Source organism: Cupressus sempervirens, chromosome 6 (assembly GCF_028749045.1).
Source record: "Cupressus sempervirens isolate cs-2001-9-10 chromosome 6, ASM2874904v1, whole genome shotgun sequence".
Taxonomy (NCBI): domain Eukaryota; kingdom Viridiplantae; phylum Streptophyta; class Pinopsida; order Cupressales; family Cupressaceae; genus Cupressus; species Cupressus sempervirens.
The window spans coordinates 393247017-393391195 of NC_143123.1; the positions used below are offsets into that span (position 1 = coordinate 393247017).

Genomic DNA, 144179 nt, shown 5'->3' on the forward strand with positions numbered 1-144179 from the left:
GTGAGGTCGTATGAGAAAGTTATGATCCTCTGAAGTTTTCAAAATGAGAACTGTGCAAAGTCACGGCCAAGAATCTACAATTTTTGAAAAAATTATGCATGAAAATCAAAAAATGACTACACTAGTGGATAAAGCACAAAAAATAGCCAAGATCATAATAAGAATCGTTGAAATTGGAGTCCATATGAGCAAGAACAAGGCATTTGAAAACTACATTCAAAACTATGACTGCCAACAAAGAGGGGTATGGTTGTAGCTTTCCATGCTCGATTCTACAAAATATACATATTGCATGCAAAAACTAAAAGATACCCAGATGGTTTTTCAGGGCTACAAACAAAATCCAAAAAGTATTTTTCTTGCTGATGTAGCTGTAGTGTAAATCAGATGCCTTTAACAACAAAAAATGGCCCCAACAACCAAAAAATGACCCTAGCAACCAAAAGAGGTCATGAAAAGATTGAATCAACTAGCTAAGTCAATAAATGGCATGCTAGAACCTGCAATATTGATTGAAAACACCAAATATGCAAGTTGGTTGTCAAATTTAAGATTGAAACCCCAGTTTTGCAACTTATATGATGATCTCTGATCTTGGTGAAATGAAAGCCAAATATGACTTTCTCAAGCCTCCTGGACACATTGGAACAACTAGAAATGTTGGCAATATAACCAAAAATGTTGCAATCACCTAGAGATTAATTTATTTTTTGTCAAACTTTCTTGATTCTCAAGATGATCTGAAGATGTGAGAGAAGAGCATACTAGGTATTTCAAAAACTTACAATAAGATTTATTAACCCCCCTGAATCTCTCAAATAAAGAAACTAAAATCTACTCTTGCACATAGAAAAGCTCTGATACCATGTTAGAATCTAAAAAGATTAACCCAAAAAACTAGTTCAAAGAATAGATATCTAAACTATGAATGCAAATGATACAAAATCAAAATAGCAACAAAGAGTTAGTCTCCAAGAGAGTAATGCAAATACTAGAAGAAAAATAGCATTAAGAGGATGCAAAAACAAGAGATGCAAATACAAGACAAGTAGCATGCTTATATAGGCTAGGAAGAGGGAGGAGGTGGCAACACTAACCAATGAGGAGCAGCCATCTATTAGACTAAAGATAGCAAAATATCTTCTAAAGATAGCTAATGGATGCTCACATGTAGGAAGGTGACACCTCACAACCATTCACCTAATAAGACATGCTTTACTAACCTAAGTGAGATTATTAAAAGTGTAGGAAAAACCTAGCAATATAGGAAAAAATAAATAACCTACTAGGAAATTAAAAACTATACTAACACATAGAAAGAACGTGAAAGAAGAACAAATAAAAGAACCAAGAAAAAGGAATAACAATAGCTAAGAACTCCTCACAAGTGAGAAGTAGTCTAGAATGGAAAGATGGACATTAGAGAAATAAGGTATTCTGGAAGGTCACCTCTAAGGTTTAGGATGTTGTTGAGTGTGATCTCTGTGGGGTCTCAGAAATTTGGTGTGAACCGAGATAGATTTGGTGTGAACAGAGATAGTGTAGATAGGTCGCTTCAATCCTTGGGCAGGAACTATAGAACTGAAGAAGGAGGTGATGGGTTGCATAGGGGTCAATGTCGAGCAAGGCTAAAGTTGTATAGTGTGCTCGAGAAGCTGCATGGTCTCCTGAAGATGGAGTGCAAGACAATGCTGGTCAATATATTTGAAGAATGAGGGAAGAGACTGACATTTTTTGAATAAACAGTAGAATTTCCCTCGAATCTCATAGTAAATGGGGCAATGAAAAATAAAGCGAGACTTGGTCTTGACCTCCCCGAGGTTACAAAGCCAACAGATCATGTCCTCCCTACCAATCTGGTGATCAGTCTGAATATGTAGCTGGTGAGAACCCACCCTAAAAGATCCCAAGGATATGCGAAGAGCATGAGTCCAACGATGAGTGAAGTACCAGCGACGTAAGATGATCCTGTCCTAAATATCAAGAAAGTGCTTAGCATAGAAGGCCATACGCGGATAGATCCTACCTGGGGTATTCCTCCAAGTTTTGATAACATATTGTCTATAGATGTCAAGTCTAACATGCTCATTCAACTCCCGCTGAGGTGGAAGAAGATGGGTAGAAGTGTCCAGAGAAAACTAGAAGGGGGGAAAATGATCCAAACTAATACCAATCAAGCCCAAGAGAGCAGAAATTTGAGTATACCAACAACGAGACCTATGACCAGATTCTGAACATGCAACCTCCATAGAGAAACAATAAGCCAAGTAGGAATATTTATAACAATCATTGGAGGAATCAGCAAAGCTCTAGAGCTGGTGAAGGAGCCAAACTAAATCAAAGATGGTCCCCAATCTGAAAGGGTGAGCACCAAACTCAGCCAGAACGATGTTGTGTGGTGTGAACCGATGACATCTGATAATGCGCCAAAGGAAAAGAGTTTGGACTCTCTGAATAGAGGCCTAGTCAGACTCTAAGAGGGAGGGGCCCCAAACAGTAGAACTATAGAGGATAGTCGGCTTGACCAAGGAGTCAAGAAGAGACATCTTAGTCGTGGTATCTTAGAAGTGGTGTTGAAAGCATTGTTTCTCAAGAATGGCAAGGGATTCGACCCCCTTGTTGACTCTGGGATGCATGGTTGGTTTCAAGCTAAATCGAGGTCCAAAAAACTTTAACTCCCAAGTAATTATATGAAGATGCAATCTCGATCTTCATACGCTGGAAGTAGAAATGGAGATGAGATGTCCTCAAAAAATTGAAGACCATAACCCAAGTCTTGCCCAGATTTACAACTAGCTCACGTGAGTCGCAAAAAGAGGCCAAGTCATTAAGGAGCTATTGAAGACCATTAAGAGAAGATGCTAGGAGAATCACATCATCAGCAAATAGGAGAATAGAGATCAATACCTGATGTAAATAACAACCATCACTAGGGAGCAAGAAATCACGGAGAAAAGCCTCAAGCTCGTCGATGTAGATGCCGAATAGAGTGGGGGACAGAGGAAAATCCTGTTTCACCCCAATAGTGCTCTGGATAGGATTAGAGAAGCCCTATGGAGTCCTGAATCTTCCCTCAACACACTCGTATAACCTCATAATATCTGTAATAAGAATCTCTGAGATCTTGATGTCCCTAAGACGCTGAAAGAGAGCCACTTGAGGAACAGAGTCAAAAGCTTTGTAGAAGTCAACAAAATAGCAATAAACTTTCGTTGAACAGTGACAAGCTTTCTCAATAATGGCCCATAAAGTCAAAATGTGATCAATGGTCTAAAAATATGAACGTAACCTAGCCTGACCTCTAGCCCAATAATGTCATTGATCAATCTCACTAGATAGGATACCATTTAGTACAGTCGCATAGAGTTTGGCAAAGGTATGCCCAACCATGATGGTCCTACAGTTTCTGGGGTTAGAGGATGGACCAGATTTATGGATCGAATAGATAATATGTCATGACCAAGAGTCAGAGAAGCTGACACAAACCACTCAATTAAAGAGCACTGTAAGAAAGGGACCCTGAACAAAGATACCCAACTTGAAGAATTCAGCTTGAAATCCTTCCTCATTTGGAGTTCTACTAGTGTTCATAACTCTAACTGCCTCAATAATGTGGGAGAAGGAGAAAAGGTGACAATGCGTGGGGTGGAGGATGAGATGGAGAAGAGGCTAGCCAGGAATATCATAGAGTGTGGAGATCTAGGAGGCAAGCGACTAAAGGTCCAGAGTAGAGGAGGGGTGGAAAGGAAACATGGTGTGCCAAAAGAGCTTTGGGGACTGGAAGAACATGGCACAAAGAGACTTACACTGCAATAAAATGAACTTCCATTTCTTATGGCAAAGAAAGCAGCGATAGTCGAGCCTCAACCGAGAGGAAGAGGAGGAAGAAGTAGTAGGTGGAGCAGAGTGAAGCATGTGATGAAAGGATTTGTAGTCCTCATCGAACCATTGGTTCATGAGGCAAGACCTGCGAGTGGGGTGAGGGGTGAGTGAGGAGGTGCAGTGGGTAATGGAGAGAAGGGTGGACTCCCACAAGGCGGACACAAGTGAGTGGAACATGGAGGTGACATCCTCAGAGTTGGGGAAGGGGTCCTGGAGGAGAAGTCATCTAAGGTGATGGATAAAGAGCTTTGTGTCACCATCAAAGAAGCGAAGAGAAGTACAAGCATGGGGGGAGGGAAGAGGGGGCAAGAAGAAGTAGATAAGCAAGGAGGAGAAGGTGTGAGGGATCCCCAAAGGGTGATGCTAAGGAGGGCATGATCAGATAGAGGAAGGCAAGAGATGGTAAAGCGAAAAATGAGAGGGATGAAGAAGGTAGTAGAGAGAATATAATCAACAATGCTAGCACCACCACCATGTGGCCAACAAGTGAAGAGTTCGGATCCAGGAAAGCAAGAGAGTCCATTCAAGATCACTAAATCAGAAGACTCACAAAGCTATAACAAATTACGACCATATCTGGTGTAGGGCCCCTGACAATCCTCAAAGAACCAAAACAAACCAACAGAATCAAGATAAAATCAATCATACACATGGGATCATACCTGTGATCATGGAGAGGAGGTTGTAGGTCTCTGGTCCGTGCGTTAAAGTCTCCCAAAATAATGATGTCCCCCATGGCAGAGAATCTGGTAATGTCTTCAAGAAAGTCCTCATAGGGGTCCCCACCCTTAGTGTTGTGAATGGTATAGAACAAAGATGTTGGGGGAAAGTAATAAACAACAATATAGGTATCTTTATAGAGCAAAGTTCCTCAATCAATGTGAATCCACATTAATCTGGCATAGTTGTCAAAATGAACAAAGGAAATTTTACTAAAAAGGTGGTCCCAAATAAGATAGGCCACCCCACCAGAGCCTCTAACCCCACTAGAGCACTTGACTTCATCTCTAAAAGAGCAGATCCACTGATAGCCAAAAATATCGAGAAGAGGATGCATGGGGCTCTCATGTGTCTATGTAATAAAGAGAAGGTCGGTAGAACCAATAGCATCATTAAGTAAGCCAGGCATAGACCAGAGGATACCATTACCATTCTAGCAGTTGAGACACAAAGAGCCTGTGCTCAACCGCCGCTGAGCCAATCATTTGGCCTTAGAGGCTACCCTCAAAATCCAACCTATAAGAAAGCTGGCGTGGATTACTAATTTAAGATTTATGATGACCGCATATTTAACCTCTTGTCTTGCGGCCACAATGAGGGCACGAGCTTTCTTGAGTTCTGCCACCTATGATCAGGTGAGATCCTCATCTAGATAGATCTTAGGAGAAAGAGAGAATAACTTTTTCTTTGCCCTAAGAGCCCACAACCTATCAAAGAGGCAGAGGAACTAGATGAAGAGAGTAACATCAGGGCCTAACAAACACCTATCAAGAGTGATGTCTAAAATGTTCAGCTGATCCTTGTGGAAAGAGTATCTAGCAGTCAAGGGATCGTCAATGGAGGAGAGACCACAGACTCGTAATTTTAGTTCACAGGTCCACCTAACCCACTCATCGTACATCTTCCCTTGAACTAACTTCTCAACGCCTAAAAGGCAAGTCTCAGCCACAGAATTGCACAAAGAAGCCCATGACTTCACCTTTAATTCAGTCTCTGTTAATAGTGAAGAATGCCTATTGACAATCTCTAATTGTTTCTCCCTTATGGTGTCTAACTTCTTGAGTTGTATGGTAGCAGATTCCAGATTAACCTTGAGGTTTGTATTTTCAGCAACTAGAGATTGCACAGTATCTCGTAGAGTGTGGTTCTCAGATTCCAACAAAGTCAACTGTTCTGCGATTTTAACATAGAGTGAAGTTGATTGAGCAACAACACTTTGTAGGAAAACATTAGCAGACTCCACTATATCCAAATGATCTGCAAGTTGTTGGAGTGTAATTAGATTAGAAAAGGGTGTCATAGCATATAAAAGAAGGTGTCCCTAGAAGCACACCTTACCACAGACCGTACATTTTGTCAAATAGTTGGAACCTATTTGAAGATGTTGGCACCAAACCAGTCCTTGACGACTTCCCTATGGTAAAAGCCTCTAACCTCTAACAAGAATCAATCAATTTTTCTACCAGCTATCATACCAAATATCCCTACAAACAATCCCCACAGCAGACACAAAGGTGAAACAATCCCTACAATATCCCTACAATATCCCCCAAGGCGGTCAGGTGATAATCGATAAACATCAGCAGCTCACGATAGGAAAAAGCTTATCACCACATCAAAAGCAAGTGGGGGTACTCGTGTTTCCTATTTCACAGACATTCTGTCAAGCACTTTGTGTGCTTGGACTCTGATACGTTTGGTATGGCATAAGCTTGAATTAAGGATTTCACTTGGGATATCCCTACAAATAGAGTCGTGACCCACAGTAATCCAAATCCATGAGCCGCAGTGAGTAGTGATCAAAGAGCATGCATTTGAGTCGTGATTAGTGAAGTGTATCGTGTCATGCCTTTCCTAGGCCTGTTCAATGCCTTGGTGTGTCATTCTTCTTTCCTCCATGCCTTGCCTTGCTATGTCATTCCTCTTTCCTCCTTGTCTTGCTAGGTATGCTTGGGGTAACGGCCCCTCCTTTTCACAATTAATTGATGCAAGATGACACCAGTCCAATAGTCTTAATTAACTTAACCTACATCTAGACATGATGTTTTAAGAGATGCTCCTAAGCAAGAGTACATGAGTATTTGAGTAGTTGAAGAGATAGACTTTTGCAATTGATTTCAAATAGGGAGAGAGAATTATGCGATAAAAAAAGTTGTGTGTGTGTGTGTGTGTGTGTGTGTGTGTGTGTGTGTGTGTGTGTGTGTGTGTGTGTGTGTGTGTGTGTGTGTGTGTGTGTGTGTGTGTGTGTGAGTGAGAGAGAGAGAGAGAGAGTGCAAAACTAAGAATTATGAAAGAGACTAGGAATTATGAAAGAGATAACTAAGAATTCATATGTTGTCATCAATGCCACTAGGGGAGATTGTTAGAGACTCCTATTAGGAATTGTTTCTGATTATGTTTGGCATTAATATTGTCATTGATGTCAACATATATGTCTATCAGACAGTGTTCCTATTGGTGAAGAGTGCAAAATGAGTTTTTGTGAAGACACAGTTGGTTGAACCTAGGCTAGTGAACATCATGGGGTGATGTTTTGGTGAGTCTACATGCTACATTTTCCATCGCATGTGTTTATGAGTTGATTTAGAGAAGTTACAAGAGATTTACCAAATATAGGTTACTGACACTATTTATTGTGAACTACTTCAAACAATGGTCTGGTATATTCTTCGATGAGTTTCGATGGAGAAAATTTTTAGTCTGCAATTCAAGATACTCCATAAAGACAAATTAATGTCTACTTACGCAGTTGCTTGAGGATTGATGATTATGAAGTCGTTATCCTCATTGGATAGTGAAAGGGAATCTATTTCTTAGACAATTTGGTCAGGAAACGTGTTGATTGAATTAGTAGGATAAACTATTGGATGGTGTTGTGTTATTTGATATTGTAATGTATTCCATCTGATTTCTAGCTGAAACTTATGGAATCACATTGGTGGTTGTAATTTATTTTGTAAGTAGGTCTCATATTGAGCCGACTTAATAACAATTAGAGACTTGTATAAGAGAGAACTCATTGTGAATTTGGAAGTTTTTGTTTGTGTTTTGATAGAGAGAATTATATGATGCGGAGCTAATGATGCGAAGATTGGATAAATGACAAAGATCATAGTTGATTGAGAAGAGACGTGATTGGAATCTAATATGGAAATTGTATTGGCATAGTTAATGCTTTTAGTCAGTTCATCATAGTGGATTGTTGTTCATAGTGAGTTGTTTCCCTTGTTGTATAGAGCAATGAACTCTAGGTGAGTGCCTATATGCATATGTATTCCCCATCAATCTTTAATAGGGTTTTTTTTGTGCTAGTACGTCATCTAGTGGGTTTGATCCCCAATTTAGTTTTTCCCTTAACCGGTTTCCACACAAAAAAATCTGGTGTTATGTGTTATGGTGTTATTTGCTTTCCATTGCATTTAAGTTTAGGAATCAGATATGTGATGGATGGTTTAATGTTTTTATACGATCACAACTAATTCACTCCACTTGTGTTGTTTATTATTATTCCTAACAAAAAAGATTGGTAATAGCCATAGTATGGCAAGGCTTACACAATGGAGAAAAAATGGAATTAGAAAAAATATCTAGGGATTTAGAAGAGTGCAAGATTGTTTATTGTTATGCTAGTCAATCACATACATAAATAATAGTACTGATGATAGTGCATACCAAATATAGGAGTAAAATAAATCTTTATTAGCTCATGAATTCATTACAAAGAAGAGACCAAAGATGGTCAATCAAGGATTACAATTCATCCAACTATATAATACTCCCTTCATTGGTAGTACACAACATATTTAAAGGACCCAACAATTTCCAAGAACATAATTGTCAACCATTCGACACTTACAACTACTCGAGAGTAACAATCAATGCACAATTAATACATTGATGGATGACCAATATCATCAAACATAACAATAGGCATTGCACGCAAACTATAAAGACAGAAAGATCACAATTTTAGATAAAGAGAAGGCATACAAAGAGGCAACATAAAGAAAGATCACTCCAACTAAAGAAACATTAATGAAATAAATATGTAACACAATCTCAAAGATAAGTGACAAAAATAAAATGCAACTAGCAAACAAAAAAAGCTATTTCGATAAATGAATTGTATGATAAGAACCGGATGTGCAAGAACTCACCATCATTATTCAAGAATAATTGCTAGGTATTTAGTTTACATGCTAAAATGTTCAACATATATGACTTTAGGTCCAAATCTAATTCCTAAATGGAAGTCATCATCAATACCACCATACAAGTTCTAAATTTATTATAGATAAGATAAGATAATGATATTGATGTCCAACAAGGGTCTAAGGGACTCAAAGATACAATAAGGAAGAAGGGCAACCCAGCAGGGCCACCAAATAGTGTACGAGAAAGAGCAAACAATAAAGCAAAGAAATGAAACAAAAACCAAAAGACAAGAGAATGACTAAATATCCTTTCCCGATACAAAGAAATCCATTAGCAAAGGATAAGACCCCGGATGACTAGGGGTCTGGGCCCGTCTCTTGCTGCCTAATAAATCCACAATGAGGTCTAATAGATTTGGTATGTCCACAGATAGGTGTACCTGGCGGACGCTTCATGCCCCTCAAAGGTAACATGGGTGGGAAAAAAGCCGTGATGAGCTGATCCAAGACCCGACTCTAAGGAAACATAAGTTGTAAAGTGTGGTCGCGGAGCTGCGAAGTCTCATAGAGGTAGACAGCTAACCAACGTTGGTCAAGGTAACTGAAAAAGGCAAAAAGAGATTTGTAAACTCTGGATAAGAAGTGGAACTAACCTCTGATCTCATAGTAAATGTGTCATCTGAAGATGAAATAGATCTGTCTCAGTCTCTAGATAAAGTGCAAAGGCGACAAATATGATCATCTCTAGTCAAATGGTGATGTGTTTGGCATCGTATCCTATGAGAATCGACTCTGAAAGACCCCAGGGAGATACAGAGGGTGTGACTCCAGTGCTGACTCAAGTAGAAAGGATGCACAATAGTCTTATCGTGGATCTCAAGAAAGTTCTTTGAGTAGGCCATCCATGGGCGCAAACCCCAATGAGGGTTAATCCAAGTCATGGTGATGTACTGTGTGTATATGTTGAGTCCAAAGTGCCCATTCAATTCCCAATGTGAGGGGAGGAGATGAGCAAGAGAATCCAGTGTGAACTGGTAAGGTGGGAGATGATCAATATCTATCTTGATCAAGCTAATTAAGGCAGTGGCTTGGGTATACCAACAGTGAGCTGTAGGCCTCAAATCGGAGTTGGTGATGTCAATGGAGGAGCAATATGCAAGTAGAATTATATGTGACAGCCATCTGCAGAGTTCGCAAAGCCCTTGAGGCGGTGGAGAAACCAGATCAAATCAAAAATAGTGCTAAGCCTAAAGTGTGATCCTCAAACTCAACCAAAATAATATTGTGTGGGGTGTACTAGTGACATTTGATGATCCACCGAAGAAGATGGGTCTAGACCCGCTCGACAGATGCCCAATCAAAGTCGACAAGAGAGGGTCCCCAAAACCACTAATCCGTATAGAACTGTAAGTCTGACCAAAGAATCCAAGAGAGATAACTTGGGCTCTGTGTCCTAAAAGTGATGTCAGAAGAATTGTCTCTCCAAAAGGATGAGGGATCCCATCCCCTTGGAAACCCTAGGCAGGTGGGTGGGCCTCATGTTGAAGCGAGGGCCAGAGAACTTAACCCTGTGGTAAGTGTATGACGAGACAATCTTGATCGCCTAACCCTGAAAGGTAAATTGAAGATGAGAAGTCTTCAAGCAGTTGAAGACAATAATCTAAGTCTTGCTCAAGTTCACAAGCTAGCGTCGATCACAGAAAGAGCCTAACCCATCAATAAGTCTCTAGAGGCCCTCTAGGGAGGATGCAAGGAGAACCACATCATCGGCAAAGAGGAGAATGGAGATAAGAACATGGTGTAAGTAGCAACCGTCTCTAGGGAGTGAGGCCTCACTAAGGAAGGCCTCGAGCTCATCAATGTAGATACCAAATAAAGTGGGGGAGAGGGGGCAGCCCTGCTTAAACCACTATCTTATACAATCTCATAATCTTTGTCAAAAGAACATCTGAAATGTCAATGTCTCTAAGCCTCTACAAAAGGGCCCTACGGGGAACAGAGTCAAAAGCCTTACGAAAGTCTACGAAATAGCAATAGACTTTCGCAACACGATGTTGAGCCTCCTTAAAGGCACCTGCATCATCAATATGTGATACATAGTCTGGAAATTAGTACGGAACCTGACCTATCCTCTAAGACAGCATTGTCTCATGTCAAGTTTTCCGAACAAGATAGGATTCAAGATTGTGGAGTAAAGCTTGGCAAAGGTATGTCCAATCATGATGATTTTGTAATTCTCGAGTTCCGAAACTAACCTGGACTTATAGATTGAATAAATCACATGTCTCGACCAAGAATCAAGGAACCCAGTGCGAACCACTATATTGAAGAATACCAGAAGAAAGGAACACAAGATTGGAGTGCTGAGCTTGAAAAGCTCTGCCTAAAATCCTTCCTCATTGTCGGCTCTATTGCATCTCATGAGTTTGATGGCCTCACAAGTGGTGGAGGGAGTAAAAAGATGGTTGCGAGGGGGGACAGTAGGGTGAGTGGGTAGCTAGCCTTGGATATCATAGAGGGTGGAGGTATGGGACACCAACAAATGGCATTCAAGGGTAGAGGGTGGGGGAGGGTGGTAGGGGAACAAGGTAGGCCAGAAGGTTTTCAGGTCATGAGCAAGCATATCATAGAGGGATCTGAACTACGAGGCCGCAAATGATCGCTTCTTGTAGCAAAGAAGGCAGTGGTACAAGGAATGCAACTGAGTGTATGAAGAGGAATGTGTCGCAAAGGAAGCACATAGGGAGCGGTGGAAAGATTTGCAATTGTCATCGTACCACTGGTTCATGGGATAGGATTTTTGGCTAACGGGGTTGAGGTGAGATGGAGAAGTACGGTGGGGAATGGAGAGGAGGGCAAACTCCCATATGCCAGTAGCCACGAGGTCGAACAAAAATGAAGCATGGGAGACATACGACAAGCAGCCTAGGGAAGAAGTCTGAGGTGGAGGGTGAAGAGATAGCAATCACATTCCGAGAAGCAGAAAGTGGTACGGGGGCCTAAGGATAAGGACTAGGGGTGAAGCAAAGGGGTGAAGTGAACCACGAGACTACGGATGGAGTGGTTGGCCAAAGGGAGGCGGGTGATAGTGAAGCTGCTAACCAAGGGGAAAAAAGAGGTTAGTGCGAGAGTGTAGTCAACCACACTCACATCCCCATAGTGAGACTAGCAAGTGAAGAGCTCAGAACCCAGAAAGTCAGAGACACCATTCAGGATCAACAAATCAGAAGCCTTGTAAAGATGGAGCAAATGGTGACCATAACAAGAGAGAGGCCCAAGCAAGTCCTGAGAGTGTCGTTGTAGACCCATGTTGGCTCAATCGGTCTCAGGAGTGCAAGTTGAGTCTGAAATATGGTTTCAGAGAGGGGTACGAAGATCTCTAGTCTGTGCATTAAAGTCCCCCATGATGATGATGTCTCCCAATTGTGAAAACTTGGAGATACACTCGTACAAATTAAAGAAGGGATCTTCATCCACTAAGTTGTGTATGGCGTATAAAGAGGTGGTCAAGGGAAAATAAAAAACTACTATAAATATGTCTGCAACAATGACCAGTATGGCTGATCTAGATCCACATATATGTAGTTGCGGTGTCAGAGTGAACCATCATCGTAGCATTGACAAGGTAATCTCTGATCAGACAGGCTACACCACCAGTACCCCGAACACCACCAAACGCTTGAACCTCCTCTTTGCAAATAGATAGCCACTAATAACCAAAGAATCCTGGGAGAGGGAAAACCAGACTCTCATGAGTCTTCGTAACCACCAAAATATATGTTGAACCAACCGCATCAGAAAACAAACAGGGTAATGACCAAAGAGTGTTATTACCATTCCAACAGTTAACATGGAGAGAAACAGAGGAAGGTTCTCTACCATGCGATTGTTGGTGTGACCATCAATTGGCTAGAGGAGCCTATCTCTATTCCCATACGCTAGGGGGGGAATCTTGAATAATAGCCTTAAGAGTTTTCGGATCACAACCCACTTCTCGGCCCGTCTAGCCACAGCCACTTACCCCCTAGAGTGTCTCAGCTCTACCACCTATCCTCTAGTAAGATCATTGTCCAGAAAGGTCTTCGAAGGAGGAGGGAATAGCCTCCTCTTCGATCAAAGAGCCCGTAACCTGTTGGAAATTGAGAGGAACCATAGAAAAAAAAGGTCCCATCCAATCCCACCCAACACCTGTCTAAAGTGATATCAAAGATGCCTAGCTGCTCTAAGAGAAAGGATTGTCCAGTTATCAACGGATCAGTAGTGAAACTAGGGAGGCCATGAACCCTGAAGTTAAGTTCGTGAGCCTGTCTCCAACGCTCCTTGGTGACTTGGCCCTAGACAATCTTTTCCACACCCGCGAGAGGGGCAAAATCGAGATTGGTGCATAGTGACGCCCAAGATTTGGCCTTCTGCTTAGTCTTGAATAAAAGAGAAGTGTGTTTAGCCACGAGTTCACTCTGTTGTTCCCTGAAAGTGTCAAGGTTCCCAAGTTGTTCTATGACTCTGTCAAAATGAGTCTTGATGTCAACAATGTCAAAAATGAGAGTTTTCGAGATATTGGAGAGGTTTGATGAGTTTGAGTCAACTTGTGCAGCAATGGTCTCAGTGAGTGTAAGCGCTTTATCCTTCAAACATTGATTCTCAGCTTCAACTTTGACCAGCCTATCAAAGAGCCTCTGATAGGTCAAGGAGGGCGCAAGGATAATAGATGAAGCCAAAGCAGCAACAAGATTCGACCCAGCTAGAGGGAAAGCACTTCCCATAGGGAAGAATGAACAGAAAAATGCAAGAAGCTTGGGTTGTGAAGCACAATAGGGTTATAAAGTAGAACCGAGTCTGGTAATCCGGTAAACACACACAAAGAAAACCCCAACAACATATACAGAGCAATAGACAAACACCGAGAAAACCCGTGCAGCCCAACTTGGAGAAAGATTTGAACGACCCTGAATGAAATTCTGAGTTATGTGATGGTGACAAACATGCCACACACCCTACAAATCACATTAAAGTTGTCGTGAAAGAACATGGCAGACGAGAGCAAACGCATGGAAAAATCAACTATCACGCAAGCAAGAAAAAGTCACAAACAGACAAGCCAAAAACCTCCTATTGCGCGAGCAAGAAGTCGCACAGAATCCAACATGCAATCAAAATGCAGGGGTAAAACAAATGCACGGTGACATGAAAACCAATTGTGAACCATCGCAGTAAATGGAGGTAACAACACCCGTGGAAGAGACAAAGGAAAAGGCAAACACGAGGTCCCATGACAGTGAAAAACGCAGGGACTAGTGAAGAGAAGCGAAGCCAACGAACACCTACAACCTGCAATTGAACACCTACAACCCACAATCGAACACAGGCAACTGACAACAACACTACATGCAATCACCATGGGTGCAGGAGCAAGTCAGGTGGTCACGGGAGACATCGCACAGGATGGTCGCGAGAGTCATGGTTAGATGGTCGATATAAATATAAGCATTACAAAATTAGGAACAAATAAGAATCAAGTAAAAACTCACAATTAAGACACTTGTGTAGGATCCTTGAGTTTGAGTTGTGTCAAATGTTGAGTTCACAACAAGTCTTATTATAAATATTGCAAAGAGTCAAATTGCCTTGCAAAGTAAATTGACATCGTCACTAAGTAACAAGACCTATAGAAACAGGTGCACATAGAGTTTTCACAAACATTCTTCAATGAACATCCTGATCACACACATTAGTGATTAGTTGGGGTAAACATGTGTAATAACTTGCAAGAGTACATGATTGAGTTAGTCAAGGATGTTAAGAGGTTGTGAATAACTCAATTCAACTATCACCCACCTCGAAGGAAAGTACATTCATTGTGCATCATTTATCGTAACCTTATCATTATTTATGGTATGATCAAGTTTACAAGAAAATATCATTCTTGCAAAACCATCCAAGAAGCTAATATACTATTGATCAATTAGGCATGGTGATCTATGAACATTGACTAATCATTTAGTGTTACAAGCATACGACTATGTTTCTTGTTATATGGGTAAAGAATGTGCTTAAAGGAACCAAAAATGATTTTCTATTTCATTGTGCATCCTCATCATTATGACATTGTTGGGCATTCATACCCAAATCAACCCAATGGTCATGCAGTTTGTGCTTTACAAGACTTGCACTTCCACTCTAGATGCTAAAACCTTAATGCATTATGTATGCATGATTAAATTCAAACTAACCCTGTAAATGCCATATTCATGCACCAGAAATGCTTTATGAGGAATATCCAGCATGAATGTGAAAATCATAATGCTTCATTCACACATGGTTGAAACTTGAAATATCATTCTCACATTTTCAAAAGTTACATTCATGTATCAAGCATGTTTTAGAAGGCAAAATTGTATATATGAAATTGGTTGTATGAGAGATTAGAATCACCATCCTCACTTATAAATTACTATTCGCCACCTTGGCAATCCTTTTATGTGGAGAGTTCCAAAAAATAACAAAGAGAAATTAGAATATGGCAAACGCAACTGTTACCAGATGGCAGAATTGCACATCCCCTTGATTAAGACCACAATATTTATTTAGTTTATATTATAAATCATTGCAATTATCATAAATATTCAATTTAACTTTTGGTCTTAATAAATGGATTGAAGGAAAACTATTAATCAAGCTGGACAATATGTAATTTTTACTTCAACAGGAAATGTTGCAATGAACTTACTAGGCATCAAAGAAACAAACTGTTACATTTTACATGATAAAGACTCGAGCTCTTTTGCAATTTATTTGAGACACTGACCATGTATCACTGTTTGGGAATACAATTATGCTTGATCCAAAATGATTCCTACCACAATTGTAATTAGTATTGAACTAGACAAAAATTAACCATGACCTTGTATATCAAGTGTATCATTCAGATCCTTCAATCTTTGTAAACCTTCACTCAATAAGAACCGGATTTTTGATTTGTCTTCACAATATCTGTTCTTCTCCATCTCTTCTCGGATTGTCTGTCTCAGCTCCTCTGTCTAAGAAATCTAATTAGAAATGACATCTTCCAGAAAGTGTAAAGAAATAGATGCTGATGCTAGGAACTATTTATTTTTTAGATACTTTCAAACACTAACCCTGAGCATGAGCAGGGGCTCGTCGAGCGGTTCTCAGAGCTGAACGATAGAGATGTAGCACACGGCCACGAAGTATAAATGCTCTCAAATCTAATCGAGCTTTCATGAATTATCTGCAGTATAGCACATGACTCATTAGCATACCAATAATAAAGAAATAAACCATGTTAGAGAATTTTAGCGTGGCCAAAATGGTTACTACAAATTTGCATCATTCTGATGATAACCATTGAATACAAGGACTGTTAGAAAGATTATAAACTTATAAGAATATGATTGAAATGTTTCTTACTGTGAGAAAAGTAAGTGAAGGCTGCAAGCACCCATATTCAAAATATGATATTAAGTACATCATAAACACAAAAATAATATTATAATTAATAAAGAGAAGCTACGGGGTGGGGGGCAGTCTCAATTGACAAGAGCTTCTTCTGGGTAGGCATGAGCTCATAAGGTCCGTTCTCCACCCCATTCATGATAAAAAAGTTTACTTGGTACAAAGTGGATTATAGGGGGGCTACATGAATCCAGCAGTCTCAAAAAAAATTTAAAAATAAAGAGCAGCTAATAGCTTGTAACACGAAACCACTGATACAACATGTAACCTTCCACAGAAGAGTGATGTTAAAAAGTAGATTAGATGACATTTCATTCTTTTCCCTTCCAACACCCATTCTTGAAAGTTGAAACAAAAGCTTAAGTAAATAGAAAAAATGTTAGGAACCATACAATGTCAAAAGATAATGTAGTTGAAATGCATATTCATATGCTCTGACTTAGTGTTTCTTTGCATTGAAAATCATAACCACAGAGTCTCCTTCATTCTTTCTAAACCCATTAAATGTGACCCATTGCCCGTGGAACTTGTTTTATTAAAATGCTGGTGAACCTTCACATTAAAACAGTATGTTATTCCTTAAACTCGATACAAACCAAATCCATGTGATTTCCAGAAGGATGGCCATTTCATATTTATAGTACATAGTAACTAGCACATAGTAAATAAGTAAAATGTATTACATTTTATTTCTTTTCCATCCACTTCTACTACTTGACTTGTGGTCCAGCATTCTAGAGAAATTTTACTTTCTTGTTTACAGATTTCAATAATGATTAAGGGGTAATATGGAAATTTGCATAAGAATAAACAATGAGGCTTGTCAACTTTTTCGTTAAGTAGTCATTTTTCAAGGCAAAATCATGCATGCTTACACATGTAAGTGTTATAAATGTTGAAGGGTGTTATGAATTATCTTTATTTCGCATCAAAAGAGTTGTCTGACCTGCAAACAGTAAAGGTTGTTTTTAATGTTACAGCTAAGCCATGCACCAGTTTGCTTTGTGAGACTCCTCCCTTGTAGAAGCTCAGAAAGGATTTCCTTCCATTTACCTTATATCATTCAAGTTAGATAACCCTAGGTACTGACCTCATAACTAACTTGGGAGTAATCCCAACCTGTAGAAGTGAAGATCTCCAAAAACAAATTGATTATACCTGATTTTTTGCGAATCAGTCCAGTGAATGATTTTTGGCAAATCAATCCTGTGGATGACTTCCCCCCTTTTAATTTTTGATCTTTAGAAACCATTGAATATGATTTTCAACATTTTTTCACTTTTAAATTGTGTTAATAACCTTAATCAACCTCCCATCAGGCTGTTAAACCCTCTAAACCTACAAAATGGTGAAATATTTTATCAATAATGTAGTGGCATGATTTTGAGGGCACAACTACAAATGAGAGTTCACCAAGATGTACACAGAATGCACAACTAGTTGCAAACTTGCAAGGAGCAGAAAGATGATGCATTTGAATGAACGATACAAATTTTTTGTTGCAACTCTTCTCTAAATACATTCTATAACATCCCACCACATAAATATTATATACACAATTCAACCAGTACATACAAATAGATGAAAAATATCAAATATGTTAAATAAAATTTTCATCATGCACATCACAAGGATATTTCAATTTAGATTAACAAGATAAAAATATTAAATCTATTTTATTTTGGTGGGCCTTCCATCCAAATAGATAATACTTTACTGTTATAACTGTTAATTCTCAAAAGTGCACCCTTTGATAAATCATGCAAATCTAGCACTTTTGGATAACATGGGAACAACCATAGACCTCAGGTAATCTTCTACTTGGCTGAACCTCTGGCTAGGCTGGCTCCCAATTGATGGCTTCACCTAAACAGCTTATAAAACATAAACATTTTGGAAAAAGGATGAAGAGAAACTGAATAAAAAAGATGCATAAACTTGAAATAGGTGATGCCTCGAGATAAAATGAAATATTGATTATCCCAGCATCACAACAAAGCAGTAGAGGCTGACTTAGTGATAGAACCTTGGTTAGGGATCCTTTGCATATCAGTATTTCATATAAAGGCTTCTAAAGAGTAATACTGAAAGGATGCTAATCACAATCAATAAGTATTCAGTAATCTGCACAACTTATGACCTATGCATCCAGTCCTCTAGCCTAAAACTGATGCAGAAAATGGGACAGAATTTTAAGGTTCCTGTAAAAGAATGAAGGATCTCTGATATAGAGATATAAATATCTACCTTTATTGTTCTGATTATACCTGGCAGTATACTAATATGATATTATCAATATAATATGAGTGCTCACCGATTCTGAATTCAATTATAACTCAGGGCCAATAACTTTATGATGTCTGATTTTAACAATACTGATTTAGTATGACTTGAAGGTGTTTATGACTGCAGACTAAAATCGCTGAAGGAGGGTAATCATTGCCGAATTGATTGATGTCTTTCTCCATCAGCGATTGCTTATAATATATGCAAGTAGAGAGTCACGTTCCCATATGGACATGACCGAAGGCCGCGTAGGGTCATGGTTGGCCACGTAGAGTCACGCCCATATGGGTTCATGTTTCTTAGGATAACGATTGGTTAGTTAACCAAAATTAAATAATAGCAATCAAAACCCTCAAGGTAAATATAGATTAGTAAATATAAAAAACAGTGATTAGTACATATATATATACATACATACATACATACATATATATACATATATATAGATACACAAACCACAGAATCATATACTTAGAATATATACAGTATTTTTCACTTCTGCTGAAGCTATACTTCAACAGTTCTTTAAAACACATTAAATCGCATCAATCACCTTTTGCATACATGAAAATGAACCACCAAAATAGATCAAAATGGCTATATTATGCTCCAAAGGCACCATAAACAGTACTTCAACTTTTTTACATCCCCCTGAACAGTGGAAACTGCCCCTCAGACATTGGGGTTGGATAGAATCAAAATTCCTGCAAAAAAGGACTCTGATCACTCGCAAAGCATCTCCCATAATCAGAAAACTCTATCCTTGTAAAGATACCATGATGATAACTCAAAAGTAACTCTAAGAACTCCCTAAAATTACTCAAGAAGTCGCTGAAACGTCTCATGGTCCAAAACGAACTCTAAGACACATGACGATAATAGAATGCAACCCCTACTCCTCTCTAGTCTTCATCAAAACAAAGACTCCTCTTGAATCTAAACAACTCAACTTGGCAAAAGTAAACCACATCTCTTCCATCATTTATGATATCTCAAGTCTTCAAATTGATTTCACCCCCTTATTCAAAGTTTGAAAATATCAACATGACTATCAATTTGCATTGAAAATTTTAATATTGCTTAATTGATTTATAACTTATCCATATAAGCAACACTAATTACAAATGATGCAAAAAATAATAATAATAATAAAATACGCTCAATAGACCTAAGTTAACTAATATACAAATGTATTACTTAACAAAAATTAGTTAAGTAATACGTTTATATATTAATTAACTTGTATAAGGAACCCAAAAGGTAATCGACCCATAACTAAAGGTGCATTTGTTGAGTTCTATAAGATCGCTATTCTGCAAATGTAATAACACTGCCATTATATTGGTGTATTCCAATTGCAGATTTGAATGAAATATAAATATCCGTAGAAGAGACATGTCTCTTTGATGGACATTTAAATTTGATTCAAATCTTGATAAGTTATAAATTATTCATTAATTAAATAATATAAATACAACGTATCTATATCTATCTATATCTATTATATATAATAGTATATAATATATAAGTAGATATATATATTAGTGCTTATCTAATTTATTATCAACCAATGACCATAGAGGGAATATTTGTAGGTCAATTCAATCCGACAGAAGCTACAACCTTAAAACTCCCTCTTAGCTAGGGAGGATTGCTATAGAATTGGTGCAGGAGCACCTAGGCAAAGGATCTATGGTATCCTTGAAAGTGGATTGGAATGTGTTGAAGCCTATAATGGCTAAATGTAATGAACAATTTAATGTTAACTTGGAAAGTCCTAAAGATCCGGATAAAGGATTCAGGCATAAAAATGATGTAAGGGTGGCCAATAGTGCCAACAAGGGATCTAGATTGGTTAGAGGGATCAAATAGGTCCTAGGGGGTTATTATAATAACTAATAAGCGGTAGAAACAAATAAAGTATGAATTAAAACATTTTAATAAGGTTTTAAATTCAAATTTAAAGTCTTTATGGCTATATTTTGAATTAGGAGGGAAAATTAGTATTTGAGTGTTTTAACCTTTGTTATGGATTCCGACCAATGGAATATGGTTGGGGAAGTTGTATTTCGTCCTATATAGCCTGGTAAAGGCATAGGATCATCAGATTGAACACATTGTAATAATTCCATCAGCAGTGTACGGATTTGGCAGTTGGAATGCAATAAAAACTCCATTTTTGAGCATTTTGCATTAGATATTTTGTTTGAGATCTTTTCTTTGGATTGGTTTCTACTTGCTGTTTTGATGTTTTTAACCTATTGAAATGATTTCTAGTGTATTAAGACAAATAGGCTTTCATTTTACCAAAAGTGCTGATTTCAAGCAACTTTTGCAACAATTTGTGCAAGTTTTGGACACTTTGGAAGCATTTGGTCATTCCATGGATGTAGGAATCTGATTCCCATGGAATGAACCTGTATTCTAATGTAAATAATCATTCTAAAAATGATTGGGCAAAAGTTTTCACGAATAAAGGCTTCTAATGGGTTTTTGGTGGTTGTAGGTGCATGAAATGCATGCCTAGAGTGTAGTAGCCAGAGATCTATCCATTGGAGAGGGGTATTTTATGGCAGATATCATCTACATATACCTTGGACATGGTGAATCAACCTTCATTTGGTTGGTGTTTGCTTGGGAGGTCACACATTGAGAAAGCCCTGGATTTGAGGGTTTGTAGGAAGCCAAATTAGGGGTTTCTTATTTGCAAAGGTTGGGGAGTCAAATTGATTTAATTTTCCTTTGATTGGAAACATTTTGGAGGACTGTTGAAAGTCTGAAGCTTTGGATGTACGGGCAGCATATACTTGCTTTGTAAAATAACCCTATTTTATGCCTAAAAAGGGTGCCAAGTTTGGGGATCTGGTTGTTGGTCCAAAACAACCTATACTAAGTTTGACATATGTTGAAGAAGGCCGAAATGGGTATCTGAAAACCTATTTTGTTTGATGAGTTCTTTGGAAAAGTTTGGAGAAAACTTCAGATCTTTCTCGCTGCAGACCTAGTTGGGGGCAATTAGGCCTACTAGGCATTATTGGAGGATTTGAATGCAAGGATTGGGTTTGGGGGTTTGAAACCTCTTGAATCCATCTTAGGTAAGTGAAATACATCCACCATAACCATTGGGATGGTTTCAAAGTTGTAGAGTGGATAGTTGTTGTTTGTGAGTTTGGGGAATATAGCCTTTCCCTTGCACATTTTCACTTTGTGAACTTGGTTGGGCCACATCACATTTGTCCATTGCATCAACCTTAAAACTCCCTCTTAGCTAGGAAGGATTGCTATAGAACACATCATGATCTCAAGCATATAGAGATATCATCTCAATGTCATATTCTTGAATGACATATTTAAAGGTATCAACATATATTCATCAAAATAGATGTTATCTTTCAATATCATCTTCAATACGATTCGACAAGGAATATCAACCATATGATATTTATCAATCTCATATTCTTGTGGAATGTGCACTAGCATCAAATTCGTGATGCCTACCAAGAGAATATATTATATCCTAATAGGATATGAGTTATCTGATTTTCGGCACTCAGGGACAATAACTTAATGTAGTCTATCAGATAACAAGTAATCAGGGTGTCATGACTTCCGGCACAGTCCTGGACAACAACTTAATGTAGTCTGTCATGATACATTCGTTATCATGATTTCCAACACTCCGGGACAGCAACTTTATGTGGTCTATCATGATAACAGGTCAAACTATTGGTAAGATCGTCGCCTTACAATAGCAACCTCACACATACATCAATGAAAGATTGTCACCTCTCGTGATGTTTTCTAACAAAGTCATATATTAATTCACATGATATCCACCATGAACCAAGTCAGAGGGTGGATCCACCATAGTTGCTTCTAGAGGTTAGAACAAAGGGTTTTCACCTCAGACGTCTCTCTCATAGAGGAGAGTACATTACAAAGAATTTCACTTCAAACTTCTCCCTCATAGAGAAAAGATCATTAACAAGGGATTGCAGCTCAAAGTCTCCCTAAAAACAATGATCCTAGGAAGTCAAGTCGTCTAGTTACTCCCTTAGAGGCTCTCTTCGCCCAAGGATGCCTGTCGGACTTCCTCTAAATCTGATATCAATCTTCTCACTTTCTAGTGATGAGTCGTTATTTCCTCATTATGTACAAAGGGCTAGGCCTGTCAAAATCATGCAGTCACACACATGTATTTTTAGACTCCCTCTTAACATCAATCTTCTGAGCTCCTACGTTGCCTTTGAAGTGTCACTCCTTAATATATAAGGATACTCATAATCTCAATCATCAAGGATATTTGCTTCAAGAGCCTCACTTTATCCAGTTTGATCATAGATGATTGATGAATTCTAGATCACAACTTCTTTGGAGCTATTATCATAAGATTGAGTCTACACAACATTTGGTAGCATCTGTAAAGTACTTGCCTTCTTTTCCTACAAGAAAATCCTCAGACATAAAGGAAAAGATCAAGGCAAATAACTTTTATAGTAGAATTAAAAAAAGAAGAGGGAAGATAAGAATACTTATTTGTACATGAGGGTCCATAGGCATTTGAGAATGAAACATCTCCTTTCTAAAGATGGTTCGAGTGCGAATGGAACATTGACTATAAACACCCCCCCCACAATGCAAAATTCGCGCTCTACTTTACAATCTTACGATCCCCCTCTTCTATATGACACTTTGTTTCCCTCTATATTATAAGTCATTTGTCTCTACTTCTTGTTTCCATTCGATCTAAAATTCTCTTGATTAACAATTCATAATTTTGGAGACACTCAGTTACATGAAGCACCTCTAAGATCGGTCTAGTCTTGATGGAAGACGCAATGATATGCCCGAATAGAGTCCACCAGATGCTACTCATGCTCGACTCCTTCATTCTATATCAAGGTTGACCTACAACTTAAGATTCAACTCCTACATCATCCTCCAAAATCAATATGCTCTTATAAGCGACACTCGACCGCAATTCAAGCACGGCCATGGATTTTGCAGAGCCAATTGATGTACATTGCAAGAAAGAGAAGACTGATCTTGCAGTGTACTTCGCCTCTACATTAGATGTATTAATTGTTTCTCTAAGGATCACCCAAACACGGAGTAACCAATAGAAACAGATGATTATAAATCATACTCTTGTGACTACAACCCAAACATGGGTGATCATATTCATGCTCATTACAACAGTATTTGATAAACGTGTCTTGCCTTCATATCTTCAGATCATGCACATAGAGATCCCTTAGCTTGTCACCTACTCTGGATTGATGATGTCATTTGAAGAAAATAGGATGATAGCAGCATAAGTTAGGATGTATGCATGTTCTCCCTAGGTTCAACCCATCTGATGTGGGATCAATGTATTGCATGTTACTTCAGTTCCTCGTCAATGAAATGAAACCTCACTATATACATAAGTTCAATGCATCCGATGGAAGTCATGGTTTCTATACAATAATTTATTTCTTTAGATGGTAATGGCACAGCCCGTTAAGCGACCCAAACAGTGTCAGTGTATCTGTGATTGAAAGGTTCCTTGACAAGATGTGGCAGATAGTATTATTTGCTAAGTATTGATTCTTTCTTGTCTAATCTCCAATAGCTGAATATGAACTCAAGTTGCCATGATATATATCATCTCATATGGCAATTACTTAGCTCCTCTCCAAAATTGTCGTTTAATGGTGTGGTGTCACTACAGTTATAGAAATATAAACCTTGGCATGGTTCTACTTTTTATCATTGCATGTTATTTAGTAAATTCAAAATTGTTATTCACCAGTTATGGTGAATATCTCCCAACTAGCCCTGTCTAAGTACAGACCCTGCTTTATTAGAATGGATTTATATCTCTTACTAGATGCCTCTATCTTGTCCTCCTCCATTTCTAAGTGCTGAGAATCTGCCACGTAACCTTTCATCAGTTTTGAATGAAATGTTTCCAATACTAGTTGTATTGTATTTAATGTTGACCATTTTCTCCCTCCTTATTCGCCGGTGATAATGGCTTCTTAAATGACACCTCGTCCATCACTGCATATTACAAACTTCCTCGTCTATTGTCATCTTTCCTTTTATTCAACATTCATCTGTGGTTCTATGTCAGTTAATTATTCAAGTCTTTAATTAATAGCATGTTTCATTTTCTTCAGCAACAATTGCCTTTCCAATATAATCACAACACGATGAGAGAATACTAGTAGCAGGTTGTATTTCCTTATTAACAAAGCCTCCTCCATTATATCTTTTGTTTTCCTGTAACACAAAAATATTGCCCTTAGAATTCAATGTTGTAACATTTGCTCCATTTTTTTATTGCTGATTGCAGATAACAACTAACACAGTGATAATTTTCTCCTGATCGCAAATCACTGCACACATCTATCATGCTGAAGAATTATATCCCATACTCCATTATTAATTTCCTCGTGATATTTCCAATTGTATGATGATGCGTGTGAGCTATCTTATTTTCAGCTGGTCATTGAAACTGATATTGTTATCAGAGGTTTCTCCTGTGGCACAAGAAGCATTGGTTAAATATAAATTTCTACAGAGACTGCTGGAGATTAATTGTTGCCCTGAGTTCCACACCCGAAAATGTATGATTGCTATGCATTGAAGCATTTTCTCAAAATTTAGAGTCAAATGTATATAGTTGTGTTGTCTTGGCAGAAGCATCGTGGAACGTGAGTATTAGGCTGTAAGAATGTAAGCATCAAGGACAGTATTAGGAGATATAGCCATTCTAGGGTAATGCGTGGATGTCCGAAATTGTATAAAAAAGCTGTATACTTCATTTCGTATTTGGAAACCTTTCCCATTAAGACTCCTGCAATCTGTGAGCTTATGTATTAATTTGATGCACTTCGTAGCTGCAAAACTCCATTTGCATTGTACATTACACAAACATGGATTATATTGATCGCTACTGTAACTACTGATAGTGTCGTCCTGAATTCTCCCAATATCTTCGATCCCAAGTGAGGTGCTGACTCTATTCTTCCTCCATTGGTTTATTGCAGTTGTTGGTCACTTAATTAGCTGACTCACTTCATTGTCTCACCTTCTCTCTATTATTCCATTCGATACCCACCATCTCTTCTCCGTTTTCCTATGTGACTTCATACTAGAAATAGCAGGTAGAATGTGTTCTGCTCCTTCATCATTTATGTTATGTGTTCCTCTTTCTCTGTATAACCATTCACAGGTCTCTGACTGTGGCACAATATTTTTGGATCTGCTCCATCTGTGATTATCCTACTCTCCCTGAGTGTATTTCCTGATTCTCTGTACCTGTAACATCCCTTGTGTCTTTGTAGGGATGTTTATCTACAAATCATGCAACAAGTATGAAGATCTTGAATTGTGCTTGCTGAAGTTATCTCGTTTCATTTCTCTGATTTCCATAGACCAATAACCATTCCGAAAATCAGATCAATAATCATTCCTTCTTCTTTTTTACATTTACAGTCCTGCTCTGATACCATGTTGAGTTTTATAAGATCGTTTTTCTGGAAATTTAATCACTGCCATTATATTGGTGTATTCCAATTGCAGATTTGAATGAAATATAAATATCTGTAGAAGAGACATGGCTCGTGAAGAGACATGTCTCTTTGATAATTTATAATTAAACAATATTAATACAACATATCTGTATATGTGTGTGTGTGTGTGTGCGCGTGCGTGCTTGTCTAGTTTATGATTAACCAATGACCATTGAGGGAATATATCTAGGTCAATTCAATCTGGCAGAAGCTACAACCTTAACAGAGTTATGTGTCAAGGGCGAGTTATGACTTAGGGTAAGACAAAACAACTCTAAAAACATTTTATTCAATCCATTTATCATTTCTTTCTCTCGAAAGTTGTGGAGCCTGGAGAGAATAGGGAAACACTTAGGGTTCGATCTTATAGCTGTCATTGATGGAATTTCACAGATGCATGCACCAGTTCTTCACATTTCGCGGGTAACCTCTATTTCTTGGAGCTTGAACACTCAGCTTAAGCGGGTTTTTTGCATTTTTTTGATAATGATGCTTTGACAGTGTATCTCCTCTATTACTCCATTATTTTCTGGAAATAAAAGAGCTTTTTGTATATTCCTGTCCTTGAGGTTCTCTTGTAGTCTTATGTTGTGACCTCTATTGTAGCCATGAGCATGAGGGCTTTTGCATCAATTTGTCTTTTTGCTCATTCTTGTTGGAGATTTCTGAAGGGTTACCTCCATTTCTATCGTGCTTTGACAGTGTATCTCCTCTATTACTCCATTATTTTCTGGAAATAAAAGAGCTTTTTGTATATTCCTGTCCTTGAGGTTCTCTTGTAGTCTTATGTTGTGACCTCTATTGTAGCCATGGGCATGAGGGCTTTTGCATCAATTTGTCTTTTTGCTCATTCTTGTTGGAGATTTCTGAAGGGTTACCTCCATTTCTATCGTTCTATCTCTCAGCAGCAAATATTTTTTAAATGGCTCCCTTATTATTTACTTGTTTCTCCTTCATACAAATAGGTTTTAGATAATCATTGATATGGCTGTCGTGAATGGTCGTCATTTCTTTCAAAAATGCTTGCATATCTTTTGAGAGGAATTTGTGGGTTTTGGGTATGATCGGTTACAGACTGCTTGAATCAAACCTTTCTTCAATTTTTTGAAATTTGTTGCTTCATTCAATGTATCGTGTCCATGCATGGTAATGTATCTCTTGCAGGTTCGAGGGTTTAAAACCTGTAGCTGTCTCTGCATTTTACATACATTCTATTCTACAGCTGTTGAACTATGAATTTATGCCTAGGTTCAAACGCTTTCCTGCATGTATATCCTCTTGGATTAGAGCTTTGGATACTCTATCATGAATACACTATTGTGACTCCATTTTTTAATTTAAGTTTTTCCTTACCTCTGTAGGTCTCTTCGAAATAGGAATAGGATCTTGAAACTTGTGTGTTCATCATGTAATTAGCCTTGGTCTCTAGCAACTGTGGATAAAAGGAAATATTTGCATTCTTTGTCTTGGGCATCTCTGCGTGTTGTATCTGCAAAAATTTGTCATTTTCAGCATGCGGCTTTGAAATGCATTGATGTTGAAGGGTTTGGTAGCATTTATTTAGTCTTATTCCATTTCCACCATAATGGCAAACATGGAAATTGTGGCTTCCTCTCCTTGCTCTGGCCATGGACTTTTGTTTTTCCTATTCTGCATGCTCTGTATTTTCTTTTTCATATTCTGCATGCTCTGTATTTTCTTTTTCATATCCACAAAATTTCAAAATCCTCATTTTGTCCATACTGTATTCTTCGTCAAGGACCAAGTGTGCTCTATAATAATACTATCTGAGTATAGCTTGGTGGAACTTGAAATAATATATTTGCTGTTGACATGAATCAAACTATACTTTTCTAAACATCTATTTGAGAACCGAGTTACTTGACAAACATGAATCGTGGTTGTGGATGTTGTAACTGATTTGTCTTCAAAAATTATACTGTGGCATACTCTGCTTCTTGCATTGTGATTTTGTGAGACTTTCTCCAATTGTTTAAATAATGTGGCTATTTCCTTTCTGTGAAAGTTGTTTGATACCATATTGCAACTCCTCACCTTCTTTAATACTTTTGGATGTTGGGAATATACATATTATACACTTGTTTCTATGCTCATGAATTTCTATTTGTTTGTTTCAGCACACAACAAATGAACCTTTCCTTTATCAGAATTATGCTCACATAGAATATTCTCAGCACAGCATTATCTTTTACCTTTTATAACTGTAAATTTTCACTTTGACTCATCTTTTTGTACGTATCGTATGATGATTATCAATTTATCATGAATACTCTAGCCATTTGATGCTGCTATGTTTAAATTGTATCCCTCATTGTGTGCATGGTCACATGTCTATGATATCTTCGCTGCTTATGTGTACCTCTTACCAAAAGACAGATTTTTGTCGACGGATTTTTGTGTTTTTGCTCTTCAAATATGCATGTATTTGATATTTGAAAATATCATTCAGCCATCTTTTCCTCTTTGAGATCTCATTGCTCATTGCTGATATATATTGTGCTCTGCTACACATATGATGTTGTTCAAAAGGATTCAAGTATCAAACTTGTCCCCTCAAATCCTTTGGACCAATCTTGGGAAATCGTAGTGATTTATACTCCTCAAGCGAGTTCAGGAAACACTTTTGATAATATAAAGGCTTCCTGAACCTTCTTTAGCATGAGCATGAATCACTGATGAAGAAAGGAAATTATTCAGAATCAAAGACAGCATATCCATATGAGTGATTTTTATTGAGGCTGAATCAAGTACAAGTGACCTTGAGATGAGGTCACCTGCACTTGCTTCAGCCTTAAGGAGAACACTTGAGCTAAGTTCAATGCATCTGACTTGTGGAACCAATCTGCCATGCTGAAATCTGAAACAAAAGGTTTCATATAAAGGTCCACGTCCCATTAATATTTCATTTCAAATAATAATCTGCAAATTTATTTCTGATTTCTTCTCCTCCTGTTAATCTTATCTCTCAAATATATGCTTGATTTGAACCCTTGTGGGAGCCCATTTACATCCACATATCAGTGGGAGATAAGATTAATCTGCACATGAAGCAAACATATTAGCAAAATGGATGATTCTGATTTGATAAATGATATTTTTGACTTCTTGCTGATTGCTTTTTATTGTATGCAAATGTGACTCATAATGGCAAAGTACAATGTATGAGTATGAGGTGAGGTTTAATCAGCATTGCTTAGATCCTTTGGATTTAAAACCTATATTTTATTACAAATGCAAGATGCAAAGACGCTCGAAGACTCAAAGGACCTAGGACCAATGCAGCAAATAAACTAAACCAGTCGTGAAAGGCAATGACTGGTTACCCTTGACCCTTGTGCAATTATTTTTCCTGTCTTTCCTATTATGGTTTTCATTTGTATAGAATAGAAAAGGCTACTCTCACAGTCCTGTGTGGGAGATATATTTATCTTCGGCAAATTTATTTCATTTTCTATCAATTGTAAAACAGATATAAATATCTTTAGTTTAATACAAAAGAAAGATTTGTTTCTAATTGATATATCATGAAATGTTTGCTTGAAACTTTCTCAATATAAACAATGTGGGTTAAGCAAAAGGTACCTTAGTTTTAATTACACAATGCTCCAACTAAATTGAAACATGTGCATGAAAATTTAGTAAAAATTTTGGCAACATTTGTTGGTTGTCTGCCTACTAGACATAAAAAATTAGTTCTCTATCCATTGGACAACAAAGTTAGTACAAAATATCATCTCCCCTAGATATGAAACCAATACCTAAATGACTCTTTTTGTTTGACCATGAAAGATCCCAAAAGGATCCTTTTTCTGAACTTCTGTAAATTTTAATTAAAATAATAGATTTTCCTGTGATTTCATTGTGGTCTTAGAGAATTAGATAGAAGTTGCAGAAAGATTATTTCTTTTCTTTTGTGTTTTCCAAATATAAGTAAAACAATAATTAAAAACAACGGCAAATAATGTAATATTCAGTCAACTAGAATAGCTACAAATAGTACCAGGCAAGATATGTAATCAGTATGCCAGCGAAGGTGTTTACAAACAAAGAATGATGACGCCAGCTGCAAAAATGGACCAGCCATGCACCAAAAGGGTAGAGATGGCTGACGTAATCCAACCAACAAACCACGTGCCAGCTGAAAGGCAGCTGTATGGCTGCTATAGTCACGCCAAGGCAGCAAGAAGATCCCAACGTGCCAAACAAGACCCCCAATGTGCAATGCACAAGCACCCTCAATGTTTAACTTAACAATCTTTGCCAACTACTGAAACAATATTGTAGAATGCTGCTGAAACCGCCTATTGGGGTTTGCGTCCCAATAGCCAGGCTCTAGGGTTTGCGTCCCAAATCTCTAGAATCGCTCCTAAAAGAAAAATGCAAATACCAAGAATGAAGATGTAAAAGATAATGAAAGAATGAACCAACATCTCTTTTTATCTCCTCTCAAAGCCAATTGAACCCTAAAGGGAGAATATGCCTTTCCCTTTATTATAAAATGGCATCTTCTCAATTAAAAGGTCTTTGTGTATAGGAAAAACACACCTTTCCTCAAATAACATAACTCTAGGTGCTTGATGATCTTTGGATGATGAAAATAAGTTATAATAATTCAAGACCTTTCCAAAAAGCTATAACGCATAGGTCTGCCTAATCAGATGAAGCTAAAATCCCCTTATTACTCCAATTAGCTATATAAATAGCTTTATTTTAATTTATTTAAACGCAAACTTAGGAAATATTAAAAAATAATTTTTTTTATTCAACTGAAAAGCCAAACCAACCAAATAATTAGTGAACGGGTCCTCTCACCTGCCTATGACCGATGTCGGGCAATGTGAGCCAACTGGTAGTCCCATCCCTAAAAACTAGGGATGCTCCTTGAAACTAGGGAATATAACCCGTTACCCTGAAACTAAAACTGTATACTAGTCCTGAGGAGCCTCAAATCTGATCACTGCCACAACCTCCTAAATTTTAGGAAAATCCGTAAAATTAAGGAACTGCCCCAACTGGCTCTCAAACTGACTGTAGAACCAACTCTGGTCACTAAGTATCCAGTATGAGTCTCTATCCACCACTGCTAGCCTACGAGACTCCATAATAGGCCAACTCTCATGACTACTAGTCAGACTAGAGAGAGGACATGACAGACCAGTAGCATAGGAATGAACGAGTGTTAATCGGGCTACTCATTAGACTGGTTTATATGTATGTTGCTCATCACTCAGCAAGAACCCAACAAAGATTTGAAACCTTGGACATGGAGACAACAAAAGAACATAGGAAAATTGGAAACAAATAACTAGAAACAGAAAACAAAACCGGCATGTGCTTGGACAACACTTGAAAACAACTAACCTAGTATGCATAGGCATTTACTGAAAGCATAAAACCTAACCTATAATGTACAAAGGTAGATCAGACCTCAAAGCAACACTTGAAGAGCATCTCGTTCACAAGGATAGGCAACACTTCTACATCCATTGGTGAAAGTTGGAATCTATTTTGTTCTCTGCATTCTAAAATAACAAAAGGTCCACTCCAAAAACTGTAAAACTTAGTGGTGCTTGTCTAGGCTACTCTTTAGTTCATCTTGTTTCAACACTAGATCCCCCTTATTGAAAATCCTTGGAACTGCCTTCTGTCAAATGTCATTGTCACTTGAATCTGTTGGTACTCATGTTAGCATGAATGCTGATGGTATTCCTTTGGAGGAGTGTCCTAAGCATTGCCAGAGCATGTGGGAGATTGTTAGCATAGCTAGCATGTTGCATTCATGACTGTGTTTGTCATTGATGACAACATAATATGGTTTCTGTGAAGACTGGCAGAATAGCAGACAAAGATCGTGGTCATATGAATAGAGGTTTGATGTTCAAGTGTAGCGTGGTTAAGAACATGTTCTACACTGTGTCCTGATGATAAGGTAAGTGCACATTAAGTCAAAGACATGCAAAAGATATGTTTGATTTACAGAGAGCAGTACAGAGACAAAGCACCTAATAAGCAATTTCTAATGAATTGATTGTATCTCCTAACAAAGATAGAATCGTGATATGCGAAGTTATCCAGTGGCAGAGGATAGTCTAATGATGACAGCAAGTGTGCAAAGTCTGGAATCGCATGTGTGAGAAGTTGTAAAGATTGTGAGCCAATAGTGTTGTGTGATTGTGAAATAATTAATTATCTTATTGTGGTCCTATTATAATTAATTGGGAAAGCCTCAAGGCCAACTCAATGAATTGATTTGAGGACATAGTATAAAGGAAAGTATTCTCCTTGATTGAGAAGTGTGAATTGTGTTAAAGAAGTGTGAAGTGTGCGGCCAAGAGCAGAATGTTTGGTAAATGCGAATATGCGATTCAAGGGATTATTGGATACAAAATTGGTGATCTGGTATCGAGATCAGAAGGAGCAGAACAGTCTGGTTGACAGGACAACGGAAGAGGAAGTTCAAGTATAGTTCATTTCTATTATTCTACAAGGAATAATATAGAGATCATTTGGACAGTGGGTTCATTGGTCTCGCCCCTGAAGTTGTTTGGACAGTGGGTGCATCTGCCTTCTACAACTCCTAACAGGGTTGGAATCTCCTAACAAGTATTCAAAGTCTCCTAACAGGGACTGATATGTACTGAATGTTTTTATTGACTCTTAACAGGGTCCATCCTCTAACAAAGAATATTTATATTAGTACATCATTTTGTTGGTACCATCCCCATTGGGGAATTCCCTCTGATCAAGGGTTTCCCTAATTGACATATCTAGTGTTATTGTGTATGAGTATCTTGTTATGGTTGTTGATTATATTGATCATATGGTTAAGGATTAATAAGGATGATAATTGTCATAATAGTTGTATAACTGATTCAGCCCCCACCCCTCTTAGTTATATTGGTGGACTTTATATTCTAACAATTCAAGCGTGTTCACTGCTTTATCCCTAACCTCCTCTAGTTTTAGGAGCTGAGCATGCCTCACTGCCATAGGATCTTCCTCTTCAAAAAGCATAAGCTGATTAGCAATATCCAATGCAGGAAGTTCAATAGATATAGGTAACCTTGCCTCTTTACCATACACTAGAACATAAGGAGAGTTTCCAACATATCTCTTTGGTATTATCCTATTTGCCAATAAAGGAAATTTTAGCTTTGTATGCCAGTCTCTTTGATTATCCTGCAACGTCTTTTTGATGATCTTAATAAGATTCTTATTAATAGACTCTGTCAAACCATTACCCTTTGGGTAATATTTAGATGAAGTATTCAGATAGATGACATTCCTGACAGCCCAATTTGACACCCTTAAACCAACAAAAGCTAAAGCACCTCTGAAATTATTGAAATAAGAACTCCAAACCGTGTGCTAATATCCTCATAAAAGTTGAGGACAGCTAATTCATTGGCTTTTTTCAAAGCCACTGCTTTAGTCCACCTTGTAAAATAATTTGTAGCAATAACTATCCATTTGTGGCCTGCGCTGAAAGGTAGATTTATGCTACCAATAAAATCAATACCCCACTTCATGAAGGGCTGACCAACCAATACTGGTTGCAAAGGTAGGGTTGGCAGCCTCTCTTTTCTTGCAAACATGGCACACTTAGTGCACTTTCTTTCCCATGCATGCGCATCTTTGAATAAATTGGCCAATAATAGCCCGCTCTCCTGATTTTGAAAGTTGTTGTTTTGGGGAAGAAATGACCCCCTGCATCATGAAACTCTTTTAACACTTTGTTGATCTGATCAGCATCAACACACCTCAAGAGCACACCGTCATCTTTTCTGAATAAAACATTACCAATCAACATGTAAGGTATGGATTGTAATCTGAAGTGCCTTTGTTTTTCTCTATCAAGCCCAAGAGGGTATTCACTTGTTTGCAAAAAATGAACTATCTCTTTCAACCAACTAGCTGGTTGATCAATTGCAGCCGCAATATCATTAATCAAAATTGTCTCTTTGTTGTTTTGTAATTCATGAATGGGCTCATTAGCCATATGCTCGCATAAGCCCTTTCGTCTCACCAACTTTGTGATCTTTATGTCAACATCATACTCCATTACTTTGATGATCCAGCCTACATGTTTCTCATTAACATACATGTTGAGCAAGTGTTGATGTTTGTAGCTTCAGTTGGATAGGATAAATCCATTGATAAAATATACATTCTCATGATATAGATATATATAGATTCAATAAAATGTCATTTATACAAAATATGGTGCAATTATTCAATAAAACATCATTTATACAAACTATGGTGAAATTAACATAATGAATTTATGTGCATATATATATGAGAGACTATGTTAAATTTCATGTTGACCATCGAACTCATCAAAATGACTGTTTTGATTGTAACTGTTTTTAATTAGTGGATAGACAAGTTCATGAATGGATGTGGCTTCCATGTGGAAAGCACGTCCATTCATGAATGTGCAAAGCACGTCGATTCATGAATGTGCCTCTCCAAAATCAGAAGCCCCGAGGGTTATTTATATGCAGTCAGTCACAGCAGGGTTAATCATATCAAACACCTAAAAAGACAAGTCTTCTACTTGGTTATTTCTGCCAGCACTGACATATGTAAAAATACAATCTACTTCAATTATAATAGTCTTCCAAGTGTGCAGTCTATCATAAACATTATTTCAAAACAGTTACAGTTGGAAATAATTGTCCTAGTCTCATAGTTGGAATTATTACTTTAACAATGCCTTAATTATCTTAGTCTGCATTCAGACTTATAAATGCTAAGGATAATATCAAATATCAAAGGAAGAGTATCAACTTTATATATATATATCAATTTGATCTTAAAATTCAACATGGTATTAGAGCAGGTCTAAGAGACGATCCTGATCAGATTTATTTATCTAGTGCTCCCAAATATTCTAAAATTCCTTATCTATCAAAATGATAAGTGGTATAAAGGTAGAGGATAGACTTGACGGTGACTCAAATTACACAAGGTGGAAAGTCCGAATGAAGTTAACCTTAAAAGAAAATGACCTAAAACAATTCTTTGAAAAATCTGAGCAGCCACCCCAGGGGAGTGAAGAAAAGATGCAAATGGGAAAAAGATAACACTAATGCCATGAAATCAATTATGGACAGTGTTAAGGATCATCTACTTCCTAATATCTCAAAATTAGATACAACACATGAAATGCTTAAAGCACTCAAAGAAATGTTTGAGATAAACAATAGCACTAGAATTCTAACGCTCAAAGACAATCTCTCTAACATTAAAATGAACAAAGGAGAATCCATTGCTTCATATTTCATAAGGATAATAGAACTAAGGAACTAACTCTCTAAAATTGGTCACGTCTATGATGAGAAAGAATTAGCCATGATAGCTCTAAAGGGACTGCCACCATCATGGAAAACCTTTAGACAAGGAGTATGTGCTTGATCCAAGCTTCCTAAACTTGCTCGATTAAAAGTTTGACTCCATACAAGAGGAGTGCATGTTAATGTCTCGAGATGATACTTCTATTGGAGGTGATGTTCAAGCTCTCACAACCCAAGTCGATAAAACAAAGAAACCTAAATTCAAAAGGAAAAAGAAGACATGTAGATTACTCTAAAATGCAATGCTTTAGATGTGACAACTATGGTCACTCAGCATTTCAATGCCATGATAGACTAAAACATCAAGCAACCTTTGCCAAAATCAGTAGTTATGGTGTACATCCAAAGAAATGTCCATTCTAAAAGAACTTCTGAATATCCAAAACATGTGTGAAATATTGGATTAAGAGGGAGTTCTCTATTATTTTCATTTAAGTGTAAAATAAATGTGAAACGCTTCAAAGTAAACTTTGTTTGTCACAATTTCTAAGATGAATTCTCAGAATATTGTACTATATTTATAATCTAATTTATTTGTCTATATTTTCAAATCATAAGAGTTATGTGCCTTGACTTCCTTTCTTTGAGAATGTTATTGCAGGAAGAGGGAGTTGATGGGCTTACCCCCTCTGTATATCATGAGGAAGTGACGACTTTCAAATGATGTCACTTGTATTTGCAAAAGTTATTATAAGGTGATGATCTTGCAATAACTTGTATTATGAGATCAAACAAATTGAGTGTATGGTGAATGTCTCGCAACTCAACATTCCAGAAGGCCATTACTCAAACAGTACTTGGTGAATGTCTTTGATATTCTGGGAGACCAACACTCTTGATATCAAACCTTTTGAGTACTCGATGAATATCAAATGTTGATATTTTGGGAGACCAATACTCATGATATCAAATGCGATATCAAACCTTCTTGAGTACTTGGTGAATATTGAATGTTGATATTTTGGGAGACCAATACTCACGATATCAAACCTTTTTGAGTATTTGGTGAATATCATTTGCTGATATTTTGGAAGACCAATACTCATGAAATCAAATGTGATATCAAATTGTGGAAATCTTTTGAGATATCAATTGAGATTTCTTTAAAATTGTTATTTGTAATATTACATTGAAGTAATATTCAATCTTGAGTTTATCCTACCTAGCTAAGAGGGAGTGTTGATGTTTGTAGCTTCAGTCAGATAAGATAAATCCATTGATAAAATATACATTGTCACGATATACATACATACATACATACATATCAAGAGTAAAACATCAATAGTCTCGTGGGCTAGCAGTGGTGGATAGAGACTCATACTGGATACTTAGTGACCAAAGTTGGTTCTACAGTCAATTTGAGAGCCAGTCGGGGCAGTTCCTTAATTTTAGGGATTTTCCTAAAATTTAGGAGGTTGTGGCAGTGATCAGATTTTCAACCATATTATGATAATCTGACACACAAGGTCATTGTTTCTTGTGCCCACGCTATATAAATTTTCAACTCGGTTCCAACAAGCTATGACACTAAGCTGGCAAACGTATGATGCCAATAAAAATAGCAATCTCAACATATTTAGTTGAATATTAAATATATTTCACCCGTGTTGCAAAAATGACTGAAGAAGCATCAAAATTGAAATTTGACATCACATGAGTGATCCTGATGATGAAAGACAATGAACGAACCTGATCGGGAGACTTACTAAAAATAGATGCCCCATCCAAGATTCTTGGAGCCCAAACCAAAAACCAAAAATAAAAACTGAGAACATTACCAAACTCCTCTAACTCATTTGAGCTCATCAGAACCAACTGTTGACTTACTATAATTAGTAAGTCCCTTAAAATGGAGCCAAAACCCACTATAGGCCACTGGAGAACCTAATAACTTCACATCAAGGGCCTCTAAACAACAGTATCAACCTACATGGCCCAAATAATAGACCGAATCCATCAAATCTGCCAAAGCTAAAAAATGGGGATATTACAATGATTCAGTCTATGAAAGGTGTTTTGCTGCCCCAAGCTTATGATATTGTTGTTAGAGCAGAAAACAGCCTTATCCAAGCGAGTAAGATTGTCCCTAGGCCTCTAATGCCCATTTTTGCAAAGATTCAACCCAATTTACCTATAGTTGTACCACCTTTTAATCCTTTGCCAGTTGTTCCTAGCCAAGAGATTGTAGTTGCGGGTCCTTTGCAAGAGCTGCAAGAAATTAATAATAGTCAGCAAAAGATGGAAAACTTGTTACAAACATTCAGTAATGAGTTGGTTAACCTTAGAAAACAGAAATTCTGAGCTAGACAACCATACCAACCTTAGAAGTAGGTTGTAAACCAACCATACTAGCAGCAAAACCAAGGACAATACTAAGCAAATAGGCAGCCTTATCAGGCCAATCATGCTCGTAATAGGCAAAATGTCTATAAGAGACCTTTTAGACCTTATGCTCCCATCCCTTTGAGTGTTGTAAGGGTCATAGTTCTTTCTTAAAACAATCTTGCTGCTAATTACGAGTGGTGCTATCCATGCAACCAACCACATATCCAGGCCACCTATTCTAATGTGAGTGATTAATCAGGCTTTGATGGTTCAAAATGCATCAACGTTACAATAGATTACATCTGCTGATGGGACTGAACAACAGCAGGATATGTCTACTTTTGAAATTGCTATCCTTAATTGGAAAGGAGAGGATTTTTGTAGAGGAAGTGATGACTCACCGGTGACATTTAATACTGGAGCCAAGAAGAGGGCTCAAAAAATGGAGCAACCAATAATAAAGGGTAAAGGGCCTGCAACTGTTGAATCATCAATTACACCAACTCCAAGTGTTGTAAAAAACCCTCATATCCTTTCCATTAAGGAATACTCTTAGAAGGAGATAGAGCGGGTTGTTGTCAAGACACATGTGAAAATGCATGTTGCTGTCCCATTCAACATAGTGGACAATATGAAGAAGATGAACGTGACTATCTCTATGTGGGATATGTTGGCTATTCCAGGGCAAACAGACTTATTGAAGAAAGCCTTATCAGATGAGGCGATTCCTAAACAAGTTGTTGATGAACCCCGCAAGGGTGTGTTGACTAATGGTAATCAAGAAGCCATAATTTGGAATAGTAGCAAGGAAGCAAGCAATATTCAAGGTAAGGATGTCAAACCCTCTCCATTTTACATTTCACTGATAATTGGGGATAAGTTAGTCCATAACTCTTGGGACTGAAGTACAGACCCCTTGAGAAAGAAGTTGTGTAGTTTGATGGCTTATCTGTTAGTACAGTAGGTCTCATTAAGGATGCAAGTCTTACCCTCCATGCCTGCCCCAGGACATCTATGTGATACGCCTACTTCCATATTTTCCCCTCTATTTATCAAGAGATTTTACAGCTAAGATTGGAGGATATTTGTCATCTGATTCGTTGCACTGTTATTTAGAACTAGGTATGGTACTAAGGTCACCATAAAATTAGAATTGCTTGCTAAAGACTATATAGAGCCATATGACCCTAGTGCCATTAATGCAGATTTGTTTTCTTTTGATAAACATTAACAATTTGTTATCCTAGAGGATCAAAAACCCATGTTGATGATATTCCTGACATCCTGTTAGATGAGCGGGCAGCAGAAAGTGCTGCTGAATATAACTGTTTTGTTTTTGAGCATGCTGGCCTAGGCATGTACATTATTCTTGAGCTTGATGTAGTTATGCCAAATCTGGTTAAGGCAGAAAATCAGAGTTCAGAACAATAGAACGAGGTATGGGAAATGTTTTTTGACAGTTCAAGAAGTAAGAATGGTGCTAGTGGAGGTGCTATGTTAGTGTTTCAGCAAGGAGACAAATATTACTCTGCTTTCTGGCTCTCTTTTTGTTGTACTAATAATGTTGGTGAGTACAAAAGTCCGATTTAGGGGTTAGAGTGGGCAAGAAAAAGAGGCATTGACTGCATAAAATTCATGGTGATAGTGAACTTATTGTTAATTAGGCGAGAGACATAAACATCACTAAAAATGATACGTTGAAGCTCTACAAACATTGAGTATGGGATGTAATTGAGGATTTTGCTGCATTTAACATCATTTCTATTCCTAGAAGTAGCAATCAACATGCATATAGGCTAGTGGTCGTTGGTGCTCAGTTTGATATCCCTAACAGGATCAGCAAGGAAAAGTTGCAACAACATTTTAAAGTGGTGGCAAGGCCTTCTATTCCTGACAACAGTATAAATTGGCAAGTATTTGATAGTGATGAGAAAATTCTCAGTTTTCTTGTGGAAGAAGACATATTTTCCGTTTCTAACTAGGATAAGCTGAAGTGATACTATGATGATCAGATGTTTCAGCTGAAGTCTAACAAGTTACCTAATGGTTTGGTTACACTGGAGTCCATTTTTAACACTGATAACAGGCTTAGGAAAATTAAAGCTGGTATGCATGTAAAAGGAGATCATTATGAAGATATTGAGGTGGTTGATGGTAGGTTTCTCAAAGTTGGTAAAATTTGTACTGAGCATGAAAGGTCTGAATTTGTTAAGTTATGCAAGGATTTTCCAGTTGTTTTAGCTTGGGAATACTTTGATCTTTATAGGTTTAGACCCTGAGATAGCCCAACATACCATTGACTCACTTCCCAATGCTATACCTGTAAAGCAAAAGCAAAGGCCTCTTAATCCTAAGCTAGAATCCTAAATGTTTAACGAATCGACCAAACTTATTGAGGGGGATATTATTTATGAGATTAAACACACTAGCTGGGTTTCTAATCCTGTTCCTGTAAAGAAAAAGAATGGGGAGATTAGGCTTTGTGCTGACTTTAAGGACTCCAATAGAGTCTCTTTGAAAGACCACTACCCGCTGCCCTCAATGAAACAAATCTTTCAAGTTATAGCTGGTTCAAAAAGATTTTCACTGCTAGATGGTTATTCAGGGTATAACCAAGTTTTAGTCAAAGATGAAAACCAACATAAGATTGCCTTTACCACAAAGTGAGGCACAATGGCTTATAAGAGGATGCCTTTTGGCTTATCCAATGCTGGTGCCACTTTTCAGAGGGCAATGGATATAGCTTTCAAGGGGTGGTTGTACAAAATGGTTTTGCTTTACATGGATGACAACAGTTTTCTCCAAGAGTGTTGAGCAACATTTTTCTCATTTAAAACTCATTTTTGAAAGATGTAGAGAGTTTGGAATCTCTCTTAATCCCCCCAAAATATATTTTTGCAGTACATTAAGTGAAACTGTTAGGACACGTCGTGTCAAAAGAGGGTATCACAATTGATGCAGAAAGGGTTAAAGCAATCGTGGAGTTACCTTTACCCAGCCATAAAAAAGGATTGAAAAGTTTCATCGGTAGAATCAACTTTGTAAGGAGACTCATGCCTAATATTTCTTCACTATTAAAGCCTTTAACAACAATGTAAAAAAAAAAGCTATTTTTAGTAGGTCAAAAGAAGGTAAGGATAGTTTTCAGTTATTAAAAGGAGCATTGTCATCTGTTCCAACTTTGGCTTATCCATATTTCTTCATGGACTTCATACTTATGCTTGTGGGAGTATTGATGGTATTTCCATTGTTCTAGTTCAGAAAAATAATGAAGGTTTTGAGCAGCCCATTGTTTTTTTATGGCAGGGGAACATTATAGTTTTGTTGAGAAACATGCATTGGCTGTTGTCAAAAGCCTTAAAAAATTAGGTTTCTGCTTTCTAACAATAAATTCTCCCCTTGGTTTCTCACCCTAGTGTTAAAGAATTCTCACTGTTGAATTTTAAGATCAGATTGATATATATATATAACTCTCCCTTTGATATTTGATATAATCCTTAAAATTTATAAGTCTGAATGTAGACTAAGTTAAAGTAATAATTCCGACTGTGATATTACAATAATTATTTCCCACTGTAATTGTTTTGAAATAATGTTTATGATAGACTGCACACTTGGAAGAATATTTTACTTGGAGTAGATTGTATTCTACATATGTCAGCGCTGGCAGAAATAACGAAGTAGAAGACTTGTCTTTTTATGTGTTCAATATGATTAACCCTGCCATGACTGACTCCATATAAATAACTCTCGTGGCTTTTGATTTTGGAGAGGTACGTCTGTGAATGGACGTGCTTTCCATGTGGAAGAAACATCCATTCATGAATGTGTCTATCCACTAATTAGAAACAGTCACAATCAAAATAATCATTTCGATGAGTTCAATGGTCAACATGAAATTTAACTTATGTTAATTTCACCATAATTTGTTTAAATGATGTTTTATTAAATCTCAGCTACATATTGGGCAGCAATTTGCCACCATACTAGGCAGCATAGTTTAATTTGCTAGCCGCAGACTTACTGTTCAATTGTGGTGTTTCATGATAATATTGTTGCTAGTCAAAGTTTATCACAAGTTCCTAATCTTATTTGTAACTCCATTTACTGTAATAAACCCAATAGGTTATAACTTCTTTAAACACCAAAAATCTTTATACTTCAGTTGTTTGACATTTCGTCAAACACTTTGCAAGCAAGCTCTGATACCACTGTAATGACCCCAACAGGTTATAACTACTTCAAACACCAAAAATCTTTATACTTCAGTTGTTTGACATTTCGTCAAACACTTTGCAAGCAAGCTCTGATACCACTGTAATAACCCCATCCATAGGTTATAACTTCTTCAAACACCAAAAAATCTTTATACTTCAGTGGTTTGACATTTCGTCAAACACTTTGCAAGCAAGCTCTGATACCACTGTAATAACCCTCCTCAAATCTGCTCTCAAAGATGCTGATTGAAGGCTCAAAGAATTTTGTCAAACAATTCACATGCAAGAGACATATGACTGATATAGTATTTCAGCTTGCTTTAAATGACTTTTTTCCAATTTGCATCAATGAGAATCTAGTGATAGAAGATTACAATGAACTACACAATGACCTAACATGAGTGTGCTCCTAATTTTGACAATATTCAGTGCATATATTATGATCCAAGCATGAGAAAAGAACACCTACAGCCAACTGGCATTTTTGCAAACAGTTGGTATGCAAACTATCTAGCTGATAAATAATGAGATTGAATTGCTTAAATGACACCAGCAACTATTATCTTTTTGATTGCAATCAAATTTCTAATACAATGCTCATGAAATATGGCCAAGACTTTGGCATTTACATGGATTACCAAAATGACAATGCTGGTATAATGCACACTTACAGCTGAAACTTATAATACCCTAAAAAAAACAATACTAACAAGGGAACCTGGTTGTAGATGGCTGTAATAATTTTCCTTCAATGCTGCCCCTTCTGCTTTACTTTTTCGAACTGCTTTTTCGGCCTGCTTTTTCGGTTCCGCTTTTTCCGCTTGCTTTTTCGATTCCGCTTTTTCCGCTTGCTTTTTCAGTTCCGCTTTTTCCGCTTGCTTTTTTGATTTCGCTTTTTCCGCCTGCTTTTTCGGATTGTTTTTTCGTTTCTACTTTTCCGGATTGCTACCCTGTTGAATCTCAAGACCATATCTTTCAATGGCGTCAAGATTTTCAGCTTGAAGGGATTTCGTCCTTCAAACTATTGAGACATAACCTCCGAAAAATTCTCCAATTTCTTTGATATTTCCAACCATCCTTAAAAGAAGCTCTTCCATTTCTTTTATAGTGTTCTCACAAGAGCTCCATCCTTCGTTTTCTCAATGTGGGATAAAACATAACTCTCTTTATGTAACTTATGTCTCCAATGTGTTATAAAATAAAGGGGACTCTTTTAATTTAAATATTTCCCACAAACTATAGTCTATGCATTAATAAAATTAAATACTTAAATTTAACTTTATAAAATAGCTTTATCAATGTAAAACAAATCTTATCAATGATAAACAAGTCTTCTTGCCGATTTTAAACAATTACCCTCGACATACCGCTGCCACTGGATGTCCACCCATGCCCAAGATGACTTACTATAAATAGTAAGTATGCCCAAAGTTGCCTCAAAACCCCTCAGAAAGACCTGCAACTAAAACTATCTAGGCCAAATGGCCTCTAAACCCCTTTAATGTCCTGGTTAGCCTACGGGACCATGGGGAAATAGGCTAACGACAACATCATGCTATGAATGCTAAAAAGGGGCCATTACATTTACTATTGCTCTTCTACAGCTAGATTACTACAATGTTGACTTACAGGTTCTTGTAATTGTAATTTTCTATGTATTAAAAATATAATTGTAGCGTTGAGTTACATGTTAATCAGTGCTCTTTTGGCACGTCATTACTGGTATTTCATTTCAAGATCTTTTCATCATTTTACATCCTTTTGAAAATACCAAAAAATTATATATTTGAAAAAAATATTGCAAAAACCAACACTTCAGCATTGCAGCAGTGTGAGTCAGCAAGGCTCATTACAATGGTATCAGAGCGGTTTCTTGCCATCCTGTGGGGTAGGAAATTTATCATTATTTCAGATTTGTTGTTGTGATCTCTCCCATTTTCCAATTATGAATAGACACAAGAGAAATAGTAGTTATGGGAGTCGGCAGAGTAGTGAGGAAAATAGCAAAAAAATAAATATTGGGAGGGAATGTATGTAAAGACTCAAACTACATCAAAAGAGATTGGAGGCAAGACTATCAGGTCCGATGATAGTTAATAAGGAAGCTTGGTAAATGGCTATCATTTTAAGTAAACCGATACCGAGGTTGTAGGGAAGAAGGCTTGAGTTCACCTCGGCAGGCATTCAGGATGCAGTAGAGACTTTGTTTAGTACAGTGGCTACTAGATCTATACGTAGTCATGAAGATGGAATTTCTTCACAAGGATGTAGACGTTTCAGTGCCTACAGAGGACATCAACACTGAGCTTCACCAAGTTGAGGATTCTAGAGTTGTTGTTGCGGATAGTGCAAAGGCTATTGAGGCAGTTGTTACCATTGATCATTGAAACTCTCTTGAGAAGGGGGTTGTTATTGGAGACCATGCAGAGAGTGTGAGAATTGATGTCTATGATAGCTCTTGTAGTGATGATTCAATGCAGGAGGCAATGGCTTTCTAAGGTGGGACTAATGCATGTATGGAGTCACCCAGCTGTGATGTTAGTAATCTCATCAAAGAAGGTTGGTTTAGGCTCTGGCATTATTGATTCACAACATGGCATTGAGTTGTGTATGCAAGGTCAGGTGACAGCAACGGATGTCCAATCAGGAGTTGTGCATACAAATAGTATGAACACCATTGATGATTCGTTTGAGGATGCTATGAGCTGGTGTGGGTCTAATATTCCTTGCCAGATTTTAGGTGATGACTCCAAGTAGGCTTTGGATGGGTCCTAGGATTAATATTTACAAGGACTTACTAATGAAGGGGAAGCAACGACTTGCGAGTAGTTTACTACTACAGGGGCTTCCACTTCTTCAAATAAGGAGTTGGTAGAGGTACTGACTAGTCGTACCTCGATTATTGATGTGTGCGAGGACGAGAGTGCACATGATATTATGATCATGGGCTAAACAGTTTAGATTCAATTTCTATCACAATGTAGTTAGTGAGGCAAAGAGCTTGCATAGGAGTCAGGGGTTACAGAGGCATCATGTAACTAGTCAGCTTAAGGTGAGTGATAGTGACACCTCTTTAGCTCTTGAGCATTATGGTGTTATTCGATAGATGTTAGCTACATCTGCCTGGGATGCTCCTATGTCAGATGAGCACTGTGATATTAGTATTTCCTTAACAGAGGTTCATTCACTTTGATAGGTCGTCGAGATCTTGAAACATAATTATTCTCAGTTGGTAGCTAATAGGGATTACCTTCTGGAGTGGCATAGCACCTGTTATGAGACATTGTTAGGGGAAAAGGAGGTGGTTGAGCTCACCCAGGAGCTTGAGGTCACTGTGGGCTCTCTTCAATGTACTAAGTTGGCTCTCTAGGAGTCATAGTCACGGTTGGATGAGGCTACCGTGGAGTTGGAGCATGTTCAGTCCACACCAATCCCAAATCCAATTCATCTTCAGATAGTGGTGGTTGGTGGTGAGTTTACTTCCATAGGTAGGGAGGATGGATGAGGTAATGAGGCAGATACATATGTCCATGATATGTGTGCAATGGATACAGAGGAGATGAGAGTATTCATGATGGACCACGAAGTGATTCCTATTGTGTCAGGTTCTCCAGTAGTTAGCATGGCAGTGAAGGACTCTTTGGAGGGATGTGTGCCAATTCCTAATACTACTCCCTCTTCTTCTCAGGATTTGGGTAGGGGATCACTTGATGTGGAGATGTGCTCTCATGGAGATTTGTTTCCTTCTACTAGAAGCAAATCTAATATTTCATCTCACACAACTAATAGCATTGGATAGTTGGTAGTGCCACAATTTCAAAGGGATCATCTATGGACTGCAGGGGAGCAAGTTGACGCTTCCACATAATTTCTACTACATAGAGTCTTTCATGGAGTATCTATTAGAGAATACAGATTTGCGAGAGTGATCGTACAAAGCGTCTGAGGGTACTCTCATCCAGGTCTCTCATGGTATACGAAGATTGGTGGGAAAGATTGTAGAGACCTTAGCTACAATGCTTCCCCACACGGATTGTGGTTGGGTTTGATGAGAGGTTGCCTACGATCCTGCCCAACCAATTGTTCAAAGTCATAGATTGGAGTCATCTCCTAATTCTCGGTATGGTACCGATGAGCCCCTGATAGAGATTGGAGCATTTTATTGTCACTACACAGTGAAGAGTGCTTATCATTTCTCTTTTGACCCATAGGTAGAGGACTTGTTTTCACGTAGGTGTTGGCTGGCTCCATTTTCATACCATCCTCTATAGGATGGGTTTGCACCATCTGTAGTTGATGGGACTGGTAGCTACAAGTTAGTAGTAGGCTACTGGTAGAGTTAGCATATCCACGATAGTTTTGCAGAGGATGGAGATGGTGGTCGTGTCACAAGCACCTATGGTTATTACTATCTTCGCAGTGCAGTTGGATGTGAGTGTCAATTATATTGGGACGTAGGTGTTGACAAAGGTGGTGCTTCAGTTGGGTTGAGTTCCAATAAGTTGTCTACTCCATTAATGCCTACAGTTAGTTTACATATGATTATGTTATTTCGTTATTTGGGTTTGGTGCTACAAGAGTCGATTGTGCACATTAGGAATATTACACAATTTTACCCTTGGGATCTTAGTGGACTATGTTGTTTGATTTTTCTTTGAAATTACTTGGGGACAAGCTATCTTAGGGAGGGCGGAGTGTAATGTCCCCATTTTAAGTTGTGGTAGATTTGATAGATTCAGTCTATTAGTGGGTCCTTGAAGGTTGATGTTGGTGTTTAGAGGACCTTGTTGTGGAGTTATTAGGCTCTCCAGTGGCCTATAGTGGGTTTTGGCTCCATTTTGAGAGACTTACTTTTTATAGTAAGTCAATAATTGGTTTTGATGAGCTTCAAATGAGTTAGAAGAGTTGAGTGATGCTCTCAATTTTTGTTTCTGGCTTCTAGTTTGGGCTCCAAGAATCTTGGAGGAAGTGTCTATTTTTAGTAAACCTGTCAAGTTCATTCATTGTATTTCATCATCAGGATCACTCATGTGTTGTTAGATTTTGATTATGATACTTCTTCAGTCATTTTTGCAAAGCAAGTGAATTATAATTATTATTCAACTAAATATGTTGAGATTGTTATTATTGTAGGCATTATATATCGGCCACCTTAGTGTCATAGCTCGTTGGAACCAGGTTGAAAAGTTTAAAATCGTGAGCATAAGAAACAATGACCTTGTGTGTCAAAATGTCATAATATAGTTGAAAATGTCATTTTTGGAGCCAAAGGGAATTAATAAATTGTATTATTTGAATATGTGCCTAAGTATAAAGCAAAGGGGCTTTTAAGTGAAAAGTGTCTTGACGAAGCCATCTTTATCTATCATAAAAGTGATACTTTGTGAGAAGGGGACTCATTATCTATTCATTGTGTTATGGAGGGCAACTTGTTACTGTTGTTTGGACGCTAGTATTGACGTCTCTATGCTATTGCAATCACACACTTAGGGCCTGCAATTACATGTTCAGAGGTTGCGAATACCAAAGGGGGCCAACATTTGAATTTGTAGATCATGTGTTTCATTGCTTGGCATTGGAAATCTCAGTTGCATATTGCATAGCGATTTGGCACCATTTGTTTAGGGGAGAAAGGGAGGATGCTTTAATAGGATGTAGACCTCCACTTTTTCGCCACTAAGCCATTCAAAAGATGTGTGAAGGGAAAGAGATAATTCCCAAAAATGATTCCTCTTTATAACCCCATTTAGATTACTAAGGCCAAAAGGAAATGTATGCCAATACTCAATTTGAATTATAAAGGAGAAAGCAATATAAGGAAATACACTATTTGACCTGTGTGTGATAATGTGTGTGCAAAATTGAACTAATTGATTAAATAATGTGGATCTAGATGCTAAGTGTATACAATCAGCCCAACTAAGATATAGACTTAAAATAGAGTATGAAAGGCTCACCTTGAAATGTGTAGTAGAAGATGTACTTTACCTCTGAAAAGTCTAGTTCTGGATCTGCAAATGCGAATCTAGCTGCAGATCTCTGAAACATAATGAAAAACCCAAAAACAGATTTTCTGGAAAAGCAATAGGGAACACGTCAACTTGGTGGTTACTGTGCAAAACAATTCCCACAGGGTTGACATATTCTAGGGGCACTCTAATGAAATCAAAAGAAAATCTTCAAAAAGCTCTCGGAAATTATTTTCAAATCTATGATCGCAATTCTGCTAACCCGTTCCTGCATACAAAAAGTGGAGGTTTTTGTTGTTTGGTGGGTGAGGGCTTGCCTTGGTCAAGCCCTAGATTGAGGAATCAACCTTGATTGAGAAATCTAAATGTAAATAATTGAAACAAGATAAATGTAAATATTCACCCTGCTTGTAAAAACCTTGTTAGTAAGAATTTTACCTTGTTGTATGTTGTAGATGTTGAATTAGGCATGTGAATGTAGTCTATCTCCACAAGTCGTAATAGATCTACCATAACCACATCAAGGAACCATGAATGTAAATGTGCATCAATAAAAAAGATGATCAATGCCTCAATGTAGATCTCCTCCCTTGATGGCCAACAATATGCTAGATCTTGACTAGGAAATGCTCACAAAGAATCCTTCAACACTTGATGAAATCTCCCTTGCTTGAACTCCTTGAATGCAAAGTTTGGTTGAAGCTCTGATAGAAGTATTAGTTGAGTGTATGGTGTAAAATAAAGCCTCCAAGTCTCCTTATATAATAGTTTTCCAGTGGAAAAACAATACAAGCCAACTGGAGAGCGGGAGCTAACTAATTAAAACCCCGAGACTTTTCAGGCTCCAGGTAATAGTACAAAACTTTTTCAACTTAGTTTTGTTTTCCTCTAAGTTGATTCATTATTTAATCAGCCGACATTAATCAACCAATTGACCCCAATTGATCTAATGATTCTTTTCACTGAAGGCTTTCATCAAGTCCTTTAAGTTTTTCTACTTGTTGAACCTATGCTTGATTTTTGAAGCCTTCAATGTCCTTTTCCACATTTTTGAGTGTGTATTTATTTGCTTTTGGTCTTATAGTTCTGCTCAAACCCTTGCTTTCGGTTTTCCCTTCGATCCGATATACCTTAGGGCTTAATCAAGCTTGACAGTCAAAAGATGTGACAATTTAGGTGCCTACAAAGTGCTACCTCGAGATGCAATTGCATATTTTAAAATATCATGTTATTTTTTAATGTTGGCATTCACTTTTTGAAAAATATTTATGTTTTTAAGTTACTTTATCACTTAAATTTATCACTAAATATAGTGCACTTTATGTTATATTTTCATGTTGAGTTGCTTTTTAAATTTTTCACTTAAGTAACTTTATTAACTATATAGTTTGACTTAATTTTTGACTTACTTTATGTTTTAATTTAAAACATCTAAGTCAATATTACTTTTTGAATGAAATTTGGACATAGTAACTAAACAATAGTGTAAATGTTATTTTGACCCAATTAAGTGATATTTCCTCAAAAAATTCAATCAAACATGTGTTTAATTAATTATTTAAGTTATGTAAAGGAAACTTCCAACCCATTTAAATATAAATATGTAATGGACCTCCAAGAGTGCCGTTTGCACTAAAAAGACATGTAATGGACTTCCTAGAGTCCATTTTGCGTAGAAACCTCCTTTACATGTAATTTACTTTCCATGTAATTGCATCTTGAGTCCACATTTTGGCTTTCCACAGTCAAAATTGTCAAAAACATGTTACATATTGCATATTTTAAAATATGTAATGCCTTCCCAAGAGTGCGTTTATGAAGGATTGGCATTTACATGCAATTTTTAAAATATGCAAAGAGCCTTGGAGAGTGCATTTTTGCACTACTTGCATCATTTTGACAAATTTTAAAACATGTAAAAGCACTCCAAGAGTGTGTTTTGCATCTCGACTCCATAAGCAAGTTTTAAAATATGGAATGAGGCATGGAGAGTGCATTTTGCCTCTTGCATATTACTTAAAATATGCAAAGGCACTCCAATATTGCATTTTGTATAAAAGACCAACATAGAAGCATTTTATAACATGTAAACTCTCCTAGAGAATGTCTTTGGACTCCCAATACATGCATTTGCATCTTGAGACCACATTGTTGCTTCCGAGAGAAAAAATGTCCATGCTTTTGCCCTCCATGAACATTTTTTGCCAAGAAACCTCCAGATTTGCTCATTTCATGGCATGAAATCCATGCAATAAGAGGCGTTTTTGCATTCTCATGCCCTAGACATTGAATCTCATGCAAAAAAATGTTGGATTTCATGGTGTTTTGAAGCCACGTTTTAGCAAAAAAAAGTCCAGATTTGGAGTTTTTAGATCACGTTTATGCTCAAGAAGGGATAGTTTAGGGGATTTAATCCATATCATTGCTATTGGTGATCACATTTTTGCATTCCAAGAGAAAAAATGATTCATGTTCTTGCATATTGAGACCACATTTTTGGTCAAAACATCCCTCTATACGGTTTTTAGCAAAAATGACTAGTGTATTAGAGGTGTTAGTGTAAATAATTAATTATTATTACACTTTACTTAAGTTTACTTAGGTTAAATGCATTATTATATTAGTTGTCATATAGACACCTAGGAGTATGTGTAGTCATATGAATTGTCTTGTTGACAACATAGGAGTTTGCATATTCAATTGAGTTGTCATGTAGACAACACAGTTTTTCACACTCTAATTAAGCACATGGTGTCTACAACATTTTTTTGTGAGATACACCTATGTAAGCTTATCCTCTCATCATCACACAAACTCTTGTGCTCAATGGAGGATAATCCACTCTTGATGGACATGTGCTTAGTTGTGAGGCTTATCACTTTGCTAACTCCTAGTCATTCTAGAGGACTCTATATATAGGCACTTTTAGTGTACATGTACATCAATTATTCATTCTCATATCGTTATTATGATCATACATTATTTGGTCCATACTGTGCTTTGTTCTTGAGCTTCTTGATCTTGGTGTCATTTTGGCCTATGGCAAATTCTTACATGGTATCAGAACCATAGGAGCGCCATTTCATAGCCATTGGAGAACATTTTTGCTTCACCTCTCAGGGGACCTCGATTCAGATCTAGAGAATTTGCAGCTATTGGGAGCATCTATAGCCAAAGCGGACCTCACCATTGCGTCCGGAGCATCGATTCGGAGAATTTTGACTATAAATTTGCCTACCCTAGGCTATAGTTAAAATTGAGGCAAAAAAATTTTGCAAACCGGAACCCAAAGGCCCGATTTGCAGAAATTGGTATGATTTTTTACATCTGTGAATTAATTTTCAGATCTACATACTTTAATTTGTGTTTCTGCAAGTATTTTTTCGGATTTGCATTTTTTTTGGGGGAAAATTTTGGCCTATTAGGCCTGTAGAAAAGCATTTTTTGCAGGCAAACCGGGTGGTCAAATCCCAGCGCCCACGGTGGAATATTCCAGACAAATCCAGCAGCATATTCCTCATAACCATTGGTCTTTACAACATAACCGACAACATCCAACAATCCACGGCACAACCCAACTCATGGCGGATCAAAGAACTGGCAGCTCCTTAAGCCGCTTTAACACCTACAATTTCAACTTTTTATACAACTTGGCAATCACATTTGTGGTGCATGTGGGATTAATCCCACACCACCACTACTCCACCTCAGCTGCTCCGTGGTAGCTCCAACACTGCAGCTGCACCTGGCCGACACCACCAACCACCATCCCTCCGATCGTCGGCTGACACTGCCAACCACCATCCGCAAGACCACCAAATCAGCTCCAACTCGGATCTGCCATGTTCAGTGACTTAACCGCCAATAGTGATTAATCAAACATAGCCCACAGGGACACGTCGACAGGTGCCAGCTCATCTTCCGCCGTACACACAGTCAACTGACACATCAGACGTCCATACCGCCATGCAGATCTGCCACATCAACTATTCCATATAGTCCATGTCAATGACAAGCCAGAGGGCTGATTTTTCGCTGACGTCACCTTTTCACAGTCTTAAATTTGACGATCGTTTGACCGTCACCAGCAGGCCAAATTACACTGCAGCGACGGTCGTTTGGACATCAAATTTAACCTCACAGTTTTCTGACGTCATTAGGGCAGACCCCTCACCATATACAGTTTTGATTTGACAGTCCAAACTTCGGGAAGCCATACCTCAATCATCCAGACTCCAAATCAGGTGCAATTTTTTTTTTATTGGGCTAGAATTTCTTGAATTTTTCAGTGGTGCTATTATTTTCTGGTTTTGGTGCACCGATTTGTCAGAAAAATCATTTTTTGGCAACTGTTCTTGTCCAATCCTGCTTTTTGCAATTTCAAATGCTCCGTACGAGCTCATTTGGACACATAATCAAGTTTCATTTTTTTTAAAGAGCATAATTTTTCGTCTACTTTCCAGATCTACAATCATATTATAGGCTTGTGTGGACAGAAATACCACTTTTAGAAATAAGTCTTATTTTGCATTGTATTGCTTTGATCAAGCTTCAAAATTGTTGTACATCTAAGCTACAGTGCTTAGTACTAGATTTGAACTCCAAGAGGAGGGTGTAAACAGAAAAATCAGAAGTCCACTTAGGCCTAAATTGGCAAGTGGCTATTATAATCGCACTAAGTATAAAGTGTCAAAATCATTTATTTGTGGGGGGGGTGGTTTGATTGAGTGAAAGGGGGGGTGTCTCTTCGTGTTGTGTTCCTCTTTTCTCTGTTATCTTTCTTTCCTTGCATTATGGGAAACCTTAAGATTCCAAAATTAACACCACATAACTATGTCACATGGTCAGTTAAAAAATGGTGTGAATCAATGAATGAAGAAGTTTCTTAGTATGCAGATGGCTCTTTTCCAAAACCAACAGGTGATCAAATATCTCAAAGTGAAATTCGTGCTTGGGAAACAACAGATAGGAAATCCCTAGGACTCATTAGGTTAGGGGTTGATGACAAGATCCTTTATCAGATCATAAAATATAATACATCCAAGGAAACTTGGGATGCCCTTAAAAACCTATATGGGAAAGTGACTGAGGAGGATTTCTACAAGATTGAAGATGAGTTTGTCTCCCTAGATCCTAAGAGCTTTGATTCTATCTAGGATTTTATCATTAAGGTGAATGAGTTGAGAACAAAACTTACTGATTGTGGTATTCCCATTAAAGATGACAGGTCGATTTCTCTAATTCACAATAAACTGCCATCTGCCTCTTCTTTCAACACCACAAAGACTACCTTAGGGGCTTCCTATACTAAAATCACTTTTGATTACTATGCTCAGTTGTTAGAGGATGAACAAGCTAAGTTGATAACAATGGGGATTCTCAAGTCTTCAAAGTCTAAGGCATTGGTGGCTAACAAAGAGATTTCTAAAAATTCAACTGGTGAAAGTTGAAACAAAGGCAAGGGCAAAAAGAAGAAATGGAAAGATAACAAACAAGGGGACACAGAAAAGTCAACTCCAACATCAAATCAACAACAAGGCAAGTCTTCTCCTAATACCAACAAAAAGGAGGACAATAATCAAGAAAAGAAGTGTGCCTATTGCAAGAGAACTAGTCATGACGAACATCATTGTTATCACAAGCAAATTGATGAATTGAAAAACATCATGAAGAAACACAATGTTCCATTGCCTAACGCTTATAAGGAAAAGGGTTCTTCATCTTCAGATTCTAAGAGCAAAGGGCAAGCTTTACTGACAAACACTGTTAGTCAAGGAGAATGGATTATTGACTCAGGTGCCACACATCACATGGGTGCTTCAAAAAGAGATTTTACTTCCATGATGCATTCAAAGGTACCTCATATCTTTGTAGGGGATGATACTAAAGTGGAAGTTGAAGGAAAAGGTGAAGTTAAGATGGAAAATGAAGTGTTCAAGGATGTTCTCTATGTTCCTAATCTTACCTCCAACCTTCTTTCAATCTACCAAATCACTCACTATGGAGGTGGAAATAAGGTTGAATTTTTTCTAGATTTAGTGGTAGTGAAAAGCATCAAAGATGACTCTATGGTTGCAATAGGTGAAGCTAATCATGATTCAAGGCTTTACACTTTCTCTTCCTTTGAACCTAAATCAAATGCACAAGCCTTGTTAATGCATTCAAATACGGAAAGCAAACTATGGCATGAGAGGTTTGGACATCTCAACTACAAGTATCTTCAACAACTTAGCAGCAAGAACATGGTTCATGGTCTACCTCAAGTCTAGTTTTCAGAAGGTGTTTGTTCAAGTTGCACACTTGGGAAGCATCCAGAAAAAATGTTTGACAAGGGGAAGTCTTGGAGAACACAACGTGTTCTTGAACTAGTTCATAGTGATGTGGTGGGCCCATTTCCAGTGCCATCATTTGGAAAGTCTCACTATGCACTCACCTTCATTGATGAATACTCTCGCTATACTCGGGTATTCTTCATGGCTCATAAGAGTGAAGTGTTTGAACGATTTCTCAGCTTCATGGCTCAAGTAGAAAAGCAATCAAAGAAAGGCATCAAAATCCTTCGAACAAATAATGGAGGGGAGTATGTGAACTCAAGACTTATAGACTTTTGTACTCAAGAGGGAATTGACCTTCAACATTCAGTACCATACACGCCACAATAGAATGGTGTTGCCGGAAGGAAGACCAAAACCCTCAAGGAGATGACCATTTGCATGCTACTACATAAGTCTCTTGATCAAGTCTTTTAAGCTGAAACAATGAATTGTGCTAACTGCTCACTACATCCAGAATAGAAGTCCTCATAAAGCTTTGGATGGTGTAACTCCTTTTGAAGCTTGGACTGGAAGGAAACCTTCTGTAAAGCACTTTAGAGTCTTTGGCTGTCCAACATGGGCACGAATACCTCCACAGAAATGCAAGGCATAGGAACCTCAAAGTAAACCTTGCATCTTTGTTGGATATACGGACTCACATAAAGCCTACAAGTTGATGGATCCAGAGACATGACATTTTCTATGAGAGGAGTGTACACTTTGAAGAAAGTTGTACCAGCTTTACTTCTTCAACTCCTCCTTCCTTCTTCATTGAAGAGAGTGACAGTGATGATAGTGACTTGGAAGATGTTTGTCCACAATCCAAATAGAGGCATCAGCCAGATGAGGTTGAGGATATCCCTTCTACATCTTCTTCCACAAGACCTAAATGGGCTCAGCAGACACTGGATGTGGAAGGACCATTGGCAAGGAATCCTTTAGATACTAGGAGGACAAGATCACAACACAACTCACTCTCTCATGCTTATATTGCAGTTGCTTCTGATCCTCAATCATTCAAAGAAGCTTCAGGAATTCCAGAATGGGATAGAGCAATGGAGGAAGAATATAATTCTCTTATGAGAAATGACACATGGGAATTAGTCTCTCTTCCTAAGGGAAGAAAATTGGTTCGATGTAAGTGGATCTATCGGACCAAGTTTGCAGCAGATGGAAGTGTTGATAAACATAAGGCTAGACTTGTTTCAAAGGGTTTCTCTCAGGTACCTGGCATTGATTACACTGAGACCTTTGCCCCAGTTGCCAAAATGAACTCCATTCGTTTGACACTAGCTATAGCAATAGCTCAGAGATGGGTTGTTCATCAGATGGATGTGAAGAGTGCATTCTTGAATGGCGATCTTCATGAGGAGATTTATATGGAGCAGCCACAGGGGTTCATTCAGAACTCTACCTTGGTTTGCAAATTAAAAAAGTCTATCTATGGACTAAAACAAGCTCCAAGAGCTTGGTATGCCAAGATGGATAATTTCCTTCTCTCAACAGGGCTCACCAAATGTCATTTCGATCTAAATGTCTACATTCTTCAGAGGGATGATTCTCACTTGCTACTTGTGCTTTATGTTGATGAATTGATCATTACAGGGAGTACAGCATCCATCATTGATAGTGTTAAGTCTACTTTGCATGACAGATTTTCAATGACAGACTTGGGTCTACTTCATTATTTCCTTGGTATCAAGATACATCAATCTTCATCAAGAATCACATTATCACAACCCAAGTATGCTCTTGATCTACTTGCTCGATTTCGCATGAGTGACTACAAGGCTGCATCTACTCCATTTCTTTTAGGTGTTAAGTTAGAAGCAAAGTGTTCCGCTCCACTTGTTGATGCTACTTTGCATAGATGGTTGGAAGTCTCATCTACTTGACACATACACACCCTAACATATTGTTTGCAGTTGGCATGGTTTCTCGCTTCATGCAAGAGCCACATGAACTTCATTGGAAGGCAGCCAAACACATCCTTCACTATATCCAGGGTACACATACATATGGGATATGTTATGCAGTTGGTATTGTACTACAGTTAGCGGCTTATATAGACGCAGACTATGCAGGAGACATTGATTCTTGCAAGTCTACTTCAGGATACATGTTTCATTTTGGTCTCGGCCCCATTTGTTGGCAAAGTAAAAAGCAGAACACTATTGCTCTTTCATCGACTAAGGCTAAGTATCGAGGAGCTATGACTGCAGCGACAAAAGCTATTTTGGTTGCAGAATATTTTGAAGGAGTTTGGGTTTGATCTACCTAGACCCACAGTCATACATTGTGATAATCAGAGTGCCATTGAAATCTAAAAAACATCCAATGCAACATCAACACACCAAACACATTGAGGTTCATATGCACTACATCAGAGAGCTGATTCATGAGCAGATCATTGCATTGCAGTATTGTCCTACAGAGCAGCAGATTGCCGACATCTTCACCAAGCCCTTCACTGAGGTCAAGTATCTTCATTTGCTAGATCTCTTAGGGGTGCAAGACTTTTCACCAGGAGGGATCACATGACTCTTCTCTTATTTATTGTACTTATCTCTCTTTTTGGGGGAGGGTTTTTCCCACAAGGTTTTCCCTCTTTCTCTGTTTTCAGAGAGATTTCATTGCATTGCATAGCTTTGTATGTAGAGCATTGCATTTGTACATGGGTACCTAACATAGCCTAGTAGCCAAGACCCATCATGCATTTTCATCATAGCTTTTGTGAGCTTAAGTGCATTCCCCTAAGTTGCACTTAAGGGGGGGTGTTAGTGTAAATAATTAATTATTATTACACTTTACTTAAGTTTACTTAGGTTAAATGCATTATTATATTAGTTGTCATATAGACACCTAGAAGTATGCATCGTCATATGAGTTGTCTTGTTGACAATATAGGAGTTTGCATATTCAACTGAGTTGTCATGTAGACAACACAGTTGTTTCCACTCTAATTAAGCACATGGTGTCTACAACATCTTTTTGTGAGATACACCTATGTAAGCTTATCCTCTCATCATCGCACAAAATCCTGTGCTCAATGGAGGATAATCCACTCTTGGTGGACATATGCTTAGTTGTGAGGCTTATCACTTTGCTAACTCCTAGTCATTCTAGAGGCCTTTATATACAGGCACTTCTAGTGTACATGTACATCAATTATTCATTCTCATATTGTTATTATGACCATACATCATTTGGTCCATATTGTGCTTTGTTCTTGAGCTTCTTGATCTTGGTGTCATTTTGCCCTAAGGCAAATTCTTACAAGAGAAAAGAGACCACGTTTTTTGCATATCCATATGCCAAACATCCATTCAATGCTCATCAATATCCATCACTTGCAAGTGTTGAGAAAGTCAATATAGTTGGTTGAAGATTCAAATTTGGAGGAGAAACATTCTTCAAACCTATTAATCTTCAATATTTGGCTCTTTGATCACCAAGTAAGTTGAAGTTTTCCATTCTTTGCTATTTCCATGCATAATTTGGTTCATCCTTGTACATTTGTTCAAATATATGCCATGTATTTTGCAAATCCTCTTTAAATAAGATAAAAACTTTCATTTTCAAGTACTTGGAATTTCCCCAAATTCCATTTTCGAATTTGCATAGGAAAGTAACTTGGTATTTGCCTTGTTTGAGTCAAAAACCAAAGGTATGTTTTTGTTTTGTGTTTGATTTTTGTTTGTAATTTGTTGCTATTTGTTTTCAAAAGGCTTAAGGTTCTTTCCCAAGAATCCACAATCATTCTTCACCATTCCACTTTCTGACTTTACATGCAAGTGCATGACACCATTTCATATTTCACCAACACATGCCAAAGCACATTGCATCCATTCCTTCCATATGCAATTAAATGTAATCTCACTCTCCATCCGCATTTACATATAATCTCACTCTTCATCCGCGATTACATGTAATTCCATCCTTCATATGCGTTTACATGTAATCTCATCCTCAAACCTAATTGCACAATTACATCAAGTCACTATTATATGCAAATCACTTCACATGTAATTACATCTAAAGAACTCGTTTTGGTAGGTGGTCACTCTTTAAATACCAAAATCAGCTTTGTCATTTTCACGCATTCCCATGAGCTTAGCATGCATTCCAAAGAGCATTTACATGAAAACTCATATGTATTTACATGCTATCCAACTTCCTAAGTCTCATTTTAGCCCTCTGCACATACTTTCCATATTACATCCAACCCATTGCATACTTTCCATGAGTATCTAATTCATACTCCAAATTCATTTTTTCTAAAGATCCCTCTTTGTCAATACCCTCATGGAGGCAGTATCCATATCTTCTAATGATGTGTTCACACTTTTTTTCATGTTGCGGCACAAGACATGCCCCCATCTTCGAAGTCAAAAGGAAAGATGAAGTATCGATATGACAAGGAGTTGGCGCATGCAACTGCATCTCAGATTTCTTCTACGTTGGATAACATTTCTGATACAAAGATTGGACATGTGGACATTGTTGAATTCCTACAAAGGATCAAAAATCCTTCAAGCAAAGAGATGAGGCAAATAAAGAAAAGTAACATCCACCTTGTATCTACTTTTCCTATGGCTGCCCTAGAACCTGAGTTCGTTTTAGGATGTGCTCACCATTTCAGTCCTAGATCCAAAATGATCAAAAATGCAGATAAAAAGGCTATCATCAGTCTAGATCCGGACAACTCTCTACCTGTGGAACCAGAAAAAGCTAGAGTACCAAAAGCATATGAATGCATATTACTTGACTATCAAAAGAAATAACTTTTCTAGATGGGCAAAGACTTTACACAACTCTAACTTTAAGCCAAAATGTAAAAACTTGATTACCCTTCTCAACAGGGTATGTGGCCTTAAGAAATCTGGCGAATTTGAACCATGGATGTTCAAGTTCATTTTCCAAATCTATGGTAATGAAGAACCCATCCTCTAGGGAGAGCTCATCAATACAGCTTCGTGTGAACAATTGCTTAACATGGAAACTTCAGTGCCATTCTATATGAATTCATACTTGGTTTACATAGTTGCAGCAATGGGATCTTTTTCAGGCTTATCCACCAAGGGAGATCGTGCTTTGGTTCCCATTTGGTATCACTCTGAACAAATCACATTGATACAGAGTGAGGTACATTATAGGATAGTCCAAGATGCATTCTTTGGAGATTTCAGATGTCAATTTGATGAGTCAGTGATCAGGAGGGTATCAGATAAAGCTTCGAAAAAGGTGAATCAATTGGTTGCAGCTTTCTACAATTTCCAAATTTCATTTATCTAAGGGTTGGTTACTTCAAAGGAGAGCTATATACACTACCAAGGTATCCTACTGACATGATCATTCTGATGGAGTTAGCCATGCAGCTTATGGAGGTACAATCATATGAGAATACTCTACATAGGCCAAGTTTTGGTACACTACCACAAAACCTTTGGTGATTGGGCAATATATGCTCAACTCAGTATACAAGGCAAAAGACATGGAGACAAAACTTCAGCTGATTACTATGAAGAAGTTCAAAGCTAGTTATGGTTTTGATTCCCGAGGTTTGAATTCAAAAATCAAGAGAGCATTCACTCATGTTCATCACATGGAGGATGTATGAATTGATATGTGCACGGAGCTGAATATTATGAAGATGGATTACTGTAGGCTCACGTTGCAGCAAATCATTGATCTCAACATGGTTGAGATTCCACCCAATTTCTAGGCAAGAGACAATGATAGTATTCTAGATCTGGAATACCATCAGGCAGGCTTTGACAAGCGTTGTCCATTTCTCATCAATTGGCAACACAAGGAATGTGTCTCTATCTTTGATAGATTCTAGTCCATCTTAGCAAATACCAACAAGTGCCTAAAAATCAACCGCCTTAGCACGGTATATCCTAAGCTCGGGTTAGATTGCAATAGCTCTAGACCAGTTGGAAGGACATCTAAGATGAATATTACAAGCCAAGATGGTGCATCTGCTTCAACAACTGAGAAATCTCTCAAGATTAAGCTCAAAGGTGGAAAAGGGTCAAAGTCATCTCAGGAGCCCCCTCAAGCACTAACTCAACAAGGACAAGTTGATGAAGAAACTACATCTGAAGAAGAATATGATGAAGAGGAAGAAGGAGAAATCATGATAATTTCTCCTCCAAGGCCACCAAATGCTCAAAAACCGCCTACTCAAGAGGAACCCCTCTTGGATAATGTAGACAACAACGTGGATTCATTCTCCATTGTCTTCACGTCTACCTTCCAGGTGAACATTTCAACTTTCCCCATCTCTTCCACAACTCCTCCCATTCTCATGACAAAACGGTGTGAAAACTTGGGAGATGTTTTTGAGGATCTCCCAACCCTCATAGAAGGACGAGTTTCCCAACTTGACACTTTAGTTGTTGGTTTTGATATGTTCATGATGGAATCATCTCAACAAGCACCTATGGATTGAGTTGTATAGATTGAGGCATGCACAGTTACAATTGAAATACAATCAAGATCAATATCTACTATAGCCATTGTTTCTGTTTCAACTAATGAGGTTTCAGTTTGCCTGCATGGTTGGGAAAGATTACTATGAAGAGGAAGAAAGTAGTGTTTCCTCCAGAGAATCTGCCTCTCAAAAAGACCAAATCCAAATCTTTGAAAGACAAAATTGTTTCTAGAATTGTGGTTGGGTTTAAGAAAACCAAATATGCTGAAGTTACAGAGCCCTTAGTAGATAAACTAGGTGAGGAACCTAATTGTTCAGATTATAAGATCACCAAGATTGATCTTAGTAAACAAACACGGTTGGGAGGTTTGCAAGATGCTTAAGACGCACTTGCTAAAATGTCTAGAAGCAATCATGAGCTTTAGGAAAAGAAAATCAACTTAAGGAAAAAGTCACTCGCCTAAATGAGGTTATCGGACAACAACCATCACAGCCTGTAGCTACCACTTCTCATACAGCTAAGGAGAAAAAATTCATTATAGTAGACAAAACTTGGTTTGGAGAAGTTATCTCAAAAGGAGTGCAAGCCATCAAAGATGCAGTCAAACTCTCAGAGTTCTTGAACGCATTAGAGAAATTGAAGAAACTATACACGAATTGATTATTTCTATGAATCAAGATGCCAGCACTCTAAAAGAACTTTTGGTAGATTGGGAGGAGATAGCCAATACTGATGGCATGGTGGCATGTGAAGTCAATTTGTCCTCAAAAATATTTTACAGATGCTAGGGTCTCATGGGACGCAAGGAAGAGACACTGGGAAAACTATTGACCAAATTGTGGGCAGCCTTGGAAGACTGTCTGACATTTGAAACAAATCTTATATGCAACTTGGAACAAATATGATGCATTTTTCTCACCGAACATGATAATTTGGTCTTAGCAAAAGAAATGACTTCAGAATACATAGAGTCAATGTTGAACTTGATTCTGAGAAATTTGGTTCACATACGATGAATAGATTTGTAGAAGATGAATCAATGGCAAAGCATCTATAGGATTTGATTGCAGCAAACTACAAGATTGTAAGATCAGCATACACCGATACAGTTAGGATTGAGGCCATATCAAAATCAATGGAGATCTCAGATCTTCCTACAGTTCATGACTGCATCGCCAAATACAAGGCACTTCCAAACAATCCTTAGTATTATTCCCTCTGTTTATGTCTTCTTTCTTTATTTTCATGCATGTAGTTAGAGAGGATGTATTGCATGAAATTGTGTAATTACATGTAATACGATTTGCATTTCCTTATGATATGTAATCCAATAATTTCTCTCATTAGTTAGATCGGGTCAAAGTTGGTTGAATTGCTCCCACTTTTTCCTCCACTTTTTTCTCAACTCCTTTGCCTATATAAAGGAGTGCCCCCTCATTGGAAAAGTCATCTTTTTTATTGTATGCAAACAAGCTTGGACAAATTGTGCAAGCATGACTTTGATTGTGTAGTACCATTTTGAAAGAAAAGTGAATACAAAGAAACAATTGGAGCTGAACTTTGATTGAGTACAATTGTGATTAGAGCAAGTTGGAAACTTTCACTGTGATTTCCATTTATTATCTTTGATTCATGTGTTTTTTGTGTCCTTGATAATTGAATATAAGAGTTAGGAAGCAATCGGAACCGAAGTTTTGACTAGGAGCGGTTGTGGTGATACATAGACTAGGAGCTTTGATTGTACCTTGTATCTCTTTCTTAATTCACAAAAATAGTTAGAATTCTTTACTTCTCGAAGTCTTTGTGCCCCAACAGTAAAGGTTATTCTTATAATATAGATTAAGACCGGACTTAGAGCCAAACTAGTACGCTTTCGACTAGCCTTTGAGTTAGTGTTGGTTTATCGGTATCACCATTTACAACTTTAGATAGAAGTGTAGTTAGAGGTTTCATCTTGCCCATTACTCGCTCTGTGGGTAAGTGGATTATTTTATGAAAGTTAAAGAGGAAAGAATATTAGTAATACCCTTTCAAAATCTCTCAACTTCTTCCTTACCTTGAGTTGATCCAAAGAACAGTGAGGAGCGTTCCCTTTACGCTAGGAGAGACTTTGTGTCACATGTTGTGGCTGGCTACCTATTTTGTGACTGGATTTCACTCAAACTGTCGGTTGCAAAATATCCACCCAACACAATCCTCGGGTAAGAGGTCGACCTGGGTCGACCTGTTCTAGTCCACATCAACCTAGGTCAACCTATTCCCAGAGGTAGGAGAAGGAGAGCCACAGAAAGCTCAGGAGAGAGGTGGAAAGATTCAGGAAGGAAGTGGAAGAAAACATGGAAAAGGGAGCACCAACCACAAGTCCATCCATGTCAAGAAAGTCACTATGACATGGGTGCTAAAAGGTCTTAAAGGACAAGTGTGTCCATTTTAAGATTGTGCATATACTAGGCAGCATTTTTTCTTTTGTTAGTCGCAGACTTGCTCTGGAATTATGGCATTTTAAGCTAATACTATTGCGAACCAAAGTTTATCACAGGTTCCTAATCTTATTTGTAATTCTATTTACTATTGCTCTATTGCAACTAGATAACTACAATGCTGATATACAAGTTCTTGTAATTGTAATTTAATGAGTATTAAAAAATATAATTGCAGCATTAAGTTACATGTTAATTAGTGGTCTTTTGGCAAGTCATTGCTAGTATTTCGCTTCAAGATCTTTTCATCATTTTACATCCTTTGAAAATACCAAAAAATTAATTTATTTCAAAAAATAAGACAAATTGCAAAAACCAAAATACAGTATCCAGCATTGTAGCAGTGTGAGCTAGTAGGGCTCATTACAATCATAACAGAAATGTCATTGTTCAAGCTTTTTAAATAATAAAGAAAAGCATGGTATGCTGAAGGCTTTACGAAATAGGAAACCTATTCCAAGTCCTCTAGAATCTGTTGCTAAAATCCATCATTTGTTCTTCGAGAGCACACTTAATTGTGGTGACTTGCCCAACCAAGGACAGGTGGTTAGTTTGATCATCTATGCAAGTTTAAAGATTGTTAATGATATCCATAGTTGGGCAAAAGTTTTAAGTTTGCAAAATATTGATTCACACCCCCCCCCCCCCCAGTATTCCCTATTTCTAACAGGGAACAACCATAGACTATTTTTTGAAATTCGAAGCAAAAGTTTGGAAGACGTGGTTTTTTTGTGTTCAGGGCGGGATGATGCATGAGGCAAGTGTTTTGGGGGAGAATTTATGCGAATTTCTAGCCTAAAATGCAAGAGACGGTGGTAGAAAGCTAAGGGACAAACCTAGCTTAAATTTTGGGAGGAGTCAAGGTTTGGAGACCCTAAGATGATGCTAGACGAATACTGGATTTCTCTTTAAGGAAGGGTTTTGTGCAGCTGAAACGGATTTAGAGAATTCGCAACTAATGAAACTGCAGGGAGCATGGCACGACTGAGCACGGTAATGATGGGTCAATTTTGATGCAACCACGAGCCAGATTTCTAAATGACTTCTTAGTAAGATGTTTTTCTCTATGATAATAGAATGTTACATATTTGAAGATGAAATGTATTTTCTTTGTAATAATTAGGGGGGGGGGGGGGGGGGATATTTAATAATATGTAAGTAGAAGTTCTCAGTAAGGGATAGAGGCAAATCTAGCGGCTAATTTAATGCCATAGTAGAAGACAAAGATACATGGATATGAAGATATGTAATTCTGGTTTTATTTCATATTATTAAAAAAAACACTATTACCAATCAAAAAAATATATAGGAGATGCACCACGATGAAATGAACTACTGGTTCTTTTGGTATCACAACAAAGCAATACTGGTTGGCTTAATGCTAGAATCTTGGTTAGGGATCCTTTGCGTATTAGTGTTTCATATGAAGGCTTCTAAAGCTAAGTTGTCGATTCAAGTTCGGGGACGGATTTGGGTTCGAGGTTCAGGTTCATGGGTTCGGGCAAAAAACATTTTCCCATTTAGGTTCGTGAGTGTAAATATATATATATATATATATATATACAAATATATATATATATGCGTTATATATACAAAAAAAAAGAGAAATCTACAGGGCCTCCTAGGTTCATCATGGGTCCTCCGGGGTTCGTTGTGGGTCCTCTTGGATTCGCCATGGGTCCTCTCGGGTTCATTGCGGGTCCACCTAGATTTGATGTGGGTCTATCTGGATTCGATGCAAGTCTAGGCAGGGCCTTCATTTGGACTATGGGTCCGCCTGCATTTCAGGCGGACCCACAGTCCAAATGAAGGCCCTGCCCGGACCCACATCGAACCCAGGCAGACCCACAGTCCAAATGAAAGACCCTGCCTAAACCCGCAGCAAACCCGGACGCAAACACATGAACCCGAGCAGACTCACAGTCCAAATGGACCCTACCTGGACCCACAACGAACCCAAACCCGTGCGAACCCAGACTCGGATCTGGGCAGCAGGGTCTAAACCCAGTAACTAACTTCTAAAGAGTATTACTAAAAGGATACTATTCACAATCAATAAGTATTCAATAATCTACACAACTTATAACCTATACATGCAGTCCCCTAGCTCAAAACTAATACAGAAAATGAAACATAAAATTTTAAGGTTCCTTAAAACACATAAAATAACATCAATCACCTTTTATGCATAAAAATGGGCCACCAAAATAGATCAAAACAGTTGTACCATGCTCGAAAGGCACCAAAAACAGTACTCCAAATGATACAACAGTCTGAAAAATGCACAATGCAGAGGACAATAAATCACAAGACAAAGGTTCCAAAACTGAAAAATGAATATCCCCCATCAATGTGCAACTGAAAAGTAATTAAGAGCTCCCTAAAATTACTCAAGAGATCATCAAAATGTCTCTAGTCCAAAACAAACTCAAAGACACATGGTGATAATAGAATACCGCCACTGCTCCTCTCCATTCTTCATAAAAACAAAGACTCCTCTTGAATCAAAACAACTCCACCTGGCAAAAGAAAACTGCCAAATTTCTTCTTATCATTTATGATTTTATCAAGTCTTCAAATTGTTTTCACCCCCTTATTCAAAGTTTGAAAATATTAACATGATATTATCAATTTGCATTGAAAATTTTTTAATTGCTTAATAGTTTTATAACTTATCCATATAAGCAATACTAATTACATTTGATGCAAAAAAAGTAATGATAATAAAATACGCTCAATATACCTAAATATACAAATGTATTACTTAACAAAAGTTAGTTAAGTAATCCATTTGTATATTACTTAACTTGTATAAGGAGCCCCAAAGGTAATTGACCCATTAATAAAGGCGAGTTATAACTCGAATGTGAGTTATAACTTAGGGTAAAACAAAACAACCCTAAAGACATTCTATTCAATTCATTTATCATTTCTTACTTTCGTCTGGAGCCTAGAGAGAATAGGGAAACACTTAGGGTTCGATCTTATGGCCACCATTGATCGAATTTCGCAAATGTATGCACCAGTTCTTCACATTTCACAGGTAACCTCTATTTCTTGAAGCTTGAAAATTCAGCTTAAGCAGATTTTTTGAATGTCTTTGATAATGATGATTTGGTAGTGTATCTCCTTTGTTACTCAATTTTTCTGGAAATAAAAGAGCTTTCTATATATACATGTCCTGGAGGGTTTCTTCATAGTCTTATCTTGTGACCTCTATTATAGCCGTGAGCATGAGGGGGTTTCCATCTATTCTTCTTTCTGCTAGTTCTTCTTGGAGATTTCTAAAGGGTTACCTCCATTTCTACTGTTCTAACTCTCAGCAGCAATTTTTTTTTATATGGCTCCCTTATTGTAAACTTGTTTCTCCTTCATATAAATAGTTTTTAGATAACCTTTGACACAGCTGTAATCAATGGTCACCATTTCTTTCAAAAATGTTTTCAGACCTTTTGAGAGGAATTTGTAGGTTTTAATTATTATTGGTTACAGCCTGCTGAATCAAACCCTTCAATTTTTTGAAATCTGTTGTATTTCCTTTGATGTATCGTATCCATGCATGGGAATATCTTTCTTGCAGGTTCGAGGGTTTAAAACCTGTAGTTATCTCTGCATTTTAGATACATTATTTTGTACAGTTGCTGAACTATGAATATATACCCAAGTTCAATGCACTTTTGCATGTGTATCCTCTTGGATAAGAGCTTTGGATACTCTATCATAAATACCTCCTCCTTTTTTTCATTTTTCCATACCTCTGCAAGTCTCTTCAAAACTGGAATAGGGTCTTGAAAGTTGTGAATATATACATCTTGTAATCAGCGTCGGTCTCTGGCAGTTGTGGATAAAAGGAAAACCAAAAAAACTTGCATTCTTTGTCTTAGGCATCTTTGCATGTTGTATCTGCCAAAAATTGTCATTTTCAGCATGCGGCTTTGAAATGCATGCATGCTGAAGGGCTTGGTAGCATTTATTTTGACTTATTGCATATCCACCACAATGGCAAACATAAAAAATTAAAATTGTGGCTTCTTTTCCTTGCTCTGAGCATTTATTTTGACTTATTCCATTTCCACCATAATGGCAAACATAAAAATTGTGGCTGCAGACTTTTCTTTTTCCTATTCTGCATGCTCTGTATTTTCTTTTTCATATCCACAAAATTTGAAAATCCTCATTTTGTCGATACTGTATTCTTTGTCGGGGACCAAATGTGCTCTATAATACTATCTAAGTATGGCTTGGTGGAACTTGAAATAATATACTTGTTGTTGACATGAATCGAACTATACTTTGCTAAGCATTTATTTGAGAACTTTTGAGTTACCTGGCAGACATGAATCGTGGTTGTGGTTGTTGTCACAGATTGTCTTCAAAAATTATACTGTATCGTACGCTGATTCTTGCATTGTGATTTTTTGGGTGTTCTCCAATTGTTTAAATAATGTCGTTGTTTGCTTTCTGAGAAAGTTGTTTGATACCATGTTGCAATTCCTCACCTTCTCTGATACTTTTGGATGGTGGGAATACGTATTATACACTTGTTTCCATGCTCATGAATTTCTATTTGTTTGTTTCAGCACACAACAATGAACCGTTTCTTTATCAGAATTGTATTCAGATAGAATATTCTCAGCATAGCATTATCTTTTACCTTTTATAACTGTAAATTTTCACGTTGATTCATCTTTCTGCACATACTGTATGATGATTATCACAAATGCTCTATCCATTTAATGCGGTTATGTTTAAATTGCATCCCTCATTATGTGCATTGTCACATGTCAGTGATATCTTCACTGATTATGTGTACCTCTTACCAAAAAACTCTGATTTTTGCAAACTGTCTTTTGTGTTTTTGCTCTTCAAATATGCATGTATTTGATATTTCAAAATATCATTCAGACATCTTTTCCTCTTTGAGATCTTATTGCTCATTGCTGGTTTATATTGTGCTCTGCTACACATATGATGTTGTTCAAAAGGTTTCAAGTATCAAACTTGTCCCTTTAATGTCCTTTGGATCAATCTCGGGAAATCATAGTGATTTATACTCCTCAAGCCAGTTCAGGAAACACTTTTGATAATATAAAGACTTCCAGAACCTTCTTAAGCAGCAAATATGAGAAGGCAGATTTTTGAACTATTGGAGAAGGGGTTCACAAGTGAGAGCATGAGCCCTTGTGCCACACCTGCTTTACTTTCACCTAAAAGGAGGCAAACGGAGAATGTGTGTAGACTCTAGAGCTATCAACAAAATCACGGCAAAGTATTAGTACCCCCTTCTAGAATGGATGGCTTGTTAGATTGTTAGTTGATGTCAGGATGTTTTTTCCAAGATTGATTTGAGAAGCGGTTACCATCAAATTTGAATCCAAGAAGGGGATGAATGGAAGGCAAAATTCAAGTTCAAGAATAGGCTATTAGAATGGTGGGCAATGCCTTTTGTAATGTCCAGTGCCTCTGCCACTTTATGCACACCATGAACCAAATATTTAGATCCTACATTGGAATGTTTGTTATAATCTATTTTAATGATATTGTAATTTTCAGCAAAAGCATGGAGAACACTTGAACACCTTTGAACGGTTTTTGATATTCATAAAAGGAACATATTATTTAAAAATCTTGAAAAATATGACTTTTGTACACATAAGTTCTTGGAAATGTGATTTTAGCAAAAGAAGTAAGCACGGATGCTAAAAAAGTTAAGGCTATACTTCATTGGCTACCCCTCAAAGCATTACAGAAATGAAGAGTATTCGTGGGCTAGCGAATTTCTACAAGAGGTTTTATAGAAATTTCAATGAAATGAGTGCTCCCTTGACCAATTGTATTAAAAAAAGTCTTTTTCTAGGACTCAAGCAACGTACTGGAGTTTTAAGTAGCTTAAAACAAAGGTGAAAGGAAGGTGGTTGAGGCCCTTATACTTGCCATACCCAAATTTCAGAGTTTTTTTACCAAGTGTGATGCTTTTACAATAGCCATGGGTCAAGAGGGCAAGCTGATTACCTACTTTAGTAAGTGACTAAATGGTGCCAAATAGGGGTATGCTACTTGTTGATGCAAATTTTATGACCCACCAAACAGTAGAACAAAATAGGAAAAATATCTTATCCTCTCTTAAACAAAGTCTCCTGTATGCTAAGATTGCAAGAAGATCATATGATGACTCGAAGATTCCTTCAACAATAGGTCTTGACCATGGATAAGCTCGGTGATTGATGTGATTTGTTGATAATCACAAGGGGCCTTACATATATTTACTTGGATTCATTTCAAGCCATATTGGATGTGGGAGCTACCTAAGGTTTTACAATGAAGTAAGTTTTTGTGTTTTCACAAAATATGCAGAAATGAAAGGGGATAGGGTTTAAGAATTTTGTTCTAATCCTAAGGGCAATGTTGACAATAGATGGTACTCTAATGGACAAATTCCTCAATTTAATGAGCTCTGCTTCGCCAAGTTATACAACCATGCGTGAATTAGTGCAATCTTAAAGGGTTATGCGAAAGATTTTCATACCACCACATACACCATCATAAAGAACAATTTATATGAATGCAAAAGTTAAACATATGCATGAAAGAGGTTTGGGCTAACTTTGCAAAATGATTAAGAACCACTAAAACGTCAAAAACATGAAGCAAAGGAATTCATCAAACCACCATCACATTCTCTATTGCAATCACAACACTTCAACTAAACTAAACTTAATCTAAATGGGGGAATTTTAGAGAGCACGCAAGCACCAAGACACATCAAGTATTCACCAAAATTCAACGAAAACTTTATTATCTCAGTAGCTCATAGCAACAATCTCGAAAAATCCTCTCTAACAAATGAGAAGTGAGACCTTTATATAGGTCCTAGATTACAACAAGTGCCCTGGATGATCACAATGACCGATGGCCCTGCTCATGCCACATCAACCCTAATTAGGGTTAGGTCAAAGAAAAAGGAATCTACATTAATGCAATAAGGAATCCACCATTATAGTGGGTAATTAAATGCCCACTATGCATGCTCGCTCAAGAAGAGTGGGGTGTAATAAATGTCCACCATGCATGTCCATTACTCGAAAAATGCTCAATCTTCCTTGAATAGATTATTCTCAATTCTATTCCCTGAATGCGAAGAATTTTGACTTGGAGAAGTTAGACTCCTCAATAAAGATAATTGGATGCCACGTAAGCTTGATTCCTTTCCAGCTGCATTTTTTAACTAAGATCCAACTTTGACTAACTTTTCTGAAAATCTCTCCTCGAACATTCCCATCTTCCATGTACCCGCTTGGAAATTTATCTCCCTGAAATGGATTGGAATCCCTTGCTGATGATTATGTCACTAAATTTCCTCATATTGAACTTCCTTCGCCATGTTCTTGGATTTTTGGATTTGAACTTTGATCTTTGAACTTAGAACGCCTGGGACTAGATCACTCAGCACTTGGATGTCTTTGATTTTGGGACTAGAATCTGGGACTTAAGTGTCTTTCTTGAATTTCTAGCAATGGAGCTTTCTCCTCCTGCAAAATAAAAATAATTGATATAAGAATCGTGCAATAAATTCACAATGAAACATATAGACCCGTTACATATTCTCTCTCTAGATAGATATTTTCTTACTCCAACAATTATATCTTTCTCTCTCCTTGCACCTTTCTCTTCTAATACTTTAAATTCACTTTATTGCACCTTTTCTTATGTTTTCCAAGAATTTGCCCTTTTTTGTTTATCATCATCAATCATTTCTCCAACCGTCGATGCACTCTTCAAGAGGGTGAAATTCGAGATATGGAGGAGAAATTTTCCAACACTTAGCCATTTTTTCTTCCATGAAGGAGAAATTTCCAACACTTGGCCATTTTTCCTTCCATGAAGAACAAATTTCCAACACTGATCCATTTTTTCTTCCAAGAAGGAAAAATTTCCAACACTTGCCGTTTTTTCTTCCATATAGGAGAAATTTCGAACACTTAGCCATTTTTCCTTCTATGAAGGAGAAATGTCCAACACTAAGCCATTTTTCCAAGATTTTAAAATTTCTTGTCGGCAGGAATTTTGAGTGGTCACAGATTTTGTCCATGATAGAAGAATTCCACAACCACCATTTTTCTCCAAGGCGAGATTTTTTGAGTGGTCATGAATTTTGTCCATGATGGAATAAGTTTGCAACAACCATTTTTCTCCAAGGCAAGATATTTTGAGTGATCATGAATTTTGTCCATGATGGAAGAAGTTTGCGACAACCATTTTTCTCCAAGGCAAGATTTTTTGAGTGGTCATGGATTTTGTCCATGATGGAAGAATTTCACAACCACCATTTTTCTCCTAGGCGGGCTTTTTTGAGTGGTTGTGGATTTTGTCCATGATGGAAGAATTCCGCAACAACCAGTTTTCTCCAAGGCAGGATTTTTTGAGTGGTCGTGTATTTTTTCCATGATGGAAGAATTCAGCAACAACCATTTTTCTCCAAGGCAGGATTTTTTGAGTGATCATGGATTTTGTCCGTGATGGAAGAATTCTGCAACGACCATTTTTCTCCAAGGCGAGATTTTTTGAGTGGTCATGGATTTTGTCCATGATGGAAGAATTCCGCAACAACCTTTTTTTCCAAGGCAAGATTTTTGAGTGTTCATGGATTTTGTCCATGATGGAAAAAATTTGTGACAACCATTTTTTTCTAATTTTTTCACGCCTTTCCACTTTTGGATATTTTAAGGGTGATTCCAAACTTAACCATTTTTTGTTTGACTACCTTGCTTGCTCATTCTTTTGGATATAGAAATGGATACCCTTTTGTCTCTTTATCAACCAGAGCTCACTAGTTTCCAAAATAGGCCTACCAAAAAAAGACTTTCTAAAAATAGTAAGTTGTCCAAAAGTCAAAATAAAGTTAATCCGAGAGGCAGTGAAATTTACTAGAAATAGACTTTCTAAAAATAGTAAGTTGTTCCAAACTCAAAATAAGATCAATCTAAGTGGCAGTTAAATTTACTAAAAACAGACTTTCTAAAAATAGTAATTTGTTCCAAAGTCAAAATAAGGTCAATCTAGGAGGCAGTGAAATTTACTAAAAATAGTATGTAAAGACACTCAATTCTCAGACAAGCAAATAGTTTACATTCTAGGAGCCATATGGACAACACTTTCCAGAGTAGGCCAATTTTACCAATTCTCATTTGAAAGAGGGGAACCTCAAAGGACCAAGCCCAAAACTACTAAGAACTCAAGCCAAAAGGACAAGACCAAGAGAGAAAGAGGGGGTCCCCATTTGTAATGGGGCAATGGTGTGAAAACTCCAAAACATCTAACTCCCACCCAATGAAATGTCTTGAACATTTCAAAGACAAATCTTGTGCTAAACCAAGAACCTTTGACTAACTCCACTTCCACGAATCCAACAACTAGGAAATGCACTCAAAATGAAAGAAACCACAAATTGGGCTAAGCACCTTCATCCTCGATTAGACACGTGTGTGTAAGTGTATTCATTCCCCGCTCGACAAGAACCTAGAAAGCCTCTCAAATCCATTGGACTTAGCTATGTTGATATCCTTACTTCAAAAGCATCATTGATAGAACCTCGTTGCCATTCAGGTGTCAACAGCCCCAACAAGATTATTGTTGTAGTCAACCACAAACATTGCTCTACTTTTAGTGTTTATTTTTATAGCATTGGTAGAGATATTCGCACATCTAGAGCCAAACCATTTCATTTTTCACTTTTTTCTTCTTTTTCTTTCTTCTCTCTTTTCAACCCTTTGCTTGGCTTACAAGAAGTGAAGCTCGTAGAGGGTTTGGCAAACCAAAGTGGCGCTGAAGCAAGTGTATGATTTTTACTAATCCCACTATCACCTCGAGAACTCTCAAAGCACTCAAAGCAATTAAGTGTGAGCAAAATGTTGTAACGAAAAGACTTGGACACCTCAAACCAATGAAAGAATTCAATCCAAATTTAGTACGAATCCTTTTTACATGACGAGGTTATTAGGAATCCAATCTCCATTTCAAGGAACTAGAAAAAGAGATATCCAGAAAATATACTAAACAAATCCACTAGGAGAATTACCAGAGTGTGTTGTCTAACACCCTGCCTTTCTCACAAATTTGGATCCCCCTAACTAAACTAACCAAGAAGGCAACTAAACTAAAGGAGGCTAGACGACTAAAGGAAACAACTACTAAACCACTCAGGTCAAATGACTCAAGGAAAACCTATAGACTGATTCTTTAAAGCAAACAAAGCCCTAGAACTAACCACGTCACTCAAAGAAATCAAAGTCAAATAACTTGGGGGAAATTAACTTCCCAGCTCAACAAGGAAACAACTACTCTAACCAATAGAAAGGAAACCTACTCTAACCCTCTGGAACCAAGTGGTTCAAGACAAACCTACTCTAACTATGTACTAGAATCCCGAAGGGATGACACAAACCAAAATAATATACACTTGATCTAACATGGTTTTTCAAGAGTAGCAAGGCTTTGTTAAGGATTCTCAGTTTGGCATTTTTATCCTTGTACTCTGAAATAATTAGTACCTTATTTTCAAGCTCATAAAAATTATTGTGCAAGACCAACAATTGAGGCAATTCATGTGGTCCATGGTCAATCCAAACGCAATTTTTCTTTCCTAAACCTCCATAGTCAAAATAATAACTATCAAAATTTTCAACATTAGAAGCAAGGCAAGAAACAATTTGGCATGTCTCAAGTGGTAATTTATGTTGAAATCCTCATTGATTATTCACAACTTCAAGAGGTCGCAGGTGGTGATGGATTCCTCCTCTGGTGGAAGCATTGAACTTATGGGTTACAATCAAGCCCTTGGAATACTGCTTTAGGTAGCTTCTCCTTATATAGCACAAACCATGCATCCTTGTGTGTATTACTAAGTGCATCCTAAAAATCAAGGATTCCTTGATGAAGTCTACTTCATTTATCTTCCCAAGTTGTTTGAATGCAATATCCAATTGTGACATCAACCCAAATTGTTCTTCATCATCCTCACCTATAGTGTTGCATGTAGATTTCTCTTTAGGAATATCTTGCAATTCTCTATGTAGAATCTCATCAAGCATAGCATTTTAGCGACAGAAAGGAAGATCATCCAACATCTTCATGAATTCATCATTAAATTCAATATCAAGTGGTACTGTTTCGGGAGGTCAAAGTTGATGGTGAACCATGTCACTTGTAGTAACTTGATCATCTTGAAATACATTTGGCAATGAATCAACTTCCTTCATGATATTGTTTAGTATCCTCCCAAAGGTTGCAATATCTTTAATGGTTTTGTCAACTTATTCCCTATACCTTGACTCATCTGTAATAACTTGAATTTCCTCGTTCAACCTATCCACTCGATTGCCTTCCATTTCAAGGGTATGTGAAATTTCTTGCAAGTCATCCTTAAGAGTTCGACTTTGTAGCATGAGTGAAAGTTCACCAAGGACCACCTACTCAAACTTGTGGTGATTTTCTTCTAGTTCTTCATTATGTTGATCTATGTCTTCTATGTATCCCCTTCCTTTAATGAAATTGATTGTGTCCTTGATTTTCTTTTCAACACCTTCTTGTGAAGTAATGTGTGAAAGTTCTTCCTCTTGATTATAATTGTCATTATACTTAGCCACGCTTCCTTGATGCAACTGATTTCTCTCTTCAACATTTAGTTCCCAACTTGAGTGATGACTGCCACCTTCCTTTGACATCCAATTTGGGAGCTGCATAGATATCTCCTCATACCAACCCATTTGGAACTTGATCAAGTCAATGGTATCTTGACAAGATGGGCAAGTAAAGTATGAATGTGAAAGGCTATGCACACCACCAAGTATTTCCTCCATATCCACTTCTTGGTTTCCTATTGATATCTTCTTTGAACTCGGATAAGTCTTCTTCTGAATTGACAAGCACTACAGGCTCATATACATGTAAAAAAAAATCCTTCTTGTAATGCCAAGACAGTGGTTGATGTGATTTGTTGATGATTACAAGGGGCCTTACATATGTTTACTTAGATTCATTTCAAGCCATACTGGATGTGAGATCTATCTAAAGTTTTTGCAATGAAGTGCTTTTTTGGAAGGTTTTCACAAAATATGCAAAAATAAAATGGGATAGGGTTTAGAGATCCTAATCTATTCCTAAGGGCAATGATGACAATAGATGGTCATCTGGTGGACAAATTCCTCAATTTACCAAGCTCTACTTTGCCAAGTTATACTACAACTACATGTAAACTGGTGCAATCTTCACAATGGTTATGCCAAATATTTTCATACCACCACATACACCATCATAAAGAATAATGCATATGAATGATAAAAGTTAAACATATGCATGATAGGGGTTCAAGCTAACTTTGCACAACGATTTAGAATCGCTAAAACGTCAAAAGTATGAACCAAAGGAATTCATCAATACACCATCACATTCTCCATTGCAATCACAACACTTTAACTACACTTAATCTAAGGGATTTCAAGAGAACAAGCAAGCACCAAGACATGTCAAGTATTCACCAAGCTTCAATGAAAACTCTAATATCTTAGTAGCTCTTAGCAACAATCTTAGAAAATCCTCCCCTTTTACAAATGAGGAGTGAGGCCTTTATATAGGTCCTCGATTACAACAGATGGCCCAGAAGATCACAATAACTGATGGCCCAGATCATGCCACATCATCCCTAATTAGGATTAGGGCAAAGAAAAGGAATCTACATTAATGCAATAAGGAATCCACTACTATAGTGGTTAATAAATGCCCACTATGCATGCTTGTTTAGGTAGTGGGGTGCAATAAATGACCACTAAGAACACCCACTATGCATTAAATGCATCTATCCTTGATTCCCCCGCTTGAAGGCATGGAATTGATCCAACACTGTCTCCAACTCTTCTGTACTGATGCTTGGTGCCAACTCTTGCTTGAATCTAGAACTGCAACTGCTCTTTCTGCCTTTCCCAAACTTTCCTCCCAATCTGGTAGCAAGTCCTGAGTGGTGTGAATGTATTTGAGAAGATGGAAAAGTTCTCAAAATCATCTCTTTCAAAAACATTCAACTAAAAGAAATCCTCTAACTTGACTTTCAAATTATCCATTGTCATTTCATCCTCTACCAATCTCTGTGATAACAAGGATGCAACTATGTTGGACACCCCTTGCTTGATGTTGTCAACAACCTTCTTCCATCGAACGGATTCCTTGGTGAAGCTCTCAAACATTTCCTTAGCTATGATCACTACATTGTACCATCAAAGGAAATCATAATGTCTCCTTCACTAATAACTCGATCATCGATCAATGCTTGCTTTGGGGTCTCCATCAGATTGTGAATATCGGAAATCATTTCATCTTGGTAAATATGCTCATATTTTCATGATTCCTCCATGCACTAGATCCTACAGGGTACAGCTAATGCCCTAGTATGTAATTGCACCAGTTCTTTTGCATGTTCGAATGCTTCCTCCTAAATTCCTTCAACCCAAACCTTTGTACCTTGAGCAATCAGCTTGATCCTATCAATATCATCAACTGCTTTAGCTGAAACACCTGTCATAGGAACAAATGATGGACCTTCCTCGCTTACTGGACAAGGCAGGTTGTTAATGTACTAACACAAGACTTTGATTTCTACTTTTTGTTTTTGTCATCCATCTTCTAGCTTCTCCAGTCTATCTTTCAAAGCCTGCGTAGAGTCATCAAATTCTTCTATGATTTGTTCTCGAGAGGCACAATCAAGATTGATTTCCGTGACATGGTACTCATCTAGAGCAATCTGATTATTACCCTTGCCAACTATAGGAGTTCCAATCTGCAAAATCCTGGACCCCGATTCTCCTCTGACAATCTTAGTGAATCTTTTTGCTTTCCTTTGCTCATCGGATCAGTTTGCTCGGTCCAAAATTTCTTGTAATTCAATTGTCGGAACCACCCTTTGTTGAGTCTTTTGAATTCATTGGTTTAACCACTCTACAATAGGTACACTCTAGGGTCCTAGGATCACCAATTGTTCTTTCCTTTGCTTGAAAGTTGATCTCCTAATCACCTCCTAGACTATCCACTGTCACTTCAAGAGTTGCAACTTCAACATTTGAAATATGTATTGCTACTGCAGGAGCTTCTTCCTCTTGTGCACTAGCCTCATCGTCCATCATTTCTCATTCTAAGATTGCAATGGGACTTTCCTTCATAGCTTTATCTTGATCTCTTCCTCTCCCTTGCATGGATTTTTCATAGGCATTTATACTCAATCTGTCATGTACTGGCCTGGCCAAATTTTCTTCTCGCTCAAATCTCCTTATACTTGTCTCTACTTCCTACTTTTCAAATGTTTTCATCTCCTTAACACTAGGAGTGTAACCCAAAAAAGACGAAGCATTTCTTGATTTCTACTTCTTCTATTGAGGCTCTTGGATGCCTTTCTCACTCCTAGGATGATTTTCTCAAGTTACCTCTTTCCTTTTCTTGGTCTCTACACCTTTTGATGAGTTTCTCTTTCTTCAACAATCCCTTTAGATATTTGCCCTGATCTTTCATCTTTGAGCAGTCGGTGACCAATCAATCTATACGTGAATCCATTTGCTGGTGCAACAAGTTTTTCAAGCTTATGATCAATCCACTATTTTGTAAAATCCAAGACTGGCTTTGAAAGAGCATCCAGATCTGTAACTTCTTTCTTTTGCCAATCATATGGATGGACGGTCATTTCTAGATTGAACCCTTTTTGCATCACATTTGGATCCTCCATCTGATCAGGAACCTGGAATATGTTACATGCTCTGATAATGCTCAATGGCAATCTTGAATGCATCTTCTTTCTAATCTCATGATCATTCGCAGCATTTGCCCAAAAATTCTCAAGGTGGACTTTATGTTGGTACTTTGATCCCACTACTGATGTAATCTTATTGTAGGGATCAAAATCAGACCTTTGCAGATAAAGGGGAAGACAAAAGAAATGGAGTTCATCTGATGATCTCTTAGCCGACTTCAGACATGGGCATGTCATAGTTTTTCCTTCTCCAATGGAAATTGGGAGCTGCAATCCCAACTTTCTCTTCCCTTTTTGAATCTTGTCATAGACTGTGAGTTGTTGAGTTAGTTCTAACAAGACCATCTTATCTATTGGGTTACCTTGGAAGTTTGTACAGCTCCACGAAGAATCCTTGAACTCAAATATATGAAAAGGTGGGAAATCAGATGAACCAAGCACCATGGTTCAAGAAAATGGCTTATCTCAAATGACTACGGTGCTTGGTTCATCCAATACTCATCTATCTATGTGTACTGTATGTGTCTTTCATGTTGTGACTACAAGATCCAAATCCAGGATTGTATTATTGAGTAAAGATATATTAAGTAAGATGTAAGCCTAACCCTAATTTGTTGCAATTGTGATTTTAGGGAATATACTAGGGATATATATATGGTTAGTCAAGTCGCATTGTATTCATAAAATATAAACATATTGGAGGAAGAAATTGATGAGTCTGCTTGAAGCCATTTCTACAACAAGCCTATGTGTTGATGTCTACCACATCCCTCTTGCTTGGCCGCTTGTACCTACTTTCTCCAATCATGTCTTGTCTCCCTACAAATAGTTTCCATCTTGTGGAGTCAAGCAAAGGTCGTAAGAGGTTACTTGACTCTATAAGTGCCATCTTTGTCCTAAGCCACAATGGTCCTTCTAGGATGGCCTATTTATGAGCCTGCTTGCCACCCTCTTTTACACCTCAGGCCCTTTCTTTGGTAAGGTGGTTTTCAGACATATAAGATATGGAATTAGGAGGCATCATAAGATGCCTTAAGATAGTTGCTCTCCCATCCTGCAACCCCTCTCCATTCTTACATGGTTGAAGATCTTCAACAATCCCTCAACATTGAGGTTGGAAGGAAATTAAAATAGGGTGCCCTTAGTTGTTCTCTCCCTTTCATAGTGCAATAGGGTGCCCCACGAACCGTTCTCCCTACTTGCCACTATAGAAAGGTGCCCTAAAGCTGCTCTCTCTTAATGTAGATTCCTTCTTTACCTTTTGATGTACTATTAAAGTGCTGTTATGTACTTTATTTTTTATTCCTCCGATGCTTGAATGATTGACTGTATGTATCTAACCATTAGATGATTAAAACTTGATTCTTCAATACTGTTTCCTCCACTCTATTTATCCCTTATTTGACAGATTGATGTTGCTGCTGAGTATATATTTGTGCTGCTGATGATTGATGGTGTTTGATGAACTGATCTGGTCTTTTGGGTCAGTGCTTGTGATCCTTAGTTCAACACCGCTCTTCCAAGAAGTCATCTCCTTTATACATCTATACCTCTCTTTGAAGAGGGGTGTCTCTTTATATGGAGATAACACTCTGAATCGACATATCCATTATTAACAAACCCTTTTCATTACACTATTCCTCTTCCATAACAGCTGCACATTAAGCATATTAAATGTTCCCCTTATTGCTGTCTTTGATTAATTACATTTATCATTGCTTTCCTTGTTATCTCTGCTCATCACTATGTCACCATTGTCTTAACCTTACCCCTGCTCATTAGTTTGTCACCAATACTTATCGCTACTTATAACTGATTATATGTTAGCTGATTGGGTCAATCTTCCCTGCTGATTAGCTGGCCTGCTCTTATATTTTATTTTCCTTTATATCTACTCTTAATCGATGCCTTATACTCAAATTTGCCCTTTAATGAGTATTGATTGCTAAGAGAACACTAATTATATATCCCTTGAATCATAGCACAATGTATCCCTTTTAATGCTTGGAATGATCCTACTTTATACTTTATTGGTGGAAGGGTCGACACATTTCATAAGGATTGGTCCGCCTCACAATAGGTGTGTGATAATCATGCCCAAGGCCTTACTTAGAATTAGTATATTCAATCTAAGGATTATTCTCTCCACCATGAAGTGCATTTAATTTGTCAACCCAAGGACGTATACTTGAAATGGTCAACACAGTATGTGCACTAGGTTTCTTAAGGAGTCATTATGCTTATGTTGCAGGAAAGTAAAATACAAAGAAAGAATCTACACTAGTGCTGCAAGAAATTAACACACTTAACTCTTCACTAAAATGAATGCTGGAAATGCAATTAAATGCTGACTTATATTCCAACTCAAACCATCCACTGTAACTGTTCTTGCAACTGCTGCAGGAACACTCACAAAGTATGATGCTATAGGAAGAAACTTACAACTTCTACTTGAAATACTAGAAATGTTGGAAGTAAATCTACACTACTCTAGTCTAATCCACCTCCCAAGTGGGCCCCCTTGGTCGGCTTCTGCTAATCTACTAACACAAAATGTAAACCAAGAATTATTTCATTATATTCCAAAATTCTTTACATAAGAACAATACATAAAACTGTAAAACAATTCACTATGAGAGTCAAAAATTTATTTTCATAAACTTTCTTCCAACCTTTAAAAACTATCGATCCAATCCCTATAAATAGAGGATCGACACTTATTCTAAAACAGGAAAGAAAACAAACTGACTACAAATCTGCCAGAGAAAAAGAAGGAAAAATAACAATTCATGGTAGAAACAATAAAGTCTGGATAACCAATTCGACACAATAGCAAACACAAAGGGAATATAGCAACTTTTTATCCTTGCATTCCTGGAATAATAGCTCCTCCTTTGTAGCGGCTGTGTCTCTTGATACCGTTATGGTTCTTCCACCGCGACTGGACTTTAATGTTCCTCCTTAAATGTTGTCGACCATCTCCAGCTTCTTCCCTATCAGGTTAGTTATGATGCAAAAATATTTGCAAATAAGCATAATCAAGTTAAATCCAAATATTAGAACACACACTATGATGGTTATATGAAATATTGCATTATATGTATAATATTGGCAAAATATGACATACTATCTAACCATAGGTTAACGGTTCTATCTGGACTTAATCATAAGTTCAACTAAACATAAGTGCACAAATGTCTTGGCAATATTAAAACAGAGTATTTAAAATTATCATAAAATAGAGGCAATAATTAGTCTTGTCAAGGATTGCGTAACCTTTTCTCATCGTTGCTTTTCAGCATAATATATTATTCGCCAAATTGATCTCCCTTGGATCTCCTCAAATGAAACATTCTCCCCTTTATATATTTCAATATGAGGAAGAGTCCCACCCCTTCACCATGTCTGCCCCCTTTGCAAGGGTCACAAGCTTTCACAATTAGCACCTTCTAAAAGAATCATAACCTTCCACTATTTGTGCCCTTTGAGAGAGTTGCAACCTTTAATAATTACCACTCTTTGAAAGAGTCACAACCCTTCATCATTGCTGCCCTTTAAAAGAGACAACCTTCCATTATAATCAACCTTTGGAAGAGTCAAAACCCCTCATCATTTCTATTTATTTAACCATTTTCTTATTTTCTTCTCATTCCTCTTTTCCCTTCTATTAAAGATTCACATCTTCCACCCTTTCTTCCTTCCTCCCTGCTTATTCCCCCTTTCAAATGAAGTTCTCTTCTCCCTTTTATATCTCATGTTTGAGTGATTCACAACTTTTCATCTCATGCCTTTTGAGTTTGACAATTCATTAAACTTAACTAAAATTTAGTTATGGCTAAAATTTAGTTATGGTTATATCTAAATGTATTCCTTTATATTTATGGTTTAAATTTATCTTTATTCTTTTACATTTTAATTTGACTATTACCTTATTAAATCCCATTTCAAAAAGGGCACATTACGTTTTGTGTTGGGATTACATTGTACTCGGTCAAATAATGATTCAATATTTATTGTTGTAGATCAATTCTCAAAGATGGCCGCCTTTATTCCATGCAAAAAAACTGCAGATGTGTAATGACCCCTTTTGGAGGTCATTCGTTTTTTGTGACTTTTTCTTTTCTTTGTATCATTTTTGCCATATTTCTCTGATATGGTGATATAAACATATTATTAGCATTCGCATTGTTGCTTAAAATGATGAAGATATGACCATTGTTCTGAATATCTGATCATACTTTGTATGCAATGATGATGATATTGTCCTAATTGTTAGATTTAATTGTATATAATTGAATTTGCCCAATAAGGCTGTCGGACCAATGAGGGATCAAAATATAGATTGGTAGAAGGACAATAATAATTGATGCCTAGTGTAGGAAATGTTATCTGGCATATATTCTGTTATATGTTTCTTATAATATTTCTCAGCAAGGGGCCTCTGGTTTGATGGCAAGAAATGTTGGTTATAAGTTATAACCCAACAGCTCCGGTATAATTTCAGGAACATCTCAACTCATTGTCAAAATCTCGAAGGAGATTTTGAGATAGGAGATCATGTAGTACCCACAATACATAAATGTTATCTATACACTCGTGCTCACTGTGATACGGAGCTACTAGGAATTGCAACTCTAATTTATACCAACCGGAGTATTATTACTGACTGTAGATCATCTCAAATGTGTTGTTCATTGGTTAGTGCTTCGCTTATTGTTATTCAAGATGTCTGGACTGCTACATTGTAGTGTCTACATTTGTAGCATCTCTAGAAATCGATGTGTTACATCTGGGCTGAATGTCTACCTTTCATATATCTCCTGAATATGTGAATAATCTATCTTCACTACTTTTATGTTACCTGGTGTTGGTTGTATTTGATAACCCCGATGCTTGTATTGCCTCTATCTTTAAACTAATGAAATGTTTGTCGAGGTCCCTTTGTTTTGTAACATTGTTATATCTTGCTTACAGATTTGGGGTTGACAACCAAATATTCATCCTTCGTGGAGTGTCCTGTTCATATGGTTTGATGATGTTCACGTTGGAGGATTCACGTGTTGGCCTTCTTTGTATGCCCGTTCCCTTCCATTACTTATCTGCTTCCGTCTGTGATTCTTTGATGTATTTTCCAATGCGTTGATATATTATATATATGAGTATATTCCATAGTTCCAAAAATCGCCGAAATCGCGATATGATTCATGGCTCACGATTTTTTTGGAATCGGAAATCGCTGGTGGTGATTTTTTCCTATGAATCGCCAAAATCGGCGATTCATGGCAAAAATCGCCAAAATCGCCATCGTGAATCTCCAAAAATCGGCCGCGGCAGCAAGGATAGAAAGTTCAATTTTTAAAAAAAAACACATGTTTTATTTGCTTTCTAAGTTGACTTTCCTCTTTGTTATAACCCTAAAGAGCCTTCTATTTGCTTAGTATGAGTAGAAGAGAGGAAGAGTGAGAGAGAAGAAGAGAAAAAAGAATCCATAGGTTTCCAACCGGCAAGAAGGAAGAGCACCAAAGAGATCAGAAGTCCATCTGGGGAGGCCATAAATTGCATTGGGAGCATTAAGGAGTCAATATCAACACTCCTCAACTCATTTGCAAGAGGTAAGTGTTGGTTTTTTTTTTGCATGTTAGTGTAGTATGCATTTTTTGTTAAATTTTTTTAGTGTTCATTAGCAAATCTTGAATGTTTTTTATTTTTACTAAATTGCAAACTAGGGTTTGTTGTTTTGTAGTTTTTGTTTATTAGTTGCAAACTTTGATTTTTTACATGAATTTTTTTATTGCAGCAGCCCTTTGCTTTCATTTTCCAATTTCCACAATGGGTAAAAAAGATGAATGCTGGAAATATAATGAAGAGTTTCCTGGGAGAACCAAATATCAAAGAAAAAATAAATTCGGGAGGTATCTATAGATTGAAATACCACATTGCTGGCATACCTAGCCATGATGTCACAGTTTGCACTCATCAAACCGCTGAGGCAAAACGCTCTTGTTTAGTGGCATTAGAAAAAATTGAACAAGACAAGTTTACTAAGAAAATGCAACTTGAAGGGTTAAGAGGTATTGGCTCCCGTGCTCCCACATCCGCAACCGCATCTACATCTGCAAGTGCATCTGCATCAGCTTCCGCATCCGTAGGTTGTGTTGGAGAGGGTTCTTCTAGGCCTCCTTTTCATCCTAGTGCTAGTGCTCATGTGAGTGTTAGTGGTAGTCGGTTTCATACTGAGACAGAGTCCAACACCAACCTATTGCGGCCTAGAGTGCGGAAAAACAGAATGGATAGTTACTTTGTGCCCCGCACTACTCTGGCTCCCAACCCACGCTTGAGGGCATGGGTTTGAACAAGGAGATTCATGATGCTGCCAGAAAAGAGATTTGCAAATTCTGGTACTTTTGCAACATTCCATTTATTGCAGCCAGGTAATTGATTCTTTTTTCTTTGTTATCTTCAAAGTTAAAGTTAAAAGTAAAAGTAAAACTTTAATTATATCTACTTGTTTTATGATTTTAGTTTTTGACATCTAAATTTCTAATCAATATCATTATCTATTTGTGACAGGACTCCTTATTGGCAGAACATGATAGATGCAGTTACCATTTGTGGTCCGAGGTTTAAAGCCCCAACTGAGGCTGAGTTGAGTGGATACCTCCTGGAGGAAATGGTTGAGGATATGAGGCATGAGCTTGAGGACAACCGAAAGGAGTGGATCGAAAAGGGTTGCACCATGATGGTTGGACAGATAGGAGGGGAAGAACACTCCTCAATTTTCTTGTATCCTGTGGAGGTGATTGATCATTCTACTTTCCTACATACATAATTTTGAATCGTGATTGACTATTTCAAATTTTGATTTGTTGATTCCTAATAGTAATTATAATTCGTTGTTTTGTTACTTGTAGGATATACCATGTTCCTCAAATCCATTGATGCTTCTGCTCATGTAAAAAACGCCACATACTTATGTGAGGTTATTGAGGAAGTTATAGCAGAGGTGGGGGAACAACATGTGGTGCAAGTGGTGACGGATAATGCAGCAAGTTATGTTGCTGCAGGTAAACTTTTAACTTTTTAAGTTTTGAAAATAAATTTATTTGAATTTTGAACTTTTTCTAATTCTAACTTAGAATTTCTAAGTTTCCTAAGTTCTAACATGTTTGAAATTTGAATTTCTAATTATCTTAAAATTGTTGTAGGCAAACTTTTGATGGAGAGGCACCCCACCATATTTTGATCCCCTTGTGCAGCACACTGCCTTGACCTCATGTTGGAGGAAATTGGCAAACTAAAATAACCCCGACAGGTTATTGCCTCTTTTAACACCAAAAACTCAAACTTTAAGGGTTAGACATTTCGTCAAACACTTCGTTGACAAGCTCTGATACCACTGAAATAACCCCAATAGGTTATTAATTCTTCCCACAACAAATTTCTCTATCCTTCAATTGTTTATCATTTCGTCAAACATTTTACAAGCAAGCTCTGATACTGAAATAACCTTTCTGAGATGACCCTTGCTTATTAAATCGATATTGTTACTGATATGACACTGGAGACTTACTTTTACTAAATAATTGAGTCTGTGCTATTCCGATTTTGAAGGCAAAACACATAGAATGGGCAGGCTAAAATATTTTCTTCATTTATTAATAACTATGAGATACTGATGTTACAATAGCAAAAACATATAATAGATATGAAAAGCCAAGAGTTTGCTCGAATCTTTGAACCTTGTTTTGCTGCCAATTATCATGGCATATTTGATCTTCAGAAGATGGCCAAGGTCGAAGTAAATATCAAGTCCCTGAATATATGCTTGAGTTGTCCGGTTGGGCTGCTGTCACTGTTTAACCCGCACGGAATCATCTCATGTTTAGCGGATGAGCAAAACAGATGGTAATCACAGTTATTTCCAACTGTTTGATAAAACACCTTATCGGCACCTATGACAAATCGCGCTTGCGACCTCCAACAAGACTATTGCTGCCAACTCCCTTATCCGTATGCAATTACCATCGGTCTGAGATTTCCGAGTGTTGGAAGCTGGTGGTCGGGATTGAGCCTCAGATATTCGATTGCCAATTTTTGCGAGTCTTGCGCAGATCTTCTGGTTACTATATTTCTGTCTTTGCTCTAAACTCACCTTTGACCTTCCGCAAGGAACCAATACATACACTATGCGATGATATATTTAATAATGGCACCTGAAACGATTAAATCGTTTACCCCCCCTACCTGATCAACCTTGTTTCTTCTCTTGTGCAAACAGAAGCTGCCCGCAGTCGAAGTTAATGGGTTTGTATCGCTGATGGATTCCCACTACTGGAGCGGTAGCCTGGAGTCGCACCAATTTTTTTAAAGCCGACGCTGGAGGTTATCATACTTCCTTCAATACACCCGCAACTTCCCCAGTCCTGCGATATTTACTAATATTCGAACAGTGACAGAAATGCATGAAAGGAAGACGCCTGGCTTGGAAAAATGCAGATTTGCCAGACACCACAGCATAGAACACATGAAGACCACATGAATGTCTGCTGAAAATCCTGAGCAATCGAACAATATCTTCAAACAGAATAATACGCCGTTCCCTGATATAGTTATGCAGCGAATGTCCCTAGATTAGTCATTGCTCATCATTGCTTCACCATAGATGATCTTTGCAACAAATCCTCAATTCTGCCCCTGAACCGATGATCTGAATCAAATCCTTCAATGAATAGTGATACAAGAACTACAAATTGGCCTTAAGCCGCAGATAATTGCCCTGATGAAATGACTGAATGTCACCTCCAATCTGCAATAATTCAGATGATATTTCACACCCTCAAAATTGCGTACCGATTGAGAGTTATCGTTCTCAATGGCCAACTGTGACAATTGCAGAAACCCTAGGTTCCACAATGCACCTGTGATTAAATCACAATATGAAATCAAAGAGATAAAACAACTGCTTGATTCGAATGGAGCCCCGAGGTGCCTATTTATTCTTTTCTCTCCACCTTCTCCAGAGACTTCTAGAACATTTCTGATTTTATCTCTTAAGTGACTTTATTAAATATTTTATAATCCAAGTCACTTTATTAAATTAATTAAATATAAAGTTATCTTTTAATATTTATTTATTTGATAACTTTATAAGTAATTAACTTAATATCATTTATTTATTTAATTAAAATAATTAATTAGTCGTCCTCATCAAATATTCATTATTTTGGACAACCAAGTTAATCAAATTAATTAATCAGACTGCCACCGAAAATTGGGGACATGACACAAACTTGAGTGGGTCAAGTCATGTGTGGAAAGGGCAAAAAACATATGCAAGTTTATTTATAATCATTCATTTGTCCTTAGCACAATGAGGAAGTACACAGGAGACAAAGAGTTAGCTCGTCCAGGGATCACGAGGTTTGCCTCGAATTTCATCACCTTGCAGTCCTTGTTGACATCAAGGGATGATTTGAGGAGCATGTTTGTTGGGCGGGAGTGGATTTCATCTTCCTATGCTACGACCACTGCAGGGATAGATGTGGTGGATTGCATATTTGATGATGATGGTTTTTGGAAACCTACTAGAGAAATCCTTAAGGTAATTTTATTGCAATTTAACATTTAATATTTTACAGTTTACTATGCTAATTGTTTAATGATTTAGTTTTACCTTAAGTTATATTATTGAATTATTCTATGTTTAAGTTTTGACTCAAATTTATGTTTTACTTTATATGTAGGCCTTTATATTATTGAATTATTCTATGTTTAAGTTTTGACTCAAATTTTTGTTTTACTTTATATATAGGCTACTGAGCCCCTTGTATCTCTCCTACGAACTGCTGATGGGGAGAAGCCCTCTATGGGCTACATATATGAGGGCATGGATAGGGCCAAAGAGGCCATTAGAGCTCAGTATGCAGGAGTGCAAGAGAAGTATGCCCCTATTTGGGACATCATTGATAGGAGATGGCAGAATCAGCTCCACAGACCCATCCATGCAGCAGCTTACTTTTTGAATTCGGCATTTCGTTTCCGTTCTGACTTCAAGGCGAATGAGGAGGTTCTCACCGGATTATATACCGTGATCCAGAGGTTGAGTACTGATGAGGATAGCAGTGCTGCAATTATTGAGCTTGATAAGTTCAATAATAAAGAAGGGCCACTTTTCTCTAGCAGGGTAGCCATAGATGCTCGGGAAACAATACAACCAGGTAAAAATTAAATAATATATTCAATGTTCATGAATCTAGATTCTAAACTTAAAGTTGATTATGTAATTTTAGAGTTAACTTGTAATTTGTAATTTGTAATTTGTAAATGAGACTAATTATTTTTATTTTCCCTTATTTCAGATAGATGGTGGCAAATGTTTGGGGCCACAACCCAAAAACTTCAAAAAATTGCCATTCGTATTCTGAGTCAGCCAAGCAATGCTTCTGGATGTGAGCGCAGTTGGTCCATGTTCGAGCACATCCACTCGAAGAGGAGAAACAGGTTGACAGTGCAGAGGTTGAATGATTTTGTCTTCGTTCATTACAACCTCTGTCTTAGGATCAGACAGATTTTGGGCACTGACTCCTCTCTGATCATTCTGGAGGAGATTGATCCAGAATCAAAGTGGCTCACAGAGGTTGTAGATCCAGTCTTCACTGAGGAAGACCGTGCGTGGATTGACCAGGTGGATATAGAGGCTGAGGCAGCTAGAGCACGTTCTTCAGGCATTGGTAGACGCACACGTGCACGCACAGACACAAGCCCTAGCGACATTCGTGAGCCCATCTTATATGCGGGAGATATGGCTCGACAGTCCTCTAAGACCTACATTAGACGCCTTGCTACTAGGCAGACTGGATACTCAGAGGCTAAAGTTGAGGCTGTAGCCGAGCTTGAGGATGATGTTGAGGATGATGATGACTATGAGCCTGAAGCTTGAGCTGGAGCCTTGTTTTTATATTTTGTTAACAGATATTGATACTGAATCATTGATAGACATATGTTTCAAACTTTCATGGATCTTCATCTTAGATTCTTACATACATTTATGATTTGATGTCTTATGGATCATCTTACATACATTCTATGATTTAAATCATTATGATCATTTGATTTCTATTTACTTCAGCTAGCCTACAATTTACATTTTAGATAATATAGTTACGTATGTGATGGATTTTATGTTCCATGTTTATGTATGTTAAGTTTTAACTTCTATTTGATGATGTTATAGTGTGCTTAAGTTATATTCAATAAAGGGTGCATGAAATAAGTTTTAAATTGTTAAAATCTTTAAATTTAAAAGGTTTTTTCAAATTTGCCTATTCATCGCCGATTCATTGCCGATTCACGATTCGATTCGGCCTTGCCGATTCCAATCCAATTCCGATTCACGTTTCTTTGGTATATTCATAGAGTCGTGTCCTTTCAAATTAATATTAATTATATTAATAAGGTATTTTATTATTTTATTAATTATATATTATTTTTAATGATTATAAACTATATTATTATATTAACTATATTATATAAATTATGTAAAGACTATTACAATATTATGTAATCTTAGATATTATGATAAATTATAACTATATCATTATTAAACATACCCTAAGATCATTATATTAAATAATGATATATTATTATACGTATATATATATATATATATATATATATATATATATATATATATATATATATATATATATATATATATATATATCACGTATATTTAATATTATTTATCTTATTTATTATAATTTAAATGTGATAATAATTAGATATATTATCGTCTTATTGATTTACATTGTAATTATAATGTTTATTCCTTATATTTATTAATATTATTATTATGAATAATAATTTCATTATATTCATATAAATAATTAAGTAAAATAGATCATAAATATTTATAGTTTATCAATATTATTTCTTTAGGAATAGTATATGAATTATTATTATATTTTATCCCATAATTATAGGATTCTCTTTAGGAGGGGTCATGACAAGATGCAAGTAAGGTTGCTGATTTGTTGTCAAAACCATTGGCTAGTGATTGGGATACCAAGATTTTGAGCCACTATAGGAGGACCTTGAGAAAGAAGCTCGACGGAAGCTCCAATACAGTTCGGCCTATCACCCTCAAACAGATGAGCAAACCAAGGCAGGATACCTGACATTGACTAATTCGCTCCATTGTTTAAATGATGAGAATCCAAGGCAGTATAATTTGATTTTGGCACAAGCTGAATTTTCTTTTAATTCAAGCATCAATAGGTCCATTAGTAAGTCTCTTCCAAGTTGTTTTAGGAAGCAATCCCAAGGGCATTGAGGATCTTATCGAACTTCTGAATGGGAAATGGGTTAGTCAAGATGTCAAAGATTTTGCACGAGGCATATACAAGAGATACAACAGCAAGTGAAGCACAAACTGCAATTAACCAATGAACAATTTACAAGAAATTCTGATTTTGCATTGAAGGAGAAAATATATGAAGGTGAACAAGTCGTGGCATATTTATGTAAAGAAAGATTTCCACAAGGCACTTATAACAAATTGGATTTGTGCAGAATACTAAAGAAGGGAATGCCTATTTGTTAGATTTGTCTGAAGATCTGGATGTTACTGATGTTTTCAATATTGCCGATCTTTACCCTTATTGTTCTGGTCCTGCACATGTTCCTGATGAAGATATGCGAAGAGATTTGACCAGAACATTGCCACAGAAAAGAAATAGGATACGTTGAAAAGATGGTGAACACTATATTGCTGTCAGAAGATCTAAAAATTATAAAATGTATTTGTTCATATGGGTGGGTTTGCTCGATTCCAACAACATATGGATCATTGAAGATAATCTCATGACATTTACAAGATTAGAGTCTTCTGAATCAGGAGATTTAGAAGCTTTCAAAGGCAGGGCAGGTAATGTAACAGTGAATTAATTTCTGGGCCCACTACCCAAATGCCTTGTTTTTTTACTTGTATGTTGCTGCCTACTGTTGGTTTGTAATTGTCCGGTTGGACAGTTACAAACCATAGGTTTTACTTTTTCCTTTCCTCTTAGTGGGAGCAGAGGCAGATTTTTTGATGAGGATTGATTTGGCATGAGTTTTTGGTTTTAAAGAGATGCAGTTCTGAGTCGAATAAAAAACATTTCTCTGGTTTTTTTTGAGATAAGATACAAAATCTGTTTTACTGTCACTCACATATCAGAATGGTTTTCCATGAGCACAGAAACCTGAGAAGTGAGAAAGATTGCCCATCGCCTCCCATCAGCCAAGATCAATCGATGCCACTGCCAGATATAAAAATTGAAAATTTTCACCTCAAGATCTTTTCAGAAGGAATAACCGAGACAATCCTAAATCTTCGTGGATGTTGGTTGGTCATAAACTCAGCTTTACCATAACCACCTAACTGGAGTCAGACTCTGCCCTTTCTAGCAGCAGAAGACACAAAGATAAATAAAGAGATCTGCAGTATTGTGTCCTAGCAGTTAGTAGCAAGTAATGCATTACTGAAAGGCAAAGATTTTTAATGTATTATACAGGGCTTGTTTGGAAGAAACAGCAAAAACGACTTAATATTGGTAATATCAAAAATTCATTTGCTATCTTACAGGTTTTAAATACATTGCAAGTCAGAGAAAGAAGAAAATAACTTATAATAGCAAATTTTAATATCAGCACACAGAGGCCAACACCTATAGGTCTTCTACTTACATGCGAGTGACATTTTTCCCCATGCGGTAAATAGGGATAAGCTCAAATGATAGTCATCAGGGTTTCCACAATGGAACCTGTGATCAAATCTCCAAGAGACATGTTACATGTTTAAATATGCCCAATATTTGAAAGTTGAATCGAGTAAACTGCTGCATTTCATTATACATGCGGCAAACTTCAACGGATGCCGCTAGGTGGATAAGAAATACCCTTGATCATGAGGTCCCTTGTAAGAAGATTTATTAAATCTATAAAAGAAAATTCCAATGTCTGCTGCTTGTGGAATACATTCTACCTTATCTGAAAAATATATAGGCGATAGCACCCGATTAGGTAGGGTAACGAACGTGGAGCTTCTTGTGTTAACAGGAGCAGCGCGAACCCTTCATAACTTAGGTTAACTCCCCAGGTTACCAGAGTTACCTAACATTCAGCAAGTAAAAGCTGCTTCCTAATGGAGAATCGGTCTACAGCTCAGCTTTGAACTTGAATCTAGGTGTTCAAATAAGTATGGACTCGGTTGCAACTTTAATACTACCTACACCTCACCGATTGATCGAATTAATTTTTATATAAATTACAGAAAATTTGAATTCAGCGCTATCTGCATTTCCGACCGATTGATTGAATTATTTTTTTTTAATTACAGGTAATTTGAATTCAGCACTAGGGGAGAGGAACCAGTAGTTGTGAGGGCTAACTTCATCAACATGTAGCCGTTACATGGGATGTCGTAGGACCTTCATTTTTTTTTTAAATGTAAAATGGACATTGAACTACCTACAACTAAGGTTTGAAAGTGTGACCTATCACTCACTTCGTTAAGATAGTGGACCTAGTGAAATGTGTCTAAAAAATGACTTTTTGAACATTCGACCAAAGCTTAATCTAAAAATCTATAGTAATTGAATTTAAAATTATCATTTGTTGTTAATAGAATATTGTATAACTATATGAAATGTAACATATATGCAACTTAAAATGACAAAATAGTTATTATAAATCATAAATATTTGTTATATATAACTTTTATAAATAACACAAAAGACAAATACTTTTAACACAAAAAAAATATTTATTGTTATAAAAATAACACATTATTATATAAAATACAACATATATCCAACACAAAGGGACCATTAGTTAAACACTAATTTTTTTTTGACAATCTCACACATTTCATAAGAAAATACAAGACATTTATTGGTATTCACCTTTTATATTTGTGATGATACATATTATTGATATGGTTTACTTTATGCATATACATTGCTACCCCAATAGTTGTACAAATAAGAATAGTATGTGTACACTAAGATATCAATGTTTATTTAAGTGAGCATATTATGTTTTGAGTGACGCACATATTAGATAGCTATGACATTTTGTTTGAGACAAAAAGTTATTTATCTCACTCATTAATGAATTCATTTATTTTATTTTATTTATAACATTTATGAGTTTTCATGTGTTCAAGTATTGGTAATTTTTTTATCAACATTTGGATTTTTTTTTATTTACAAATAGATCAATTAATTACAATATATAGTAAAAATGTGTTAGAAGATTGGACTCTATGTTCACAATAGGGTGATCGACTATTGGACCCTGCTCAACTATTAGGTCCTCTACCCTATCTGTGTTTCCTAAACATAGATCAAGGGAAAACAAATTTAGTTGAGAACTACCAAGCAGGCACTAATTAGTAAGGTGTTATTACATAAAATTCCAATGCAGATATATTCTCGTGCATTATCTTTATAACTACTTTTTTTTAAATGAACATAATTGTGCATGAGGGCCTATAGTTAACAAATAATAAAGTAGCTTATGGGACACACACGATCACCTCCCTAAGGTAGGAGAGGAACTAATCTAGTTGGGACTTTTGGTTAACTTGTCAAAGTAAAACTTACCGCAAAGAATGTTTTAGAAAAATTCAATCGCAAAATTCTTAATACAAAAGACAAGGTAAAACTTACCATAAAGAATCAAAAAAATTCTTCGGTTAGCTAGGTAGATGGTAGCGTCTATGCAAGGGCCAAGAGGTAAACATTTTTTATTTAATAATTAATTCCATGATTTCGTCAATTTTAATTTATTAGTCGCTGCCTTACTATAGTTTTCACTGCCATTTTTCTATTAGTTAGATTGTTGGAAAAGTGTTGAATTAAAAGGACATGCAAATCTATAATCGTCCAATAAACTTTATATTTATACATCTAGTAAATTGAAATTGTAATTTTTCTATTGGCTAGACACAATTTATTTAATATGTGTTGATGTGGAAGGAGAATGAGAAGTTTGGTACATGAATATGTGTGCCTATTTTAAAAAATTGCAAATATAATGTATTAAATGCTCTGCCCTATGTTTCCTACATGAGATTCTATCGTCGAGGCAGTGTGTGGGTGTTTTCAGAAAGATTGCTTTGGTTGTTTTCAGAAAGATTATTGTGTTATTATGTGACAAAGGTGCTCAGGTTTCTGCTCACCTTTTTAATTTTCTTTTCTTTTCTCTGGTTGTTTTAGGGTTAATGGTGCATCATTCCCCTCAAATAGTTTCTTGCTTCGTTGGTTCGAATGATTCTCTCTCTTGTCACAGTTTATATAACCATTATTATGGTTTACAATTCAAGGATTTTCTCATCCTCTTAACTTCTACTTATTTTGATTTCTACGAAGTTGCATGCCAAAGAGCAGGGGTAAGACAAGTGCATCAGAGATATTTTTAGTGGTGAATCTTTGCCATTTGGTGATTCTATCTTATCGGTCAATCATCATTTAGCGAATAAAGCATATAAAGTTGGTCAACCACATCACCAAAAAATTACAAAATTTGGGTCTAAAGCCCATGCTAATCACTCATTAGTTTTCACAAAATTGGTTGAAAATCTTGGTCCAATCGCCAATGTAATACACCTTGAGGATACAGTTATTTTAAAAAAATTGTCATCCTTTACCTATTGTTTTCTTATTGGATAATGTTATTTCACCATTAGTATAACAAATTAATTTTCCCTTGGTTTGGGTGTCGCCTACCATTTTACCGATGCATGTCGCCTACCAGCCCCATTTAGCCAACTGTTTTATACTTTGGGCTTATGTAGGAAGTGTTGTTTCGCTTACTTTTCGCATTCCCACTTGTTAATCCCACGCAATTTGCTAACCTAGTTTGGTATATATACATTCATAAGATATTATTATTCTACACAATTAGCTCTTTTCTGGTCTAGTATTTCTTATTACTGTTGAAGCTTTAGAGTGTTGAGCGCATTGCCCATTAAATAGTCGTGACTTGTGGTTTTCCTGATAGGTAAGTGATTTTTAATTTATTATTTATGTGGTTATTTTTCACTATCTGGTGGGAGTGGGAAGTAGATACCCTTTGGACATTTCACATGCTCAAATATGTTTGCGAACTTTATTGGGTAGTACCGTAGACTATAGTAGGTATACCCTTTCTATGTGAACGAATCATATTATTGTTATTATATGTAGTCAAAGTAGTCTATTGTCATAGTCTTTTGTTCAACAAGTTGATATATTTTTTGTAGCCTCTATTGATTTGCAATGTCAAACAAGAGGGGCTCCGGTAGAATCCTTGAAAGCAAAGAGAGGCCATCAAATCGAAGATACTTATCAACATACTTTGGTGGTGGAAATGTTGGCAACCTACAAGATTCACAACCTACATCTCTAATGCATATTGAAAAATGAGATTCATCACAAGTTGGAGACCATTTTGAAGAAGTTCAAGTTGGAGACCATTTTGAAGAAGTTCAAGTTGGTGAACCTAATATCTCAGTCGAGGATGAACTTGAAGATGATTTTGATGCAGTTCCCTAGAGTAGGGAGTCACAAAATGATATTAAAGACTTGGATGAGAAAAGAAAAAGTGACACCAAAAATGATATTATAGACTTGGGTGAGTAAACCAAAAGTGATACCATAAATGATGTTTGTGCATAGAAGGGGAAAAGAAAATTGAAATAAATAAATAAAGATCAATCTCGCTGGGATCTGTCCAAAAGGAATTTTCAATTAGAATGGGTGGAAAAGTTTTGGTTCATTGAACCAGTGTCCAATCTAATTGATGGTGAGCCTCCTCTAGAATGCAGATGTAAGATATGCACAGAGATATCAAAGAAGGAAAAGAGGTTGCAGCTTAAACTTGGTACCATAGAAAACCATGTCAATAAAGTTTACAAAAAGGAAACTATAGATGGAGTTGAAAAATGTATGCTAACTTGGAAAATGAAAGGCAACTATCTACATATCAGGAATGTTGAATTATCCAAGTTACATGAGCAATTACGAGAGAAGCACTGTAGTAAAAGGTTCTATTGAAGATTTCCTTGGGAAAGCAATGGAAGTGGAAAATATGGGAAAAGTTATTTAGTTAAGTGTCACCTTTTATATTTTGAGTAGAAGGAATCCTATGTCAAACTACCCTTCAATTACTGGTCTATTGCACTTTTTTGAAAGTTTAAAACTATCCAAGCACTCACTGGTCAATAAATAATAGATGGGAATGGGCTAGTTGTCTTGCACGGGTTGATAAAGAAGATATGAAGACAAAAATAAAATATTCACATTTCATTGCATTGTCTCTAGATGAAGTTACAATAATTGATAATACTTCATGGGTGTGCATGCATGTTTATACTGTAAACGATCTTTTTCATCAATCTTTTATACTATCTATTGTTAAATTGAATTGTAGTGTGATAGAGGAAAATCTGTGATTTATTAAAGAGTACTCTAATTGATTATGGAGGTATGGATAACATGGAGATTGCCAAATAGTTGGTGTGTGTTGGAGTGGATGGAGCTTCGTTTATGCAAGGCCATAAAGGCAACCTTTGTAAAAATATCTATAATGATTTGGCACCCTACATTATTCTTATTCACTGCATGGTCCATCAAATGAATCTATCTTTTGGAATTGTCAACAATTTTGATTGTGCTTGTAAAGTGGAATCTTTAAACAAAGAGATTTACCAATACTTTTGTCAAAGTCCAAATGAGTCTGAGAATTTCAAACAATATTTTTAAAATTTTCATCATTGCTTAGACTAAACCACTCTGTGCAAGACATATTCCGTCAACTTTATTTGAGTCTAACTAATGTTAAGATACTCTTCATTTTAGCAATTATTCTCCCCATGCTATAGGACATGAGAAATATTATGAAAAAGGTTCAACAAAGAGCTATGTACATTACATAATATAATAAGTTGTGTAAAATAACATGTAATAGCCTAGATACTCTGAATCAATTACAATCATTAGATGAATCAAAGCTTGCAAAGTGGATAGAAATCACATATTTGAACAATCTTGGGAACTTTTTACATATTGGTGCAAATGATGAGGTATGTGCCAGGGTACATGGAGTTGACATACCAATGTAGTACTATGCTCATATTGAGCCCGAGTCCGACCCCAATGAATCAAGAAGTAAAGTAGAACCTAAACCTGAGAAGGTATTTTCATGTGTTAAATTTGAAAACTTCAAGAAGATCCTTGACTATGTGTTTGACTCTATCAAGCGAGTTTTCTATAATCTTCATCACAAATTAGATATAGATTCCCTCAAGAGGACCTGCTCGAGGCAATCTTTATTATTTTTTCTCAATATTGGTCTCTAAATTGTTCGAGTGATTTTTGAAGAAGGGTGACAACTTTGATTAAGCATTTTTGCAAAACTAAAATAATCAATGGAATAATTATAAATGTAATTTTAGATGAATCTCAATTGAGAGATCAATAATATTATTTTGCAAACATAATGAGGGAACAATATGATCTTATGGAGAATCCAAATGAAGAGGTAGCGGTAACAAAGCTTTGGAAAAACCTTGGTCAGTGCAATAAATTGAGAGAGAAAATTCTAGAATATCTCAAACTTACTGATTTATGTTTGACAATGATATTGGGTTCAGTGGAGGATGAGAGAGTTTTTGATACTTTGGGCTTCCTAAACTTAAAATTTAGAATCAAATTAGACAAAAATTTGGATTATTGTTTGAGGCTCTATAATTCTAGGTATGAGGTAGAAAGTTTCCCTTATGATAGGGCTCTCAACATCTGGATAAGAAAATGTCAAATAAAAGGGATGACCAACATTTCAAACCCAAGTGACAGTGGTGGTGGTAGTGGTAGTGGCAATGAAAGTGGTTCATATCTTGATATTGGAAGCAATGACGATGAAGTTGACTTTGACATGTATATTGATAGTGAATCTAGAGAAAACATAATGAACAATCAAATGTTATATGGAATAAATGACAAGGATTCTGATGATAATGATGTTGAGTCAATTCAACCGAAGTGGCAACTATAACAGCTTCTTTGTGAGTCAAGTAGTAGGCTAGTAGCTCTAGTCTTAACAATTTCAAATCAAATTAATTTATGTGCTCTGGTCTTACAAATGTCTAAGACTCTATCTACTAATTAATTATATTTGTAGAAGTCAATTTATACCCTTAACTATGTTATTATAGATGCTTAAAAAAAATTAAACATGTTATATGTTCATATTTTCTTTGAAACTAGTTTTACGAGTCTAGACATGTTGAGATTTTCATTGATTCTAATTTTTATACATATTGAGATTTTCATTGATTATATTTTTTAAACATGTTGAGATTTGTGTTGATTCTAGTTTTTATATATGTTGAGATTTTCATTGATTCTAGTTTTTAGACATGTTGAGATTTTCATTGATTCTAGTTTTATTAAGAAATTGTAACATAATGCATTTTACATAATAAAATTTCTTTCAAAAGATTGTATTATAATTTATAAATTTATAAATCAGTGTGTAACATAATATGTAATGCATTTAACAATTACAAAAATTATACAAATTTTGAGCCTAGAGAAGTGGAATATTAAAACCCTTTGCAAATGACCTTGAATTCCCTTTTATAGATACAAGGAAGCAACAATAGTTGCATCTCAGTTTGTAATTGTATATATAATATGATTACTACTACATTATGTGTGTACAATCACATTGTCAATTGTACATTTTTTTCAAGTAAGAGTACGGAAAAAAGTTCCATCTACTATAGGTACTACTAGTAGGTTGTCTAGCTATCCTGATAGGTTGGTTCCTGATTCCTGTAACAATTAACATTAAACAAAGTTGAAATTAAATTTTAAATTTTAAATTAAAGATAAACAAGTAAAAAAACATTTATATTACTATCACTTACTAAGTTATTATTTTTTAATGTTATGATTGACACTAACAGATTGAGTAGATGACCCAACTCCAAGGATGTTCTTTAGGACGCTCCATTTTGCATCATTTGGAAGCTCTATTTTATTTAGGTTGTACATAAATAGATGTAACCTTGTCAATAGTGAATACTTAAAAGATATATTTTTATATGAATCGAGGAATTTATCTATAAATGCATTCAATGTTGACAATGGTTTGATGCAACTTGCAATTCTTTCTAACATGGTTTCCTTAGGCAAGTTGCCTAAATTAGAGTTCATGATATTGTGTAAATGTTTCATGTAATCTTCTTTTCCAATGAATTTTCCTTCTGAGTCGGCTACATTTGGTAATCCAACATTTAGCAAGTGAAGTATGTTGTGATTCATCTTCATCAAGTCACTGGAAGCAAATGTCATAGCTTCGTCTATTTCCATTAATTTTTCACAATTTTAACAGATAGCTAAGGCCATTATAGAGGCATCACAGTGGTTGTTCATTCCTTGGCTTGCCAACTCCCTGTCACTAGATCTCTATACTCTATGCAAAATTTATTTTGTAATATTTTCTAAGGAATTGGTGAAGATACTTTTTTTATCCTCAACATTTTTTATACATTTTCAAAGACAGCTCTGATATTGCTATTTATATCAAGCCATTCAAACAAGCTATCAACGTTCTACATTAATTTCTTCCAATTTTCTTGTTTGATAAGCTTAACCATGTTTCTTATACTATCCTTGACATGATAGTCTTCAAAAGATGTAGTTATATTTTGTGCAATTGCATTCTCCATTGTTTTTTTCATTTCAGACATCTTCATTTCACTCTTTTTCCATATTTCCTCTACTTTCCCTTGCCAATTAGTTGATCTTTTCCTTTCATCCTCTAATTCCTTCTTCAAATCTTGGATTGTCTTTGTACTAGTTACCTCTTTTTTCTTCTCTTCCTTGAATTCCCTTTTCAAATCATAGATTGTCTTCATAGTAGACTCCTTTTTCTTCGCATTGTCCAATTCCTTCTTCAAATCATGGAGTGTGTTTGTAGTATGAGTAGACTCCTATTTCTTTGCATTCTCCAATTCCTTCTTCAAATCAAGGATTTTCTTTGTAGTTGACTCCTCTTTTTTCTTTGTATTCTCCAATTCCTTCTTCATATGTTGGATTGTATTTGCACTAGACTCCATTGTTTTCGCATTCTCCAATTCCTTCTTCAAATCAAGGATTGTCTTTGCAGTCGACTCCTCTTTTTTCTTCATATTCTCCAATTACATCTTCAAATTATGGATTGTGTTTGCACTAAACTCCTTATTCTTTCTTCTCATTCTCCAATTCTTTCTACAAATTATGAATTATCCTTGCATTAGACTTCTCATTTTTCTTTTCATTCTCCAATGCCTTCTTCAAATTAATTATTATATTTTTAGTAGAGGAGTACTTTTTCCTTTCATTCTCCAATTCAATCTTTAAACTATTATTTTCCTTGATAGCAAAGTCTAGGCCATTTTTCAATTTATTGTTTACCTGTGCACAATTCTCTACAAACTTGAACAATAGTGTAGTAGAGGCTTTTTCGTTCTCAAATTTTTTTTGCACGTATCCAATCCTTTAGTAAGATTTTTTAGTTGTTCATTCATATTTTCTTGCTGAACGATTGCCTCTATAGAAGAAGAAGTTTTTATCTTGTTTTGCAATTCTTTGAACCTATTGTCTATTACTTTCTCCTTGGCCTTCACATTATCAAGGTCTCCTTGTAACTTTTCTATTTTCTTTGCAATCCTTTTGTTTTCCCTCTCCGCTTTCAAAAGTGTTCTCCTTGTAACTTTTCTATTTTCTTTGCAATCCTTTTGTTTTCCCTCTCTGCTTTCAGAAGTGTAGAGTGGACCAATTTGTTGGTCTCTTTTGATATATTGATTTTGTCAAAAAAAATCACTTTTGAGAAATCTATTTGAAGACTGGTAACTTGTACATTATTATGATTTATTATATTTTTTAGTGGATTATTATCTCTAGCTAGGGGCATAACAACCACAAAGTTCATCATTTTGGTGTTTGGGTCATATGTTGGAAATATATTGTTAGTATTAGATACTTGATGTTCAACAACTACATCACTTTTCAACATCTTCATAATTGCTTATTTCTTTTGTTTGTCTAATCAAATTTTGTTGCAAAGTCATTTAAACTAAAATATGGGTTTGCTGACACAATTGAGTGTTTGAAAGGTGAATTATCATTTATATTATTCTATGATCCTCTAACTCTAGTTGCACTTACTCCACCTACTATTGTATTTTGAGGATTTCCAACAACCCGAAGATGATCTATTCCAAATCCTAGTGTTTTAGGACTATTTTCAACATTTTGTCCAAAAGATACTGGTGCATACATTGGTGAAGTAACCGTTGACATTTCTTTCAATGTAATTGACATTACTTTTTGCTTTTTTGCACAAGGTTCACCCGTGCTAGTGCCAACAGGATCAATTTCAACTGGATTTGAAGATTTAACAAATATTATATTGGGATGACCTTCAGAAGTATAATGTTTTTGCCATTTCTAGATGAATTATATTCAATCTCATCAAAGAGTCTAATGACTAGTTGACTTCCACTTTTTGATGGGTTTGGTATTGCAATTGGATTCCAAATCCCTTCACCACTTGCACCAATGAGACCTCTGCTTGCATAACCCATATTTTGTATCATAGTTGCCCCTTTAGTTTTTTTTAATAGAATCACTCATTTGAATTTTAACAATATGCTTGGTTGACCCGAGATCTTGGGTACTGTAAATGTCTTAACTAGAGTCAAAATCCTTATGTCTTTGACCATCACTATCATTGCAAGTGTCAAATTGACATACTACAGATGGATGCTGTTGATTCCAATAATTGCTAAAACATTTATCCTCCTCAATTTCCTCAAAAGGCGCTAAGGTCTTTGGTTCACCCAGATTTTGCCTCGTTTTCCAAAAAATATTCATTTTGGTTTGAGACCATAATTAATATCTGCATGCCTCTTTAATTTCTTTTGGCATAGATCTCTTATAAGGTTCAAAGGTTTTCTTGTAGAATTTTAAGTATGTCACATGATTTGATTTGTGTGACTTTGATATGTGCAATGTCATAATTTGGGATGACAATTCTTGCATTGAATATTATTCTTCGTTGAATGTTTCTCCATCTCTTTCTTAACCTCAACCCATGAATTCATGTTTTTTTTCTATCAATAACATCTCTTGATGTTGATATCTTCTTGCAGAGTTTCCATTGGCAATAACTCTTGCTTTTATTATGTTTAGTGGATCATAATTTCAGTGATTGACAAAATCAAAGATAAAAAAATTCACCAATTCATTTGCCACTTTGAAAGCCTTTCTCTCAAATGTGAGGCCTCTAATTGCGAAAGGCAAGGAAGGAAATATCATTTTCTTTTGTTGACCATTGAAAAGTTCATTTGTGCTCTCCATTTGATGCACATATTCCAGTGCAAAAACTCTTTTTGTAACATACATTGAAATTTTGCATGGTTCAACCGTTGAACCTTAAAACCTTAACATAGTGTAATCTTCCATGAAGAACCAGTCAGCCAATTGAATTTGACTTCCTAGTTGAATGCAATATTTACAAGACATAGGAAATCTAGGCATCAAAGTCCCCATAATTTTTTGCTAAATAGGTGCCAAAAAGAAGTCTACAAAATGGTTGCAGTTATTATTGCTACCAGTCATCCTCATCTTATGTGTCCACTTGTATACTGGACTTGGAGTATGTGATTTATTTTAGGTTTTCTCATCAACTTGTAGACCTCAATATCAAGCTTGTTATTCTCAGTCTCAAATATTGGGTGATGTTTTACTAAAAGAAGGTAGCACAAGTAACTTGTGAACCTAAATATCTTCATTTTGCTTGTAGTTGTACTTTGTTTGATCATTAGTAATTGTTCTTGCATATATTCAACAATGTGTTGAACATAATTATATCTTACTTCTACCTTGTCAAATGACTGACCTCGACAATGGATATTTTAAATCATTTTAAGAACAATGGCCCCCACTTCCTTGTTACTATCCAATCCCAAACAAAATGATAACAAAGAAATAATATTTTGAACTCATGACACAAAAATATCATACTGATAAGGAGGTTTATGATCTATGTCTAGTGTAATAGTAACACTAGTATGATCAGTAAATGATTCTAAGTTTATTAAACCCTTAATATGTGAATCTTGAAAAACTCTTTCTAGTTTTCCATAAGCATGTGCTAGTTTATCCAACTCAATGCACTCATTAAAGCTTTATGCTTTAAACTCTAGCTCTACGTCTGACAGAGTGGAAAATTCACTCTCAGTTATGGATAAAATCTCCTCCTAAGTGTTTTGGTTTATAATTGCCTTTCTCTTTTCATCAAAATTCTAAGTGCATAGCATTACAATTTCTGGGCAAGGGAATACTTTACGTACAACCAAGTTTGCTAATCCACTAACCAAAGTAGCTAGTTTATTTGTATGTGTGCTAATACTTTTATTAAATTTGAAACAATTTCTCCCCTTCTATGGATCTTTCTACTTATTAAACAATGAATATCTAATTTCCATGATTCCCAAATCTCCATGGATAACATGATAAAAAATATCATGATATTCATCAGTGAAACTTGGGGTTTTTAGCACTTGCCTGAGTTTTATAATGTCTTTCTTTTCCTTTTTGCTTGCACTTTTTTGTCCATGCATGCTATTGGTATTAGTTATTACACAAAATTATTCTTCAAGCCCTAATTTAAAAGTTTTAAAGTGTAAACCTAAGACAAGACTTCTATTACTACAAGTGCACTAAAAAAATTTTATTTTTAAAAATTCTCAGAATTGAGAATCGATAATGTCGATGCTAGCAGAGACTCAAAGAATTGGTGCTCTCTTATGATCCTCAAGTTTCAGACTTTCAGTCTTCAAATTAGAAATTAGAATTTAGTCATAGTCTTTGAAAAGTTGAAAACCCTATATTCTTGGATTTTTGAGAACCTTATAGTTTAAAAGCATAAAAGAATTTTTTAATAGTTAAAAGTTAAAATGTTAAGTAATTAATGGTTTAAAGTACTATATTATGTGCAATGTACATGTAAGTACTATCGTCAATAATGTACATAATGATAATATTAAAAAGTAATAATTAAGTACATAATACATCTGTATATTTTAAATAAATTTAATAATAAAAATCAAACTTAATCATCGACGGCCCCCACCCAATATGATTTTTGTGTTGATTTATGGAATGTTATCACTGTTGTTAAGAGTCATTTGGAATCATGACACTTGTCATGGACACGTGTCCTTGACGTGTGTCACAATTCTGAATGACTCTTGACAACATCGATAACATTCTCAAAATTGACCCAAAAATCATATTGCATCGTTGATCTTTCTTTCAGTTAATAGTTGGAATTAAAAAAGACTAAACTTAATAAAGAAATACCTGACACTTAATCAAGAAATGAATGAACATGTATCATGATTCCAGATGAATCTAGGCACATGGGAAAACATTCTCCAAATTGATCTGAAATTCATCTCAGGTAGTCGATCTTTCTTTTAATCAATGATCAGACATAAGAAATACTATAGCTATCACATTGACTCTTGATTTATCTTGGGACACGTGCCCTGATTTCAAGTAGAAATATAATTTAACTTAGATATTTTAAAATTAGGCCTGAAATAGAGTTGTGATCATTGATCTATCATTCATTGGACGATCCAAATCAATTTGTTAAACCTTTTACATAAAAAATATTCAATTATCTTATTGTTGCAAATTTAAATTTAAATCACAAAGTGCATTTGCACACATTTAGTTAAAACATACAAATTATTTGAATTTCTTGACAATTAAAAAAACCCTGATTTGGATTAGAATAAAATTAAACATGAAAAACAAATGTAACTTCAAAATTTCAAAAATATAATATTATAATCATTCATCGATCAATAATTACTTGATAATGATAACTTAATTTAATAATCGTAACATTTTCACTTAATTAAGAATAGTTTAGATTTTAATCAATAATTGCTTGATAATGATAACTTAATTTAAATTTTAGTAATTGTGGTATTTTTTAGTTAATTCAAAATATGATAAAAAAAATAAAAACTATTATGATGATCATGATATTTAAATAAATTTAGATTTGAAAATAGGAAGTAATGAATTAATAAATTAGTATTCAATATTTTATTTGGACACCTATATATAAGTTATAATTTGAACTTTTTATTTTCAAATCAAATTTCAATATAATTTATACAATTTAAATTGCATGATGTTACATGCATCATAAGTTTATCTTTAACAAAAAAATTATTTATTTATTTAAGATTTTTAAATAAATTAATATTAGTTAAAACTATTTTAACTATTAACTACAAGTTAGAATAATTAAAAATTATTATTACATAACTTGCATGGCCCTGTGTTCATATATTATCGAAATTTACATGTTTTGAAAATTTTAGGCCATACATATACACTTTATGAATTTTCATTGGGTAATTTTTCAATTGAATATTATTTTACCATAATTAATGAATCAAATATGAAACTATAAAGGGATTGTTGAAACCCTATTTTTTTTCTAACTTTCTAACAGTTAATTTTTTATAACATAGTCACAAACTAACATTTGAACAATGCATTTCAGAAAATCATGATTCATTGGTACCACTCTATAACAATTACAGTTGAAACTAAATAGTTTAAATGTATGGAATTGAGATTCAATAAATTTTAATAATCTAAAAACAAAATTGAACAATAGTTCACACATTTACATGAACAATGAATTGAGAAGCACAAAACTATTGTTTTAATTGATTATATTTGAGATTGTAGAATATACATATTCATAGCATAGATATTCAAAATAGCCGATTAAATCAGCCTAATTTTACTATTTCATAATTTGCATTCAAGGGCAAGGCCCAATCTAAAGTTGCTACTAATCATTTTTATCAACAATAAAAAATCGTAAAATATTTTCTTGCTCAAAGGGCACAGGTCAAGGAACAAGGTTTCATGGAACAAGATTCAAGAAATTGGGAATATGGAACAAGGAACATGTTGAAGGTTTGAAGCCTTCAATCAGAATGATCTTCAAGCCCCTCCATGAGAAATCTCTTGGAGATGACAATGTTGCTGAAATCGTGCAACCATGTGAAGTGGATGTCACTAACGTTGTCCAACAATAACCACTTCCATGGAAAAAATCCTCCTAAGCTGCGCCCACTTCTGATGGTGAGCCAATTGGCATTTATTCATGCCAAGAAGGAAGGGTTTCTTCTGTATAATGCTCCCTATGCCTTGCTCCCAATGCTTGTACCTACTCAGACAATAAAAGGATTTTGATGTTGTCTTCTAAATATATTTCCTTAAAAATATTATGCAGAAGCATCAAAATATCTACTTAATTTCCTCCAAGTTTGAGAAGCGATGCAAGGAAGTGACAGGTAATGTCTGTTGACATGCAATGTCTCTTCTCATTTCTTAAGAATTCATGGTTGACAACCATGAACAAAGCATAGCGAAAAAAAGGACCAGTGGAATCTTCCTTGCAAACCATTGCTAGCACATCCTCAGGTATCATGCCCAAAAGAGTTTTTGCATACCCATCATGTTGTATTTCAACAGAATTGGTGTATCTATGAAAATTACAAACCTAGGTCCTAAAGTGTACAAACAAATCTACAAATTCTATAGACTACACTTAAGAAACTCTGCAAACTAATAGAACCGACTCTTGAGAACCAAAAATAGAATTGAGAACTTGAGAAATGATAGTGAAAGGGGAATTGAAGACTCTTTAATAGAAGTTGCATTAAATTGTTCATGGTCTTTCATATATTTTGTTTTCATATTCCTATTAATTTGCAAGTGTGGGGAATGTACTCACATTAATGTCAGATAGTCGAAGTGCTTGCCAAGCTAGCTAGAAATGGAATGTATTTATTATAACTATCAGTCCCACATTTATGATTTTAATCTTGATATGATGTTCACTACATTCCAGTTAATGGTTTTCGTGCAACACTTGCCATGTGTCTCCATTCCAAAGAATTTCATATGGCTCTAGGTCTTTTTAAGCAACTGGCCTCAAAATGTATCTTCTTTTGTTGATCTCTAATTAATCAATGATCAATAAAACTAAGTATTAATGATACCAAAGTGATGATAGACAAGTTGGTAATGGTGACTACGACCTTATTAATAATAGACTATACACTATTCAGTACACTTGGCAACCATAAAGCCTTAAAGGTCGCTAGCCAATACACTTGGCAAATTTGCTTTCAAATTAAATAATTTTTAAGTTTACCACTACAAATTAGCCAAGACTATTACTATTTGTTTTCCTACAAAACAACTAATTTGTCTTTGACATTGCAAAATATTTTTTGGCAAGAAAAAAATAGCCAACATTTATTCATGTGTTAACAAGGATTTTTTTTATTCATTGCATTTAGAATGATTTTAGTTAGGGCAAGAGAAAAAATTGCCAACATATAATAATTTATTTCCATACATGGAAAAAAAATTGCCCTCAACATGAAAATTTTCCTGCCCATAAAATGTTGGATTCGCTAGCATTTTAGGTATTTTTTTGGGAGGGGTTTCTTAAAGTTATCCCTAATGCATCTTTGTGCCAAGCATCTGATATAGTCATGCTATCCATTTGAAGTGAGATTATTTCAAAAGTAATGCCCTTAAGAATGGCAAGGATTTGAACAATGGTGTGTTTGCTGATACGAAAATACCCTAGTCATGACAACGTATTTTAGTAATACAGAAGGTCTCAGATGGAATAGGAAAATAGAGAGTTTTGCATAGTATTTCTTGTCTTGTCTCATCTTTTTTTTGTAAGCCTGTTAATATTTTTGTAGAAATGGGTAATATAGTTCTCGCTTTCTTCTAGCTACTCTCCTAATGAACATTTTTCCTAGAAATCTAGAGCCTGCTATCAATTAGCCAAAAATAGTGGACATGGAGTAAACCCTAACAACTATAATGAAAAATATAATGACTAAGAAAATAACTCACCTCAATAAGGATCTCAAGGCAGAAAATAGTGTTTTGATGTCTCTCTATCTTTTCCTCTCAACAAATTGTGGATGCCTTTCAAACTTATTGTCATTCTAGTGTAAACTTTTAGAGCACTAGGGGAGAAATTGAAAGTCCACAGAACTGGGGAGATAATCTATCAGCCTAGCATACAAATTTATTGAAGTAAACTAAACTACTCCTACACTACATATGTTGTAGCATGAGAAAACCAGGATGGCTTGTGCACGTAGCTTGAGTAAGTAGCAGAGCAGATTTTTGATTCTCATTGACATATAATGGCACTCAATATCCATTGTCATTCTTTCCTTTGTTCTTCTTCAAGTGTCAAGGAATTCAACTTCAAAACCCTTGTCAGGGTTTTAGGTTTAAGACCTCTCCTCTATTAATTCTCACAAAGAATTTTCTTTATTGTATGAGCAAACCAATTTACACTAATTGCTTTTCGCTCACACTCCCTTTTACACAGGCAAAAACCAAGAGGTTCAAATACAATTCATAGATTCAATAATTAAATTTTGTCCTATTACGGTGGAACTATATTTGGCTGGTCAAAGGAGACAAGGGTTCAATTTTCTTAGGACATAATTGATGGTGTTTTTGCATAGGTTTTTTTTGTGCTTACAAGGGATGCACATACTATTTCTGCACAAATTTTCTTTGTATACTATTTCTGAAATTAACCCAGATTTTTTTTATGCCTTAAATAACTAAGCATATATCTGTCTTCTTTCGTGTGTATACTTGGAGTATTAAGATTGAGTTCAACTTTAAATTTTACATACATGTGATGAGTAGATTAATTTACTACAACCTTAATTAGTATAAAGTAATTGCACAATAGTAATAATTTGTAGAGTGATTTTATAATATATACTGATAGTTGTCTTATAGTCTACTTTAGAAGAATATGGAGCACTTCTATCATTATAGCTTTCTGTGATGGGAAATTACTTTGAACGTAAGATGAAATAATGTTGCAAAAATTTTGGATTTTACTAATTGAGCCAAATCATAACAAATATGATAGGATAACATGGAATATGTAGTATCATTAGATTATATTATCAAAGTTAGAGGGTTTTAAGGTTACATTATAGCACTTACTTTAGAACTTGTATTTTCAATTATGTAATTCTCAAGTTTCTCTTGTGTCCCTCCTTAGGCTTTCATAATGTCTTTCTTGTTTCTTTCTTTTATGGTTTGAGGCTTTCATGAGATATTCCATTGTAAGATGATTGATTTAGCATATGGGAACAAAGAATGAAAAAACTAAGCCATTAAAACTTGAACTTTTTTGCAGTTGGTAGATGTCGACAAAAACCTATGTAGAGACTACTCAACTACTACTTCTACCCAATGCCACCATCAATTATTAGGCTGCCTCCTTAATGTAGGACTATGCAACTATTTCTCTATTGGAAGCATATCTATTTGGCTAGGCCAAAGCTGCTAAATTATTAATCAACTCTAGTGTGATGAGGCTAGATGTTTCTCCACATGCATTGGTGTATGCTAGTTATTTTGGTAGTTCCTTTTTTGTGCAGAGCACCAAAAAATCTTTATTATTTTATTTATTTTCTTGAAATGTTTTATTACAAAAATTTATCCATTTAAGTGAAATAAGGACTGTGTGTAATATGAATGTCCATTATAGTATTATGGTCACTTTTTTTTTATTGTGACACCATATCTTAGATAATTGACATCTTGCACTATTAGTGTGGTTGTAATGCATAATAGATTTGAATAGACTCATTGAATAGGGCCTTAATGCATTGACCTAAGCCTACTTTAGTATAAAGTAATTTCCCACTTTATGATCTTGACCAAGCTTCGTTCAACCTTCTCTTATTTTCTCTTCATTTTTGTGCATTTGGTTTCTATAATTTAGGTTGGAAAACATCATCTTGTTCCAACTACATATTGTCAAAATTTTCATAGCTACAACATCAAATTATCTAATCTAACAGAAAAAAAAAGTAAATTTGATTATCAATCATTCTTTAGCTCTTAGTTTTAGATATTTCTAGTATGAAGATGCCTTTGTTATTAATTATCTATGATGAATATTTTTATCTAACATGCAATGTTAGTGTCACTAATTAAGTATAATGCAAGAATTATACACTTAAAAAGTAGAAAACTACAAAAAAGAAATCTAGTCATACAAAGAGTTGGACTATAGGATAAGAATGGAAGTAACTCAAATTTTCAATAAATTCTCTAAGCATTGATTCTATCACTTTTTTGTTTTACTTCTTTTTCTTTCACCGACTTCAATGTCACCATTCTTCACTATAAACTCTACATGTTGTAGTCCCAAAGTCCCATTTGGTTTTCATTTTCCTTAATTTCTTTATTATAGGTCTCTTGCATCTCATCCAATCTTATATTTAACTCATGAATAAACTTCATTATCTTTCCACTTTCATTCCTCAATTTTCCAACTCCATGTGATTAAGAATAACTTTGTTATAAATGTCATGCCCAAAAACACACACAAAAATTGCGTGTGTTTTTGCCCTCGTGTTTTTGGGCATGACATTTTGGTATCGTAGCTTGTGTTTCAACACTAGGAACCTAAAACCATTATGCTTCTGAAACTTAAAACTAAACATTAAATTATGTATGATGCCTCCTGTTACTCGAAGCAACCGATGAGGCAGAGGTCATAGGGCAAGAGGTGGTAGAGTGGGATAGGAGGATGGGCCACCTCCACCACTACCTAACCCGAATCAGGACATTATTGATGCACTTCAGACATTGATCGATGTAGTTCAATAGAGGATAGTACCCGTAGTTCAGCCAGGTTAGCAGATTCCAGTAGTGGAAGCAGAGGGACCCGGAGGAGGCAGGCCTAGGGGCAGAGAGAGGACTAGGAGTCCCCCACCGAGGTAGTTAGAGGGACAGGGTGAGCATGAGGGAGAGTCAATACACCTGAGAGGACCCCCACTTGACAGACCTCCTAGGCATATAGGAGATGACATCAGGGAATCGATTCGACTCGGGCCACCATTATTTATCGGGTCCACTGAGGGAACAGTAGTAGAGGCATGGTTATAGAGCCTACAATGGTACTTTGGATTACGTCCTTATGGGAGTAATCTAAAGGCATGCCTAGCAGTTCATCAATTGAGAGGAGATGCCTCCAATTGGTGGCATCAGAAGGAGATCATAAGAGGAGTGAGGATGGATACCCTCACGTGGGAGTCATTCTTAGAAAGATTTCGAGAGAGGTACTTGTCAGAGCATTTCAGATAGAGGTAGATAGAGGAGTTCCATTCTCTATATTAGAGAGGTCTTACAGTAGCTCAGTACGAGAGCAAGTTTCTCGAGCTCCTTCCTTATGTGGAATACATGAAGGATGAGAAACTGCGAGTGCATTGCTTTATCATGGGTTTGAATTTCTCACTTCAGGGTCCAGTTCGGATGGCCTTCCCTACCACCTTTAGACAGGTAGTGGAGATAGCACTAGTTGCAAAAGATGCTCGAGGTAGATAGGAATCACGAGATCAATCTCAGAACTGAAACTCTACTCGACAGAAACCCCCTTGGAAAGGGAATCAGAATTATACACCAGGGTCCCCTAAGGGCCAACAGTCTCAGCAGCAGCAAGAACCCTCGTAGGGTTACCAAGGCTCCAAGCCCAAGTAGTGGCAGTCACATCAGGATCAGAAAGTACATACCCCATAGCCACAGTCAGTGCAGACTCAACAATCTTCCAGGGGTGGATACAATGGGTCTAGCAGGTCAGGAGGCCCACAACAGTCTGGATCACAGGATGCACAATCTTATACCTGAGGACCATGCTACACTTGTGGTGGCATGGGTCATATAGCTAGAGAGTGTCCATAGGGATAGTCATCCAGTGGTCAGAGAGGGGCTTTTTCAGAGCCGACAGTTGGAGACATGGGTAGGTCCCACAGAGTTTTTGCAGCGGTTGACAACCGCCAGACTGAGCATCAAGCTACAATTATTGAGGCTACAGGTGGAGTTAGTCGGCCAGTTAGCGCTAGAGCCTATCTGTATTATTACCCGACAGACCCTAGCTCCTCGAGGTCGAGAGCTGGACCAGGTTAGGGTCCAGTGGGATTGTTACGATGAGGTCACGACTTCATGGGAGGATGCAGTACAGATGCGATCTCAATACCCTTATCTTTTGATGAACTCTAGGAGGAAGTTCATGCCTAGTGGGGGAGGATATGAGGCCTCACCCCGACCTTTCGTAGCCTTAGTTGTTACATTATTATTTTGATACTCATGACTCGAGATGTCAAGACACTACCTGATGCTTTGAACATATTATATTATTTCATGTTGTGTGATGTTACTTTTAGATAATTGAGTTCATCATTTGATGCTTTATGAACATGTATGTTAGAGAAGTAAGTAAATGTAGGATTTGACACTTTGATTTCGAAATGATAATGATTAAGAATATGAGTAAGATGAGAGAAACCCTGATTGATTTGAAAGATGTATGTTTTAATTTATGTGATTTCCTGATACATATATACATATGTGCATGTGATTTTATGGGACTACTGATGTGTGCAATGAGTGTGCAGGATATTTTAGCCGAGAAACCCGACGGAGGAATGAAACTGATCCCTATGTGCCATTTGTGGGAACCTTGTTGTTTGTAACTAAATTATATTTTGAGATGTATGAATGTATCTTTTCATGATCAGTAAATGTTAATGTTTCATAATTGTGTTCTTATAGTGTCACTTGACACTTGTGAAATTGTTCATGCTCTTCAGTATGCTAGTTAGGGTTAGCTGTGTAACCTTTGGACCTAAGTCAGATTCAGTTAGTGTCTTATTTGCTAATTTTTTCTTAATCGAGTTTAGTCACCCCTAATCTGGATTAGTGCTTAATATGCATTTTTAGAGTTGTTAAATGGTGCTAAATATTTCCTAGCTTTTGTTGGTCCCAAATCTTTTTCCTAAGGCTTTAAAACATGAAATATTTTTACCCAAGGGGTATGGGTATGGGTTGGGGGTATTTTCCAACCCCTAAGCCCCTTTTATTGACTTTTGAGGTCACTCAAAAAGTCTATTTTTGCCTTTGTGCGAAAATTGCAAGTGGTTACCATGAGTTGCATCACCTCAACTCCACTTAGTGGTTAACCTTAGTATGGGTTGAGTTAGAAACTTCTAGATTTGTAGGTGGGTGGGGGAAGTTATTGCCCTTTTTGGTGGTTGAGTTTGAGACTTATTTAGATGTCTTTCATGGAGTAGTTTTGGTTGTTACCCAATCTCTACTTTTAGAGAGAAGTCTTGAAAGGTTGAAGACAAGGAAGAGGGGAAAAGCTCTTCTGAATTTGATCATTTACCATAACCTCTTTGTGAAGGTAGGAGTTCTTCATCTCCTTGTTTTCAGTTTGTTCATGCTTATTTCAGGCTTATGCTATTGTGTTGTTATTGGTATGCTCATATGTATGTTGGGTATGTTTTGGGAAGGATTGAAACCATGCTTTCTTGGATGTTTTCCTTTCATGTTTCTCTTTGAATTTTGAAGTTTTCTTGTATGGGTGTTTTGGCATTACTCACCCTTGGAGAGGGCAGAAGTGGCCAATTTCGGGAAAGGTCTTTTAGTTGGACTCCAACAGTGTAGAATCTCTTCTCAGGACGAGAAGCAGGAGAGAGGGTAGGGTGTTATGGGCCCCTACCTGTCAGCACAAACCACGTATGAGTTTTGGCATGTAAGAATGGAAGAACAGAAGTTCTTGAGTTATAGCCCCGATTGGGCACCTGGTTTGGTGTTGTGTCTGACATCTCCTATTGGAAAAATCCACCTTTCCCTAGTGTTGATTCATTGTGAATCTTGTTGTGAGAACCTAGTATGAATATGCATGTTTAATTTTGTCTGTTGGTCATGCTTGTTTGACTCTTGATCAGATTCTGTTCCCTTCCCGATTTTAGAAATGTATTGTAGAAAATGATATGGGTCCCTTGATAAGGGTCATGAAGGAAATTCGATTAAATTGTTGTAATTTCAGGATTGAAATCTTATGTAAATTGTATTTATCACTTTGTTGTAATGGCAACGACAACGGGTTTTCTTCTTGGTTCTTTCTCGGCTGAGCCTTTGAATCAGGCCAATAAAATGGTGACTGAATAATATTGCTTATCATGAGATTTAATCGTAATTTTCAGTTATATGGATGCACATAAAAAATAGGATGAAATGATGATGGTTTAATTAAGCAAAATTTCAAGTTTTCTTTATGTTGAAAATGAAATTTATGTTATGAATGTAGGTTCAGTTTTCGGGATTATTGGAAGCAAAACAATTCTTGCATTGTAGTTAAAATGGATCATTCAAATCCTTGGTATATCTAGTTTGTAATAAGTACTATTAAATTTATGTTAAAAAAAAAAATCCCCTCTTGGTAATTAAATCAACTTCAAAATCTAGACTTAGAAAAATAAAGACTTAAAAAAAAAAATTCCCAAGAGAGCAAAAACTCTCTGGTTTTTGTATGGGAACAAATTAAATTTTCCTCTTGTAACAGAGAATCTTTAGGGATTCTCCTAGATATTCCCTTTTGAATAAGGTAAAGAAATTAACTTTTGAATAAATAAATATATAAAATTCATTAACTTAAAACAAACAAAATATCCTTACTTATCAATTCATGATCAAATCACCTAATTAACTTTTGAAACTTAACTCTCTCCCAAAAATGGGCGCAGACCTTTTTGACTTGTTTTATATTAAATGTATTTGATTTGTTTTGGAGGGGCCTGACATGATATTAGTGTTAGCGAATGAGAAGGGGGCAAGGTGCCATACTTGGCATCAAAGTCAAATAGCATTAATGCTATATCTGTCTACGCAATCACTTCTCCATTCTTTGAAAGAAACAAAAACAAATCCATGTCAATGTCAATGTTTTAACAGAAAACAACTAAATCAGTCCATTAACTAAGGGTGACATCACCCTATTTCCCTCCATAGGAATGCACAACTTGTCATGTCCATTGACTGATGGCACTTGGTATGACTCTGTTTAAATCTCCCTCCCTCTTCATGACTTTGGTCGCCACTTTCCAAGGAGGGTCTGCGCATGGTTATATGGGGCAGAGTGCCTTGAAAAGTGCTTGGAAGCGCTGAGCTCATAAAGTGGGGGTAGTTAATGGTTAGTGGGGCCACATGAGTGGTGTTAGGGTATGGGGGTTAGATTAGTTGTTTTTATATATTGTTTAATTTATTTTTTAGTTAAGTTTTAGTTAGATTTAGTTTAGGTTAGTGGTAAGCTAGGTTAGTTTAGTATTATGTTTGTGATTTAGTTTAGTTTAGTATTAGTTTTAAATTAAAGTTTTTTTTTGTATGTTATTTTATTTTTAAATTTTATAAAGGTTTACATTAAAGTTAGTTAATTTTAATAATTGGTTTAGTATTAGATTTAGTTTAATGTAATTTAGATTAGTATTAATTATGCTAGTTATTAATTATTATGTTTTTTTAAATATTCGTATATGTTAGCTATTAGAATTTTGTTTATTTATTATCTGGGTTAGTTTGTTAATATATGTTTTAAATTTTAGTTGTAATTTTAATTATGGATTAGTTTTTAATTTGTTGGTAATTTAAATAATATGTTTAGGTTGATATATTTTTAGTTTAATGTTATAATTATGTTAGTTTAACCTTAATTTAAATCAGTCTATTTTGTTAGTATTTAAATTTTAGATAAGAATTGTTTTAGATAATATTTAAATTAAATTAGTAGGATTTAAGAATAGTTTGGAATCTTATCAGCATTAATATGTAGTTAATTTAGATGTTTGTAACTATTAAGTTTAACATGTTTTATTAATGTAAAGTTTCCTTTAAAATTTAAGAAAGTTTAAATTATTATTTAGTGTTCATTGAAAGTGTATAGATTGTAAATTCATTTGGAAATTAGTAGAAATTTTATGAACATTTTTAGCGTGTTAGTAAGCTAGCAAGTGTCTCGATTATTATGTTAATGTTAGACTATTGAATAATGTTAAATAGTTTTGCATTATTCATTTAGTCAGATTTTAAATATTTTTTTAAAAATAATTTTTAATACAGTGTGTTGTAAGAAATAAATTAACAAAACAACTGTTGATATCAATTTAATAATGAGAGTTCAAATCTTAACGATGTATTCCTCCACAAGATTATAAACTTAAGATGAAATGTAGAGAACCTTTACTTTAACTGTGATCACAAACTTATCTACTTAATAAATTTTAATTATTAACTTATATATATATATATATATATATATATATATATATATATATATATATATATATATATATATATATATATATATATATATATATATATATATATATATATATATATATATATATATATATATATATATATATATATATATATATATTTGTGTGTGTGTTTTTGCCCTCGTGTTTTTGGGCATGACATATAGTAAGTATTTACTATATCAAATGTCCACTTTTATGCGTCCAAAACATCTTCTAGTTTAGATACCTCAACCTTCAACACTTTATTAAGCCGATAAGCTTATATGTGGGAGCTTTGCTCTCGATTTTTACAAATTTTCATCAAAAAATTGTTAGCCCTTTCCCATTTTATTTTTTCTGATAAGAATTAGTTGCTCATTATTATTTTTTTAATTATATAAACTATACAAGAGCTTCTATTTTTTACTGCTATCTCTATTTTTTAGCTCCTAAACTTCTTTGTTTATAAACAAACTTTTTCATTAAATTCAGAATAAAAAGCTCTTAATCTAAGATTGCTCTTAGATGAATTCAAACAATATATTCATTCATTATATTGCATGCATTTTAGTTTTCTTGGATCATCATATTGTAATTCAATTTTTGTTTAGTTACTCACATATTCTTTATACATTTTTACATAACAATTTTTTTAGAACTAGTTATTCTTGGTTGATTTATGTTATTTTTATTGATAGATTTGGATATCTTATTTAAAACATTTTAATTTTCCTTTTTTTGCAGTTCTAGGAGGAGCTAAAACTAGGTTGTGTGTCTTATTGCATGATTTAGATGCAGTGATGTTTATGTGATGTATTTTGTTGTGCTTGGAACAAAAGCATATATTGACACTTAGCAATTCAAGGCTGATATGCCCAAACTTGAGATCATTTTTTTCTTTTTCTTTTTAATTGAAGTAATTTTGATTGATAATAATATTATGACATTATCAATAAGCTTATTGTTGTCTTTTTAATAAGAATGTGTAAAAGAGATGCAAAATTTTAATTCAAGAATGAAATAATGTTTTCTATTAGATTTTGTAATATAACTATAATGATACTAAATTGATGGCTTTCATGGTTGGAAGACTCTACATGTCAACATTATTCTTCTTTTACTAATATTGATATCATATTATTACCATGAGAAATATCCAAATAATAAAGTAGCTTTAGTGTTAAATAAATATTTGAAACAAACAATATATTAATTTTTTTTTAAAAATAAATATTTGAAACCATTGTACTTGCAACTAATTATAAATAATATTTACACAAAATAGAGTTAAATAAATTAATAAATTGTCAAATAAATATTTCATTATTCACACATGAAATTACTTTTATTTTAGATTAATATGGCATAAAATAATAAACTTGTTATAATGTTCTATGAGATAGTTTTCAATGCAATTTTGTTAAATGCCATTCTTTAAACAAAAGACTAAAATAAAGAAAATACCAAAATAATCTTTAAAGAGTAAAGATTTTTAGAAACAAGAGTAAGGATCATGGTTTTCGATGCAAATCTTTTAAATGCTAATCTTTAACAAAAGGCTAAAATATCCCTAATAAACTCAAAAACTATGAGTAGAATCTCAGAATGCTTATCAAGGAAAGTGGAACAAGGATGGAATAGGTCACATCTAGTATATGTGTTGCTACTGCGAGCCTTGGCAAAAGAGTTAATGAAGAAATTATATCTCCTGAGGGTCCAAGCAAAAGAACAAGGCAGAGCTTGAGGAAGAAAGCCCTGAAAGATGATGTTGCTTCGACTGTTGATTCCATCCAAGATACTGTTGTGATTGGTAAAGAGGCTGTCAAGATGATTATGGAGCTACAATAGTTGCCTTGGGTTTTTGTTCTTTGGTTTTGTCCTAATCTGGTTCTATTTTCTGGATTGGTACTGGTTTTTGGTCCAAACTATTTTAGTGGTTCCAGGTCCCTGTAAAACCTGGGTTCTCTTGTTTTTGGACTATGTTTGTGGTTTCAAGTCCCTATAAAACTTGATTTTGTTGTTGGTTTCAGGACTTCTGTCCTGGTGGTTTTATTGCTTTATCTTTTCTCTAGTTGTTAAAGGGTTTCGGGGTCCCTTCAAAACCTGCTTTTACCGTAATCTAAAACAAAAGGCTAAAATATTATCTTAAAAAATGATAAAGATTTATAAAAATAAGTGTAAGATGATAGCTTTCTATGCAAATCTTTTAAATACCAATCTTTAATCAAAAGACTAAAATAATATCTTAAAAATTGATAAAGATTTTATAATATCTTAAAAATTGATAAAGATTTTATAATATCTTAAAAATTGATAAAGATTTTTAGAAACAAGAGTATGAATCATAAATTTCTAAATTAATTGGTTTTATTATTTTTAGAATTTTTGATAATAGATTTTTTTCCTACTTAATTTTTTGAGATGTAATAAGTAAAATATAAAATAAATACCATTTCTTAGTCTATTTAAAATAAATTAAAAATATTATTTTATTTTAAATAAAAATTAAATTAATAATAATAAAACTTTTTAATAATTTCCTATTGATAAACATATAAGTGAGGGATTAAAAACATATTTTCTTTTACGGATAAACACATTTTTTCATTAAAAATATTTTTTCTCAAAATAACATGCAATTTTTTTGCATATCTTTGAAAACATGCCATAAAGTATTTTTAAGTGGTTTGTTATGTTATTACAAATATTTTACTGTCAATTATTAACATTTACTTTTAGTATTATGCAGATTATCCATTGTCACATAATAATCTATTATATATATATATATATATATATATATATATATATATATATATATATATATATATATATATATATATATATATATATATATATATATATATATATATATATATATATATATATATATATTATTAGTAGATATTTTATATTTTCTATCGGCGCATCATTGCATGCACAAAAACATGCAACAACTTGTTCTACTTATAAGTATTGGCTGTTACATATATGGCAGACTAATTTCTGTTACATATATTTTTTAATATAGGCATGTTTCTTTTGTGTTATGTGTTGTGCATGTGACTATTCTAGATAACTCTCCCTAAAGGAGGATATGCTACGAATGTGTCTTATGTAATTACATTGTCTTCTTCTCATGGTCATCACTCTTCATTTCTCCCAAAAGTTTTAGCTCACCCTAAATATAAACTGAAATGTATTGCTTTCAACTCCTTGCCTAGTGCTTGTTCAAATATGGTAATATCTTTGCATATTGTAGTAGAAAATGCCTAAAAAATTATTAATGACATTGATATTTCAGCGTACTCTGCTTCCAAATTAAGTAGGAGCACATACAATTAGGATTAGCAAGAGAGAAATCTATCCATACTGTGGAACAAAAATGATAGGGTTTCAACACATTAGCTCAATAATGGCATTTATGTCTATTTCTTCTCACTTAGGGCCTCTTTCATCAGCAACAACTCTGGGGTTTTAAGGCCCATAAACCTAGATAGACTTTTATGGCCAGCCAACTACCAACTTTAACTAGGGATCAAAATATTGCCCTTAGGTCTCATTAGGTTGTTGGAATATGATTTAGGAATTGAAATCTAAAATCCTTGATTTGGGATTCTAGAACTTGAAATCCAGATAATGTTTTTTGGAATTTAGTTTGGGACTATTTGGTTCAAACCCAAAAATATTTGATATACAAAATTTGTTATTCCAAGCCTATTTGGTTCAAAATACGAATATAAGGTTAAAAAATGAATATAAAAGTTACAATGAGAAAGGCAATTTGTATCTCCAATTTTTTCAAGGACCTATTCATGGTGCTTCCAACTCCACACATGCTGAAAATGTCGATATTCATTGCAAAATAAAAATTTAAGAAAAAGTTAAAAGAAAGACAAAAGAAATTAGATATGTTCAGTACTAGTTATTTTATTTAATCCAAACATTGAGAAGGTGCAACAATAGCCAATTTTTTCCCCCCAATTAAAAAAGAGAGTATTCGTATGAATTTCTACAATAATCTTTCTAATATCTTCAAGTGACACCTGCTAATTTTTATAAAATGATGTTCAAAGGGTGTTTGAAGTAGATGCAAAGGGTATCATTTCTTGAAATGCCTCTCTCTTGGTTACAACTCAATTAAATTTCAAAAATATGTGCAAAAATAGGTACTCCCAAATGGGCATCTGGATGTCAAACCCAATTAAATTTCACTTCAGTTGAAATCCTCATTTTCAAAAAATGGGAATTAAAATGAGAATTCCAAATAACAAGTATTTTGAGGGGAGACAAAATTCTTGTTTTGGGGGTCAAATGGGGATACCGAATCCACATTTCCTCAAATTCTAGTTCTCATTTTGTAGACCCAAATAACAGATTAGGAATTTTTGAGAATTCCAAATTATGATTCTCGCTCAAATCTATGATCCAAACACACCCTTAGTCTATCAGTCTCATCAATTAAGGGGTCTATGTTTGAACCACATTGACATAGTTTTTTTTTTGCCTTTTATCTGTTCTTCTAAATCCTTTCGATGAGTTTGATGGACATTGAGTCTTCTTATAATCGTGGTTTCACCAATTTTTGAATGATTGACAAGTTTTCATGCACTAGGGATTTTTTAATTGTAGGTATTAAATTTTGAAGCAAGGGTGGATCTCTGTGACTCTAGGGTTTGTGAATTCTCTATGTAATTATGGATTGGGGTTTTGTTAACTAACTACGTGGCTTGTATGGACAAGTAAGGATGGTGAAAATATGGTGGCCCCAATGCTCAAAGGTTATTAAGTTAATTTATGATTTGGGTCAACTTTCTTATTTTTGAAATTACACGTGACAAATACATCCACATCACCAACCTTCCCTACCTTTATACAAGTTTCATCTTTGTTGGCGATTGCTATTTGCAAGATGATTATATTTATGAATGATGCTTTTATAACCTATGTAGATATGAGTACATTCATTATTACAATCATGTAAGTTTCTCATTAGCACTCCAGGGTCCCATACCCATGTTCACTTGGTCCTTGGTAATTGCATTTTTTTTCATACTTTTTGATTCAAAGGATATTTGCATCCCTTCAATCGAGGTTAAAAAATAAAATTGGCTTGAAATCAGAGATGTCAGATAATCAATTTTGGCAATGGACACCCAATACTAGCTAGTTTCATGGTGACCTAAATGTAATCATCACATTTATAGGTGAAAAGAGTAAACTCATGGATTTTTTTTTCAAGGATCAATGAAAAAAAATACAATTTTTTGTAATTGAAATTAAAAAATCTCATTATTTGTTACTTAGAAGTTGTCATCTTAGGTAATCTCTTAAGATAAATCTTCCTTCAAAAAATTTGAACATTTAATTGGCAATGCTATTATGTCTAGCTTTCATCTAGTTAATCTCACTTAGGACCATCTCGCTGATTGTATTATTAGAATTCTATGTTTGTTTCTAAATGTTCATAGATTGCACACTATAGTTTTTCTCCTGATGCTTTATAATTCATGATATTTGGTTTTCATTTATCAATAATCCACTATTAGAGAATCTCTAATCTTTTCTTTCATCTGTTGTTAATTCTTGATCGGTTGCTTTATTGTTTGGATCCTTTCTTCAACTTTTTGTACAACAAGAAATTTGGAGATTTTATTTCTGAGAGCTTTTCCTTTTTCACGTGTTGTAAGCTTCAGGACAATATTTATTGAGTTGTTTGGTAGGTTGAAGTTTATGACAAATTAGATAATAGGGTTCCTCCTAGAAAAACCAAATAAGGAACCACTACATTGGAAAGAATGTTCAAAGGTTTATTCAATAGTTGTAAAGATGTTACATTGGTTATGCGTGTGGTATATTTATTGATATTAGATACCCAGAAATATTGGTTCTTTTTTTTGTCAAATTATATATATTTTAAAGCCAAGTGGTACATTTATCTACTAGCTAAATCCCCTTTCTGTCAGAAGTTGAAGTTGAAATTCATAGTTTACATAATGGAGGAATGTTGATGCAGACCCATGATTCTTGATCTTCTTTGCTTTGTGTCCATGTCTCTTACATTATAAGATACAATACAAAATTTTGAAATTAAACAATTACCAATTGGATTTTTTTATAATTTATAATATAGTCATCTTGTGTGCTCATAAAGATACATTTAATATATAATGGGGAAATTCAAAATTGTGGTGGTTCAACATCATTTTATCAGAAAATTCTGGTTTTAAAGTCACTCTAATTAACTTTAATAACCTTCTAGAAAATGGCATGCTGGTAGGCGGTTCATAAAAAAGATTCACCTACACATACATGCATTAAAAACATTTAGCACATGATTCCTAGTCTCAAGGAACTTGAAATATACACACTGGAATATCCTTGTAGGTCATTATAAATTTTTGGTGAACTACTAATCATGAGATTCTAATTATGGGCTTTATATTATAAGAGAAACTATATTCGTGGGTTCTATGGGCACAAGAATTAGGTCTGAGATTAATGGTGGTAGATATCTTTAGCTAGTTTCAGGTCTGAAAGATATATTTTTCTCTTCTAGATACTTAATTTAAGTTAAACATGTTACAATTTATTTCCTTCCAATCCTAGCTTACTTATTAGTTCTAAAGTTTCACAAATTGTGTACTTCTTTGGTATACTAGGAGCTTTAGTTCTATCCTCTAGGCAACAATAGTGTACATTATGGGACCTCTTACATACACAAGAGTAAAAAAATGATCACTTTATACTATTGTCAAAATCCCACTTAAAAATACTCCAAAAAATGTAAGCTAACATTTGATAAATTAATACCGAACAACCATCTAATACAATAAATAGGCCAATTCCAACAATTTGTATTGAAATGCGAATGGCTGATTTCAAAATGCAAGTGAATTTTCAAATGCCTAATTTGACATGTTCATTAGCCCTTGGGATTGAGAGATATTGTCAAAGATGTTTCAATAATAACAATGTGCATAATTTCTTGATTTCCTTAAAAGGAGAAATTATGTATATATTTTCTCTAACATACCTCGATATAACCATTCTTGTTTACATTTTGACAACTTCCCTCCTTTGCAGGTGTTACCATACATAATAGACAACAACCATACTTATGTTCACAAATGTTACAAGTCAACATTCAATGCTATAATCAACTTCTCATCTTGTTGTGACACCTCAAATCTTTTCTTTATGTCGCTCTCCTAAGCCCTACTATGTTCCTTTAGTTTCCATCCTTTCACTTCAAGAAGCTTAATCATTTACAAAGCAAATTTACTTTGCATGCTCATGCAAGTAGGAAATTATGTTGCAAGACAACTCTTCTAACCTAGACCAAACTTCACAATATCCAATCATGGTTAACACATATAGGTCACATCATCAATCGCAAGCAATATCAATTGATGAGGCTCTTGATAGAGTCTATTTTCGAATCGATTCATTCATTTTTAAGGTAGGTGATTTCTTATTTGACACAATCCATGTTCTCCTTCATGGTCAATACACACCTAACAAACTACATAATGGATGTGTCAATCATTTCTTGCATAGTCTCCACAATAGTTCTGTTGAAGCCCTCCATTGTTCCGAACATGAATTAAACCCATCAATTAAGTACGATTATCATAGGGTGCATGAAAATAGCACATATTTGCATCGAATGAGGATTTCATCAACTAAAGTAAACAAACATGGTGAGGCCAGACTCTGGGGTGACATATTTTGCATATGTTGGTTGACACATTGGTTAAATATCTCAATATATATTTGGTATTCAACACAAAACAAGCCATATTTATATTTTAACAAAGATGCATCTTGTCCTATGCTATCCATCCTTTTCCATGATACTAATCCAACAACTAAGCATTATAAGCCTAATATTTCAAGGACAAGAAAAGAGATTGCACTTCAAAAAATGCAACTAGAATTGGCTAACATAGATTGTAATGCACTGAATAGTTGGCATATCATTGCCCATTCATTTAGTCAAATTTTCTTAAGTCGGGTTCCTTCATTTACTACTTTATGTGGCAAAAGCACGTTTTTTGCTACAACTTTCTTGCAATCTCTTTATGCTTGTTTGTAGCCTAGTCATTGATACAAAAACTTAAAGTATACAAACAAATTTGCTTTGGCATTCTTTCCAACATTCAAACAAGATACTACACTAGATAAAAACACTCTCTCACGAATACAATTTTTGGCTTCCATAATTGGACTGCCACATGCTAAAAGTGATCTAGAGGGCCTTGAATTTTTCTTTCTATGGCTTTTGCACATATTTCATACTACTACACATGTATGGCAAGAAAAGCCATCACACAAAGTACTAAAATTTTGCAATTTCCTAGAACCATTGAAAACCATCAACTTAATCTACTTTATATCAAATAGAGGGCCCTATCATTATGAACCACTCCAACAAAATCTATAATCAATAACTAATATACATAGAAAACAAGCATTGATACTAAAATTAATTTCAAACACATGTGCATTGAAGAACCCAAACAATTCATGTTTTTCTAGCTCAGTTACTAGAAAATCTACAAACATTCCTAGTGTAAATGTGAATACAAGTCGATCATTGCATAGCTTAAAAGCATCAATACGCAATGGGAAAACTCAACAAAAGGGTATGGACAATGCTCATGCTAGTACAACCAAAAACACAACTACCCAAACATGTTCACACTCGCTAACAAAAAGGAAACATCTACACCAAAAGGGAAGAGAAAGCCATGGTTCAAATAGTCACATGCTTAAAAATAAAAAAACAAAGCAAGACAATTACAAAATCCACTAACCAATACTTGTGAAGCATCAAGGATACTCCAATAGAAGCATGTGCTCTTTGTGAGATGTTGTACTTCTACAAAGACATCTACACAATCGATGAAGCATTCATCCACTCCTTCTCTTTGCTTCCCATTGATCGGAAAATAAATAAATTCAATAGGTTAGACCATTTGTAAGAATTTTTTTCAAAGATACTACAACTGGAAATGTCCCCTCTTTCGCAGTGCCATGGAATATTAGGCACAATTTTTGTATTGATGTTGTGCATTCCTTAACTACTTTAGAAGAAAGACTTGTCTCTCTTCATATTGCTTTTGCATAGATCAGATAATTAGGATATAAAAGAGCACAATATGACTTGAATGACAGAATAATCAATGTGCGTATGGATATTGATAGAGTGCAAGTAGCTCTTTCCAAACAACTCGATGAAAGTAGAACAATAGTAGTTGGAATAAAATGAAAGCTACAATATGAAAATACATATGCACAAGGGAATGTTAAACCTACTTTTTTAATGAATGCTTTAACTATTCTATCCAAAACACCCCTATATACAAAAGAAAACATTCCAATTAACAAAGATTGGGAGATTCTGTTTGCTGTCCAAATGGAACAAAACCATATGGCAATTGAATAAAAATACAAGTAGATAAAAAATCATATGACCTTGATGAAGAATCCATTACTAAATCACTTACACATTGGTTTAATGATCCTCATTTTATCAAAGACCTCAATATGACCATTATTGATATTGCACAGTTTGAAGGGTTTATGCCTCTTGGCATATTCCAAGACGTCTACTCAAAAGAAATATTTTTCCCAACTCTTTTTATAGCTTTGCATGACCAAATGACATGACTAGATAAATATTTTTCCCAACTCTTTTTATGGCTTTGCATGACCAAAAAATAGAAAGTGGGAGCTCATGCACATAGACGAAGACTTTGCGACACATATATTTGATATTTTCTTTAAGGCCATTAAAATCATTATTCGACAAATATCTTCTCTCTCATGGGTTTGCATATGAAAAGATGGGTTAAAAGCTATAAAGTTATTTGCAAGAAATGTTCATGACTCTGCTAATCTAAAAAGAATATTGTGATCCCCATTAGGCTTTATATCTCTAAAAATATATGTACATCTCCTGACTATTTGGAAAATGCCCGAAAAAATATATTTTCCATGATAAGAAAACTAGGCCCTCCAACTGTCTTTGTCATATTAACTAGTGCAGAACACTTGTGGGAGCCATTATGCAAAGCATTGCAACATAGTAAACACAATGAAACAATAGAAGATAAAGACCTGGATTTTGAAATTAGGAAAAATCTAGTGCAATGTAGTCACTACTTCACCCATAGGGTCAATTAATTTTGAAAGATGATGTTTAAAATCCTACATTGTTTGGAAAAGTATGTGACTACTTCGTTGTTACAAAGTTCCAAAACTGAGGTAATGAACACATACATTTCATGATTTGGATAGAAGATGCACCTGTATATGGACAATGCAAAGATAATGAAATAGAACATTTCATAGAGACTTACGTCTCATGTGATTCCACATTTCTTACTGCAAATATCCAAAAAATGCAAACACATCATCACATGAGGACTTGCAAAAAATACAAAACCTCTAGCTTTCGATTTAGTTTTCCCTTGCATCCCATAAGGAGGACAACCATATTAGAACCATTGCTAGGTGCCAACACTGAATTTAAAGAGAAGGCAAGAAAATTATTCTATGAACTAGAAAGTAAACATTACACAAAGGAATCAACTTTTGATAACTTCCTCACTGACTTCCAAATAGAAGAAGCAAATTATATCATAATGTTATAGGCAACACTATCCCCAAAATTTGTCTTGCTCAAACGACACCCGACTGATGTCTAGATAAATGAATTTGCTAAAGAAGTCCCCTCATTATGGTATGCAAATACAAACACATATGTTATATTAGATGTATATGTTGTTGCATCTTATTCTAGCTTACACATGACTAAACAAGATAAGACATTGTCACTTGCATTCTACCAAATATGAGAACAATGTATTGATACATACCATGACAAAGTTTATTACTTACATAAACTAGGGAACATGTTTCTTAACTACTAGTAGATGTCTAGCCATCAAGTTGTCCACATTGTCCTCTCATTACCATTAAGTGGAAGTTCAAGGAAAACCATTTTCACCAATACTTCATCACCCATAAATATAATTTCAATGTAGAAAATACATAAGCTACTAGCAAAATAATAAGATGACTTTGAAAACATAATGTATGCATCCGCAATAGATAAATACATACAACGATAAAAATATTTTTATTGCCTATCACTGGCTGAGTATACAACATTTTACTCTACCATGTTCACATAAACATGTAAAAGAAAAAATCCACTTATTATATGTTTCAAAACATACAACCCACATATTGATCGTAAAAATTACTGCAGAGAAAAACTATTTTTATATCTACCATTCCAAACTAGTGAAGATATACTTCTACTTGGACATGAAACATGGAGTGCAACATTTGATGCACATAAAATATAAATATCCAAAATTGAGTAGATGTTCACCCCACATGTTGATAGCAAATGGGGAAATATTAGTGATGCTGCAACAAAACCTAGCAACAACTATGCAATAATAAACCTCAAAAATGTCAAGATAGGAAATGAGGAAGAAAAACATGATGTAATGGCTGATCTTAAACATGTTAACTATAGTAAACATGTGCATGACACCTGCAACTCTCCATTCTTAGAAGTTGCTCACCCATTCTTACAAAGTAATGATGACTACTTCAACATTTGAAGAAAGTTGAACAAAGAGCAACAATGCATACTAAAAGATGTGGTAATGAAAAAGAAACTTGCTCCTGATAAACCATTTCACTTGTTTCTTACCAGCAGAGTGGGTACTAGAGAAACCTTCACAACTAAAGTCATATTTGAAGCCATGGTCTAGATCTATGACAAGCGATTAAATAGTGACCCTTTCAAATTGAAAGGACTTATTGTGGCTCCCATAGGAAAAACACCATTTAATGTAGGTGGCATAACTGCTCATTCCATTTTCTACCTACCATGCAATTCTTCTAGGAAGCTACCTATAGATTTGAATACACTCAACTCCCTAAGTAAAAAACTAGAACAATTGCAAATCTTGCTTATCGATGAAGCCTCACTCATTGGCTCTAAAATATTGTTTAATATAGATAGAAGACTTAGCCAAATCAAACACATGCCAACAAAACCCTTTGGAAATATTGATATCATATTTTTTGGGGACTTATACCAAGCTCAACTTGTATGCGACTTGGATATTTTAACAACCAATAATTAATAGTGAAAATGTTCCATACATATTTTGGACTGATCATGTCCTGTGCTTCGAACTACAGATTGTGGTTAGACAAAAAAATCCACAATTCATCTCAATTTTAAACCATTTTAGAACTTCTCATCAAAATAATGAAGAAATTTCCTAGCTCAATAGAACATGGCTAAATCTTTCTCCCATTAATATGAAATTCCCATACTTATTTCATAGAAATACAACCGTCAAAGAACACAACAAAAGAATGCTTGACTACTTACCTACTAAGCTCTATGTCTTCAAAGCCATTGATAAGAAAGATATTCCAATTAACAATAATATTGATCTCCAAGCTGAAAGGTCTTCTATTCCCAACATCGTCTATTTAAAACTAGGATCTTTGGTAGAGCTAATTGCTAGAAACCTTGACACACATGATGACCTAGTCAATGGTGCGGATAGTATTTTCCATATGAACACATCTAACAAAGAAGACATTATCTAGATTCATTTTAATGATCCCATCATTGGAAGATTATGCCACCAAAAAATGGAAAGGCTTTACACAACTAATATTTATCTTCTTGGACACCTATCATAAGAATAGATAAAAGACTGAAAACAAGTACTAAAATAGTCACACAAACATAGTTCCCTCTTCAACTAGCATGTGCATGAACTATCCGTAGAGCACAAGGCTTGACAATGGATGTAGTTTCTTTTGACTTGTTAAAAGTCTATCAACATGGCCTCTCTTACATTGCTCTATCCTTTGTACATGACATTGAGTCATTGTATCTAATACACATTGAGTCATTGTATCTAATACACGGGTTGAAATATAAGAACTTCAAAATATGCAAAAAACTTGGTGAAGAAATGCAATGCCTATGCACTTTGGCATAGTGGGAAACTAAATACAGTTCCCCTCTCAATAACACCAAATTGCTCCATTATATGTTCCTCAAATACTTGAAGTTTCCCACTACACGTCGTAGACATAGCCCACAATCACGATCTGCTCCAGGCAACTATGCTTTGTCTAGAAGAAACAAACCACAATGTCCATGACCAACTTGACTACCCCAAAGGTGGATTCAACTATTATTCTTTATTCTCCATACATGGGCTTCTAAAATTTTCTACAAAGATATCTAATGTGATTCAAAATGACACTTTTACAACAAAACATCTTGAATCTATCACCATTGATCTTTTGTGCCTGGGACATACTCCATGTATCATAAATTTGTACATAAAACCCAACATACCTATCAAGGACATATTAAATCTGATTACGATGATAAGAATGTTGGAAACATAAAGTAGGATAGGTTATTGAGAGGGGAGGGGTGAATTAGGAACCAATAAAACTTTAACTTACTTCACCAATTAATCCTTCACATATTATTCTGATCTAATTGCATGCATGAAAGAATGAAAGCAACAAAACATTCATAACACTTTGACACAAGATATGGTGACCCATAAACCTTCCAAATAGAAAGTAAAACTGGGATGGGGATGATTCCCACAAGATTTACTACTATAGTATAAAGTTGGCCTATTAAGGCTTACAATTGACCACTTTTTCTAATCTTCCCTTTTAAGAGCAATAAGGACTGTTAGGTCCACCTTGTGAAAGGATTTACAAACATACAATGTAGCATGCACTCTATTAGGAGATTTGGAATAAGACTATTAAGTTCACCTTGTTAAAGGATTTGACTGATGCACTTGTTAGGATGAACTAGCGATTGATTTTTGATCTGCAACTTTAATTTTCTTAATGAGATTACTTGAATTGCAATGATCACTTGACTGTGATAGATAAGTATCTGCTATACTTTATTCTTTTTGTAGCCTTCTTCAATTCAAACTCATCTTATTCTTACTCCTTCACATACCTATTTCCTTTGGATATGATACAATACATTATATATATACCAATCCACTTAATTACTTGCTGGAGTTGGCTACAATACCAAATTTATCATAATTCACAAAGTTGATCTATTGTTGTAACTTGGGTTCTGAAGACAACTTGGTGATGTTCTGACACTCAACAAACACTATCAACACTTGAGAGACTCTAACACTCAGTTGATGTTGAAGCTTGATCCATACTGGTTACTTCGAGTAGTAGGAACTTGGTTAATACTATATGACTTGGTGAACACTGAGAAACTTGGTCCATACTCAATCACTCGATTGACACTACGATACTTGGTCAACATTGAATTCACTTGGTTAATGTTAGCCATATTTTCCCTCCCACCAAAAATTTGAATTTTTCTTGACAAGTTGGCCAACGATTGTATTCTCAAATATTCAAATATTCACTTTGTATGTATAGGGATATGTCAAAACCTTAGTATATTTATTATATTCCTAAGTCTGCAACCCCTTATATTTATATGCTTTTGGGTTCAAGTCATGACCATGTGACTTACTTTTATTGCATGGTCATAAGTTATCCTGCCTTAACCTCCAGGTTGACTGTAAGGGCACAAAACAACTATCTCCATGGTTGGCACAGCTTCACAGTATTTTATGTAACATCTCAAGTTTAAGACTATGAGGTGGTGATTCAATTGTTCACATGGGTGCATGGGTTTATTCAAAGTTAAATGCTTAAGTGGTGATGGAGTGAAATTTAGTGGTTTATGGTTGCAAGTGATTAACGTTAACCCAAGGTTCATGTTGCGAAATGATGATATATGTTGGCTTGCATGTTTGCATGAGTTAAGGTGAAACTATGAGTTAAGAGTGTGGATGTGCAAAAAGCCACCATGTGGATGATCTTGGTGATGTGGTAGTCTAATGTCAAGGTGAGCTAGTGCAAGGACAAGTCTTAATAGGTCAAAGTGCTGACATGGACAATAAAGTGATTGTATATTTCTGGGCTATCAGATCTTTCAAGGATCAATGTTTGTCACTTTGTCACTTATAAAAGTCGCTAAAGGATAATCATGGTGACATAATGATGGGTAGACATGTGTCTCAACACACCTAGGTAGAGAGCAAGCAGTTGGTAGTGGCGGTTAAGATTATATTCACAAAGTTGTGGGCATTTATTGTTAGTTAAGGTTTAGACCATGACAATGGAAACAATATGTTGGCAGTTAGGTCCCCATGGTTCACAGGGTCACTGACAATTGCTATTAAACCAAGAAATTGCAATGACAATGCAAAATCTTAGAATCATGTAGTCACCGGTTTGCAAAAGTTAGTAAGAAATGTCGGAGATAAGCTGTGAAATAGAGATAACAATTAGTTTGACTAAGTTTGTAGTTTTGTGGGGCAAACAGTTAATAAAGGTGGTGAAATAATAAAACATGACTGGTCCATGTGGTAGATCCTTAGGGTTGACTCTAGTTGACCGATAACATGGCTAACTTGGCATGTTGATAACAAAGAAAGACCATCTTTAATGGTTAATATGATCTTCTTGATCATTTGTAACCACTTTCATCATTCTCCATGTCTAATAAATGCAAAGGACATTCTTTTCATAGTCGGGTTATCTATCTACCCAGTAAGAATGTTAATGGTCATCGTTTCTGTCTTCTCAAGATTTTGCTTGGTGAATAATATGATTTTCTTACGTTAGGATGCATACCATGATCAGATCTTTTTCTAGATTTATAGTGATTGTTCTCTAAAATCTTAATGGTAGTGGTTGAAGGTAACTTCCAGCTAAAGATATCCATAGGTTGTGATTAAACTATAAAAGCACATTTTTAAAGCTTTTGTAAGGGTTGATTCTTCTCTATTTTCTTTGGCATTGCTTTGACATGCATATTGTAAATTCCCTTTGCCTTTGAATTTCATGACATTCTACCTTATCTTTTTCAACCATTGATATACTATGTAGGATTCATTTTGCCTCTCATCAATGCATTGTGGTTGTCTGTCAATTACATGATTGTATCTCTTTTTGCCTATGACTGATATATAGTGAAACTCTTCTTCCTTGTGTCATTTATCTAGTTATCTAATCTGCATGTGATTGTTTGATTAAACAAGTTTGAATCTATATATTTTGATGTCATGATAGTTAACTATACATATATGGGTAGAGATAGGGTTGAACACTCTATTTTGGTGTATCACCCCCTTAGGATAGATTAGGTAAGTGTTTCATGCATGCTTTCTTCCCCTTTCCTCCCCAAGTGTAATTTAGGTGCATCCTGATACTTCTCTAGAGACTCAACCTTATTGTTCAAGTCCTATAACTTGGAGGTTATTTCCATGTTTCACAAGGTTGCCTTTAGGTAAAACTTTAGGCAAGGGTGCAAACTTTTGTGTCAACATATTTTGACATGCCTGGTGGGACAAATATTCAAGGATTCAAATCAGTTTCACAACCTCCACCAGTCATACCACAACTTTTGGTACGCCTGGTGGGACAAACATGTGAAGTATTATAAGTTCAATGGTGTCAAAGAAGAAAAGTTCCAATAAATGTTGAGAAGATAGTGTTGCTCTCAGTATTCCAAGCCTTCAAGAGGCTCATTTTCAAATACTTGGCAACTTTATCTCTATATTCTAGTTTCCAGACCAAATTTTTTGTGATTCATGCTTAAGACTCACACAATGACATCTTCTAGAGGTAACTTTCAGTGTTCAGAACTCTCAATTTCAAACCCTAGAAGGAAAAGGAAAAGTTTGTCCTTATCACTAGTTAAGAGTGTTGAACTAAATTATTCACCTTTAAGGTCTCTTTCCACTCCTCCTATTGATAGGACTCAACCTAGGTTGCCATCCCCTCATCTCAATAGACTATTGTTTCATATGGCTCTACCTAGGGCTCATGCCTTTGCCACCTTTGATGGTGGAAGTCCTCTTTTGCTAGCCAAAAAACATGATATACTTGGATTAGAATTAAAGAGCATCCTTGATTTTACTAGTGAGACCTCTACTTCTCTTGTTGAGAAAAATCAAGAAATATCTAATGTCTGCAATATCCATGGAATAACTAAGGATGATGTATCAGTTAGGCTTCTAGCCTCATCCTTGAAAGGAAAAGAACTTCAATAGTATAGAGGGTTGCCTCATAACTCTATAATAGATTGGGATAGGTTAGGAGCAACCCTATGCAAACATTTTGAAGATAAATATGACTATCTTTCACTTCTTGAACAGTTGACTGCTATAAAGATGGAACCTCATGAATACATGGCTGACTTTAGCTATAGATTCCAAAAAAATGGGATAGAATACCAAATCTAGTGAAGCCTACCCTTGGCAATGCCTTCTTTCATTATCTAAGAGCCCTATACAGTGATATTTCCACTATAATCCAAACCATGGGAGGAGATACATTACTTGATGCTTATGAGATAGCAATAAGGGTAGAAAACATTATGATACAAGCAGGTAAGATAGCTCCAAGGCCACCTATGCCCTTCTTCCTTGATATGCCAAATCAACAACCAAAAATAGCCCCTATTCCCACATCTTCCACATCACAACCCCTTGTTCTATCCCCTCAAGATTCCACATCATCTAGTAGGCTAGGTGAATTGAAGGCCCTAATGCAAGATATTGGAAAAATGTTGCAAATTCAAGATAAGAAGTTGGAGGATAACTTCTTCATGATTCAGAAGGTGAGAAACAAAGTGGTAACTTTGGAGAGGGAGCAACCTCAAGGTAATAAGGCCCCTCAACTACAATATCAAGCTCCTTTGAATGGTATGCCTCCAAACTAGAATCTAGGAAGTACTTCTTTCAATCAAAATAGGTAGAATGGTCATGCTTCTATTTCAAATGTAAATCAAAATAGGGCCTTAGTCCCTCAAAACAATATGGCTCAAGATTAGGATTTTTGTCTCTCCTGCAATTATTCCTATGCCTATTATATGTGTCAAAAGGAAAAATCCTATTTAGCTTTGACCGCTCAAGAATATCTAGTAGGGAAAACAAGCCAACCCTATGGTTCCTCACGTTTACAACAACAAGGTGATTGCTCCTTCATGAATCATCAAGTAGAAGAACATTGCCATGTTAATCAAGACCCCATTGCTCACAACACTAGGAGAAAGAGGAGAGCCACTAAAGATGCTACCCCTCCTAATCAGGCCTCAACATCAAATGCAATACATCATGTATAAGCAGTAAATGATCAATCTAATGCTCCTCATCAGCAAAGGCAGAATGTGAGTAGCAAGAATGTCAATCCTCAACTTGTTCCATCTCAACCTCCTACACATGCAACTCCCAAGGTTTCTACCAAAGAACCTAGTGCATCATTTGGTGTGGTATATTAGATGAAGAAAACAAATGTGAACATTTCCATGTTAGATGTTGTTGCTATACTATACCTATGCAAAAGAGACTGATGCAACAAGAGTTGGAGAGCATCAAACCAAACAATTGGCCACCTAGCATGGAGAGTGCCACAAGTCTTGTGCAACCATCAAAGGAAGGAGAAATGAGTAAGAAGATTAAACCTCCTCCATTTTATATTTCTTTGATTATAGGAGATAAACTAGTACACAATTGTATGATTGATTCAAGGGCTAGTAGTTTAGTGATGCCTAAAAGTGTTGTCGATGTCCTAGGAATGAAATATGATCCCATTGTTAGGGATGTATTATTGTTGTCCATGGTAGTACCATCAATATTGTAGGAATCCTTAGGAATTTTGAAATGGCCCTACATACATGCCCTGGTTGTACTATAGTTCAAGATAGATCAGTTGCTAAAGTTAAGCCACACTTTTCCATCTATCTCTCAAAATATTTCACTACACAAATAGGTGGCTATATTTCATTTGATTGTTTTTATATGTTTTTTAGAACAAGATATGTGACTAAAGCTTCCATAAGAGTAGAGCCACTAGCCCTTACTAACATAGAGACCTATCCTCTAAGCCCTATAAACATGAATTGCACTATTTTTGAAGAAGAGGATGAAGACATAACATAAGAGCCTACTACTTCCTTAGCAGAAGTTCATGATTATCTTTTGGATGAGTGGGCCACTGCTTATTAGTTTGATCTAGTACAAGAAGCCCTAGAGATAGGCCTTGGCACATATTGTATATCAAAAAAGGATGCTCCTATTCCTAGTCTCATGAAGAATGAAGAAGATAGAGATGGATTGTGGAGCATGTTTTTTGATGGCTCAAGGAATAAGAATGGATTAGGGGCTAGTGTGATGTTGGTCTCTCCTACACTAGAAAGGTATTACTTCTCATTTAGGCTTCAATTCAGTTGTACTAATAATATAGCAGAGTATGAGGCATTGATTCAAGGTCTTCTACTTGCTCAAAAAAGACGAGTTTAAGTATTAAGTGTATATGGAGATAGTGAGTTGATTGTCCATCAAGGAGAAATCAAAATGTCACCATGAATGGTTTGCTCAAGTCTTATAAATATAGTGTGTGGGATTTGATTGAAGGTTTCCATGCATTTAACATTCAAAGAATCCCTAGAAAATAGAATAGACATGTTGACAGACTTGCAATAGTTGGTGCATCTTATGATGTGCTAAGGAGTCTTGAAGATGAGAAGAATTAGCATATTAGAGTAGTGGTTAGGCCCACTATCCCTAATAGTAACGTCAATTGGAAAGTGTTTGAATCTAATGCACAAATTATGAGTTTCTTATAGAATGAAGCAGAGTTTTCAGATAGAAATCAATCAAGATTAAGTGATCAGTATGGTGGTTAGATCATTAATCTTAGTTCCAAAAAGTTGCCTAAGGGCATGATTACCTTAGAAAGTGCTTTCATCTCTGATGATTAAGCAAGAAATAGAGGCATGAACTTTGCTACAAGTAAGGTTGATCATATACCAATCATGGTTGTTGATAGAAGGACCTTAAAGATGGGAAATGTATGCTTTGATATTGAATAAGAAAATTTTATTCATCTATGTCAAGAATTCAATGATGTATTTGCATGGACATATGATGGCCTTAAGGGTTTTGACCCAAGCCTATTTCAACATACCATAGACTTAAAGGAAGATGCCATACCAATAAGACAAAAGAAAAGGCCAATGAATCCTAAATTTGAACCATTAATGAGTAAGGAGCTATATAAGTTGATTGAGGCTAATATAATCTTTCCTATCAAGCACTCATCATGGGTAGCAAACCTTGTCCTTGTTAGGAAGAAGAGTGGAGAGATCAGATTATGTATAGACTTTAGGGACCTTAACCAAGCCTCCCTTAAGGATCATCATCCCTTTGCTTCCATGGAACAAATCCTATCCAAGGTCAGTGTTGGTCAAAGAAGCTGATAGATATAAGATTGCATTTACCACAAAGTGGGGTATCTATGCTTATAGTAAAATGCCATTTGGGCTAACAAATGAAGGTGCCACTTTCCAAAAGACAATGGAGATAGCCTTTAAGAATATGATAGAAAAAATTGTATTGATATATCTTGATGACATTACAGTATGCTCAAAGAATGTGATAGATCATTTTGGCCACCAAAGGCAAGTTTTATTAAAGTGTAGAGAGTATGGAGTATCTTTGAATCTAAGTGTGTCATTTCCACTAACCAAGGAAAGTTGTTAGGACACATTGTATCCAATAATGGTCTAATTATTGATCTAGAAAGAGCTAAGGCTATTCTTGCTCTCCCTCTTCCTAGAAAAGTTTTCTTGGTAGGATAAATTTTGTGAGGAGATTCATTCCTAATCTAGCTACCATGGTGAAACCTCTTACAACTATTATCAAGAAGAACATGATCTTTTCATGGACCAAGGAAGGAAAAACAAGTTTTGAAGAGATCAAAGCAACCATAGCCTCAACTCCTACTCTCATCAATCCAAATTTTGAGAGAAATTTCATTCTTTACACCTTAGGAGGTGAGTCAAGTATTTCTGTTGTTTTGACTCAATTGAGTGATATGAATGAAGAACAACCCATTGCCTTATTTAGTGAAGGGCTTAAAGGATATGAGGATAACTATAGTTATGTGGAGAAACAAGCCCTTACAGTCATAAGACTTTTGAAGAAATTCGGACATCTTCTATCTCACAATAAGACCCATTTTCTAGTGCCCCATGCAAGTGTCAAGGATTTCCTTTTGAGGCAAGGAATTAATGAGAAAAGAGAGAGTAGGATTACTAAAGTGATGGCATATGATATGGACATCCAAATCACTAAGATGGTAAGAGGAAAAGGATTGTAAAAATAGATGGTCTCATCTCAAGAATTGGATGAAGAAGTTTCCTTGGTATTGACAGATCAACAAGAAGTAAGAGATGAGAATCTAAGGATTTGGATAGATGACCTTCTTATTAGGAAATGTATATCCTCAAGGACTGGATAGAGCTAAAAGAAGATAGTTCAGATTGTAGTCAATCCCTTATGCCATAGTTGATGGTATTCTTTTAGGAGGGACTTCAATAGAGCATTGCTAAGGTGCATAGATTCAAAGCAAGCTAAAAGGATGGTTAAAGAATTACATGATGGTCCTAATGGTGGCCAATTTTTAGCAAGAACCACTACCATGAAGATAATGAGAGTAGGTTATTATTGGCCATCCTTGCTCCATGATTTCCATAGGTATGCCAAGAAGTGTGAGAAGTGTGCCTCCTTCTCGAGAAAACAAAGATTAGTAGCTTTTCCCCTACACCCCATTCAGGTTAATCAACCATTTGAACAATGGGGATTAGATTTCACAAGTCCTATTAACCCTCCTTCTAGCTCTAGCCATAAATGGATTCTAGCTACTACAAATTATTTTACTAGGTCGACAAAGGTAATTTCATTAAAGGATGCCACTAAGAATTCAATTGTTGAGTTCTTAGATGGGATCATCACAAGGTTTGGTACTCCTTCCACCATCATTTCAGATAATGCAAAATCATTTGTAGGAGATTAGATATGTGCATGGGTAGTAGATCATGGCATTTATTTGAGTACATCTTCCAATTACTATCCCTAAGGTAATGGGTTAACTGAATCATCCAATAAGAATTTGATCAGAATAATGAAAAGAACCATAGAGGATAATCAGAGATGTTGGCATCAAAAGTTGAGAACAACTCTATGGGCTGATGGGATAACACCTAAGAGGGTTGTAGGAAATTCTCCATTTATTTTGGTTTATGGCAGAGAAGCTAGGCTTCCTATATCCTTGGAATTTTCATCTCTCAAATTGGCTCATCAGTTAGAGTTAGTTAAAGATGATGCTATGATAGTGAGGGTAACAAAATTGATGGAGTTGGAAGAGAAGAGAAACCAAGTGATGCAGACCTTGGAAAAACATCAGCAATAGATGAAAAAGTCCTTTGACAAGAAGGCTAAGGTCAACAATTTCAAGGAAGGTGATCTTGTGCTGAAGTGGGATGCAGATGGAGAAAAACTAGGGAGACATTCAAAATTTGATGCAATATGGAGTGGTCCCTATGTGATAGTCAATTGCAAATAGTCAAATGTTTTGCAGCTAAGCAGAACTAATGGTGAAATCTTGCCTATTCCATTCAATGGAATACATCTTAAACCCTACTCTTAATGATAGATGTTGTTCATGTACATAGTTAGAGTAGCTTATTTTCTGTTCCTTCCTATTTTCCAAGAAGTGCAAGGTGCACATTGTATTGTTCCTCTAGAGTTACAATTTTGAAGAGGTTGCAGAGGTTTTTTGTAGAGGCAAAAGGCATGTTTTGTGGTTCAAAATGCAACAAAAGTGATGAAAATGATATATTTTATGAGACTTCATAGCCTAATGGATGCTTTAGGTCACTAGTCATATACATAGCAGGATAGTATCCCCTCTGAGTCACCAAAATTGTTAGCCGTATTTTTCCTTCCACCAAAAATTTGAATTTTGCCTGACAAGCTAGCCAATGATCATATTCTCAAATATTCAAATATTCACCTTACATGTATAGGGATATGTCAAAACCTTAATATATCTATTATATTCCTAAGTCTTTAACCCCTTATATTTAATGTTATATGATTTTAGGTTCAAGTTGCAACCATGCGACTTCCTTCTATCACATGGTTGCAGGTTATCATGCCTTAACCTTAAGGTTGACTGTGAGGGCACAAAATAACTATCTCCATGCTTGGCATAGCTTCATAATATTTTATGTAACATCCCATTTTAAGATTGTGAGGTGGCAATTTAGTTGTTCGCATGGTCACATGGGTTTATGTTGAGTTAAATGCTTAAGTGGTGATGGAGTGAAATTTAGTAGTTTGCATGTTCGCAAGTGATTAACGTTAACCTAGGGTTCATGTTGGAAAATGACAATATACCTTGGCTTGCATGTTTGTAGGAGTCAAGGTGAACCCATGGGTTAAGAGTGAGGATGTTTGATAAGCCACCATGTGAATGAGCTTGGTGATGTGGCAGTCTAGTGTCAGGAAGAACTGGTCCAAGGACAAGTCTTGATTGGTCGAAGTGCTAAGAAGGATAGTAAAGTGATTCCAGGTTTCTGGGTTGTTAGATCTTTCAAGAATCAGTGGTTGTTTCTTTGTTGTTAATGAAAGTTGCATAAAGGATAGTCATGGTGGCATCACGATAGGTGGACATGTGTCTCAATGGGCCTGGGTAGAGATTAAGCAGTTGGCGGTGGTGTTTAAGATCATATTCACAAAGTTGTGGGCATTTCATGTTAGTTAAGATTTAGACCACGACAATGTGAATGTTATGTTGGTGGTTAGGTCCCCATGGTTCATAGGGTCATTGACATTTGTTGCTAAACCAAGAAAGCCACAATGATGATGTAAAAGCTTAGAATCATGCAGTCACTAGGTTGCAATAGTTAGTAAGAAATGTTGGAGATAAGCTGTGAAACAATGATAATAGTTAGTTTGACCGAGTTCACAGTTTTGTGGGGCAAATAGTTAATAAATGTAGAAAGGTGGCAAAGCCATGACTAGGATAAGGTGGTCAACTTATGAAGACTTTGTGGGTGGTGAAATAATAAAACATGACTAGTCCACGTGGTAGATCTTGAGGGTTGACTCTAGTTGACTGATGACATGGTTGACTTGGCATGCTAATAACAAAGAAAGACTGTCTTTAATGGAAAATTTGATCATCTCAATCATCTGTAACCACTTTTATTGTACTCCATGCTTGATAAATGTAAAGGACATTCTCTTCATAGCCGAGTTATCTATCTACCCACTCAAAATGATAATGGCCGTCAATTCTATCTTCTCAAGGTTTTACTTGGTGAATAATATGATTTTCCTATGTCTCAATGCATACCTTGATCATATATTTTCTAGATTTGTGGTGATTATTCTCTATAATCTTAATGGTAGTGGTTGAAGGTGACTTCTAGCTAAATCAATCTAGAGGTTATGCTTGAACTATAAAAACACATTTTTAATCTTTTGAAAGGGCCAATTCTTCTCTTTTTTCTTCGGCATTGCACATTGTAAATTCCCTTTGCCTTTGAATTTCATGACATTCTGCCTTATCTCTTTCAACCATTGATGTACTATGTGGGATTCATTTGCCTCCTATTAATGTATTGTGGTTGTCTATCAATTGCATGACTATATCTCTTTTTGCCTATGAATGATATATGGTGAAACTCTTCTTCCTTGTATCATTTATCTAGTTATTTGATTTGTATGTGATTGTTCGATTAAACAAGTCTAAATCTGTATATTTTGATGTCATGATAGTTAACTATGCATATATGTGTAGAGATAGGGTTGAACAATCTATTTTGGTGCATCACCCTCTTAGGATATATTAGGTAAGTGTTTCATGCATGCTTTCTTCCCTTTTCCTCTACAAGTGTAGTTTAGGTGCATCCTGATATAAAAGGAAGTTGACCTTCTCTGAAGACTCAACCTCATTGTTCCAGTCCCACAACTTGGAGGTTGTTTCCATGTTTCACAAGGTTGCCTTTAGGTAAAACTTTAGGCAAGGGTGCAAACTTTTGGGACAATAGTTAACACTATGAGCTCGGTAGACATTGATATTCTTGGTTAATATTATAGATCTCAATTAACACTAAGATCTTAATCATTTCTACTAGAAAGCTTGGTAGAATCTTCTACACTTAGGTAACACTGTGTTTAGCCTCTGAATCTTGGTAGACATTGTAGAACTTGACAAGCACTGCAATCTATCTCATATGCTTGGTAGACACTATGAAGCTAGTCATGAACTGCAATATGACTATTTAGCTTGGTAGCAATTGAAACACTTGGTTAACACTACTAGAAGAATGATAAGCTTCATAGTAACTATAGAGCTCGATAGAAAAAAAACCAACTGACTAAGTGTTAAGTCACTAATAGACAAATTGACCTTAATGTCAACAATCTCCCCTGTGAGGCCTCGACCTGACCCTTCGTAGCCTTAGTTGTTGCATTATCATTTTGCTACTCATGACTCGAGATGTCGAGACATTATCTGATGCTTAGAACATACTATATTATTTCATGTTGTGTGATGTTATTTTCAGATGTTTGATGTTTGTCATTTAATGTTTTATGTATATGTATGTTGATGAATTAAGAAAAAGGTAGGATTAACATTTTGGTTTAAGATATTTTAAATGGTTAGAAATTGAATACGATGAGAGGAACCCTGATTTTTTTTATAGATGGATGTGTTAATTTATGTGATTCCCGATATGTATATATACATATGTACATGCGATTTTTGGGACTACTGATGTGTGCAATGAGTGTGTAGATATTTTAGTTGAGGAAACTGACGAAGGAACATAACTAATCCCTATGTGCTAATTTTGGAAACCTTGTTGTTCTTAATTCAAGTATAGTATTGTGAGATGTATGCATGTATCCTTCTATGTTCAATGAATGTTAATGTTCATAACTATGTTCTTTTAGTGTCAGTTGACACTCGTGAATTATTTATGTTCTTTAGCGTGCTAGTTAGGGTTAGCTGTATAACCTTTGGACCTAGGTTAGATTTAAGTTAGTGTCAGTTTGCTAATTGGGTTCTTAATCGAGTTTAGTCACCCTTAATCCAAATTAGTGCTTAATCTATTTTTTTTGAGTTGTTAGTTGGTCCTAATTAATTCCTAGCTTTTTTTTGGCTCTAAACCTTTTTCTAAGGCTTAAAACATGAAATAATTATACCCAAAGGGTATGGGTATGGGTTGGGGGTCTTTTCCAACCCCCAAGCCCCTTTTATTGACTTTTGAGGCCACTCAAAAAGTCTCTTTTTGCTTTTGTGCGAAAATTGACTATGGCTACCATGAGTTGTCTTACCCCACCTCCACTTAGTGTTTAACCATAGTGTGGGTTGAGTTAGGAGTTTCTAGAATTGTAAGTGGGTGGGAGAAGTTATTGATCCCTTTGGTGGTTGAGTTTGAGGCTTATTTAGAGGCCCTTCTTGGACTAGTTGAGGTTGTTACCCAATCTCTACATTTAGAGAGGAGTCTTGAAAGATTGGAGGAAGGAAGGGAAAAGCTCTACTCAAACTTGTTCATTGCCATTACCTCTTTGTGAAGGTAGGAAATTCCATCTCCCTTGTACAATTTTTCATGTTTGTTTCATGCTTATGCTACCTTGTTGTTGGTTGAATGCTTGTATGATTGTGGGTATGTTGGGAAGATAAGAAAACCATTTTATTTTGAATGATTTCCTTCCATGTTTATGTTTGAATTTTGAGATGTTCTTGCATGGGTGTTTTGGCATTACTCACCCTTGGAGAGGGCAGAAGTGGCCAATTTTGGGAAAGGGCATTTTAGTTGGACTCCAACAGTGTAGAGTCTCTTCTCAGGATGAGAAGAGGGAGAGAGGGTAGGGTGTTATGGGCCCCTACCTATCAGCACAAACCATGTATGAGTTTTGGCATGTAAGAATGGAAGAACGAAAGTTCTTGATTTATAGCCCTGATTGGGCACCTGGTTTGGTGTTGTGTCTGACATCTCATGTTGGAAAAATCCACCTTTTCCTAGTTTTGATTCATTGTGAATCCTATTGTGAAAGCCTTGTATGAATATGCATGCTTGATTTGTGCTTGGTCATGCTTGTGGTCACTTGATCAGATTCTGTTCCCTCCTCGGTTCATTGAAATGTGTTGCAGAATTTGTTATGAATCCCTTGATGAGGGTCATGAAGAAAATTCAATTAAATGGTTGTAATTTTGGGATTGGAAATCCTATGTAATTGTATTTCTAAACTTTTTTGTAATGGCAACGAAGCTGGGTTTTCTTCCTGGTTCTTTCCCGGCTGAGCTTTTGAATCCGGTTTCCCAATAAAATTGGTGATTGAGTATAATTGTTTATCATGTGATTTAATCATAATTTTAAATTAGATGGATGCACATCAAAAATAGGATGGAAATGATGGTTGATTCAATTAGGCAAATTTCAAGTTTTCTTATATGTTGGAAACAAAAATTCTATTATGAATGAAAGATTAGTTTTTGTGATTAATGGAGTTAAATCAATTCTTTCTTTATAGTTAAAATGGATCAAAAAAATAAATAAATAACCCCTCTTAGTAAATCAATCAGCTTCAAAAAGTATAGTTAGAAAAATAAAGGCAAAACAAAAAATGTGTTTCAAGAGAGTAAAAACTCTCTGCCTTTTGTATGGGAGATCAAATTAAATCCTTTTGGTAATAGAGAATCAAAAGATTCTCTAAAAAGATCCTTTTTGCTTTATTGAAAAATTAGATTTAAAATTAAAAACAATAATAAAATAAACATCAAGTAAATAAAAATATCATAGTTATATTATATATCCTAAATATCTCTTTTAATATCCTTTCTACCTATAAAACTTTAAG

At 35.7% G+C, this 144179-nt stretch overlaps 1 protein-coding gene and 1 long non-coding RNA gene across 4 annotated transcripts; one reads left to right on the forward strand and one right to left on the reverse strand.

Annotated features, from left to right (window-relative positions):
* Positions 1–15423: 15423 nt before the first annotated feature.
* LOC149552716 (LYR family of Fe/S cluster biogenesis protein) lies at positions 15424–92264 on the reverse strand. 3 transcript variants are annotated; one of them, XM_089788270.1, is made up of 4 exons: positions 92011–92264; positions 91713–91789; positions 15893–16005; positions 15424–15789 (listed from the first exon to the last, which is right to left on the reverse strand). In XM_089788270.1, exons 3-4 carry the CDS (start codon positions 15996–15998, stop codon positions 15647–15649), a joined length of 249 nt encoding a protein of 82 aa, XP_089644396.1. In that variant the 5' UTR covers positions 15999–16005; positions 91713–91789; positions 92011–92264; the 3' UTR covers positions 15424–15646. The 3 variants fall into 3 exon arrangements, with proteins under 3 accessions (XP_089644396.1, XP_089644394.1, XP_089644395.1); XM_089788268.1 differs by lacking the exon at positions 91713–91789 and having other exon boundaries at positions 92011–92255; XM_089788269.1 differs by lacking the exon at positions 92011–92264 and having other exon boundaries at positions 91713–92004.
* Positions 84729–85547, forward strand: LOC149552717 (uncharacterized). Its single transcript, XR_016353370.1, has 3 exons — positions 84729–84783; positions 84899–85051; positions 85193–85547. It is a non-coding gene; the product is annotated as an uncharacterized LOC149552717 (long non-coding RNA).
* Positions 92265–144179: the final 51915 nt, after the last annotated feature.

What these genes read in the sequence shown, in the direction of transcription:
- LOC149552716 (XM_089788270.1), bottom strand. Translation starts at nt 15,998, where the DNA reads ATGAAAGCTCGATTAGATTTGAGAGCATTTATACTTCGTGGCCGTGTG. An exon ending in AGCCCCTGCTCATGCTCAGG is followed by an intron (nt 15,790 to 15,892) that starts GTTAGTGTTTGA and finishes TTTCTTAGACAG; the next exon opens with AGGAGCTGAGACAGACAATC.